At 48.3% G+C, this 133326-nt stretch overlaps 4 protein-coding genes across 13 annotated transcripts; 1 reads left to right on the top strand and 3 right to left on the bottom strand.

Moving 5' to 3' along the window:
* Positions 1-1867: 1867 nt before the first annotated feature.
* Positions 1868-80114, bottom strand: RRBP1 (ribosome binding protein 1). 5 transcript variants are annotated; one of them, XM_051613665.1, is made up of 25 exons: positions 29249-29348; positions 28218-28299; positions 22751-23449; positions 17626-17774; positions 17271-17393; positions 16109-16261; positions 15692-15810; positions 14731-14884; positions 12755-12893; positions 12226-12413; positions 12000-12037; positions 10744-10834; positions 9920-10012; positions 9452-9544; positions 9263-9343; positions 9074-9163; positions 8555-8647; positions 6988-7059; positions 6711-6806; positions 6181-6264; positions 4874-4966; positions 3937-4020; positions 3340-3438; positions 2690-2833; positions 1868-2418 (listed from the first exon to the last, which is right to left on the bottom strand). In XM_051613665.1, exons 3-25 carry the CDS (start codon positions 23427-23429, stop codon positions 2380-2382), a joined length of 2994 nt encoding a protein of 997 aa, XP_051469625.1. In that variant the 5' UTR covers positions 23430-23449; positions 28218-28299; positions 29249-29348; the 3' UTR covers positions 1868-2379. The 5 variants fall into 5 exon arrangements, with proteins under 5 accessions (XP_051469625.1, XP_051469626.1, XP_051469627.1 ...); XM_051613666.1 differs by lacking the exons at positions 28218-28299; positions 29249-29348 and adding an exon at positions 78032-80114; XM_051613667.1 differs by lacking the exons at positions 28218-28299; positions 29249-29348 and adding an exon at positions 46518-46533.
* A 5136-nt stretch (positions 80115-85250) lies between these two features.
* Positions 85251-101489, bottom strand: SNX5 (sorting nexin 5). 4 transcript variants are annotated; one of them, XM_051613726.1, is made up of 13 exons: positions 101371-101489; positions 92694-92798; positions 92119-92229; positions 91505-91626; positions 91055-91178; positions 90362-90457; positions 89703-89808; positions 89539-89614; positions 88900-88939; positions 88726-88812; positions 87607-87766; positions 86775-86860; positions 85251-85809 (listed from the first exon to the last, which is right to left on the bottom strand). In XM_051613726.1, the coding sequence occupies exons 1-13, from the start codon at positions 101401-101403 to the stop codon at positions 85762-85764; spliced, it is 1194 nt and encodes a 397-aa protein (XP_051469686.1). In that variant the 5' UTR covers positions 101404-101489; the 3' UTR covers positions 85251-85761. The 4 variants fall into 4 exon arrangements, with proteins under 4 accessions (XP_051469686.1, XP_051469685.1, XP_051469687.1 ...); XM_051613725.1 differs by lacking the exon at positions 101371-101489 and adding an exon at positions 96540-96593; XM_051613727.1 differs by lacking the exons at positions 91505-91626; positions 101371-101489 and adding an exon at positions 96540-96593 and having other exon boundaries at positions 92119-92252.
* Positions 101490-101546: 57 nt separating this feature from the next.
* Positions 101547-112563, top strand: MGME1 (mitochondrial genome maintenance exonuclease 1). 3 transcript variants are annotated; one of them, XM_051613731.1, is made up of 5 exons: positions 101547-101649; positions 106615-107208; positions 108330-108552; positions 109024-109156; positions 111220-112563. In XM_051613731.1, the coding sequence occupies exons 2-5, from the start codon at positions 106695-106697 to the stop codon at positions 111358-111360; spliced, it is 1011 nt and encodes a 336-aa protein (XP_051469691.1). In that variant the 5' UTR covers positions 101547-101649; positions 106615-106694; the 3' UTR covers positions 111361-112563. The 3 variants fall into 3 exon arrangements, with proteins under 3 accessions (XP_051469691.1, XP_051469690.1, XP_051469689.1); XM_051613730.1 differs by lacking the exon at positions 101547-101649 and adding an exon at positions 101773-101892; XM_051613729.1 differs by lacking the exon at positions 101547-101649 and adding an exon at positions 101916-102302.
* Positions 112564-114723: 2160 nt separating this feature from the next.
* OVOL2 (ovo like zinc finger 2) lies at positions 114724-122434 on the bottom strand. The gene is made up of 4 exons (XM_051613732.1): positions 122320-122434; positions 121424-121614; positions 118928-119117; positions 114724-116471 (listed from the first exon to the last, which is right to left on the bottom strand). The coding sequence occupies exons 1-4, from the start codon at positions 122417-122419 to the stop codon at positions 116158-116160; spliced, it is 795 nt and encodes a 264-aa protein (XP_051469692.1). The 5' UTR covers positions 122420-122434; the 3' UTR covers positions 114724-116157.
* Between the last annotated feature and the right edge of the window lie 10892 nt (positions 122435-133326).

A 133326-nucleotide genomic window follows, 5' to 3' on the forward strand; every position in this document is an offset into this window, starting at 1 on the left:
GTGACATGACCTGGAAGGGCAACATGTTCCCCACGCTGGGGATACTGAATCTGTGGACAGCCCACCTGTCCCACAGCATGGTCAGGACTCCAGCTGCCCTCCTTGTGTTGGCAATTTTGGGGGCTCTGTTACTGCTTTTAACGCTTGGGTATCTGCTCTGTTTTGCACAAGCACTCACAATAAAGGAAATAATTGTTGCAAGAGAAAAAAACTGAAAAAAAACTAAGGATTGCATCACTTCACTGTGCCTGCTGCTCAGGGGCCCACCCCAGGTGGCTCTCTGGGAGTGACAACCACCCTGATACACTCAACAGCTCACTCCAGCCTGTAGGTTGGGTGGGTTTGGAGGGGTTTTTTGCAATTCTGGTAAAATCCAGGCGTTCCCTGCTTTTTGGGATCTTTAAAGCCAAAAGGTTAGTGGCCAGGTGTGCTGCTCTGCAGCAAAAGGCGATGCTGACAGCACAGTGTTTGCTGACTGTCCTTGGTTCATGCCGTCTTCCCCATGACCCACAAAATTCAGGAAGAGAAATAAAGTCTAGTCATGGCAGCAGGAAAAAGGGCTGATCACTGAGTTTGTCACTCAAGGTTCTCAGCTCATTTCTGCAATGAGCAGCGACAGGCTCAGTGCTGCCACATGCAGCAGCCCTTGCTCAGCCTCACTCAGCAAAGCCCCCCCAAGTGCAGGATTAAAGGGTGCTTTTGGATAAGGATGGGAGGCAGATTTGGAGAGGGGAAGAAGGGGGGTAGGGGGAGCAGTGTGTGTGTGGCTCAGCTGGTCTCTTTCTCAGCCATAATTCAGGATCTGCTCTTCTTGCCTGGTCAAAGATGGGTTGCATGCACACTCATACATACACACTTAACTCCATACCCTCCCCCCCTGCCACTATCCCACCCCCAACTCACCTTCCCCCACCTCCAAGTGTGACTTGCACACCCCCTTCTCCATCACAGCCCCAAAAGACACAATGTGAGGTGGGGGTTAACAGGACATGTTTTCCTGGTCCTGCATGTGTAGAGTCTCTGATGTCTAGTACAGAGGTTGAGCACACACTGCCACCCCCTGGGAAAAAAACGGAGTCAGGGCTGTCCCTCACCCCCCTTCCCAACCTTGGCTGTTCCTAACCCAACACCCCCATCTCCCCCTAACCCAGATGGACACAGCACTTTAAGGTGTCTTTTCCCCCCATCTCTCAAATCCTGCTCAGGTCAGTGCCAGGCTCAGCAGCTTTATTGTGGGGAGACAGGCACCAAGGCATCACATAGACACTGCCATCTCCTAAGGCACCAGCTTAAGAAAAAAAGAGCCATGAAAGAAAAAAAAGATAATTTTTTTAAAAGGGGAAAAAAAAAAACGGGGGGGGTGTGTGGAATTTAAAAAGCAAAGCCACAAGAAGGGGAGAGCAGAGGGCTGGAGAGCCCAACAGCAACTGAGGACCACCACCACACTGCACCCACAGGGACAAAATTACAAGGCAGAACTGAGGTTTAAGCAAACAGGAGGGATGGTCCCTGTGGGGCTGGCATAGCTCACCCCACCCTGCCCTGTCCCCACCCTTGGTGTGAGCCCACAGCAGGGGAGCAGCTGCCACCCTGACCCCCACTGCTGTGTCTCCCTCTGCTGAGCCCCACACGCAGGGGGCTCGTTGTGCCCCACCAGCATGAAAAAACGGCTGGCAGAAAAAGTTTCTCTCCCGTGCTTATATTGCAGAAAAAACAGTGGTGATGGCTTTTGCAGCAAAGCAAGCAAGGGGGAGAATAAAGGATCTGGTCCTGGCCAAAGCAGGGTCTTTCTTCAGTGAGCCCAAAGACCTGCCTGGCCTCCAAATTAAAAGAAAAAAACAAAACAAACAATAAGGAAAGGACAAGCTCTTTTCACTACATCATTTTAATTGCATCGACACCCAGAAATACTCAAGAGGATACGTGCCAAGAGCCACCCATCAAAGAGAGGCTTCCTTCCATGGCAGGTCTTACTTTCACACTTCTTTCACTCAAAAACAAAGAGAGAAAAAAAAAAGAAAAAAAAAATAATAATTGCACCAGTTGATGTACAAACACAGCCTTCCCTTTTCACACATTCTGTGGGTTCTGACGGGACAAGAGGGTGAAGCCACTGCCCCACTACTGTCAGAGTAGCTCCCTGGGGAATGAACAGTTGTACAAAACAGTATGATGAGTTTCTTACAAACGTACGCCTGTGGCGTTTACTGGTCGGGGTTTTTTGGGTTTTTTGTATTTTTTTCTTTTTTTAAGTTTTAAAACTAGGTTTTGGGTCACTAAAGGCTTGTATCTTTTCTCTACAATAAATTCAGCATATATTTTTAGGAATGTGTAAGGCATTTTGGTAAGTTGAAGGTTAAGGTTCAAGTCACAGACTCATCAAACTGAAGTCCCTTCCTTCGAACTGTCCTCTTCCCCCTGCAGAAGGAAAACAGAGGTGGGTGACTCAGCTGGATCTCAACCTTATTCTCATGGCAGCTTAAGAATCAAAGCATTTCACAGATGGGCCAGGTCTTGCCTTCTGGGCAGGGAGAACCATGACCATTATCTTGTGTGGTCCCAAGACTTCCTGAAAACCATCCAGATGGTTCCTGGCAGCAAATGCCACCTTGCCCTTGGTTTTAAACCACTGCCTGACACACACTCCGCTCATGTCAAGGGGAGAGATGGCCAAGGCCACTAAAAGTACCTTTTCCTGAAGCTGTTCTTTCAACTTCTTCACTGTTTCTCTCTCTTTGGCCAGTTGGTCCTGGGTAACTCTCAGTAGCTCCTGTAGTTTCGTTGCTGCCTGGCCCAGGTCCTTTGTTAATTTTTTTTCTTTTTCAAGTCTTTCCTACATGAGAGTCAAAAGAAGGCACCTGCCTCAGACTCCCTTTGCTGTCTGGTGACCTTCCCCCCTCCAAAAACACCTCGGGCCACCTCAAGTCTTCACTGAGCCACCTTGGTGGCCACAAGCCAGAGGAGTACTCTGCTCCCTCCTCGCTGGAGGGGCCAGGAGTCACCCCATCAGCTCACTCTGGGTCCCCAGAGACACTGTGGGCTTAAGACAACCTCATGGGAGTAGAATGGTTTCCCAATATGTGAAAAGCCTAGCATTTGCTCAGAGCATCCCCCTTATCTTGCCAAACTTGGATGAAGTGGCTGTGACTCGCACCCTGCTGTCTTTCAGCCATGTTGGAGCTCATGGCCAGCCCCAGGCAGGGAGTTACCTGCAGAGAAATCATCTTCCTTGCCCCACCATCCTCAAGAATAATAAATCATGCCCTTAGTCCTGCTCAGACACAGCTTTTGCTGCCTTGGATGACCACCAAGCAGAAGAGAGCAGGACAGCCAAATCACCTTGAGTTGCTGGGCCTCCTCCATGTCTGAAGCTGCTGCATTTTCAGCCAATCTCAGCTTTTCCAGCTCTGCTTGCAGACTGCATGCTGAGTTCTGGGCCTGGAAGAGGGACACATACTCACTAAGCACACAAGCTAATGGTGGCAGGCACCCTCTGCATTCCATCCCATTCAGCCCCTGGTCCCCAACAGGACTGCCTCTGGTGAAGAGTTAGGTCATCCAGCTGCTGCCAGACAGTGGGGTGCCTAACGCAATGCACAGCTTTTGCTGATCCATCTTCTCCCAGGAAGATGACATTTCTTGCCAGAGGCAGCATGAAGCCCAGCTAAAGTCCTTAAGCCTCCAGGAAAAGAACTAGTAGAAAATATGGGGGAAACTGGGAGAGGGGCAATTGGAGGGACAAGCAATACCACATGGCTTTAGCACAGCTGCTTCAAGAAGTTCTTCAGTTTGAGGGAATGCAGTGATATCTGAGATGCAGACAGGGACAGGGAGAAACCTTTAAATTAATTCTTCAAATTAATTCGTGGGCTTCATTAGCAACCAAGAACCCATAAAGGCTTTGCAAACCCTTGTCTTCGCTTCGGCTGCACCCACCTCCTCCAGCTCCAGTGCCAGCTTTTGCCGCAGCACTTGCTCCTTCTCCACTAGTGCTTCATTTTGCTCCAGCTGAGTTTTCAACTGTGTTGAGAAAAGGGGAAAATGCCCACAAATAAAATGTTTAAAAGAGATCCAAGAGAGGAGCTAGCAGGCACATTGCCAAGAAAGCTGGGGTAGGTGGGAGAAATGAAAACGGAAACTTTCCCCAGGGTATCAAAGGGCAATAGGTACTGGCATCCCCTCTTTGCACAGAAGCCAGGAGGATGCCGACAGCGAGCCCAGGGCTTGGCTCTGCACTGCCTGCTCTCCAGGCAGTGCCAGCTGGAACCTGGGACGAGAGGCACCTCACAGTGAAGGATGTGTCTGGCAGGTCCCTGCATCCAGGAGAAGGCTCCACACTTAATGGGATTAAAGGAGAGAGACAGAGCCTGGCTCGTGGCAGCACTGCCACCATCAAGAGGCCTTAGCCTGAAACTGACCAGCCGCTGCTAATGCCCTCAGACCAGCAAGATTCACAGAGCCTCTGTAATCTTAATCCCCACCGTCTGGAAAAGGATCCCAGTGCAGCTCTGTTGGGGTCTCCCCTTCCTCTGAGGAGAGCCAAGCCCCCAAATCAACAGGGCATGATTGTGTGGCAATGCATCTGCTGCCTGCCTCCCTCAAAATCCTGCCAGCCTGATGCTGTTATGGAGGGCTCCGAAGGGGAACAGCCTGGTGAAAGCTGGCTGGTGACATGTTCCCATTGGGAACAGGATGCATGGTTGAAGGGATGGGGGCTGGCTTCCCCAAAACATACAGGACAAGAGATGACACAGCCACAGCAGCCCTGAGCAAAGCCACGTGTGGTTCTCCATGCAGTTAGAGATGGCAAGACAAGACAAGGGACATGGTTAAGGGTCAGCACCTCCACAGACAGTGGTCTCACCACCCTGACCTCAAGAGGTGCAGGCTCACTTGGGTCAGCTTGTAACCTCACTACTTCTCCATCCTGTACACGGTTCTTCATCTCACTCAACTGCTGCCTGACCTGGAAGGAGGACCAGCAAGCCTGGCTCAGTTACACATCTCTGCCCTTCAAACATTACAAGACCTACAGGGACCTATAGATAAAGTTTGCCAGTGTTTTTGCTTGCACACGAGCTGGAACGTTTGGAAAACCACCTCAGTTTCTGCTAGATATAGGATGGTGGTACCTAACTTGGGCAGCTTGAGGCACAACAGCTCCTAGGGGTGAACAGCACACGCTCATGCCTTGTCTGCTCTCCTTTGATCACTCAGCACCTTGGTGTAAAGCCATGGCTGAGGGTTTGTACCAACGTAGTTGAGGTGTTAAGCAAAGCAGCCAAGGCAGGGTGGCAGGTCATGTTTTGCCAGCAATCACAGCTGAGATGGCAGTGGAGGCAGTTACTTGAGCACTGCCCCCTGATTAAACCCCCCACTCCACCAACTAGAGTTCCATCCTACACCATCAAGCAAAATGGAAAGTTGCTGGGTGAATACAGCTGTGTTCCACGCTTACAACTGTCTGCCCACTTAATGTGATTAAGGCTAATGATAACCCAGCACCACATTTGCTGCATCAGCTCCCTGTGTGAGCTTGACGGTGGCTGCTGCAAGGCTGGGAAGAGTCATGGCACCCAAGGGAAACCCAACTCCCAGTTTGCCCAGCTCTGAGCAGCTCTGCAAGCCAGCAGCACTGTGAGGATTTAAATAAACATCTCCTGATCCTCTTGCAATAAGAGTATGGCTTTAAAAATAAAAGCCTTCAGGGTTTTGACAAATCTGTTGACTCTCCTGGACCTGTACCCCAGTCCTCTCCCCAGTCCTTCTAGCAACCCTTACACATGAGCTGCACAGTCTCAGTCCTCGCACCTGGAGGTGGACAGATGGATGCTTAAGGCACCCAAGTCCCTGCCCTAGGTTTGGGGTAATGAGTGTCCAGTGGTGGGGTGGTTGGCTTATTCTCCTGCATGCCAGCTTGCACAAGCCTTGATGTTCTCCCTTCCTTCCCACCCCCATCATGGGAGAAAAGGCAGGCAAATAAAAATCTCCTGGGTCTCAAGCATCCTCTTTGAAAGCCAGATCAGTCCAGCCCCCAGCAGCACCAGGCTTCCCCATGCACTGGCTGTGCCCTTCTCCCCAATCCACAGGGAGGATGCCAGCCCCGCAAATGGGTTTGCAAACCAGCTCTGGCCAGAGCAGTGAAGTCCCAGCAGGGCAGCTCTGGGGGTCTTCCCTTACCAGGGCCAGCTCCTTGCTCTGCTTCTGCGTTTCTGTCTTCGCTGCCTCCAGCTGCTGCTGGGACTCTGACAAGAGCTGCCTCAACTGTCAAGGAGGAGCAGAAAGAGAAAAAAAAAGGTTCATTTACGCACTTGGTTTTGGAGCCTTTGGGCCCAAGGAAGCATTTTTACGATGCAAGATCTTCTCAAAGAGCCCATAACGGCATAAGTTGTTAACCTGCCTGCTGATGCCTGCTCAATGAGATGGCCATGAGAAAGCTCCATCTCACCTGAGTCACAGAAATCCCAAAGGCCACAGAAAAGCCGTGGACAGTATTTCCATCCAGATTTCCCTGTCCCATCACTTTGCCAATGGATCTCCTGACCTTAGGTGTCTACAAACCAGACCAGAGCAACACCTCTCTCTGTTTTCTCCTGCTTTGCAAAGCTGAAGATCCCCAGGGCACTCCCCAAATCCCCAAAACACAGATAGGTCATGAGTCAGGATTAGAGGAAAGAAGTATTTAAGAAGGTAACAGCCACCACACTTACAGCTTCAACTTCTTTTGTGTAGTTTTGGCGTTCAGAGCTGGCTGTCTCCAAGTGATTTTCCAGTTGCGTTTCCAGAAGAGAGGTGTATTCCTTTATCTGGATTAAAAGGGAGGAAAGCGGGAAAGGGCTGACTGTTTGTGGCCCAACACATCTCAAACATCCCATGATCCAAGTCTGCCTTCTCCAGGAGAAGTCAGGAGATGAGTCCCAGCTCAGCCCAAGAATAGCATGTACCTGTCTGGTGTGGGGATCTTCTCCTGTACCCAAAAAACCTTACCTGATCTGTGCTCTGCAGATCTGCTTTCAACTTCTCCACCATGTCTTCAAGGGATTTCAGCTGGAGTTGTGACTAAGCCAAGAAGCATCAGAGAAGGTCAGTGGACAAGATCTCACATGCACACTAAGCATCTTCCATTCAACCAAAAAAACAGCCAGTGTTTCACTCCCACCTCTCCCATTTCATCCGGTACCCAAGTGTGGAAGAGACACGACACCAAAGCAGAGCTCCAGAGCCTGCAGGGCAGGAGCTCCTGTTCCCAGGGAGGATTAATCTAACTAGCCCAGGCTGTAAATCGTGGAGCAAGGCAACAGTTTCTGCAAGCAGGACTTCAGCTGGCTGCAGTCAGCTTTCAACACCAGAAACTCTGGCACCAGACTCGGTGCAAGTTTCCTACTGAAAGCGCCTTTGGTTTGGAAGAGCAGCAAGGTAGACTTTCCAATGAGGTGTCACGGGCTTTGCTATTAGGAGAAGCCAAGCTATCAGAAAAAGCATGGGGTTTGCATTTAAACCTGGACTGATTTTTGAAGAGGACTCCACAGTTGCTGAGTTTTTTGATAAGGAGGAATTCAGCTCTTCTCCACAGAGAGGCAGGACTGCTCTGGGACCTGTCCTAGCTACCACACATTCATCCCATCACGCAGACCAGCGGTCAGCCACGTCATCCCCCTGCAATCCTACACCAGGCCTCAGCAGCGCTGGCGCTGCAGGAGCCAGCAACAGGCTGAGAAATCAAAGATCTCTTGTACAAGAGCTCCCTCACGGCTCTGCGGCCTCAGTTCCCTCCAAAACCCCATGTGATGGATGGGGAGCAGCCAGGCTGTGGAAAGCAGCTTGATCTTAGTTCTGCATTCAAGAGTTAGGAGACAACTTAAGTCCACTTTGCAGAACAGGCACAGCCAGCCAAGTTCTCCTAGACTCCAGCTAAGTCACGAGAGCTCACAAAACACACTCCCCACCAAACTCCTGGACCATAATGGCTCTCTGACAGCTGCCAGCTGGATTTTTAACAAGGAAGAGCAGTACCCAGAGCTAGACTGACAGCTGGACTCAAAGCTATGTGCAGTACGTGGCTTGGACCTCAGCTCCTTTCTGAAGGTTCAACGAACTCCAAGGTCAACACAGGTTTTGAGAGCAGGCCAAGTTCTTCTGAAAACGGGAATCCAAGCACCGTGCATGTACTCTCCTCCTCTCAAGCCAGCACCCAGCAGTAGGGCTCTGCCCAATTTCCAAGCAGCAGAGCTTGGATTACTGCAGCAGTGATGAGGTTTCCCAACTACCATGCCTGAATCAGAGAGCTGCAACCATTCGTCCAGCTCCACTGGCAGGGTCTAGGCACATGCCAGGAGAGGAGGAAGAAAGGCTTAGCTCCTATGTGAGGTGGGCTTCTTATTTGCTGGTTTGGTGACAGGAGGGGTGGATTCAGGGTGAAGAAAAAGTCCCCATGCCTCAGAGTTTAAGGTTGGCAGATACAGTTAGGGTCACCATCCTTTTTAAAGCCAAAAGCCTCTTCTCCTGTAAGTTCAGCTCCATGAGTGACATGCCCAGGTGTGCCCCAAACACCCACCTTTTGGAGTTCCTCCTCAGATGCTGTGAGCTTTGCTTTCCACACCTGCTCCTCCTCTTCCACGCTCTTCTGCAGGTCTCGCAGCATCCCTTCCTGTTGGCAAAGCCTCAGCTGAGCCCAAACCTTGTCCAGGCCTCCCAAGCTGAGCAGAGTCAGAGCTGGAAGCCCCAGCAACACCGCTCCAAGGATTTGAGCCATAGGTGACAGAATTAGATGCCCCAGGTGGGTCTATGGTCTCCTAATTCCTAGGCTGGCTCAACAACCCTCCAGATGAGCTCCTTCTGTGCCACATCCTACCACCACCAGGAAGGTTTCCAGCATGGTTAGGCTGAAGAAGAGCTCTAGAAACATCAGGTTTCTCATATTCCCATTTCACTGGCAAATAGTCTTCCACACGACAGCCCCTCAGCACTCTGAGGGATGCCCACCACGAGTCCATGGGCAGCCTGGGCTGCCAGAGAATGTTTCAAGAGGTGTTTGTTGGGTAAAACAAACATGACACAAAGGGCTGCAACCTACCGTCTCGGCAAGGATGGCTCTGTACTGCTCACATTCTGCTTGTAAAGTGCTTTGCGCTTCCTCTGCCTCTTTTAATTTAAGTGCTGAATCCTGAAAGGAGAGGGAAGAGAATGAGAGAGAGATGAGAAAAAGAAACCAGTGGTCCTTGGGCACTCCCTCACCCCTCCACGTTCCAGCCCATTCACTTACCGTGGGCTCTGCTGTAATTGTCTGCTGCTTTATAACATCCATGGTCTTCTCCTTAAACTCTTGTAGCCACATATCATAATCCTGAGTGTGAAGAAAAAAAAAAAAGACAAGGAAGAAAAAGGACACTTACGTGTCTGTCCTTCCCATGTTGTAGAGGCTCTGCAGGGGTCTGAGAAAACCCATGCCCACCTGCTGTGAGGACACGGTGACTCCAGGGAGGGCAGAGAGCAGTGTCTGCTTGGTTCGGGTCTGGAGCATATCCAGCTGTTGGGCCAGCTCTTCCTGTAAGAGGGACAAACTGGCATGGGATGGAGGTCTTGGGCATCTGCCAGCCAAGCTGTCAATACTGGTCCAGTTTTCCTATGCCTACTAAGGTGAGCCAGCACAGGGAAACCAGCCAACAGAGAAAACTGCTGCCACTGAGAACCATGAAAACATCCATTCCAGTTCACCCATCTTTACAGTTCCCCAACCATGACCTGTACAGGGAACACATGGTCCTCAAACAAACTGTGGAGAAGCTGGCTGGAGGGTTGGGCCATCGCTGCTCCTAAGAAGAGGCAGGCAACCCAGGGCAAGCAACTCTGGTGACTCAGGGAGGCTGAATATTTCCCTTACAACATCAGCATCACTGCAAGAGAGAAATGCCAGGCTCACCTTTGCTTTTGTAGCAGCAAGTAGTTTTTCCTCACACGCTTTCTCCACTGTGGTCAGCGCTTCCATTGCTTTCCAGTTCTTCTCACGAAGGTCCTGCCGAGACCACATACAGAGTGCAATAAGCCATATGTCACACCAAAGGCTCCCAGCCTGCTCCTGCTTGTTGACACTGTGGAGGATTTCAAAGCCTCCGCTCAGGAAAAAGTGCAGCAGCTCATCACTATTGTCAAGGCCCTTCCATCCCACCCACATGCGTCCCTTTCCCCTTCATCCTTGCAGCAGCCAAATGCACTGTATCACTCAGATAGTGGCCTTGGGGGAACAGATCTGGATAGAGGCAGGAGCTCCAGAAGAACCCTCAGGATGCCTAGAGCTGCCTGGAAAGGACCCACACCAAGGGGAGGGCTGCAAGGTTGCAAGCAGACAACAGACAACCTTGAAGTAGAGGGATAAGGAGCAGAGGAGCAATGATGCATTAGGGATCACTGGTCAGGGATTGACTTGACCCTGCTGGGGTAGTATCTCCCTGGCTTAACAGGTTCCAAACCTCTCAAGAGAACAGGGGACAGACACCTGCACCTAGGCAGCTCCCCACATGCTGCAACTCATCAGCTCAAGCTGCTCAGCCTGCCAGGGGAATTCCTGCTCTCCAACAGACAAGGCAATGCCTCCAGTGCTCCATGGAACGGGAAGCACCTCTAGCTGCACCACAGAGCCATCAGTAGCCAACTACGATGGGCTGTCGTTCAAACCAAACCCCAGAGATCTGGGTTTTGGAGGAGAAAACTGAGAGCAGCAAATGCTGACCCAATTCACTCACATACATTGTTTTTGGTCTTCTGTTGTTCCACCACCTCTCGTAGCTCTGTGGCTTCCCTTTCCAAGGATGAGAGCTGGTCCATCTTCTCTTGGAGCCTGGAAGGGCAGGATGCAGAAGTGAGTCTCAGCATCCAGCTCCCTCCCAGGTAGCGAGTTGTCAAGAAGAGGACCCACAGCCCTTTCTATCCCGGTCTGCTCCGGGATCTACACACAGTGGAAGGAAGAGGGAGTGGGACTAAAAAACACAGCCATGGCAAAGCTGGAGTGGGATCTAGTTTTCTACCAGCTTATCAGCAACAACAAGCATGTGAGTACCTGGCTGTTTGCACACCCAGGTCAAGAGGAAAAAGTAACCTGATCCAGAGGCTAAAAATTCTGGCTTACACAACTGGGACAGCTCCCAACACACTCCTGTCCACAGTTCGTTAGGCTGAGATAGCCCACAGCTCTACATTTTGAAAGCATCATCCTATCTTGAGTAACCATAAATTAGGGCTGCCAAAAAGATACCTGCAACTTCCCTCCACACCCTCAGGTCCACTGTCTGCCCTGAAGGGAGCCCCAGCTCAAGCAGACCAAGGAAAGTTCAGGTCCTTGACAAGAACCACCGAAGTCTCCCAGGATAACTGAACAGCTGCCAAACTTTAGAGTCATGCTGGATGCTTGCTGGCAGTGACAGCTTCTGAGAACCCCTCCCTTGTGCAGAGCCTGAGCCTTCTCAGAAGTGCCCAGCATGTGGAAAAGGGGCAACAGACATGAATCATGATGTGGGAAACTCAAATTAAATTCCAGGAAACCCTTCTGCACTGGGAAGGGGAAGAAGTTGTGAAACACTAGAGACTCATAGAGGTGATAAATCTCCATCCTTGCAGATATACCTGACAACATCCCCAGAATGCCTCTTTTGGTTGGCTGAGCTTTGAGCAGGGACTTGGATCAGAGACATCTCACCCCCAGCACCAACACCACCAGAACCTCCTATTTTGCAGGACTGTTCAGCCTCCATGTGCCTGCCAGCAATTACAGCCTCACTTTGGAATGGCGTGGCTGTTACTTGGGGCCAGCACTGGGACCAATTAATATTATAAACAGCTGTGCTGGACAGGGTTGATCCCATCTTCCCAGCTTTGCAGTCCCCAAGTCTGCCTAATAGAGAGGGTGGGAAACCCTCCCCCAGAGGGCTCAGCAGCCGGGGAAGCCTGGGACACAGGGACAGCAGAGTGGAGGTGCTGCAGCAGTTTACACGTGCACCTAGACCCACCTTGACCGCAGCTGCTTCATTTCTGCTTCGTTGGCTGCCTGGAAGAGAGAAAGCACTTTTGTCACCTGTCCTAGGCACATGATGCAGGTCAACCCTTCCTGCAGGATCCCAGAGGGTATCCCAGAGGAAAGATCACAAAATTACTGTGTTAACACAGTGCAAAAACACCTGCTTGAGTAGTGTAACCCCCTCTCCTCCTCCCACTTCAATTAAACGAGCACACGACCTGCAAGTCTCTGTCTTTTTCTGCCTCCCTCATCTGGCCTGCCTCCAGCAGAGCTTCAATGGATTTGATCCTTTCCAGGAGTTTCGTATTCTCTGAGCTGGCATCCTGCAGTTTCCTCTTCACGTTGTCCAGCTCCAGCAACTTGCTTTTAACCTCTGCTTCGGAGCTCAGTAACTTGGCCTGCAGTTCTGTTGGAGGAAGAGGTTAGAAATATAGTAACGTAGGTGCAAACAAATTTGGAGACTCCCCACCCTGCCTGCCCAAGCAGGACTTGGCAAAAGATGTGGCTGTGGATGCTTTCAGGAGGCATAGAAAGGGCAGGCAGGGATGAAGGACAGCATAGGGGAGAGGCACTGGAGTGGCATCCTAGGATGGGACCATGAATCAGTCCCATGTCTTCCTAATGCCAACATCAGGCAGCCTAACTCATCCCTGGGTCTACTTGTCCTGCCCCAACCAGCCCCATCAAGCAGGCAGTCCTGAAAGCTCCAAGTCTGCCCCACAGCTCTCCTTGATCCAAGATCCTCACCAGCAATGCTCTGCTGCTGTCCTCTGGCCTTTTCTGCCTCTGCTAACAAGCTCTTGTAGCTGGTCTGGGTTTTGCGGAGCTCATCGCTTACTTCATCCAGCCTCTTCTGCAGCGTCGCCTCCACCTCCCTTTGGGAAGCCTGCATGGCAGGAAGAGAAGGCTTTCCATAGCGTGCCAGGCACCCCAGCCAATTTGAAAGAAAACTATGTGTCACTTAATGTTATTTTTAAGCTGTGCTTTGTTGGGGGGTATAAGTTATTCTTCCCCATGCTCCTCTTGTGCATGAAGCATCTTGTCTCACACTTGTGTTTTATCATTTGACAGCCCTCCAGTGGGAAGCAGACAACACCTGAACATCTCGCTTCTGGGCCAAGTCCACAGACACCTTCCCCTCTGGAAAGCTAAGCTTTGAAAAACCTCTTAAAACCCTGGTCCTAAGTACTGCCACGGTGCTTAGCAGGTTGGAGAGGCTCAGCTACATGTTTCCACACATGGAGGAATTTTCTGTGCAGTTTGGGCCAGGGAAGACTTTTTTTTTTCCATCTTAGAAAGCAGTGAGGAAGAGGCCTGGCCAAGACATGCGTTTTGAGGGGGAAAACAGAGGGGGAGGACAAGGAGCATGCTGCAAACCAGCTCTACAGGTACACATTGCACCCTTGCAGATGGTGAAATGTTGCTTTGCATGGAGAGGACAGAAGAAGGTAAACCAGCAGCCCTGTCTCTGTATGAGTGATACTTCCAGAACCACCAAAAAAGCAGGACTTCTCCTTTTTTTTGAGGATTTGACTCCACATCTTCAGCTCTGAGCTCCAGGTGTTACTGTGGAGCACATTCTCCCTAGCACCTTAAACACATCACTGGCTTTGAAGTCTTGCAGTTAGTATGATTTATTTAATTAGTATGAAGGTGTGCAGCAAGCTGACAGCCCTCAAGAAGCTCTCTTAAAAGCATGCCTATAAGCTGGTGTTTTGAACCAGAAAGGTGGCCTCTGCCTTCAAGACGGATGCATGCACACGTCACCCCCCTTGCTCCTGGCCTGTGAAAGCAGCAGGTGTCAAAACCAGCCCCCCAAAGAGAGATGTGCATCCCCAGGTACCTGAAAAATTAAGACCAAGGATATCGAAGGCTCCTTGCTCTAGGAACACCCCTACAAACCATTTTGGCATGCATAGATAAAGAAGGTCACCACTACAGCCCCTTTGTAAAGTGGCCAGAGCATTTTGGAGACCACAGCACACGCAGGAGGGAGACATCATAACCCTTACCCTGTTTGCAAACACTGTAGGAAAGAAGTGCAAGTTCCTGGGTCAGAGGCACCTGGAATCAATACTCCCAGCCTCCTGCTTAGTCAAATCCCATCAGGAGTGCTGCAACACCCCCAGAAGATGCTCTTCCCTGCACGGGTACAGCCTGCCAGCAACGCACCACAGCTCCTCCACCGATGGCATGCTCAGAGGCTCTACTTTGGACGTGTCCTTTAAACACCACTAAAAAGCCCAAGCCCAACCACACGCTGATGACAACTAAAAAAGCCACAAGCTCTACCTCCTGCACCAAGGAGAGAGAGCAATGGGCTTAAAATCAGCTGAGTCAAGAGAGAGCACTCACATCTGTGTGAGCACAGGCTGGCAAGGGCTGGTAGGTTTCTTCTCTCACCTCAGGGTACCACCCAGCAGTGTGCACCATCCCACCCCCACCTTCACAGGCTCACGAGCTTCATAGGCAAGTGAGAACAACATTTTCAAGGAGGGCATCATGCTTTCTGGGCCTTGCTGGTGATGCTGCACAAAGACCACATTGCGTGTGACAAACTAATGGGGGGAAGCAATTATGAAGTCCAAAAGGAAGCCTGCCTTCCAACTGTAGATGCTCATCTCCCTCCAAGCTCTTCCCATGGCCAAGTCCACAGATCCCATGCCATTTAGCCACCCACCCTGTCTCTGCGAGGGGACTGGGTTTGCCAGTGCCTGCCTGACCTGCAGCTGTTCAATCTGCTTCTCAGAAGCTGCCACTTTGATCTCCCAGCTCTTCTTCTGCTGCTCCTCTTGCTGCAGCACCTCCGACTTCTCAGACAGCTCTTTCATCAGCTTGTTGCACTCTTGCCGTAACTTGGCCAGCTCAGTGTTCTGCCTGCACCAATAGAACCAGGGTTATTTTAGCCGACAGGCCAGTCATGCATCAATAATGTTTCCTAGGGGGAAACACATCCTCCTGGGGCCTGATACAGGACTTGAAACATCTTAATGGCTGCTTTTGCCTGTTTCTAAGACATGCCTGCTCCTTCAGGGAGGGGGTGGAGCGAGCTGACAAATCACTTTTCAAAACCTGTGTTACAATCACAGGAGACATTCCTTTCTCATTAAGTAGATGACAAGAGGATCTGTGTTCCCAGACACAAGAAAAAACACTCTAAGCAGCTGGAGTCCACTCTGTAATTATTTGACTGCTGTTAAGCCATTTCAGGCTTTCTATAAAAAGAAGCATGAAATTCTTCTACCTAGCTCCTACTTGTTCTGCATGCACTGGTCAGGTCTCGGTTCTCTGCAGCATCACCCCCATCAAACAGCCAGCTGCATTTCTTCAGAAGCTTGAGAGTACGAGCTAGTCCTAAGGGAGAAAGTGCCACAGTGCCTTCTGCTTCCCTCTCACAGCCTCCACTGCCTGTTGCCTCTAGCATCAGCATAGGTGACCCAAAGCAAGAGAGGGTTTCCCCTGCCCTTCCACTTGGGAAGAACATCTTTGTTTTCCCCTGCCAGCCCCCTAAAAGCCACATGGCAAGCTTTCTCACTCATTCTTCTACCTCTACCTAGTTGCAGTGTCTGTAGATGCACCTTCAAGAAAGGGGGTGGCCAAGTACGATGGATACTGAACCCCAGGGTTTGCCAGAGGGCAGCCCCAGGCTCTGCCTGCTATATGTGTGTCCCCCCCCAGCCTTACTTGCTCTCCGTCTGGCTGGTGGCCTGGTTGAGGGCGTCCCTCAGGATGGAGTTCTCCTGCTGCAGGCGAGCCAGCTGTGTGTTGGGGCCATTCTCCAGCTGCTCCTGCAGGGTCCGGATCTAGAGGAGCCCAACAGTGGTTAACACTGCTGCTGGCCCCTTTGAAGCCCACAACTTGAGCAAGAGGGACTGGCAACACAGGGGGGTGTCTACTGATGCTGGCAGCCCCCACAGCTGCAATATCCCATAAGGATGCTCCCACATGTCTCCTCTCCCTTGAGAACCAAGGAGCATCACAGGGTCTCACCCCTCCCCAGGGTTCTGGTCCCCTTGCACATCTAAGTCTTCTCCAAAAGACCATACATTTGCCAGCACAAGCCACCTGGCAGCCGATGAGGAAGCACCGTGTGGGGCTCACCTTGCCCTGGAGCTGCTGTGTTTCACTGACATGGTCCTGGTAGCTGGCCTGCATGCGCGCCTGCACAGCCGCAATCTCCCGCTCGCGGGCCAGCAGCTGCTCCTTCAGCTTGCCCTCCGTGGCTGCCGCCTTGGCCCGCTCGGCCGCCAGTTCCTTTGAGAAGAGAAGTCACCCAGTTAGTCCTCAGTGTATGAGTTGCCCTGCTTCAAGGGGATGTGAAGCTGGTGGCCTCCTAGCTCAGAAGACTTGAAAGCTCAGCCCTTTCAGAGCTGCCTCCATGCCTAGCTATGGCGTTCAGCACTTACAATGCCTCCTGCATTTTGTTTTGGGCTCTGTGGCCACTGGATGCCACTGTTGCTCCACATTGGGCCAGCTAAGAGAAAGGAGTAAGACAGCTTGCAATTTTACTTTTCCCCTTCCCAGGATCAGTAACATCACAAACTTTGGGGCAAAGCAGGAAAAGAAAAAAAAACAATCAAACAAATAAACCAAAACAAAATACCAAACAAAACAAACACCACACCTTCCACCCCCTGCCAAGGCAGGAATGCTCTGTTGGCCAGCTGCTCAGTGCTGTGCTGCTGCCCTCTGTGCTCTGCACAGGGAGGGGTTCAGCACAGCCCCCAAGTGCACGGGGTAGCTGTGCCCCCTCCTCCCCTGCCTGCAGGCATATGGACCCACTGGCATGGCCCCAGTGCCCAGTCAAAGATTCCAACAGCCAAAAACAGATGGAAGCAGGGGGCTGAGCCAGGGAAGGGGGCTGTAAATAGTTTCAGCCTCCTTAGGAAGGGAATGATCAGCAACTCCTCAGCCCAGGGGACCCAAGCAGAGACAAGAAGGGATTTCTTTTCCCCCCTATAGCAGCAGGAAGCTGCAGTCTCCTACGGGAAGGGCTTTCCCCTGCTTCTCCTGCAGTTGTCAACTTGCACTACCCTGCGGCTCTTTGGGCCACTGCCTCCCTGGCCTGGATCAGGCCCAGGAGAGGAGGACAGGCAGGAATCTCCTCCCCTTTTTGGGGAGAAAAGAGCAAACAGGTAAGTGTCCTGAGAGCCCCTGGGCTTCACCTCCAAGGGGGATGAGATGTGGGCAGCAGGCAGTGCATGGTGAGCTATGACAAGCAGAGCCCATGCCGGGGGTGCCAGGAGGGCCACAAGGCACTTACCTTGCTCAGCTCCCGCAGCTTGTTTCTGGCAGCAGCCACATCCTCCTGCTCCGCTGCGAGCTGCTTCTCCTTCTCCTCCAGCTGGCGTTTCAGGACGGCGACTGGGTCACCCTTCTGCGTGGCCTGCCAGAGCAGGGTGTCACATCAGTGGGGACCACCACCTCTGGACCATCCCCTCCACCCCGCATGCATGGGATCCTGCCCTCTACTCCAGCAGAAAATTCAGCTCCGTTCTCCAGGCATGACTCCTGGGGCCAGCCAGCTGGAAATGATGCCACCTTCCCTCCCTTCCACACTTCCAGAGGCTCAGCAGAGCCCCAGCAGCTGGTGGCCACAATGGCGCTGGCAGCCCTACCGTGTGCCAGGTGTCCTGGACAATGCCTGCTTTCTCTGTCAGGATCTCAATGAGCCGCTGAGCCTCCCCCTCACTGAACATCATGCTGCTGACGGTGGACACAAGTGTCTTGTAGGGCAGGTAGAGGGGCCCATCTGAGTCGGTGGGTGCTAGGGAGGAAAGAGGAGGGGTTAGGACTGCTCCAGCCAACAGCAGAGCTGAGAAGAAGCATCTCAGTTGGTTTCAACCCCACAAGTGCCATTTCAAACAGGCATTCGCCCAGATTTCCACAGTCAAGTCTGATACCTCTCTAACTAAAGGCAACATGAGAAGTGCTGGAGATGACACCCACCACACACGTGTGCTTCTTGAGCCAGCTGTCACCTCTGACTGGCTCTACTACTGCTGCCACCATCCTCCATCAAACTCTGTGACTCCCAGAAGGAGATGGGCATACTTTGCCAACGTCAGGGAGCAGACATGCTGGGCATCAGAAGTTGGACCACACCGTGATATAACCTTGCTGGGGGACATCACTCCATTCTGCAGTGCCAGTGATGCAGAGTGCAGCAAGGTCATCTCCCACCTTTAACCAGGCAGGTTTGTTCCAGTTTTTTGCTAAGGGAACAAAACAACTCCAAGCCTTCTCCTACCCTTCTGCTACCCCAGGAAAGCCAAGGAGCATCAGGGACCATAATGCAAGGTCATGATGACTATAGGGTAGTGGGCAGTGGTTTAGGACTTCCATGCCCAGTGGGCTTATTTTCCTAAAAAAAATCCCAGAAGAAAAAGCAGTTTGGACTCCAGTAGCTCCAGAGCCTCTAAAGCTGTTAACATCAGGGTCTCCTGAACACAGAGGCTGTACTCCCCAAGAAGCAAGGCCAGGGATGAAGGAAGAAGACGTGCTGCAGGCATTGCAACAGATTCTCCTGCAGCTCCTGGAGAAGAGTCCATGCCAGAGTAGGTTCATCCTGAAGGATTGCAGCCCATGGAAGGCCCCATGCTGGAGCAGGGAAAAGATGTGAGGAGGAAGGAGGGGCAGAGAGGAGCTGTTATGGACTCACCACACTCCCAGCCCCCTGCACCGCTCAGGAAAGGCAGGTAGAGGAGTCAGGAAGGAAGGAGTAAAGCTGAGCTTGGGAAGAAGGGCAGGGGAGAAAGGTGTTGCTTTAATTTTGTCTCTTGTTCTCATCTATTTTAATTGGAAGTAAACTAAACTTGTTTTCCCCAAGTCAACTCCGTCTTGCCTGTGATAGTAATTGCTAAGTAATTGCTCTGTCTCTAGCTTGATTCACAAGCTTCCCCATCGTATTTTTTCCCCCATCCTGTTGAGAAGGGGGAGTGAGAGAATGCTTGGGTGGGCATTTGGCAGCCAGTCACAGTCAACCCACCACAGCAACTGAGCCGTAAAGCCCAGGGATGCCCAGCAGTCCCGACACACTCTGTTTGCTCCCACCTTCTGGTAGATCCATTTGGGATGGCAGTGCTGAGCTCTGCCAGCAGTAAAATCAGTTTTCCCAGCAGCAGCCACTTCCTATCCGGGCAGCTCCACTGCCTGGTGCAACCAGGGCCCAAGAGCTTGGCTCACGCTTTACTCACCCACAACAGCACGGATGCAGGACAGCACATCACCTCCCTTGGGTGGAGTGGCCCATCAAGCAGAATTCTGCCCATCCCCCAGCAATGCTGTGCAAAGGGAGCCTTGCACAAGGCCAGCACAACACAAACCCCACCTTGCAACTGGCAACTGTGGCCAGAGCAGCCTGCCAAGCCAAAGGAAGCCTCCACTGCTGCTGAGCCCATTCAGAGTTTGGAAACCTCATGCCTTGCCAAAGGAAGCGGCGAAACAAGAAGCAGCCGTGTGGCAAAGCTGCCATGGAAAAGCACAGCAGGGTTGATGGGTCTGAAGAGCCACTTCTCAACCATAAGGGGACACGGGGGACATGGATAGTCCTTGCGTGGAGCCCCACACCTGCAAGGCTGCAGCCCAGCTCAAGTACCCACGTGTTTTACGGGAGAGAACAGCTCTTGCTGTCCCAGCTAATGACCTGGGATCCAAGTACATGCTAACCACTTGCAAGCAAGTTTTTCAGTGATGCAGGAAGCTAAAAACAAACCACACGAGAAAAATAACCCAAACTGCTCTTGTCAGGTTTGCCATCTGTTTCAGTGCCGAGCACCTGTCTTTGAACACTTTGAACACCCATTTTTATCTGCCACAGGAAAATTTGTTGCTTCTGCCTTTGAGGACAAGAGAATCATGCAATCTCAGAATTGTCAGAGCTGGAAGGGACCTCTAGAGAACATCTAGTCCAACTCCTCCACTAAAGCAGGATCCCCTAGAGCACATTACTCAGGACTGCATCCAGGGGTGTCTTGAACATTACCAGAGTAAGGGACTCCACAACCAGGGCAGCCTGTTCCAGTGCTCCATCACTCTCACTGTAAAGAAGTTTTTCCTCATATTAAATGGAACTTCCCATGTTCCAGCTTGTGCCCATTGCCCCTTGTCCTGCCACTGAGAACTACTGAAAAGAGTCCGGCTCCATCCTCCTTGTACCCACCCTTTAGATACTTACAGGCATTAATAAAGTCTCTCCTCAGCCTTCTCCTCTCCAAGCTAAAGAGTCCCAGCTCACTCAGCCTTTCCTCATAAATTTCCTCATAAGAGAGATGCTTCAATCCCCCAATCATCTTTGTTGCCCTCCGCTGGACTCTCTCTCTCTCTCTTGAACTGGGGACCCCAGAACTTGACACAGTATTCCAGATGTGGCCTCACCAGGGCAGAGTAGAGGGGGACAATGACCTCTCTTGACCTACTGGACACTCTTCCTTATGCACCCCAGGATTCCATTTGCCTTCTTGGAAGCAAGGGCACATTGCTGGCTCATGAATAATTTAATGTCTACCAGGACCCCCAGATCCTTCTTCTCAAAACTGCTTTCCAGCAGGTCCACCCCTAACCGATATTGGTGCATGGGGTTCTGCCTCCCCAGGTTCCTCTCTGCCCAGCTCTCTAGCCTGTCCAGGTCACACTGGATGGCAGCCACCCCTCCCAGTTTGGTATAATCAGCAAACTTGCTGAGGATACACTCTGTCGCCTTGTCCAGGTCATTGATGTTGAACAAGACCAGACCGAGTATTGACCTCTGGGGGACCTCCAACTCGACCCTGCTCCATTGATCACAACCCTCTGAGTTCTGTCACAGAGCCAGCTCTCGATCCACCTCACTGTCCACTCATCCAGCCCACACTCTCTCAGTTTCCTAATGAGGATGCTATGGGAGACAGTGTCAAAAGCCTTGCTGAAGTCAAGATAGATGAAATCTGCTGCTCTCCCCTCATCCAGCCAACCAGCTATGTCATCATAGAAGGCTAACACCGAACACAGCAGCTGAAAGGCTGCCCACAACACCTTGGTAAAACTGCAGCCAGTCTCATGGAGCAAATACTGCTGAGAGATTTCTTTTGAAAAATCCCACAGGAGCAGCTAAGACATCACTCGTGACATTCAGGATCGGCACTTCATACCCAAAGGAGTGGATGTTTCGAGTAGCCAAAAAAGTCCCACCTTAACAACTGTTAAAACTTCATCTCCTATCCATGTTCCCTCAGCTTGTTGTGGCGTGGATTTAGGACTATGTTTTTCAGTGTTAGAGAAGTGCACCCCTGCGTGCACATGCCAAAAAAGCCACCTCCAGTAGCCTCAACACCATCACTGCAATACCTTCCAGCAGTGGCTGCTCAAACCATTTCAAATCTCCTCATTACATAGAGACAGCTTTTAGCAAAAAACTTGCTTCAGCAGGGCAGCTACAAGTGTTTTAACCCAACCCTGGGCCACAAAACGTCCTGTTGAGTAGCAGGCCCTCTCCCAAAACACAGGTGTGGAAACTGCCAGGTTATACAGCAACCTAGGTTTGGATGTGCTGCAGAAGGCTAGCAAATAGGGGTGTCTTTTTCTTTGGTTGGGCTTTTCTGTAAACAAAGGAAGAAAAGAGTCACCATCCCTGGATGTGTTTAAGGGTCATTTGGATGTGGTGTTGGTGGAGATGGTTTAAAGGAGAACTTTGTAGATTAGGGATGATGGTTGGACTCGGTGATCCCAAGGGTCTTTTCCAACCTGAATAGTTCTATGATTCTATAAATGAAACCTATGCACACCACAGCACATCTTTGAGAACACCTTGTGAGTCTTACCCCATGTGTCCATATGGAAAAATTTTATAGGTCTGAAAGCATTCATATTTGTAGTGCCTGTCATTATCACTTAACGAAAAATAAACCCCAAACTGTTCACATTGGTGCAAAGAGAGGCAAGAATGCAGCTACAGAAGAGCCATTTCTTCCCTCCTAGACCTATTTACACTCTGGAGAGCTCAGGACCACATTCTTTAATCTTTTCCATCTCCAAAGCAATCAAGTGAGGCATGAAAGATGATGGATGATGGGAAAGTTTCCTCTTCCTTGTGACATACCCAAAGTTATTTTGCTGTAACTATCCTATGATCGGTCCCCTGTTGTATAAAACCCCTTCAATCCTCTCTCCTCCAACAGGGTGTTTTTCACCTCCACTGAAAAAGGAGGAAACTGTAGCAGTGACCCACCTCCCCGCAGAAGAGTAGTAGAGCTCCTGTGTACTTTTAATAATCAGAGGTGAAAGGGGAAAACACCTCATCTTGGCTTTCCACCCAGATGTTCAGCACCTTGGCAGCTGCTCCCTCTCCCAGGACAGGCACATGCACCTCCTGTTCATCCTTGATGTACAGATCTGCTCAGAAAACCCCAATGCAACAGCAAATCTTAGAAGAACCTGTAACTCTCCAACATCTGTGTGCTAGACCAAGGAGCTAAGCACCAAGCAGGGGTACCCAATGCAGAGGGCAACACATTACTGAGGGAAAACAAGTCAATAAACTCTGGCCTACAGCTCTACTTCCCACCAGACAGAAATACAGTGCAGCACAGGCTTTTTCAACCCCCCTTCCCCTTGGCAGACATAATCCATCTCACCAGAGACTGCCTTTCTACAGCTGCCCTGTTTCCAACACTAAAGAACAAAGCATGGGACAGCTCCATTTGAACAGCAGCGAGGTGCCCCGCTGGCTGACTCGATGGGGGTATATACAGAGGAATTTGGCCTTACCTGGCTCGCTCTTCTTCTTGGATGCAGCCTTCTTCTTGACAGGTCCATCGTGCTTCTGCTCCTCATGGGTTGGAAGGGCATCACTTTTCTTGATGACAGAGCTGATGACCGGAGCACTTTGCTGTGTGCCAACAGGCGGCACGGCCACAACAGGCACCTCCTTAGGGGTCACCTCCAAGACAGGAGAATTTTTGGATACACTGACAGGAGGCGAAGCCAAGACCGGGCTAGGAGCAGGCTCTACCTTTGCCACCTTCTTCTCTTTCTTCCTCTTCTCCTTAGGTGATGGAGCAGGTTTCTCTTTTTCCTGAGGGGGCACTGATACTGCTGTGATTGGAGACTCAATGGTTACGGGCTCAGACACCACAGCAGGCTCAAGAATCACATCCTTGGGAGAGTCCGTCACTTCCTGAGTCAGCTGCTGCTCTGGGATCTTTCCATTAGGCTTCTCTTCCTTTTTCTTTGCTTTTCCTTTTTTCTCAACAGGTTTCTCTTTCTTCTTTTTCTCTATTTTCTGCTGCTGGGTCTTCTCAAGCTCTTTGCGTTGCTTGGCCAAGGCTTCCTCATAAGACGTCTCCTTCATGGAGAATGTGGACACCAGGAAGATCCCAATGGCTGATATCACCATAAAACCTCCAAAGACCATAACACCCAGTGTCTGAGGGTCATACACATCCATCTTGCCTTGTTCTTCTGTGCCTGCAAGAGACCAGAACAACAATTGGTGGGTGGCAGGGAGATGGGAAGAGGCAACAGCCTCTCTGAGCAGGGAGTTTCATATGGACATCTGTGTCTCCAAATGGCACCACACACTGAAAAGACAAACGCTCAAGATACACACGACACTGGTGCAGGCAACCTGCCTACACAGCCCCAGGTTTGTGTTCTTTTGCTAGGTGGCCTATGCACAGTGGTCCAGTCGTACCACAGTGACTGATATCACCAGCTGCAGCAATCAATTTCCAGAAGAATCAAAGAGGAGGAAGAAAAAAACAGGGATGCAGTCAGAGGCAGCCATGAGCAGCTACCCATTATGTGTCCAACAGGATGGTTTTGCACGACCCTAAGCAATACCTGCAGCCCTGTGGTAATGGCCTCAAAACTTAGGAAAACACAGAAAGCCCTATCGTAAGTTCCCATCCCCATGCTTAACTGTAAACATTATCAAATTTCCTCTTTAAGAGGTTGTGGGTTGAGGAGGGAGGGAGGGGCTGGAAGGGGAGGAGGCAAAAATAAGAAAAAAGCTAAAGGAGATCAGCATCTCTTCAAAACCTCAGTGCTTGCAGAGAGAGACCTCGGAGCCTTTTCCTTTCTAACAGCTGGAGCAGCAAACTGGCAGCCGAATCTACAGGTCAAAGCTGTTCGCACGGTGAGGGGGTGAGAGAGCAATGAAAAATGCTCCTCCAACACCTGAGCAGGGTGTGCAGAGCTGGAAGGAGCTGCAAAGTGGCTGTCTCCCACTGGAGATATCCCCCTGCCCAGGCAAGGATGGTTTAACCAGCAGCCCAGCTGTCCCTACTCCCTGCCTGTCCAAGCATCCCAGGTGAAGCAGGAGAGAGCTGGCAGGCAGGAGGGTTGTCAATGCCAGCTGGAACCAGTCTCCCCTGGCAGAGCCAATTTTCTACCCCGGGGCACCACTCAAGATCTCAGCTGATACTACAGGCATTGCTATTTCACCTCTGCCCTGGCCTTTTCAGATTTAAATTACCTCGGCCCACTCTATTCCAGCACATCTTGTGCCAAGTCACTCCCTTCTGACTAGGTAGCATCACTTCAGGATGGTCCCCACCAGGACAGGCAGATTATTCCTAACCTCCCGGGTGAAAAGGGCTGGATTTCTTCTCCCTGGCGGTAAATAATAAGTAGGGCTGGAGAACACATACCCATGACCTTATGCTTGTTTTAGGGCTACACCAAAGCACCCAGGAGCTGTTTCAGAGGCAGAACAAGGTGACCTGCATGCCTCACTCAGCAATCTCAACACATCAGTAAAAATAAACCCTTCCTGACCTCACACTGCTGCAGCTTCATATTTAGATAAAAGTTTGCTGTACCAGCTTAGGGCAAGGCCATCACGAAGTGCTGGCAAATGCACTCCAACCCCACCAGCTGCTACTGCCACCTCCAAAAGCAGCTGGATGGAGCCCATGGAGGAGGTGAACAGTGGAAAAAGCCCCAGACTTTCATTACAGAGGCACCCAGCACAGAGGATGGATGAGAGAAGATGGCACTATTACACAGAGACTGGGGTGGTCTCACACTCCATTGCTGTTGCCCCCGAAGCCCTTACATGCCGAACATTTTGAGACCCATGCTCCCTCCTCTCTGCAGGCAGTCTCACCCAGCCCCACTGCAGTAAAAGCTGCCTGTACCTTGCCTCCTCCCAGGCTTTACAGCCAGGGTGAGATAACGATACAGATTAGCATGAAAGTCCTTCCTAGCTACACACAAAAAAAAAAAAAAAAAATCAACCCTCTCCAAAACAAAACTAACACAAGAACAGCAGCCCAGATCACTAAGCTACAGGAGCTGCAGACCTGCTGGAAGAGCTGTCACAGCAGCTGGAGTTCATGAAAGCAGCTGAGATGCTCACACAGGCCATTCGCAGCTCCCACCACTGAACCAGAGAAATCCCTGGCTATTCTCAAGGACAGGGGAAAATTTGGAATGAAGAGCGAGATATCAACCAGCCAGCAATTATTCCCAGCAGTGCTATGATGGCAAAGGGAAGCTTTGGTCCTGTCTCAGTTCTTGTGCCCTGCAGCCTGTGGCACGGGGCTGGTACTGGCAGAGCCAGTGCTGACTCCAAGGAGCAAGTTCTACCAGTAGAGTTCCTCCTGCAGTCGAGACTTGGCACGGACCAGCCCAACAACTCATCCAGGGAAAAGCCTATCACTCCAACTGTGCAAAGAACGGTGGCAGGCTGTACACTGCCATACACACTTAAATCAAACCAGGCTGGCTTTTGGGGGATAAAGAAAAGTCTTCCTCTGGGAACTTCCTGATACATAAACACAAGAAGCAACACGCTGCAGCATTAGCATCAGAAGCAAAGCTCTGCTTCAGCACTTCCTGACCTCGCCACCTTTGCCCTTTGAAGGGCTGAAAGCTTGCTCCCAGATTTCGACAGCAAGACACAGTCCCCCCTCACAAGTGCACTGGCAGGAGCATGCCTGCCTTGGCCTTCGGCCAGAAAGCCCTCCACACTTCCCACCTGCACCAAGCCTTAGCCAGGACACGGAAAAATAGGGCACCAAAGGTACCACTGCTGGTCAGCTCGCAGATGCCCAGAGGATGGTTTTGCACATGTATGTTCAGCTCAATAGCCAGGCTTTCAAGACGTCAGCATCCTCCCCTCTGTATCCTCTGGTCCTCCACAGGACTTTGTCTCTACAATGGTATTTTTCAATGTGATGCCCGGGCTGCTTTGGGAGAAGGTTGTGTGCCTAAGGGGTGCAGCAACACCACCAGCTATGGGAGTCCACATTCAAAAAGTCAAGTTCACATCCAACATTGAGCACATTTACTTTCATGAAGTCTCTTGAGCAGGATCATCCTCTACTCCCCACCCAGCCAACACAGTGGAAATCATCAAATATCTCCATGTGCACACTCCTTCCCCAAAACAGATAAAGCTTTTCATCATCACCAGAACAGGAATAAGATGGACAAGTAGTATTTCACTTGGTCTCCTCATGTAAAGGAGCCAGCTGAAATGCTGTGCTCCAACTCTTCCGTTCCTGTGGCTTTTCTCATTATCCATCAAACTCCCCAACATCCCAGATAACAGCCAGGAGACCTGAACTCCCTTGCCAGCCTTCATGTGCAGTCACCTCTGTTTGCCCTGAGCAAAAGTCCAACTTGCCCTAAGGAAGCTAAACTAGTAAAGCACTCAGCCTTGCTGTTTTTTCAGCATCAAACAACTTCCAAGATGAACAAATCCATGGACACGAACTGTGACAGCATCGGGGTCACGCTCAGTGTCTTGTGGTCACGCTTGCCAGAGACAAGCTAGGTGTCAAAAACCAGGCTAAAGCCTTCCCAGCTGTTCAGCCTTTCTTTCCCCTCTGAAACTACTTCCACAAAATCCACAGGAATTCAGTATCTTTGCCATTCAACCCTGTTTTAAACCAGCCAGCCAGTTCAAGCATCAGGTGGGCAGAAGCAAAGAAAGATGCAGGTTGTGTTACAACTACTAAAACCTTAATTCTTTACACAGCCAAAGGAAAATGTATCTGTTATCCCCTCCTGGTCGGGATAGGCTCTGCAGATGGGAAAAGATGCTCTTTGCAAGCAGGACACTGCTCCCTCTGCAGTTCAAGGCTTGTACTTTGCCATGGTGTCAAGGTGGCATCTCAGGTTAGCCCAATGTAGAAGAGGTGATGGGGTGACAGGGCACAGAGAGAACAGGAATCACAGAATCACAGAATATAGAATTTTAGGGGTTGGAAAGGACCCCCAGAGATCATTTAGTCCAACCTCCCTGCCAAAGCAGGATCACCTAGGGCAGGCCACACAAGAACACACCCAGGTGAGTTTTTAAAGTCTCCAGAGGAAAGTCCACAACCTCTCTGGGCAGCCTATTCCAGTGCTCCATCACCCTCACAGTAAAGAATTTTCTCCTCGTGTTGAGAAGCACTTGTGCAGCTGGCTCTGCATAGCCTGCAGCAACACCTCCCTGTGAAGCACCTGCAGCTTCCTTTCCTTTACAGCACCTCCCAGCAGGTCAAATAAATAAATAAAATAAATAAATAAATAAAAAGCTTAACATGCACACACAAGTCAATCAAAGCTGGCTGCCCCAACACCCAGCACTGTTTGGGGAGGGGACTGCCTGGCCTTTGGTTTGAAGAAATGAGGTCTTGTCTCCTTGCCTACCCCTTGTCTACAGCTCCCCTTGCGAAAAGGCAGCACCAGGGCAGAACTGTGGTCAGGGACAGTGTTCCTCCAGCACAAAGGGGAGCAAGGGAGAGAGAACTGGGAGGCCTGATCCTCCCCGTAGCAGGGCAGCCTGGCAGCAGGGGAAGGCAGCAGCACTGCCAGCAGATAAAAGAACTGGTATTTCTTCTGGAGTTTCTCTCTCTGCCCTGTTGCAATAGAGAGATGTTTAAATACATTTTCTGCATAAGTGATTGTGCATTTCCAACGTCCTGACAGCATGAGTTACCCTACACAGCAACTCCAGATCAGCCACTGCAACAGTTACAGCTTGGCTTAATTGAACCTGTTTTAGTGCTCCCTTAGCTCTTGCAGTCCTTGGCCATGCTGCCTTCTGCCTTCCTAAGCCTCAGAGTCAAAAAAAAAACAACCCAAAAGGCAGAAAAACCACATATATTCACACAAGAAGGGCATAACACAGCTGCAGTTTGACCAATCTCTGCGGCGGCTATTACAAATTTTCTCTCCCCTCCCCAGCCCCAAGCAGCATTTCACCACCAGCCCTCGTCCACTTCTGCCTGAGGCTCACATCCCAGGTAGCACCCGCCTTGACCGACTCCTTCCAGCTGTTTCCCGGCGGTGCGGGCGGAGGGAGGCTGCTGGCATCGTTTCTGTGGAGAGGAAAGCTGACATTTCAGGCATCAGGGGAGGTTCCTCCATCGCACCCGGCCACGTGTGCAGCTGGACCGCTTCCCCAGCGGGGCGAGGAGAGGAGAGGAGAGGAGAGGAGCGGGGCGTCCCGCCGGAGAGCTGGCAACATCCAGTTTGCACAGACCCCAGGCTGGAGGGGGGGGGGGTCTCCGCTTGAAGGGTCGCTGCCTCTCTCCAAACGCTTCGGGCATCGCCTGACCCCGCGCTGCCGGAGGTCTCCCAGGGCTGGGAGAGATTTTGGGGGGGAAGGGGGAGGGGAGGGCTTAGTTAAGGGAAGGAAAATCAGTAAGGCACAACCGCCTGAGAGCTGTGACCTTTTCTAACCGCGCTTAATCAGATTAATGAATTTCATCAGGCCGGAGCTCGGGTAGGGGGAATCGGTGTGTGCGCTGCGGGGTAAGCGGCGATGCCCGGGAGGGGGTCGGCGGGCGGGGACACGGACGGGAACGGGGGCCGAAGGGTCCGGGGTCGGCGGCCGCTCCCTCCCTCCCTCCCTCCCCCGCTGCCCTCCCTCCCTCCCCCGCTGCCCTCCCTGACCGGCCGCACACGCCGCCATTCCGCACCGCCCTGGCCGAGCCGCGGGCCATTCATCCGCCCGGCCCTCCAGCAAACGTGGCCAGACCCCAGACCCGGGATCCCACTCCCCTACCCCCCGCCGCCCCTTCCCCGCTCCAGGCAGGACATCCCTCCGCGCCTGGGAGCGGCCGGGCGAGGCGGCGGGGACGTGTGCGGGTGTTCCCACCCCGCTCCACGTCTGCTGACAGCAGCGGGGCGGGGGGGGGTGGGGGGGAGCGTTGGGGGGGGTCCCCTGGCAGCGGGGGGCAGGCGGTGGGGTCCCACGGGACGATGTCCCCGCGTGGAAGGGGAAGGGGCAGGGAGAGGGAGGGTGGCCAGCCACCGCCTACCCACCCGTGCCGGGTCGCGGTCCCTCCTCGCCGCCGCGGCCGTGTGGAGTCGTGGCACTTTCCGCCGCTGTCTCGCCGGGCTTGGCCGCCCCGTCCCGCTCCGCCCCGTCCCGTCCCGTCCCGCCCCACCGCTCCGCGCCGCGCGGCGGGGCCCACTCAGCGCGGCGGGGCGGGCCGGGAGGGGACGGGGCGGAACGCACCGCCCCGGCACTGTGGGGCGTGTAGTCCTCGCTTCACGCCCGCGGGGGAAGGGCTCCTTTCCTCCCTCCCCGTCGTGGCGCAGCCTCGCCCGGAGCGGGACCCGGGCCCTCAGGCAGTATCCGGCTGCGGCGCGGCGAGGCAGCGGGAGGGTTGGTACCGAGCGCCTCGGGATGGGGGAACCTCGCAGACCTCTGCCCCGGCGGTGCCGCGGCTTGAATTGCCAGGGATCGGGCTGCGCCGGCTGTGGCTGCCCGCCTGGCACAAGGCACAGCTGGGAGAGGACAGATGGGAAACCTGGAGAGGTCTCTGCAAGGGCTGGGGATGCTGGTTCATGCTCTGGACCCTCCTCAAGTGCTGGGTGCAGGCAACACGAAGCAGGTGGAACCCTGAGGTGCTGTGTGGTTAAACCAGCGATGGGTCGGGTCCATCACCCAGCAGCTTGTGGGTCCCACAGCGATGGCAAAACCATGCCCAGAGCTGTTGATCATGGCCAGCATCACCCAGCACGGTGGCTGGGCCAGGCATGCCTCGTGGCCTGGCCGTGACCTCCTGTGGTGAGACAGAAAACATTCATAGAATCTTCGAATCATTTTGATTGGAAAAGACCTTTAAAACCATCGAGTCCAACCCTTAACCTGACTCTACCAAGTCCAGTGCTAGACCATGTCCCTAAACACCACATCTACACATCTTTTAAACACTTTCAAGGATGGTGATCCAACCACCTCCCTGGGCAGCCTATTCCAGTGTTTGTTCATGCTTTCAGGGAAGATGTTACTTCTAATATTCAATCTGTCCTCTGGCACAACTACAGGTCATTTTGTCTCATTCTATTGTTATTAGGGAGAAGAAACCAACCCCCACCTCACTACAGCTTCCAAAAGTGGAGGTGTATTGCTCAGGTGCCTGTTTGCACCAGCAGGAGCTCGCTATCTGGGAGTGATTTGGATGCCTGAGTACTTTGAAAATGAAAAGGAAAGGGCTGGAAGGGACTTCAAGTTGGAAGGGACTAAGTGTTAGGCTGAACTGTTGGAAAAGATCCAGGGCACTCTGGGAGATGCTGTACTCTGCCAGTCTGTGCTGTAGGAATATGAGAGCCACCTCTGACCGAAGGCACATCTCCCCAGGAATGTGCCTCCATAACCAACCAAGCTCCCAGACACCCAACCAAGCTGGCAGAGCAGAGGTTTGCTGCCTACTCAGTAATTCAGAGATTACACTGGCTGCACTATTCACCTAAAACTGCACAAAAGGCCTGGGCTTGGGTGGGAATATGTCTCCCATGCCCCCATATCTTCAGCCAAGCTCAAAGCTGTCTCTCCCTTTCCCGCTCTTCCCTTGCCACATCATGGTGCACACTTTCATTTCTGCACTTGCTAGGCACTGACAGTGGATTAAGAAATTATTTTGCTACCGAAGTGGCTGTGAAGGAGCGATAATTTGACATCACCAGGCACACTGTAGGGATCTTCCAGCCTCCTGCTACGTCTCTCCTTGCAGCCTGTTATAGATGCTTGGGGCACCTTTGTTATTGCATTTCAGTGGCCAGATCTTCTCATGGGCTGGCAATCCAGGCTGCTTTCCATGGCCTCCCTGGGATTTACGTTGGCTTGCACGGCACCGTTGCCCCTTGAGGAGAGAACAAGCTGTGCTATTGAGGCCGGGCTAGGGATGGGCAGCAGGTCCTGCCCTCAACCTGGTACATGTCAACACAATGGCAAGGAGAATAAGTGACTGTTTCATGCAGGCTGATGTGATGGAAAAAGAGAAAAAATATCCTAATGAAGCAACATTTTTGCCTAATTATGAAAATACAGCTTCTGCAGAGGGACCTGAAATAGGGACAAACACTTCTATTCTCAGCACTCGTGAGAAAATTGAGACTTTTTTGGAGTTTCTACGTGTTGCACGCAAACCAAGCAGGGCAGGGCTCCCTCCCACAGGCAGGACCTGGACAGGCAAGAGCCAGAAATGCAAAGGATGGCTGTAGGCAGAGAGTGATCCAATGTTCAGCCCTTCAGGAAAAGGTACAAAGGTTTGTACCCAGCTCTACCTCCGTCCTCCCAGGAGCATCAGCTGGTTAAACCCACCAAGGACCTTCTCAGACTGAAGGGCTCAGAAGCAGGAATATGGGATCTGAACCACACCAATGTCCCAAGCCCCACAGGTCCCCATTTCCCCAGCTGCAACCATGGTGGAGCAGGGAGCCAGGCACCCTGCCCAACCATGTGCCTTGCTGTGAGCATCCCAGGGGGCCGGGGGACTCATCTCATACCTGCAGCACATGGTAGATACAGGGCTGGGCTCACTTGAGTGCTCTTATCAAAACTTTTGCCATTTGCCCTGAGTACTTCATTATTCACTGGGGCAGGGACTGGCACACACTGCCCCAGCCAAGCACCCGTAGCACAGGGGAGTGGGTTTATTCTTATTGTCTTTGGCCAAAGGAAGAATTGAGTGTCTGCTTCAGAGTGGAAAAACAATAAGGGCAGAGCGTGGAGAAATGCACGGTGTGGGGTGAAACCCTGGGCAGGCAGAGCTGGGATATGAACCTGGGTGTCCTCTGCCACCACTGCACAGATGTGCTCAGAGGATGTGCTCCCTCCCCAGCTGTGTTTTGGGTCTGTGAACATACATCCAGACCCCTCGCTCACCCTCTGCTCACATACACCTAGATGATTCAAAGCCAGTTCACACCACAGCTCTCCTTTCAACAATCCCCAGCCAACAGCTGGTCTATTCTTGGATCTTTACTCCCACTTTGAAAGACTTCAAGCTTATACCTCCTGCTAGGGTGCTACCCTCTGATTCGTGCACTGTGCTGCTGATCCAGGCCATGGAGTCCTATATTATCAGTGTAATATGCCTTCACCCTGTATCATAGAAGTTCTCTCTAACTACTAGTTCTCCCAATTTCTGCCCAGAGGCAGCATTCAGCTCAAATCCAGAGGTCTGTGTACCCTGTTGTTAAAACAACCAAAGCACTGGCTAGTATCCACGGTTGTCCTCACTGCTATAAAGTTTTTCTTGGGTTCAATTTGCAAATCCTTTGCTCCAGCTCAAATTCTTCAGTTCCTAGTTATTTTTGCATCCACAAGTCTTTGGCTGTCGGTGAAGAAACTGTTGTTTAACCCTGGAACTGCTCCAAATCTTTCCACTGGATGTATTAGTTATCCTAAATTCATAACCATTGGCTGGGGTATTTTTAGCTCTGCACAGCGGTCATGAAACAAACCCTGCCACAAGGCAGGGCGACTGTCTGCAGGACTCCCCACCGTCCCTCACAGCCCTGGTCCTTCTGAAGGTCCAGGCTCAATCATGCAGATGTGACCACAAAAGTCTACCTGGGGAGCCAGCTGGGACTGTGACCAAGCATCTCAGCCTGTCCCATGTGATCGGCGTCCAGGCTGCAGCTGAACACGCAGATGGGCACAGCTTGTGTTTTCTCACAGGAGAGCAGTCAGCTCTGTCCAGGCTCAGCGGTGCATTTCAATCCAGAGCCCTTTGGGAGGTGGGGAGGTGCCTGCCAGCCTCTGTGGGACACTTAAGGCTGCAAAAAAATGCCACAGAAGCTGGTAGGAGCAACAGCAGAGGAGTCCTTTGCTCCAGATCTGGCTGCTGCCTTGCACTGTGGACACAATGCTATGTTGTCTACCAGCTGGACTGATCCTCCAAGCAGCCCCACATTTACACTCGATCCCTTTGGAGACTATGGAAGCAGCCTCCTCTTTTTTTTTATAAGAGCAGAGTTGGTATATCTGGCCTCCCCTCAGCTCTCTCCCAGCCCATGTGCCTTGTCAAGTGCTTGGTGATCTGGGTTTCATACGCTGCAGCTCTGCTCCAGCCATGGAAACTGGAGGTGGGTGCTGCAGCAGCGTGGGGCCACAGTGCAACCACAGGGAGTGGCAGGAAGAGCTCCTGGGTCACTGCTCCCTCTCCTTACCCATGTTTTTGCAGTGGCATCGCTGAGGATTGGATTAGAAAATGTACCATGCCATAGCTGGGGCTGCTTCTGAAGTAGGGTATGCCCTGGCCTCCCCCTTTTTCAACCCAATTCATTCCCAATTGGGAAATGCCACTTGAATATGAAATATGAACAAAGACATGCAGAAGACCCCCACCTCCGTATGCTGGCAGCCAGGGACCATTGGGACAGCCCAGTTCCCAGAGGGCACTAAACCCCTGTGTCTCAGCAGCTGGGCCTTGCCCTGGGTGTTTGTAAAATAACACTTTTCCAAGGGCACTCATGGTGTTCACCTCTCATATCCCTATTCCACTGCTTCCCCATGCCCACAGCCCTGCTCTGTAAGATGCCCTGAATGCTGATGGAAGGCGTGCTAGCTGGTGAGGCTGGGAGTTGGAAGTGCCCCTTGAGAGGTCCACATAGTTCCCAAAAGCTTCTGTCATTCCCCAGCGAGGTGTTTGCCACCATGCTAACAATCTCCAAGCAGCTGGTAGTCACTTAGCCATGGAGGTGCACCCACCCAGCCTGCCTTTCCAGTGGAAAAAATGCAGTTGCACTGCTGCTGAAGATGGGCATCATGTTCCCCCAGAACACAGCTAGCCCAGAGTTTGGTGGAAGCCAAGTCCCTCAGGTGGCTTCCAGCCTGGGGATCTCTCATGGGCTGTATGGTGGGTTGACCCTGGCTGGATGCCAGGTGCCCACCACAGCTGCTCTATCGCTCTCCTCCTCAGCTGAACAGGGGAGAGAAATAGAGATAAGGAAAGGGAGAGATCATGAGCAGTTACCAGTGTGGGCAAAACACTCGACTCAGTGAAGTTAGTTTAATTTAGTAGCAATCAGATCAGACTAATATAATGAGAAATAAACCCCAAATCTTAAAGCACCTTCCCCCCACCCTCCCTTTTTCCTGGGCCCAGCTCCACTTCTGATTTCTCTTCCTCCTCTCCCCCAGCAGTGCAGGGAGATGGGGAATGGGGGTTGTGGTCAGTTGTGGTCTTTGTCCCTCCTTGCTCCTCAGGGGAGGACTCCTCACACTCTTTCCCTGCTCCAATGTGAGTCCACAAAGTCCTCTAACATGAGCCCTTCCCACAGACTGCAGTTCTTCAGGAGCCACTCTAGCATGGGTCTGTTTCACAAAGTGCAGCCCTTCAGGGACAGACTGCTCCAGCATGGGTCCCCCACAGGTTCACACAAGTCCTGCCAGCAAACCTGCTCCAGGCTGGGCTCCTGTCTCCAAGAGTCCACACATCCTGCCAGGAGCTTGCTCCAACACAGGCTTCCCATGGGGTTACAGCCTTCTTTGGGCATCCACCTGCTCTGGTGTGCAGTCCTCCACGGGTTGCAGGTGCATATCTGCTCCACCATAGACCTCCATGGACTGCAGGGGGGGCAGCCTGCTTCACCAAGGTCTTCATCATGAGCTGTAGGGGAATTTCTGCTCCGACACCTGGAGCACCTCTTCTCCTACTTCTTCATTGATCTTGGTTTCTGCAGAGTTGTTTCTCTCACATATTGTCATTCCTTTCTCCAGCTGCTGTTGTGCAGTTTTTCCTCCCCTTCTTAAATATGTCATCACAGAGGTGCTACTACTGTTGCTGATGGGCTTGGCCTTGGCCAGAGGCTGGTCCATTTTGGAGTCAGCTGGCATGGGCTCTATCAGATATGGGGGAAACTTCTGGCAGCTTCTCTCAGAAACCACCCTTGTAGCCTGGCCCCCTCCCGGGAAGAAGGGAGGGGTGGGGAGAAGGCATTTTTAAGGTTTTGGTTTATTTTTCATCATCTTACTCTGATTTGATTGCTACTAAATTAAACTGATTCCCCCAAGTTGAGTCTGTTTTGCCCCCCACCCCATTACAAAAAACTTATCATGCAAACCCAACACAGGCTGGAAGAAAGTGCTGATATGGTACACATGAACTTTGGAGGTGAGACCCCAGGAATTGGCAATAACATCCTGTGAGTTGCAAACCAAGTTTGGGACAAGCCTCTTCCCTCTGAGAAAGGAATAACAATTATATAGGAGGAGAATTGCTCCTGGTCAGCTGGGGTGACATGTAGGACCTGAGGATGTCCATCTTTCTCCAAAGTCAGAGAAGGAGTGGATATCTCATGAGTGAAGCAGTTAGACCCTGAGGACAAGATGGAATTCATTAGTCCCAAGGGCAAGATCATGTACCTGGAGTGATGATGAAGACCAGGGGTATCCTTGAGCAGGAAGGGACTGAAGGACAGAAAGACCCGAGCGTGTTCAGTTAGGAGTGTTCATGGATCAAGAGAGAAACCTGCAATCCCAGAAATTCCTCCAGAGTCCTGGTGCCATTGTGCTGGATTTACCCAGTGGGAGCCCTGTTATGGCCGGGAGGGAAGAAGAAATGATGCCGCAATAATGTGATGCTCATGATGAGGCCAATGGGCAACACAGGATGTTGCCTGCAGTTCCAGTTGCTTGTTTTCAAAGAAGGAAGCTAAACCCTCCAGGAGCAGCTGCTAGGTATGGCCCAAGGGGCCATGGGGAAATGGAGACCTGGAATTATGAAGGAAACAAAGAATTTAGCTATTCATCTTACCAAAATGAAGGTTGAGAGGGATCATGAAGAGAAGCATGGTGGGGAAGAAGAAAGAGTTGAGTCTGTGGACTCCCTGTGGACAGGGAACAAAGTAGGTACCAAACCACAGGTTTTCAACCTGCAAAGCAAGGTATCTGATGGGGCTTTTTTGTTCCTTGTGCACATAGGGAGTGTGAGCACAGAGCTGCAACAGAGTGAACATATTTATGAAGAGGATGTCACAGCAGAACTGTCCCTGTTGGAGCCATCAGCTGCATGACCTAGAGGCTGCTGGTCATCCCTGACTAAGTGGAGGTCCACCTAGTCATGAGGAGCACATCTGTACCTAATTCTTTCCCTTTCCTTTCCAGCCACTCTAGCCTGCAGAAATGGCAATCAGAAGCCAAGAGTTCAATAACTTTTTCTTTGGGCCCACTGATGATCAAAATATTACAGAAGTAGATGGCCTTGATGAGGAGATTAGTGTTAAATTAGCTGATGGAGAATGTAACTTCTTTCTTTCCTCCCCAGCTATTTCCCATGTTGCCCACTGGCCTCATGAAGAACATCACTTCTTGCAGCATTCTTTCTTCTTCCCTCCTGACCATAACAGGGCTCCTACTGTGCAAGTCCATCTGAAGCCTGGTGGAAGATCGCTCCTGACTGTTTCAAGGCATGATGGCATGCACTTTGCAAATATCCAGGTGGTTCATTAGTTCCTCCATCCCTCTTTGGAGATGTTTTAAGCAGAGTTTACACTTGTTCTGCCAAATAATTAATTTAAAACCAATTATCTCCACAGGGGGAGGGTTGTGAAGCTACACCACCTCCCATGGCTCAGCCAGCAATGAATGAGTGTTAACCAGCTGATTTTGGTCCCAGGGACACATCTTCTGGGGATAAGACTTAACACCACAGAGGTGTGCCAAGCAGTACCTTCAGCTTCTCAGGGCATGCCCAACTAGACCCACACTGCAAGGAGCTCCTGCTCTCCATGGCATACAGGAGCCCCTGATTAATTGCTCTGTGTGTGTGTGTTTATCTTGTTCGTACTTGGAAAATATTTCAGATTCTACTCTTAATTTTCATAGAATCGTAGAACTGTTTGGTTTGGAAGGGATCTCAAAGAACCAACGTCCCTGCCATGGGCAAGGACACCTCCCACTAGACCAGGTTGCTCTAAGTCTCATACATCCTGACCTTGAACACCTTCAGGGATGGGACATCCACAGCTTCTCTGGGCAACCTGTTCCAGGGTCTCACCACCCTCATAGCAAAGAATGTCTAAGCTAAATCTACCCTCTTTAATTTTGAAACTGTCACTCCTCATTCTATCACTACATGCCCTTGTAAAAAGTCCCTCTCCAGCTTTCTTGTAGGGCCTCTCCAGGGTTTTCTCCCAGAACTTCACATTGATTCCATTCAGAACAATCCTTGTTGGCAGAAACAGGAGTGTGACTGGCAGAGGGATATGCTAGGTGGGTTCAGACCCATCTAGTCAGGGTGGCTTGAGATACCAGAGGTGTGCATCTTAAGTTGTGCCAGAAGTTAATATTCTATCTGCTATGATGGCAAGGAAGGAGATGCACGATTGTACCAGCTGCTCCTGGTCTCTGTCCTGAACATGCCATGGTCCACAAAGCCTCACATCAAAGCTTGGGCTGTTTGAAAGTTTCCACACAGGCACTGGAGAGCTGCAGGGCTGTAAGAACAGCTCTCTTTAGTCTCAGCATCAGCCTGAGGTAGACTGAGCATAGCTGGATCCACCCCAATATAAGCTGCAATGCTGTGGAAAGGATTTCATGGAAAGCTGTATCACTGTGCCAGAGCAGGCTTGCAACAGGAAAAGCCAGCCTAAGGGCAAAGCCAGGAACACAAGCTAATTTGGGAACACAATGGTTATATTAATCAAAACACCTTCCAGAGGAGAAGGGAAGGAAATTACCTAATCCTTCACCATGCAACTGTGGCGTCCCAATGCCCAGTCTGTGGGAGCAGGGCTGTACACAGGTTGGGAGAAAGGGTATTCCCACCTGGACAAGGAGGAAAGCATAGAGAGCACTTTCCTCCAAACCCTCTTCATCCACACCAGAGGCAGAAGAGTGCATCCTATCCCAAAACTGGCTTTAGGTCCAGAGAACTTTATGAAAGTTGAAAGTTTCTCTTCTCTTGAAAGTCTGGCTGCACACAAGCTCATGTGACTCCATGAGCTGGAGCTTAACAAGAAACTTCTTCAGGACCTACAGTCTGACAAGATGGGTTGCAGTGATTCAAGGACATGCAGCCTGCCTTGCTTCACCACCAACAAATTGTGAGGGGGCAATTCCTGGTAGTATCAAGAGAACCCTTCTCACTTTCCATGTATAACCTCAGCAGGGTTCATGCTTATTGCCTGACTCAGCATCTGGAAATTGTAATTCAACTAAAAACAGCCCAGGAAGGACCTCCTGACATGCCAGTAACAAACACATCTTCCAGCTTTGAGAAATACCAGGGCATGGTCCTAGATGGAGAATTCAAGGTACTTGGGAGATGCCTGTGCACAAGGGGACACAAATACACTTGCAGGATTAAATAAAAAGCCACAAAGTACATCTAGCTTAAAAGAAAAAAGCCTTTTATGGCAACAGGCTTCTCTGGTTGAAGCTCTCTCATGTTCACAAGTCTCTTCTGCCAATTGCCACCGCATCTCAGATGTGAAACTGGTGCAACATGTTTCCTCCCCTGGCTGAAGCACACTTTGAGGAGAACAGAGGCATTTGCTGCCTGCAGGTATGTTTTGCCTGATGCAACCTGAATAAAGCACAGGGGTAGGAAGAGACAGTCCGTCTCTTCAGCTGTGCACCTGAGAGCGTGTGCATGCTGATAGTGCATGCAGATGGCAACACCAGTCAGGAACAGAGTCAGAAGGGTGATCCTCTGGCTGTGGACACCAATAAATTACTGGCATGGACATGCTGCAGGCATGGACACACTGCAGTAAAGACTAAACCAGGCTTAAGTCATCCATGCATCTACTTCCCATCAGAAGCTGATCTCCAAACTATCTAGCAAGGGGCCATAAGCACCACAGATACTGATGCCAACAGGAGAGGTACCCAGAGAGTCCATGAGAGCTTTGGCTGGGTGAAAGCCACAACAAGCAGTCGGGAGGTGGCTGAACACTACACAGGAGGAGCAGCAGGGGTGGCCTGGCTTCCCACCCAACAAAAGCTGCACAGCAAAGCCTGAAGGCCACAAGACATTTGTACCCCTGAAGGTCAAAGGGAAGAAGGAGCTGAAAGCATTGCAGCCACCACTCTGCCCCACTCTGGGCTGGCTTTGCTGGGAACCAACAGAGCCAAGGAGGGAAAGCAAAGACCTGAAGGAGTTTCTTTTGCTCTATGGTGCAATCAGAGCTGCAGACAGAGATAATGTCTTCCACCTGGACACTTGCCTCTGAACAGGTAATTTGCTTTTATGTACTTATTTATAACTGCCACGTTGCCCCAGGACACAGCAATTATCACGCATGAGTTTCTGCCGCCTTGGGTCTGCCTGGTGATGAGAAGCAGGAAGAGCAAACAGTGCCTTTCTAAAGTCATCCTCCTAGGCTGCCTGGTGGCACTGGAGCACAACTGCCCAGAAAAAAAAAAAAAAAATCTCCCTGTGGCTTTATGGAGTTGCTACTAATGGAAGTTTCCAGTACGTCCCACCAAGCTGCTGTGAAGTACGTTGGATAGAAAAGCAGTACTATCAACCCTACTTTTCAGGAGGAGAAATGCATGCAGAGGGAGGATGCAGCTTCCCCTAGGTCTCTCCTCCGTGGAGGCATATCCCAGGTCCTAGCTGAATGTGCTGACTCCTCAATGAGTATGGCAACATCCCACCTTTCATGGCTGTTGATACACAGTGGTTCCTTCCAAAAAAATCACATTCCATGCTCATATGAAAACAAACAAACAAAAGAAAACACACCCCATAAGTGGTATTTTTTTTCTGGAGGAGAAAAATTCCAGGTTTGAATATGTAATTCCCTTCTCCCCATGCTCCCTCTAAATGTTAAGGGGCATTCTATGGGAAAAAATTAACTTGACATTTTTGTCCCTTTGATTTTCTCCTGTTTCAATGTTTCTCCAGCTCACAGATACAAAAGGGACATCTGTACGGTGTGGATCTGATCTCTCAGTCTCTGAATCAGCAGTGGAGGGGAAGAAGTCAGAGGATGCCTGTGCTGGAAGAAAGACCAGAGGAGGCAGATGTCCCAGGACCTTCTCCTCCAGCACAGGACATGAGTGCTTCACCAGCTCCCCTGATGCAGAAAGAGCCGTCTTGGTCCAGGGCAGCCTGGTCAGGACAGGCAAGTGTGATGCACTGTGGGTGCAGGAGTCGGGTCGTACCTGAGGCTGGGGACTTGGTGTCCCTGGGAGAGGTCCTCTGTGGGACCCAGCCACCCTTTCTGCCCTTGCCATCCCTCTGTCTGCATGGGAGGATAGAAACCTTCACTCTCTGAGTTCAACACTGCCTGAACTTCCACACCTCTGCTTTTTCCTGTGCACTAACAAAAAGCAGACAATCCCTTCACCTGCATTTTGTCAAGTCTCTCTATTTCTGTGTCACTTGAAGCCCCTTCCCCTCCACATACTCCTTAGGATGAATTTCTTTTGCTAGCCACAAGCATCCAACACGTCCCCGCTATTGCAAGTGGGGCTTGGCAAAGGGCTGGCAGCACCTCTCTGTTTCTGCTGGAAAAGCTTTGCTTTAGATGTTCTGGGATCTGCCACATCAGCATTGAAATTAATCAGAAGGTCTCGAAACCAGACACGCCTCAGCATCGTTATTTACCCAGAGAAGCTGAAGTGGTGTAAAGGGAGTGCTCTGAGCACTGTTACCAACTCTGTAACAGGACCAGTGAGCCAGGTGCTGAGAAGAAGAAGTGGAAGAAGGAAGAAAACAAAGAAAAAGATAAAAGGAAACTAACAAACAAATAAATACTTTGAAAGCAGCTTTCTTTCCAAAAAAATACAGCAGGAAACCTCAGGCTTGGGGAGAGGTTAAATCTGTGTGTGAGGTGGTACTGAATAATGCCAAGGTAAATCCTAACTCTGAATTGCTCTTCTTAGGGCAGAGCTGTGTACCTACATGCTGCTCTCTGAGAACACGGTGTGCCTGCTGCCTGCAAAAAACACTTTGTACTCCTGAGTCTCTAAGCAGAGCAGGGATTTTTATATTAACAGATTAAAAAAAGAACAAAACACCTCTCTGAGTAAGTATACAATTACACCCAGGTGCCTGGCTGACATTTCAGCCAGGTGAGGGGTTTGAGCCAATGTGTGGGTCAGCATGCCCAGACCTTGCTACAGCAGCACAGTGTGATGGCTCAGGTTGGGGTCCCAAAACATCAGAAGTTTGGAGCTTGGAGAAGTTTTCAGGTCTGCAGCAGGAGCTGAGAGTTGTAGGAGAAATTCAAAGTCGTGTTTCAGGTTTGCCAGAGGTATCTCACTTGTCCTCCCCCCCCAAGACAACAGAGTGGTATTGAATTAACGCACCAGCCCTGTGATAATCACAGAATCACAGAATGCCAGTTTGGAAGGGACCTCAAGGATCACCTGGTCCAACTTTTCTAGGTAATACTATAATTTGAGTTGGCCCACACCCTGTCAAGCTGAGTCTTAAATCTGTCCAGTGTAGTGGAATCCACCACTTGGGAGATGATTCCAAGTTTAACTGTTCTCATGGTGAAAAATTTTCTTCTGGAGTCCGGTCAGAATCCCCTGGAGTAACTTGTACCCATTACCCCTTGTCTTTTCCATGAGACTCCTTGTAAAAAGGGAGTCTCCATCTTCTTGGTAGCCACCTTATTTAGGTATTGGTACATGGTAATAAAGTCTCCCCTAAGCCTTCTCGTCTCAAGGCTGAACAAACCCAGTTCTTTCAGCCTTTCCTCATATGGCATGTCTGGAGAAGGTAACCCAGAATTCTAAAATGCCCTGTGGGGCTTTGTTCTGTGTCCCCAAGGAGAGCCCTGAGCCCTGCTTGCAAAACACCTCCTCCTGGGTGCACCATCTCTCATCCCCTGCTGTTTGCCTGGCTCACCTCCTCACATTTTTATCTCCCCAGACACTTGTGCACCACCTACCACAACTTCAACCTGGCCTGACACCTCGGTGCTATCCTCTTGCCCTTCAGCTGTGCTGAAACAAAAACTGCTCTGGAAGGGGAGGCACGTCCCCAGCCACCTGCTCTCTAGGTCTGCTCTCCTGGTGCAGCCACAGGCACTCCAGAGCCATCACCTGCAGTTGGCATTAAAAGAGGAGTTTTGGCCAGTGATCACCTTGGCAAGAGGCAGCATTACTCAGTATTTGACAGGGGCTGTAAAAATACAACCAGAGCCAAAGGAGACTGAATAGGAGAAAGCTGGGGAATAAGGTCATGGCGACACTGGTCAGTTTGAAGCACTCTGACACAGCGGAGCAGTCCCGTGGGCGATGGCCTTTGGTGTGCTCACACACCCCAGGGAGCTGAGCCCTGCTCCTGCCCAGCCTGCAGACACAGCCCAGGGGATCCATCCTGGCCAGCAGAAGCCCTTCCAGTTTCCACTGCAGGGGGCAGTGACTCCTGCAAAGTTAATTAATCTCTTCACACAGCATTATTGACCTGTGGGAATTGCTTATAAAGAACAACATGATGTAAACCCCAAACATTAAGATGTGACCTAAGTGCCAGGATTGTTTTGAAATAAAAAAATAAAAAATCCCTTCAAGTAATACATTTTGGGGTCTTTCTGACTCAGCAGCACATGCTTAAAACTTAACTGAGAGCAGGGGTCACCCTCTGCAGACCTTTTCCCAGCCATCTGGGTTAGAAATGACCACACACAGGCTTTCTGAGAGCAGTTGTAATTCCACATGTCCTCATGCTGCTGAAAGAGCAGACTTCAAGCAGACCTACGCAGCTGCCCACGGTAGAACTGTGGAGGGTCCCTGCAGCAGGGCAGAAGAGGACGGGGCTAGCAGTGAGCCAGAATAAAGCCAGAGAGCTCCAGTTTGTCCCCGGCTTTATATATATATATTGCAAACTGCACTTTGACTCTGTGTACTCAAGGGAAACATTTCCCTTGAGAGTGACAATGTAAAGCTTGTCTGTGTAGGTACCTCTGCTCCTAATTGTATACTCTCTCGTCAACCTTTGAAATGCAAATCACCACTCACACACCAACACCTTCTCCAAGAAATGGATGTGGTGTGCAAAAGGGCTGTCCCTCACATGGGAGTGCAGGTCTACTCGGCAGGCTCAGAAATGCTCAAGGGGGGGAGGGGGCTGGCTTAAAAGCTGGGGGTTTTTTTTCATCCAGTTCCCAAAATTTAAAGACTGTCTTGACTCCTGGATGAGACACAAACCAGCATTTTCCTAGAATATTCGAATTTTCATTAGTCATAAAATCATAGGATGATTGGGGATGGAAGGGACATGGAAGATCATCTAGTTCCAACTCCCACCCAATTAAATATCTTAAAAGATGTCCATCAACCTGCCCCAGTTCAAGTGGAAAAGCAAATTACACACTTGTTTGCAGGTCTGTAGATATTACTGAGGACACTTTGTTCCAAAAAAGCAGACCAAAAGCTTTGGGATCAAATACACTTTGGTGGTGATTCTGGCAGGATCATCAGAGCCTTGCTCAACAATACACCTGCTCTCCTGGGTGAGAGGTTGGAGATGCCCCTCAGGAGATGCAGTGAGGCGGACTGTTTCCCCTGATGTCTCTCCATCAGCTGCTGGGGGTCCAATGAGAAGGACACACAGGCAATGCAGAGGCTCAGCCCTGCTCCTTCGCAACCCCTGCTCTCCAGGTCACCCCCTCGCTTTGCATTCCTCTATTTTACATGCCAGATCTCATTGTTCTTCAGAAGACACTAAATACTTGCAGCCAAGGCTTTTACTAGAATTTTTTCTGCTTTTATCAGTATTATGTCAGTACCAGAAAAAGGAGGGAAGGACTTGTAGTATGGACTGGGCAAACTCAGATCCTTATTGCTCATAAAATGGCTTTTCCTCCTTACCTGAACAAAAAGCTGTTGGTCAAAGTGGACAATAGACAGGTCTCCATGACTTCTGTGCTGCTGAAGACCACAATACCAAGCTGTACACACAAGGTGACATCAGCCCCCCCCATTTCTCAGCCCAAAGAGCAGGTTTGTGACTGCAAGGCTACTACTCTTCCTCCTGGTCACCTAGAAAAAAGACACAGTCACCCCCAAAATGTATGTGTATCACTTGCCATAATTCAAATAAATGCTACCTGAGCCAATCAGAACACTTGATTTATCCATGCTTATTTATTAACTGAGCAGACTGATGAAGCCACATTCATTATTCCAGCTAATAAAATGTTCTGCCCTACCCATGCTACTGCTCAGAACTAGGAGCTTGGTGCTCTGGCATTCCTGTCTTCCCAGCAGAAAGGTCACACATTATGCGGGAAGAGGCAAGGCTCTCAGAGAGATCGATGGGCAGTTAGAGGTGCAGGCAGGGCTTGGGGTGGCTCCAGCTGGTTCTGTGCCTGACTGCAACCAGGCAAATAAACAGGCAATGGAGTCAGAGCAAACACATCTTGTGGGGAGCCCATGTCTTTGTGAAAGAGTGTCCAAGGCTCAAAAATAAAAGAAAAATGTGAATAACGCTGCCTGTCAGACCTGAATCTTCTTTAGCTGCTCTTACTGGTTTGCAAGAGGCAAGCTCATAGTGGATCTTCTGATGTTTTAAGAGTTATGTGGAGCCAGCTGGAGAAGGGGACACCCGAGGACATGCATGGCACTTTCTGGGAGAGCAACACCAGTCCTGTAACCAACAGCTGCCAGGAACTTTTTGCAATCAAATGGCAGGAGCAAAAGAAAAAAGCAACCTGGCAGTAAATATACATAGTGAATTCAAACAGTAAACGAGTTCCAGGAAGTTGAGATAACCTTGTAGACACAAAGATCCTGATCCAAAGCCCACGGAAGTCAGTGGAAAATAAAATAATGTTAACTTTCAGCAAGCCTTGGATGAAGCCCAAGGAAAGTCAAATAAGAAATCCAGTCCCAATGACTGTAATTATACCAATTAAATAGCCACCCAAATCTCACACATCTTCCCTGGCACCTCCTCACTTGCAGCTTGGCCCCCACGTGAGAAGCTGCTACCAAGGTTTACCTATACATACATTTTTTTAATCACTAACTGCTACTGGGTCCTGTTCTCCTGGCAGGTCACTGGTGTCTGCAGCTTGTCACAAGACGGACCATTTGGCATTTCTCCTTCAGCCTCTTGTAGTTACAAGGATACTTGAAGATTTTGAAATGCAGCAAACTAAAACTGAGCAGCCCCAAAAGCGGCGAATTTCCGTGTAAGTTCAGGGCACACAAACGCAGGGTGTGGGATCCATGGGTCACCCAGTGGGGACATGGAGAGGACGCAGGACAGGAGCAGCCAGTCACTTGCCAGGATGAAGATGCACTCCCATCACCCTTCATGAGCAGAAGCCCCCAGCCTCCCACAGGCCCAGAGTTCCCAAGCGAAGACAGGCCCAAAGGCATCTGTGAGAGGCAGCAAAAGTCAGCTCTCTGTAGACCCAGCAAAGCTCTGGTTACACACTCTGCCAACCAGCTTTGCCTTGTGCTTGCTGAGAAGAGCATCACATGCCAGATGGCCACTGTCCAGAGGTCCACAATCCAGCAGGCAAAGGAGAAGACCTAATATCTTCCCTCTTCCTAAAACGTTTTGCCAATCCACCAGTTTTTAAGCCTGCTGGCCCTGACTCAACTATGTCAAATGCCAACGCTTGATGACGGTGAATCATTTCACATCATCCACCCTCCAAGATCACAACATGGCCATAGAGTCAGATCCTGAGCTGAGGTGGGAGCCCAGTACCCCATCCACATCTGCAGAGCTGCATCCTTTGCTGTGCTGCATCTGACCCTCACAGCCTGGAGAGTCACACCAGCCATTCCAAAATGCTGCATCTCTCCTCTCTTCCTAGCAGGCAGGTATCAGCTCCTCCAAATAAGAGTTGCTCATCTTTAGGGAGGATTTTATTGTCAGATTTTCTGCAGTAGAATTTGGCAAATGAGGTTCTACTGACGGCTTAGCCACCCCCTGTAATCCACCAGCAAAGCAGGAATTTGGGTCTGTCAGTAGAAACTCTTATTTTGAGAATTTCATGGATCCAACCTACATTGCCCACAATTTTCTCTGCTGAACCTTATCTCTGGTGGCATGTGTCAGCCTAGACACTTGGTGCATGGTGCAGAAACACCTCTGCAGGATCTACTGCCTCTATGAATATTGAAATTTTTTTTTAAAGCAGGAATAATTTGCAATCCCTCCTCCTCCCAGGAGTACTCCCAGTTGATAAACACAGCAATCTCTATAACCCCTCTGCCCTCTCTTGGAGGTATGATCTCAAGTCCTGCTCAATGGTATGGACAGCATGGGTTGTGCTGTGCTCTCCTTCCATAGACAAAGGCAACGCTGGCATGGCCAGAGCTTACAGATGTTTGTGGCCAACTGGATGTATTGCAGACCCTTGAGATGCTCACCGTGAGGTTATTGGATTTTTCTTTTTCCTCCCTTCTCTTCACAAAGCCCTTCCATTTGTTTGGAACACAAAATCTGAAGAGAGAAAGCAAAATATCTCTTTTAAAGAGGACAACCTCAATTTTCCCAAGGGATGAGCAATTTAGTATCTCTCACTGCTTTGAGGCATCTGATGCAATACCCTGTTTAACCAGGATCGTTGTTTTGGCTGCTCAGCAGCTGGCAGACTTGGCCTGAGTACTTTACTTTTAAAATAAAATGTGGGTGTTTTTTTTTTTTTTCTTTGCTCCCTGGATTGTCTGGATTAAAAAAAAAATAGCAGTTACACAGTTCCTTCTCCAGAGACCACTGCCTTCAACAGCAAATTGCTCCTGCCTTTAGCGGGTTTTGAATCAGATCCTAGAAATGCAGCCCAGCCCATCCACATCAGCAATACCACAGTCAGAAATGAGTTCAAGCATCCCAGAAATCCGGAGAGGCAGGGAAAAAAAGCCCAAGGTGACATCTAGGAAAAGAAATGTGCTGCAAGTCAGCAGCTGTGTTAGAGCTTGAGGGGGGATCATGGGGAGTGGAAGGGATCACTTGGCACCACCACCTTTGAGTTAGAGGGGTAATTGCCCTGTTAATACAAGCATTAACCCACTCCAGTTGGGCCACTCAGTTTCTTCCTTATGCTGACAAGTTTTACTGTCCCCAGGCTGTCAGGGCAACAGTTTTCCGACGGAAAGATCCTTGTCAAAAGAGGAAGTGTCTTCTGAAGAACGATATGTTTATATGAGAAAATACAGACATTTTATTTCTAAGCTCTCCCTTCCCCTGCTGAATTTATACCATAAAAATGGAGAAAAAATAAGACTCTTGGGTTTTTTAATTACAATATTTATCAAAGAACGGCTTTCATGATGCTGGAAAGGAAGTCGAGACTTTGGAAAACTTTTCCTGGAAACAACTCCTCTTTTTTAAAAACCATGGTTTTAACATGGTTTCTTAAGGCCATAAAAAACCTAAGCAAGAGCTCTATCTGCTCCTCATTCCCCCATCTTTTAATGTTTTGACTCACAAAGCCCTCTCAGGCAGATTTGATAGAGGGTAAGAGCTTCTAAAGACAGTGAGTTCCTGTGAGCTTTCTGAGAACAGAAGAGAGCTGGAGAAGAGCTCCTACGAAGCTCTCCCTCCCCACCAGAAAGGCTGGAGCATGGGCTGAACCATCATGAGACACCAGAGAAGCCACAGAAAGGCACAGATCCATAAACCCAGGTGTCAGACTGGCACAACTGTTCGGGATGGTCCTTGTTGCACAGGACATGAGCTGGAGGGGTTCAGTGGATTATTCTCCTGAAGAAACCCAGAGGCAGCCCAGCTGCAAGGGTACAGGGCACTGTAGGGTTGTGTGGCTTTGCCACCCACAAGGCCTGTGGCCAGTGTCTGCCTGTGGAAAGGAAAAAAGGTCAGATGACACAGCCTGCTTCAAGGCAGAGATGTTTCAGGCTTTCCATGCCTACCATCCTCTCCGTGGAGGTCAATGAGGCCAGCAGAAGGTTGTGTCCCACACGCCAGTGGCAGTGCAGGTCCAAAGCCGATACCAAAAATCAGCCCTGCTCAGAGTTGCTCCTATTAGCTTAATACACCCCACCAGTGTGGCAGTGACTTCTGTGGACTTCTGACAAGGGATAGAACATGCCCTGTTCTCTCTGCCCTGGAAGGGTTCGTGCTAAGGCCAAGTCTTGAAGGTCCAGACTAGGTTCTACTAATGATTCAGACTTAGCTCTTGACCCCAGAGGAACATCTCTTTGTTAACGTCCTCCCTGGGTGCCACACAGGAAAACCACACAGTGGGTGACACCTCACAGAAGTGCTTTCACCTCACAGAAGAGACAGTCTCTTCCTGCTTGCCCACATTTGCCCATCATGGAAACTATTACTTGGCTGGCAGCAGGGAAGACCCCTGTAGATGCAGTGCCCTGGCTGAGGGCAGTCAGTCCTGACTGCTAATGTGGAGAGGGTATGGGTTAAGCTGTGTCCAGGGGGCATCCCCTGCTGCAAGCTCTTTCCCCAGGTTTTTCCCCACTATGGCTTACTTCCCACCAAATCAAAGGCCACAGGTCAGATCTTCCTTGGTCTGGTCAGGCCTTCTGCTTTGCAGAAAGTGGTGGTTATGTGCATAAAGTAAAACTCCTCTTCTCTGTGCCGCCCTTCACCTCAGCACCTCCCAACATCAAGCCTCTTATGAGAGTCAGCCTGAAGGGCACAGATCTCAGACTTTCTTCTCATTTGAGCTGAGTGACTCTGAGGTGGTCCCTTTCTTCTTCCTTTACTGAGGCGCAATATGATCTTCTGGCAGTATGATCATCAATATTACAGCTGAACTTCCTATTGACTTCTCCATTCACAACTGGAGTTCATGACTCTGCCAGGGAGGGCTGGGACATGCATGCCCAAGGGTCATCAGCATTACAGGTGTATCTCCCATCCTGCCCATTCCCAGATGCCCAGCTTTTTTTAGAGGAAGACCCAAAACGATTCATTTCCCAAGCTGTCCCTTGGAGTTTTTATTCAAGACCTAGAGGCATGCTGGTCAAGGCACAGAGCTAGCCTAAATACTCTGGCCAGAGCAAAGCAACTTCTTCTGATGTTTGATAGAGCCAAATTAAGTCCCAGATACATTGATACAGATAGAACCAAGCAGAGAAATGCAAGGCACCCACCTAGAACTAAAGAAAATTATGCAGAAGAAATAGAGAGCCATGCCTCCATTAGCGGACAGATGAGCACCTGGTCAGAGCAGCCACCTGCCAGGTTTGTTTCAATATTCCCTAGTCAAAGCCAGCTCTCCATAGACACAGATGGGTGTCAGTAAGGCTGCTGTGAGCCTCCCATCTCAGCAGTGGCTCAGATCAGGCATACGCCAGAACTTAACTTCTCTGGAGGCCAAGAAAAAAGGACCCCATCCCTTTTTTCCCCTGAAGGATGTGGCTATAAATGCTTGTTAGAAGAGCTAAGCAAGTGTCTCTCCTTCAGCTATCCAGGCTCATATTTACTATTGTAATCAGCTCTAAACGCAGGTTAGATTTGCATCTCTCCAGCTTTGACTCCCCCTGTATCCACAAGGAAGAGTCTTGGGCTTCCTCTATATGAAGATGAGGACCTGCACAGAGCACCTCTCACTGAGTGAAAGCTTTAGTACTCTGCAGCACATAATCTCAGTGAGTGCATATATCCTGCAGACACCAGGAGTGCTGTCACTCTCCGGCTTAAAAGTGTTTAAAAGGAAAAGTGAAAGAAACCATCCCCACACAAAAACAACCTGACACCAGAGGTTTATAGCACCCTGTACCTTGGGAAGTGGGTGGCAAGGATTTGAGTCTCAAGCTTGGCTTCATCAGGCCAAGCTTTTGCATTTATAAGCGAGAGCTGTAATCACCACACTTTGTAGCAGGCATGCCCTCACCCTTTTTAGTCAGAAATCCCATTGTCCGTCAAACTGCACCCTGCATTCCCAGGAAAAGTCTGGCTGCATGTTAAAGCATCCATGCTCAGATTTTCTGCAAAGCCTCTGCCTGCCTTGCCTTCTAGCAAGGTCTGCATGGCAGGTCTAACAGAGGAGGGGAGGGAAGGAACAACATGCTGTGGTTTCCAAGGCTTGCTCTTTGAGCACATTCCTGCTTGAAGACAAAGGTTTCCAGCTCCTTGTAATGTTCTGGGGAGCTGTTTGAAGGCCTTGGACGAGACCACCTGCAGCTACAACCCTGTGACTCTATAAGCTGATGTGCTTCTTCTCATCCACCAGCTCACCAGAGGAAGACCTGGTATGCTCTATTATAGTTATTTCATCTTTCACACAACATTCTGAAGTGTCAGGAGGTTTCCCCTATATAAAAAATAGTGCTTTTTCCCCCCCATCCTTGGGCAGCTCAACACCTCAGAGTAATCCTTTTACGGAAGCCTAGTGGTTTAAATTACGTCACATCTGTTCTGATTGTCTTTAGTGATATTGGATTAGCTGATCTGCAGCCAGACCTGTAAGAAGGAGGAGGTCCTATTGCGACTGCTGTCACACTGTGGGCAGACACAGGCCCCTTCACATTTTGTCCTTGGGAAGCTGATCCAAACTGGGGACCTGTCGCACAGCAGCTGGAAACTGCTGTTGATATTCTCCAAAGCAGCAGTGTCTGTGCCCCCTCCAGCCCCAGCCAGGAAGGTTTGCTTCCTCCAGCAGCTGAATAATTATGGTTGAAGCTGCTGATCTTCAGGCAGAGTACAGGCTTCATTCACAGCCCTGCTCCTTATAGAATCATAGAATCATTGAATGGTTAAGGTTGGAAGGGACCTTAAAGATGATCAGGTTCCAACCTCCCTGCGATGAGCAGGGACACCTCACACTAGACCAGACTGCACAAAGTCTCACCCAGCCCGGTCTTGAACACCTCCAGGGAGGGGGCTTTCACAACCTCCCTGGGCAACATATTCCAACACCTTACTACCTTCATGATGAAGAATTTTGTTCAAATGTCTAATGTGAATCTCCTCTTTTTCAGTTTAAAACCATTACCCCTTGTCCTGTCACTATCTTCTCTGGTGAAAAGCCCCTCCCCAGCTTTCCTGTAGCCCCTTCAAGTACTGGAAGAGCTATAAGGTCTCCCCAGAGCCTTCTCTTCTCCAGGCTGAACAGCCCCAACTCTCTCAGCCTGTCTTCATAGCAGAGGTGCTCCAGGCCTTTGATCATCTTGGTGGCCCTTCTCTGGACCCTTTCCAACAGCTCCACATCTTTCCTGTGCTGAGGGTCGAGAGAGAGAATGGAGTAAATAACAAGAAATGTCTCAGCATTAACACCCTGGGCAGCATCCACCGGGGAGAAGTGCTGTGCAGGGGTGTGCTGGAGCCTGAATCGTCACAGGAAGATACATTCATTCATTTTTCCAGCCCAGATCGCGCGATCTCGACATCTGGGGCCGGGGCTTTCCCGGGCAGCCTGGCAGGTCTCCATGCCGACGTGCATCAGCCAGCACACGCTCCCGGGTTGCCGCAGGGCAGCACATCCCTGAGGTGTATTAGCCACTGCCTGTGCCTCTGGTGCTGCAGGCTTTTCTGGCTCACACAGATGCCCAGGGTATGCAACAGCAGCCGTGCCAGCTCCGGGAGCCTCTGCTGCTTGAGCAGCATCAGTCAGTATGTTTGGTGTTGATTTTCCCAAGAGATTTAAGGGGTTCATGGCAGAAAGACACCACCTCCTTCCCACACAGGCAGCTTGCACCGGCTCCTGCTGCCTCAGCGGTGGCAGCCAGCGCAGGGCGGCTGTAATCAGGATGGCCTCAGGATGCAGGAGACAGTGCGATGACTCATGGGGCCCAGATCTTGTCCATCTTTTCCACAACAGTCATCGCCTCTCCCTGCTTGACACTGGCAGTGCTTTTGATAGTGAACTGACCAAGCCTTCCTGCAGCCATGGGCAGCACACCCCTTCCCTGCCCCTGGCCACCTGCCAGGGCTTGCCCTGCCCCTGACTGGGGGCACAGCCTGACCAAGGGTCGGAGCCAGCTTAAAAAAACAGTCAGTACTGGGGAGAGAGTAAGAGCAGCAATCCTTGTCAGAGGCAGGACCCAATGCTGTGGTGACATTACTCCCAACCTGCCTGCAGCAATGGGAGAGGTAGTCTGGATTTAGGGGAGGGAAGGAATTTGGCAAAGCAGCCATGCAATGCCAAGCACATGGAAGGTGTGTGCATGTCCTGCCCCACTGCCAGCTTTGCACCCTGCCAGCCACTCCAGAGATTTCCCCTGACTGGGGCTCTGCTGAACTCATGTGCCCAGTATTTTGTACTGAGAAAAAAAAAAAAAAAAAAAAAAAAAGAGAGGGAGGTGTAAAGTAGGTCTGAGGGAAACATCTTCTCCTCACCAACTAGCCAAGAGGAGCTGGCGATAAAAGGCCAGCTCTGCCTGCTCCCTGGTGCTCCATTTTATTTGCCCTTTCCAACACATGGAGACTTCTGACTGGCGTGGTAGTATTTTGAAAGGCTGAACTTTCCATGTTTTCCAGAGAGGGGAATGCTCAACCCATCCCTGGCATCAGAACATGTGGGGTCAGACTTGCATATTATCCTTCTTTGTAACTAGGAGTACTGACCCAAACGTCTCTCTAAGCAACACCAAGTTCATTTTTATCTTGGCTGTCAGCTCACAAGCTGACACAACACTAGAAACTGTGATACTAGTCCTGAAAGTGAAGCCTCACACAGTACATCCTGAATGAAAATGGTTTCAGAGATGAATGAGACCTGCAGATGTGGCAGAATTCAACAGCATAAGGCTTGGGCTCTCCATGGATCCCAACATGCTGGAGGACAGGCTCATGTTCCTGCCACAGCCTGGTCACGTTGCTCAGCATGTACCACCAACCTTCAGCCAGGAAACTTGAGGAGAATGGCAACATGGTCATGAAGGTACAAGATTTTGGCATGGGGTAGAGACAAATACATCCAATCCAAACCTCTGCAGCCAGTCTGCATTACACTGACAGCGCTGCCCAGTGGTTTTGGGGACACAAGACAGAGAGGAAGACCCTACTTGATGGAGAACAGGAGGATGATGCAAGATGCTCATCGGTGGATCACTGAGATGCTGAGTGGCCCTGCTCCTCACAAATGCCACCCTCCAACAGCTCTGAGTGATCAACATACTGACATGAATATCTTTAAAAGCGCAGGTTAAACATCCATCAAGCAGACACTGTTAAGAGTTGTTTAAAAAGAAAAAGATCAAGGGCCACACAAAAGTGAGTGTAACCCCCCCCACCAGAGATGTTTCTGCACAGCTCTGTCTCCAAAGGGATGCAAGTGCAGACTAGAAGACACTACCTCTTTGGAGGATTTTTACCCACTCAAATAGAAGAGCACTGCATTTGAGTTAGCACTTTGCAGCCAGAACCACCACTGATAACCTGTTCTGCTTTACACTATGACCACACATAGCAGAGACAGCAACCCAGCTGAAAGTAAAACCAGACATAGGCAACGAAAGGGATACACAGGGAAAGGGAGGTGAAGTGCCTCTGAGTGAATCTAGTGGTACGGAGAGGTTTCCTGGGCCCAGACCAGCACACTCAACTTCCCTGTGAGGATGCACCCCCATCACCCTGGGCTGCCAAAGGACAGACCCACTGCTGCTGCCACTGTGTGAAAACCATGATGCTAACCCTGCTGGTGGGTTGTGGGGCACCTTGGGACTAAGCGGTTCTCCTGTCCCAGTATGTCACACTCTTGCAGGCATAGCCCACTGGAGTCAGGCTGCTGGCCAGGTCACACCAAAGAGGGCAGAGGGCTGCAGCAGCAGCCGGTGCAAAACACTGACTGGCTGGAACTGAGACCACTGTCTTCCCACGGGATGCATGATGCTCCTTTTGCAGCACAGTCATACCTGGAAATACTTGTCAAGAAACACAGATGAGCCTGGTGGCTGCAGGCACAGGTCCACCCTCCCTTCTGATGAGTCTGGGGAATCATGGCCCCAAGGCTGCCTCTTTTGAAACACAAAGGCAAACACACTGCTTAAGGGAGCAAAGAGGAGGGTAAGGACTATGATGCTTCACCACACCCCACAGGGTAAGGGGACTCAGCTGCCCCTCCAGGGCAGTTGCCCTGACGAGCATCCTCACTCCAAGCTGGGGCTCAGGTCCCTACAGACCTTTACATGTGAATTCACCCTTGGGCTCCTTTTTCATGGCCTTGAACCCAATTCTGGCCTTCCCAGCAGTGAGTGACCAAGAACTAGGGAAGATTTCTATTTGACCTGCTTACTTCACACCACCACAATATCACCTATGGTGGACCACCATGAAGGAAGAAGATGCAGAACTGATGTTGTTTTAGCAGCTGCTGGGGTGTTTCCAGAAGCCACTGTCATCTGACCTCCTCACAGTGACTTTGCATCAGATGGCTGGGCAGGGGTCTGCCAAATGCCAGGTCTTTCACACAGTCACTGGCAGACCTGAGATTTCTGGACTCACTTTTAGAGACATTTGTTTCCTGGGCTGCCTTCCTTCTCCTATTGTTCATGGAGGGATGTAAGGGGACAGCCAGAGATCAGCCCAACCTGGTCTGGAGGATGTGAGGCTCACATTGTCCTTTATCAGATAAAACTTGCCATGAGTGACTCTTCCATGGTACAGTCTGCAACCCACAGGAACCATCCAAATCTGCTAGCAAAACCAGGAAAGGTGACTCTGTTTCCTTGAAATTTGTCACTTGGTAGAGAATTTCAAGTGTTTTTTGACAGGAACAGGAAATTCCCCAAACCCATTTTGGCTAGTGCTCCAAGTGGATTCAAAACATACCACCACTGTGACTTACAGGGTATGTAGTCTGATGCTCACCTATCCCTGTTCTGCATAGAAAGATCTCATCTCCCAGGGTGGACTCCTATGAGCAACTTAATGGCAGTGTTGCACCTTCTCTGGAGATAAAAGCAAAGCACTTCATGGAAGATGTCTTTAGTCAAAAGAGGATGAGGCGAGACTTTATAGCACTCTACAACTACCTGAAAGAAGGTTGTAGCAAGGGGGAAAGGGGGGTGAGTCTTTTCTCACTGGTAACAAGTGATAGGACAAGGGGAAATGACTCCAGGTTATACCAGGGAAGGTTTAGGTTGGATGCTAGGAAAAACTTCATTACAGAAGGAGTTATTAACCACTGGAATGAACTGCCCAGGGAAGTGGTTGAATCACCAACCCTGAATGTGTTTGAAAATCATATCAATAGGGTGCTTAGGGACATGGTTTAGCAGTGGGCTGGTAGAGCTAGGTTAGGGTTAGGGTTAGGTTAAAGGGTGGACTGGGTGATCTTACAGATCTTTTCGAACCTGAACAATTCTATTATTCTACAATTCTATGTGGTTGTCTAGGGATATTCAGCCACCTGGAAAGATGGGCAGAAGAAGACACCTACCATGTAACTCTTGAAAGATGTGAAAAGTTTGAATCAATAATAGTTTTGTAAACCTTTTGGTAAGACTCTTGCACTAGCCAGGGAGCTACCTTCAATTGCTAGCAGCAGTTTTCCTTAGGGAATTAGCTGGTTTTCCCCTCCCTGCCTAGGAGGGACTGACTGATGTCAAGCCACAGCATGCAGCTTAAGAAGAGGAGTAGGAGAGCAAGAAGAGCTGCATTTTGAAATCCAGAGAAATACCTGTCTGTGGAATATACATTGTTGTGTCAAATCATGTCACATCCAAAGGTCCTGTCACAGGTTCTCCAGATGCAGGTCCAGCCTGTGCCCAGCATAGACACTTGTTCATGTGGGTACACCAGAAAACCCTGCAGCACATAGCTGCCCATTTCTCTCTCTGGTTGCCATACTAAATGTAAGTCCTGGAGAAAAGATGCATCCTCCAGTGCTAGATTCTGCTAATCTCAAATACAAAAATTTATTTAATAAATACCTAATTTTCTATCAAGCATTGAGTGGTTTTAGAGTGGTTTTGTTGTTGTTGTTGTTTTTAATACTTCCCAAGTAATATCAAAGCAAATATGCACTGCATACCTACTTAAGCAAATACAAATGCCTCTAACAGCGAACCAGCATCTCTGCTTGCATTTCTCCTTTTTCTGTTATTGTAACTACTACTTATCCACTAAAAAATAATCACTCAAGGTTATTTAATTTAAAAGGAATATTAGGGTCTTGAGTTTGAAAGTTAATTTGCAAGAGCTTCTTTACTTCACTACATCAAGTGGAGGTGAGAATTTCAGATGTACACAAAAAAATGTAAACACAGCACAATGAAAATTGCTAAAAAAGACAGTTGATTTATCAAAATTCATCTGTGACAGAGAAAAAAAATAAATACATGGAAGTAGCACCTCAACAGCAGAGCACAAAACTAACTGAATTCTGGCCAACACTGCCAAAAATCTTTACTATCAGAGATTTGTAGTGCTGTTACTGGCATTCTCACGAGGGATCGGTCTGGCACATAAAGAAAGAGCTTTCATACAATCACACAGCCAGCCCAAATCTCTGCCTCTGCCCATAGTCACTGACAGCCCAGTTACAGCAGTTTGCCTTTTTGGAAAGAGGAAACAGGACTTGAAACAAGAACTACGTCACTGCCAGTAGCTGCAGCCATCACCAGCTGCTGAGATCACTCCTTTTCTGTGCTACAAAGGAACAGGCAAACCCAGAGTGGGCAAGAAAGACGTGACCAAGTTCAAACAAGCCTGCAAGTGAGCAGGTTACCAAATCAGCAAGTCCACCCTGAAAGAGAGCTGGGGTGTCCTGTCCAGGGGCAAGAGCCAAGCAGGGGAAGGGAATCCTAAGCTGGGAAGAAAAGCAGTCTAGCATAAGGGGAAGCTTCCTCAGAAACACAGAAGAAATGTTAATGGGAAATAGTCAAGATAGCAATGCAGCATTTAGCTAATGAAAAGCCCAGCAATGGTTCTTCCCAAATATTTATAACCAGCAGAGAATATTACCATCATTAGTAAGAATTGCAGGGGACACTTGGAAAACAGAAAAGGGAACAGACACACTCTGAGAATCAGCCTCTAAGAGAAGCTACTGCTCAGAAAAGCCTGTCCTGTGCCTCACCCCTACCTGTGCATAGCAGGGCCATATCCCTGGGGTGTGAAAGTCTGAAGCTCAGTTTCAAAAAGCACAAAAATCTGTGTGAAGACACTTTCAGGAGGAAGGATGTCTTTTTCCTAGGTGTCCATGAGAAAACCTTTACTATAATAGCTTTGTCCCACTTACCCCAAACACTCCCTCGGGGCAAGCAGGACACCCCAAGGGAGCAGAGGTGTTCGCCTGCCCATAAAGCATCTTGCAAGTGTTTGTGCTGAACTGACAAAGAGGACTTTGACCACCATGTTGCATCAGTAAGGAGAGTCTGCCCTTTGCTTGCTTGGGGAAAGCAGAGTCCCAGCAGGGATAAATCACTGCTCCCCACTGATGTTCAGAGCAGCAGTGATTTCCACCAGCTGGCAACAGGGATGTCCAAGCCTGGATCACATACATGCAGAGGTACCCCTGGCAACAATTTGCTCAGAAAAAGCTTTCTGGAAGAAAAAAAAAAATGCTGGTGAGGGCCTTGCTCATAGGACAGGGATGAGTTCTACCAGTGCCTGGCATCAGGTACAGCTGGAAAGAAACCCTCCAAGAGGAATACTGCCCACAAGGAGCTGGTCCATCCTGTTCTGCTCACATGCCCATGCTGAAATTCAAAGTGCCTGCCAGCAATACCTACAGCCGAAATCACCCTGTGATGGGAAAGTCTGAAGGTCACAGATGCAAACAAATATTTGGCGAGTCGATACAAGGGCAGCCTTGAACACTGCACCCCCAGCATCGGGGAGGACCCCCCTCCACCACGCCCGTGTGTGAATGCCCTCCAGCAAACCACCCACGCCGCGTTGGAGCTGCCCTGCTGTGTGTGCACCGCTTGCTGTGTTAATGTTTAGACTCCCTGAAAGGCCTGTCTGGGTTCAGCCAGTGGGAATCAGCGACCTCAAGTAGCTGACGACAAAGTATCAAATACAACTTTCATCCCTCTCTTTTACAAGCAGAGGAGCCAGACTCTTCCTGGGCTTCTCTAGCAACCTTTCATTCCCAGCCCACCTTCTCCTGGGATCATCTGACCTAAGTCTCACCTGCTCTTGGGATGGCACCAGTAACCATGGCCACATTCCTTCCAACCCTCCTTCTGAGCACAACCTGGCTCGGTCCAGCTCCTTAAAGTATCTGAAGGGCATTGAGGGGCAAATGCATCTTCTGACTAGCACTTCCACAGTGGAACAGAGGACCAGCTGGGCAAGAGACTAAGGAACCAACCTCTGGGTGTCCGTATGGTGGCAGGACATGAGGTTGCTCATGGGGTGACAGCTCTACTTTGATGGACCTGCTCTGCTGATGCACGTGTGACTGTGTGACTTTGCCCTCAGGGTGCATGAGATTGTGCTAAAGGGGGGGCATGGAACTAGAGTAGTCTCAGCCTTGTGCTGTTGCTGAGAAACTGTGGATATTGTCCCTGTAAAATCATGGGAGGTTTGCACAGGATACCAGGAAACATTATTTTAACATGCTCTACAGCCTGTTCAATATCTGAAACAACCTCTCTTGGTATCCAGCTCTCTCTCTCTCTCTCAGTTTTCTCTGTGCCTCTTCCCTCTCTGTCTCCTTCCAAGTTCTGTGAGATTTCTTCCAGCCCAGCTCCAAGAAAAGAAAGCAGCCTCAGATCCTGATGCAGGAATATCATCACTTTGGGTGTAGATCTTTTGCTCCATCAGGACCTACGAAACATCGGGGGGACATTCCTCCACTCTAAATTTTGTTGTGGGAGGCCTGCAAATTGCATGGCACAGTGCTCTCACCTGAGGGAAACGTCCTTCATGACCTGAAAAAGAAGAAAGCACTTTACTGAAACCTGAGACTTGGTGGGATGGAGTTCATGTCTTGTACCCTGACTCCACAAACCTGGATGGACCACCAGCATATGCCCCAAAGGTCTGCTTGCTCTGCTAGGAGTTTTATGGAAAGCTGAGAGAAATAAGTTGTTTAAGGTTGTTCTCTCCACCCTGTACATCTTCATACAGAAAAGTAAGCCTGGCCATCTGTCACGATCTAGTATTCAGATATGTGGCAATTTTTTATGATCTTGCCAGGACAAAACAAAGGTAACACAACCTCGGGTGCACAAAGAGGCATTGGGGCTGGCGTGCGGTCTTAGGAGAGATGGGGCAGAACCCCCTTGCTTTCCAACACTCCTCACCGCAGTGGGAGGCTGGGGCTGGACTCTGCCTTCCCTCCCTTGGGATGAGCCGCACAGCAGCTGCACCCTTTGTTGTCCAGCAGGACCTGAGAAGAAGTTTAAAGGTGACCTCAAATGGTGAAATTAAGACACAAACGAGGTCAGATGTCACGCGCACAACAAACTTTTATTAGAGTAACACAGCAAAGTCCCTAGAGCAGATAGGACAGGGAGGAAAACAGAGACAGAAAAGAAAGGAGAAAGCAGAGATACAGAGGACAGCAAGTGAGAGCACAGTTACCACCACGGTCTAGCGATGTCATCGGTGGGGAAGTGGTTCCTGGTGGGGAAGTGCTTCCCTGCACCCATAGTGTCCCAGATTTTTATACAGTTCTTGCCCACTGCACCCCCACCTTTCTCCCTGAATAAGGGGAAAAAAATCCTTATATCTTCTCCATGCTAGTCAGAGATAGCAGGGGGCAGGTATGATGCCAGGGGCTATGTAGTCTTTGTTTGGCTAACTGATGAGATCAGCCATTACAAAAGAGGAGGTTGAGACAACTGGCACCACAGGATTAGTCTGTTGCAGTGGAGTTTCGGTCCTAGGAAGTGGCTTGAGACCGGCACTCTTTGTCTTGTCCTGCTAAGTCGGTGGTTTTCATATCAAGGCCTGGTTATCCCTGGGTATTCTGCTCCCAGTGCCAGCTGTAGAACTCCTTTGTCTCCGATCTCAGCATGTCCCACACTAAACTCCCCAGCTCTCAGGTACTCGTCGCAGGAGGGGAAGCAAAATGGTTGGGTGGGTTGCTGAGACATCTCTTTAGTCCATCAGCAAATGTTGCTCAACTCTCAGATGCCACAAGACAGACAACAGATATCCTGAGTGCCACAGTCCATCACTTATCTCTTGGATTGTTTGAGACAAGCACTATACATCCTGAATGCCACATCATCCCACAGGCCCTGCAGCCAAATTTACTGCCCCATCACAGTGTGGCAGGAGAACATGTGACCCACTTGTCCTTCCAGGTTCCCACCCAGCACCTCAGTGCAGCTCATCCAACTGGCGTGGATTCAGGGCTCTGCTGTGGCTATCCCGAGGAGAGGTGGGTTTAAAAGGAATTAAGAGGGTATTGCAGCATTTTTACAGGATTAGTTTAACTGAAATCTGTGCCACAGGCAGTGATGAGCCTCAATGCTGCTCCTCAGAAAGAAGAACCTATAAGACAGGTCTGCTCACAAATCTCTCTTATCCAAAAGTCAGTTATTTCCCCCAAATAGCTTAGCAAATGCAAGCCATTTCATGGTGCTGGGTTGAAGCCCCCCTCACTTCTCAAGAGCTCAGCTTTCATCACTCTGTACCTCTGTGTACCTCCCAAATCAAGAGCCACAAGCCAGTATTTGCCCTGGTGAGTTGTGAAACCTCTTGCTGCAGGAGCTAGACATTTATTCTCACTGAATCCCCCTCAAGCTCTCTTCAATGCAGAGGTGCAAGAGCAGCAAAATGCTCCATTGACCATTTTTTCCCCGGTCTTGCTTCATCTTCCCAGCAAGCAGGGTTTACAACAAGTTTTGTTTGAATTCTCCAGCTACGTGGCTTTTTCTTTTTTAATGCCCAAGTGCAGCCACAAGGCTCAGTGAAGCAGGCTTGAGTTTCAGGCTTTGAGGGGTTTTTTTAACATAAAAACCATAAAATCCTGGTTCTAAAAATACACCCTGCCACTTTCAAGGACTAAAACAGCATCTAGTCGTTGTGTTAATTCACCTGTTGGCCTGGCTTTAGCATCCACACGTGTCTGCTACAGAGCTATCTCCTGCTTTAAAGAGGCATGTTATCTCACATCTTTTTTCACTTTAAGTCTTAGTTTACAATCCATCATGAGGGGCTATTTAATAAATAACATTGTACTCTTCTGCAGCAGTTTCAGGTGCTCTGGTTCCTCCCAGTGCTACAACTCCTTGGATTTCTCCAAGGAGAGACACAGACGTGCAGAAGCACATGTGTAATTGCTGTTTCTCTCAAAAATGCCAAGGGGTGGCCCAGCACCAGGATTTCCAGGCCTGCAAATGGATGTGGCCCCATCCTGCCAACCTTGAGTGCTTTGGTGCTGATTTCTCCCAGCTGAACTTGGGGCAAACCTTTTGGTTACAGACCTCATCTGATCCAGAAACACAAGGACTAAACTGAGACAGAAAGAATTCCCAGACTTCCCCTGTACATTGCAACCCATATATACTGGATGATCCAACCTTGCTGCAGCTCCAGGGAAGATCACCCAGGTAAGCCTTAAAGAAGGGGAGAGCCTTGCATGGCTTTGCTCCTGTACACCTGAGCACTGTTCTGCCTGTTCAGGCTTGCTCCTGAGAAGGCTCAGGATGCTTAATTTGGTGGCACAGCAGCTGGGGAACAGCGTGGGTGCAGTGTCCAGCTGTGTTACTGCAAGCATGCTTGCACATCACTTCCTGGATGGGCACCAGCTCCCATGGTGCTGCGAGTCTCTGTGCCTACTCCTCCTGGTAGTTGGCGCTCAGAGTCAGATGTTGTGAGCTGGGGCCTGAAAATGCCCTGGAAGCTGCAGGTACATGTACAGAGCCACCACCAGGGTAATCAAGCCACTGCACTGAGACCTGTGCAGCCACCTCTCCTGGCACTGTCTGCCTGTCGTTGATCCTCCTCTGCTGCTGGACTCCCCAGCTACCCTAATAGCTCTTATCTGGGATGTGGTGGCACCTGAAGGACAGGAAAATATGACTGTTCACACAGCAGCTTCTCCATGGGTCCTGCATACAGCTTTCTCTCTTAAGTATGATGAGGGTTATCTTTATTATTCATACTTCCTTAAGTGAAATGCTTGGTTTTAAGGAAGGGACTCACAGACCTGCACCACCTGCATGGCTAGAAGCAGACATGAGAATCCAAGCCAGCCCATCAGTGTAGACATGAGCTTCATTCCAAGTGTGCCAGGGAAGCTGGCAGAGCAGCTCACACTTGAAGCTGGGGGTCAGGGCTGCCATGCAGCCACCAGCTCAGAGCACTGTTGCAGATCCATCTCCAGGTTCATGCTACATTCACTGCTGCACGCAGCTGCAAGGGAACAGGGGGGACATGAAACCTGGCTCACGCTCAGGATTTGCAAGCAGGAGTATTTAACCTGCAGATCACTGGCACTTCCCACTCCCACCTGGGCAGCAGCCCAGTGCCTGTAGTCCTGAGCATGGCTGCTGCAGGCATTGCTATTATCACACAAGTGTTGTCATAGCATCTGGCAGCCCAGCCTCTGGGCTCAGTGGCACACTTCGAAGGCAGATTACCCAATCTCAGCTTTTTCTATGCATGTTTATGGCCAGGTTCATCTTGTGTCACTCCAGGCTCCCTGCCACGCAAATGCACATGACCTGCCTGCACTCCCAGCCTTCTGCCATTCAAATGCTCCTGAGGTGACCAGGCAGAAGCGATGGAGCACAACAACTGGAGTAATGCAGTGAGAGGAGTAGGCCAGTTGCAAGCAGCATTTAAAATTTCTTGTATTTTGGCTCCTTGCCTGGAAGTTGTGAGCCCAGTAGACTTAAAGCAAAATTAGACAAAAGCTGCAGAAGAGACATCTCCAGCACATGTATTGCAATGAGCTCCATCAACAGGTGGGCATCACCCTGGCATTATGCCATCCAGCACCTGGGGAAGGAGAGGAGTCAATCAGCAGTGATGTGGAGTTACTCCCCTCCTGGAGACCCTCTGTCACTGCATAACATGGGCTGCATGGTGGGTCTCAGTGTTTGCTACCTCTGAAGCACCCCTGTGGGGGTAGGCTTAGGTCTTAGGTGGTCTTTAGAGGCAGCTTAGTTGTAGAGACAGCCTCTGTGCTTTCTCACACTGGCATGACACAGTCTGGAAAAACAGCAGCAGATGTCTGCCTGGTGAGGCTGAGGGAGAGATTAATGTGCTCACAGCCAACAGGGGAGGTAGCAAGGGCACTCTGGCTGTTGGGCCTCCCAACAAGGCACCTTGCACAAATGTGTGAGCTGTGCCACCTGCTCAGAGGCATCGGGAGGAGAGATGGGAGAACACCTCCCACTCTCATTACCCACACAGGTAAATGGATCAGAAAAAGAGTGAAAAGACATCTCCAGAAAGAGTAATCAAGAAACCATTTAGTTCAGGCAAACCAAAAATCGATACTTTTGTTTGAGAGCCAAGATGTAAAAATAATTGCTCATACAGTTGTTCCTGCAACTGAGAGAGAAAGCAGCTGCAGAGGGTTTGGTGTTTTTTTTTAAATGTGAAACTGAGCAGAGGAAGTGTGAAGAAAATCCTTGCACAGCCCAAGATTTTGCATATTTACATGTAATTAGGAGACTCTTGGAGAGGTGTGTGTTACCAAGTATTCCCCCATAATTTCTGAGACCTACAATGCCAGCTTGCAAGACTTGCAGTCTTTGGCACCTAATGATGTGTCCAGTGACTCTAAAGTGCCATTTGAGTGCCAACTTAGGGCTGAGCCAGACCCTTGGTGTATCCTTAGGGCACCTACCTCCCCTTGGATGCAATGAGAACAAAGCATTCTGAGGACTTTGCTTTTTCATCCTGGCTCTTGGTCTCAGCCTCCCAGTTTCAGTCCCGTCGAGGGACCCTGCTGGCGGGGCTGCTCCCCACCTCCTGCCTAGCTTTGCCTCCAGCCTGGGACCACATCACACCACCACCACCCCCCCACAAAGAAGGGCCTGTGAAGGAGCTGGGGCTCACGCTGTGCTGAGAGGACTCATAAAGCTCCTTTTAAGCTGGCCAGCACAAAGCCAAGCCTGTTCGGCCACAGGTTGGGGGCTGCTGCCTGCCCTCCCTGCCTCTGCCAGGCACTGAGTCATCGCCCTGACACGGGGCTGCCAGCCCAGTGCTGGTGGAGTGAGGCAAACCTGCCCTGCTAACCACTGCAACAGCCAAAATGTGCCTCAGAGTAGTGATTTTTCCCGGAGAGAGAAATAGGAAACCCTGCAGAAAAGACCCTGGTCTGCCAGGGAAAGGGGCAGCTACTTGGAAGGGGTCACGTGCAACCTCCCTCAGGTGACAGATCTGCCTCAAATTCATTTTTGACATCAAGAAAAAGCAGGGATTTCTACCTGCTTCCTTTTAGAAGACAAGGGAGGGAAAGAGGAAAATATTTTCCAGCTTGCAATGCTCACGACTCCCACAGTGGGGGCTTCTCCCTCCAAGACTCAGCACCCAGAGCCAGGACTGCAAAGAAACCCTCAGCATTGTCTAAAGCAGCACAAATACAAGAGACACATCATCTTCCACCTACAGAAAAAAAAAAAGTTAGAAGTAGGTCTTAATGCTTTTTCAAGTTTTTAAAGTATTTTTATTACTCTAAGTCCCTTTTTTTGCCACTGAGCTTGCAGCAAAGTGGTGCTCACACGTCAGGAGCTTTACTGGTGCCCAAGGGACCAAAAAGTTGGCTTTCTTTAGGTCCCTTGGAAAGTACAGCCCAGTTCCCTACAGTAAAATGCAGTGATCCATATAATTTGCAGACAGGGAGGAGAGTTAGAGATACCTATCATGTTTTAGTCTACCATCTCTTAAGTCATATCAATATAAAAATTAAAGGGCAGGATAAAGCTGGTAAAAGGGTCCTGCTCAGAGCCAGACATATGAGCTGGCTTGGACAAACACACTCCCAACTCCTTTACATTGCCTGTGCCCATGATCCAGGTACACGCTCCCTTGTAAAAGCCAGTTAGCACCAGCAGAAATGAGCAGAGGCCAATTTAAAACTGAGGGAAATGGGAGACTTGGAGGAAAAAAAGAAAGCCCTTGAGCATCTCACCTGCACCCAGCTGTGCAAGCTCAACAGCTGGGAGCCTTGGGCACTCACTGTTTTGAAGGCTGAGTCATACTCCTAAATATGTCCCAACTGGCCGGTTTCACTTAGTAATTGCTTTTTTAGATAGAAGAAGGAAAAAAGAGGGGTGAGAGGGAAGACAAGACAAACAGCTTAGAAGCCTGCAAGTTGAGAGAAAAATAAGTTCAGCACAGGAAAAAGAAGATTAAGTGTAGGCAGGAGATAAATTCTGATAATTTCATTTTTGTCTTTCTGACTCTGCCTTTCTTCTCCCTCTCTCTTCCAGGTTATTCAAGGCATACTGACAGCAGAGCCTCCACCAGTGTCACCCTGATGTCCTTCTGAGAGTCTAAACCCAGGATAAGTGCCAAGGACTGATTTGCAAATTGGCATCTGTGCTGCTCAGGCTGACAAAGGCTTCTCACACCTTCACTGGTGCTGAAGCCAAATTCAGCCCATTTCCGTCTCCATAGGCATCGTGGGCATTCTCCAACAGAGAAATGGTTTGTTATCTGACACACTAGCTAATCATGCCATGATCCCACCTGCACTCTCCCACAGGTTCTGTTCTTTTTACAAGCACCACAGATTTTAGTATTGACCTCCCTAGTCACAACAACCAAGTCAGCTCCAGCTTCTACCCATGTGCTGAGCTGAACAAGGTGTGTTTGCTCTCCAAGGAAATCCTGTGGTCTTGACCAGCAAGCAGAAGGCTCTGAATAGATGAGCAGAATTAATCAGCACTTGAAGTGGCTTTCCACTCATCCCCTCTCATGCCAGGGTAGGCCAGCACAGCACATTTCAGCCACGCTGACCCATAAGATCCAAAGCTATAACACAGTCAGACTCCTAAAAAACTTTTTTAAAAAAATCAAAGCCCTGCCTTTAAAATCAAAGCCCTGCTTTAAAAAATCAAAGCAGCTACTGCTGCTCAGTGGAGAAGAGGTTCCCCTTTCCTGCCAGGGCTGGCTGGTTCCCTCTGCAAAGGGGATGGGTACCTTGAGCACATCGGGGCATCCTGCAGATGCTCACTGCTCTGATTGAGCCCCCTGCCAACCTCACATGGAGTGGCACCAGGCACTGCTTCTCATTGTCCAACCAGTGACCACAGGGCAGCCCCATGCCTTTGCTCACCCTCAGGTCTGGGGAGCCAGGCCTTCGTCCCTCCCCTGACTTTTGTTTTCCTTAACTGAATTAGCTGAATTTGCAGGGATGTGGGCTGCAATGGGTCGCATCAGTGAAGCTATTTTAAACCAAGATTCCCTTTGCTCCAAGGGCCAGCAATTCCCTCCTCCCTGTCAGATGCTCTGCCCACACAGCCCACAACGTGCTTGAGCAGGGAGGCACAATGGAGAGGAAGCACTGCAAAGCCACAGGGATTCCGGGTGGATCTCTTGGCTCAGCCATCCCACCCCAGCCCCCAGGTCCCCTGTTTACTCTGAGCCCTGGGGACACTGGCCCTGCCTGGGGATCTCCAGCTGCAGGCATGCCAGCAAGCCTGCTGGAAGTTCCTTTAGCCCCTCCATCTCAGCCAGCCGGAGCAGTCTCCCCTGAAACACATCTGGCAAATCCAAGCTGGACAGATTCATGCAGACTAAACCAGCATTTGCCATTGAATAAGTTCCTTCAACAGAACTGCAATGAATTGCACTACAGAGTAGAAGAGCCAGCTGAATCACCCCCCTGGATGCCTCCAATCAGCCTGAGCCCTTGATTTCCCTGAGGTCAAAACTAACCTCACTGCAGTCCATCCCCCTCTGCAGCTTCTCAAAGTGACTGTGCCCTGCTCCCCAAGTCCTGGCATCCATCTCTCCCAGAGCTCCTCTTGAACAGCATTTCCTTGCAAGGAAAAGCCCAGGCAAACCATATCCTTTCCCTCCCTTTAAATGCACTCCTGTTCAACTTCATAACCCTCTTGGGGCTGGCTGTGCTCCACAGCAAAGCCATATGGGTATTCCAACCTCTGAGCAATAAGAATGATCTAGGAGATTTTGTAGGGTGATCTATGCTATTTTAAGCCAGGCACTTACTAGAGGAGAGAGAGAAGGTAGTCTCTCAGTTGGTTTAAGCTTGCTCCAGGTGAGCTCTTGGTAATCAAGTTTACATTGAAAAATACTTGATTTTGGTGGCAATTCTTTCCTTTCTACAGTAATAAAAAGTCAAGCCAGCCCCTGCTGCACAGGGGAATAACTTTTAACACCTTTCCTTAGAAACAGGCTTACATGTACATTACATATATATTACATTCCAGGTGCACAATCAACACAGAAGTCAGATGGGAAAGTGCTTGGGGAATCACCAGGCACTGAAGCCCTTCAAGTCTTCACCCAGCTGAGCTCCCTGTGAGGACCTGACCTGTAGTCTTCACACAGCACCAGCATGGAAGTGCTGCCAAGCATCAGTAACCACCCCTGACAGCCTCGCATGAAGCCCTCGTCAAGATGTCAGGACAGATCAGTGAGCACACAGGCACCAAGACAGAAGGCACTCCCCATGTCGAGTGGATGCAGTCTGATTCCAAAGCATCTGCAAACCATACACAGTGATTCAGGGACTCCAATCCTTGTGAGATGCTCCAGTAGGACACTTCAGCAAGGAGACCCTGCTCCATCACACATCCTTAAAAGCTGTATCTTGCCAGCAGCTCGTGGGGAAATATATGCAGCTCGGCAACCCTAGGTTTGGCTTCCTGCTCAAGAGACCAAATTTCGCAGGGTAAAAGCCACCCACACACATAGCCTAAACACCAAGAAACTGCAACGTTTCTGTCCAGGCACTGCAAGGGAAAATGAGCTTTCCAAATCTGGCATTTGTAGAAGCCACTAAGGTAATCCTTAACCCAGAAAGGGGGTTATAAACTAAGGAGGGAGACACACCACCACCACCCCCCATCCCACCATCTCTCTTCAGGATACTCAGCTGTGAGCTCTCTCCCAGGCATAAACGTCCAAGCAAAGTTAGCCCTGGAGACAGGGATGAAGAAATCTTGTCTCCTGCATCCCGCTCACCCAGAAAGTCATTCTGCCCAAAGGCAGCAAGACACTCCCACTCAAAGTGACCAGAAACATTCTTCATGCCCCAAAGCACCTCCTCCAACCCCTGTATTGAGTGTTTTCTTTCTTCTCCCTCTTTCTCTCCTAATCTTTGCTTTTCAATCAGTCTTAACCATGGTCACTAGGGATGTTCTGGCTAACCATGACCTCCATGGCAACTCAGACACTGTCATGGGAGTTAGAAACTCCACCTCAAGCAAAACTGGGATGTGAAAAGAAGCCACCATTTTCCCTGCAGGGCTGCAGAATCCAGTGGGACAGATGTCCAATGGCTCTCCAACAGCAAAGCCTTATGTGTGATAGACCTCATTCTACTCTTTTCTAGAGTAGCCTGACTGGGATGGTTGGCCTTCCAACCATGATCTTCCTGCTCATCCCCTAGGACAAGAGTACTCCCTGTTCACAGCCCAGCCCCCTTGAAATTCTGTTTTTGGGCAAGGAGCAGAGTGGGGTGGGCCTTTCTCCAGCTTCAGATTGGAGAGGGAGCCAGTAGTTCACCCACTGTGAAGACTTGACCCCTGCTGTTCTCATCTCCAGCTGGCTGGAGGTGGGAAAGACTGCAACACAGTGCCTGCCAGCCAAAGATCCTTCCCCATCACATTGATATCAGCAAACATCTTCAGCCTCCCTTCCTCCTTAATTTTCCTTCCTCTTTCAAAAGTTTTCTTTCCACCCCTCAACATTCAGGGCTCAGATCACCACTGTGACTCCTTGCTGGGCAGCAGAGGGGGTTTGAGGGTGATAGGGCAGAGGTAGTTTTTCTCTGCATTGAGGTGTTTTTGAAAACCAGCCCTCAGATGCGTTTTGCAACAGGCAAATAGTGTAGCAAGTGTCTGCAATCCCAGCCTGGAGAAGACAACACAGTCTCTTTGGCTGCAGGAGGATCACAGGCTATATTAAAAAAAGCTTATTAAACTCACTTTGGTCATGCTCCAAAGCATGTCGAAGGCTGGCGGAGAATCTCTGGTTGACAGCAACAGATTTTGGATCAGAGTAGATACCATTAACCTGCATGCTTGGGAAATGCTGCAAACCCAGCTGAGCCCTGTGGTTGTGACTCCGTGTGTAAGCCATCCCTAATAAAAAAAAAAAAGACGACAAACTGGCCTCCTGTGTTTAACAGTCTGTGATGACTAATGGATTGTCTGTGTTTGTTAAAACCCATTTCTTACACAGTCTCCTCTTTCTCTAGCTAGTGCCCAGCTCGTCCTTAGTTACCAACAACACAGCCAGCGTTCTTGCAGAAGGTGAATTCCTTTCAGAGTTGCATTTAATCTGCTGCAAACTACCCCTTTAAATCCAGGCTTTTACATCCAGTTACTCCAGAGAATACGAGGAATGCCTCTGCTGGTTTTTCACTAAGCCCATTTAGCCTTTTTTGGACAGGGGGAAGTGTCTGAGAGGGAGGGCACATTTTTCCCTCTTTGAATCACAGAAGGAACACCACAGCTCATTCCTCACGTCCAGGCTGATTAACCCTTCCCCTACCCAAGCAGACCTCAGCTACTCCTCTGGCATCAGAGCCTCTCACTATCACATTGCCTGCCGGTTTGACAGCCCAAGACATGTATTAGGCACCCTGGGAAACAAATGTGTGGGTTTTTCCGTGCTTTCAGGGCTATAGCTAAGCCAGTCACTCCCACCTTGATCCTGTGATACAAACCACAGCCCCACATGCAGCCTCACAGCTCCTCACACACCAGGGCCCTGTGCAGAAACGCTGGAGAGATTCTTCTCTCTCTGAAGCAAGGAAAGAGTGGGGTTTTTTTGCTTCCCACTCATTTATCCCCTGCCATAACAGTTGGTCTCCATGGGCTTACTGCACAGCCCTCCGGCTTAGCTCAAGCACACTAAATTTGCATCCATACCACATGACCAAGGCATTAAGCCTTCCCACACGGCTGGCAAAGAGTTTTCTGGTATAAGTTTGGCTGCAGGGACTGACTTTCTGATGATCATAACATCGCTAAGAGATTCCCCTGCCTTCTCCTTCTACTCCATGCCCTGGGATGATGTGACATGACAGATCACCGAGCTGGAGAGCACAGGGAAGGTCAGAGCACAAGTTACAGGGCTCAAGTTTTATGTATATACAGAAGATGTGCTAAATAATCTTTTTCTAGTTCTTGAAAACAGGTTAAATTATCCATGTAGGTAGAGTCATGGATGAAAACAAAGCAGATCACAGCTTTTCACTGCCAGAGTGACAAAAGCTGCTCACATTTTTACCATCAGAGGTGCTGCATTTTTTATATGCTGTCTTTAAAACATTCCCCAATATTATTATTCCCCCACCTTTAGATGTACTTTAACTGAGATGTTGATTGAGATGCTTGTTTAGTAAAAGCTCTGCTCTTCATGAAAAGAAAATCCCACATAACAAAACACTGAAAACATCAAAATCTGACCCCTGTGCCTATTTGGAAGGCTGCAAAGTGAAATTACACAGCAACAATTTTACAGTGAAAGAAACAATTTATTTCAGGTGCTACAAACTGTAGGAACTCAGGGAATTAATCACACCTCAGCAGATCCTGTATCAGCATAGGCACCAGCACTTCCAGCAGTAGAGAAGACCCAGAGATGGATTAGCACTGCCTACCCTGAGACAGGACCAGACTCTGTCTCCCATCCCAGCAGGCTGTAGAGACAAGGGAAAAGCTTTTGAGTGCTCAGACTACACACCCACCATCAGTAATATAGCATCTGTGCACCAGAACACTCAACAGCATACATTTCATCTTGGTTTTGCATGAGCAGAACATCCAATTTCTACCCCATTTGCCATGGCAATTGGTTTTATGCTGTCTCTGTGCAGGAAATCAGGCAGGACACAGTCCAACATGCAGGTATCAGGGTACAGAGACAGGCAGCTCCTGATGTGGCACAAGGCTCTCTAGTCAGCCTGCCAAAAATATTTAACAAATCTGAACAAGAAAAGTGAGTTTGCATCGGTCATTACTGCCTTGCATCACAGGGCTAGGATTTTTTTTTTTATGTGGTTACCAGGAGCCCCGAAACCACAGCTTCCTGTCCAGGGCACAAACATCACAAAGGACAAGGAGGCAGCACAGGACTGACCATGTGATGAGAAGCACTGTTACCCTTGTTCCATTCTTGAGATCAGAGCCTTGAAACCTGGTTATGTGAGGACCACACAGATGAACAGAAACCTTGGCTCCTTCAACATGCTTCCAGAAAAATCAGAAGAGCCTCAGAAACTTAAAATGTAACATTAAAAAAAAACACACACAACATGAAAAAAAGACCTACATGGTTTAACAGCAGCTGTGTGAGGGGATAACAAAACATTTCTAAACCAACCAGATGTACTTCTACAGTTGCAACAGTTTCTGCACATGGTAAGAAGGACAAGAATATTCTGTTTCCCTTGACAGCTTCATCAGCCTACAGGTGAGCCAGGAGTCACAGCCACTTCACCAGAAGTTTAATGTTCTCCTTGTCACCGTGCCCATGGCAAGGACCCCCTTCTGCAGCACTGTTCAAGCACACACAGCAAAGACAGCCCCTATCTCAAGCAGCTTACAGGCTGAGAACAGATGGATCACATAAGGAATTAATTGGTAGCCTTCGGAGGAGAGCAGAGCATCACAGCTGTTGACACGAGGTTTCTTTGCCCAGCACTGAAATACTTGTGCCTTCAGGGAGGAGCACGGCAGCTGCTTCTGCAGGGATCTCAGGCGCAGCCATGGCTGGAGTGGGTGGTAGCAGCTTGTAGCAAGATGCCACAACATCCCAAGAAACTGAGCTCAGACACCAGCCATGTTTTGTGTTTGCCAAGAAGCACACATTCACATGTTCACCAAACATCAACTTGGGCAGAAATATACATAGAAATTTACTCCTTACCTGTAACTGTGGCAGGGAACACATTTCCAGCACTTCCACGTGCAAAGCCCACAGAACACAGACATGAATTTCCAGCCATGCCACAGGACTGATTTTCTAAATATATCACAGACTAAATGGATGAGCTACTGAAACAGGCCAAAGGGAGGCAAACATTATGTCCTTTTCAGCAAGTCTCAGGCACCCAACTCCTTTCTGGTCCTCAGGAAATCCCAGCTCTCTCCTCTGAAGATATGCAGAGACACTAAGGTGTGGTGTGCTGAAGGAAGGGGCTTCCCCAGAACTTCCCCTTTCAGGAGTAAAATAAGGTCCTCCACGGACACTGAAACATTGAGGTGAGATGCAGGATTTGTATTTCTCCAGTCCCCACCACTTTTTCAGGATGGACACAGCACAACCAAGTTGAGAAAGAAACAAGGGAAATAGGCTGTGTTTGTTCATTGCTTCTTTCTCCACATCAAACTGTGACATCCCTTGGTCGGTCTAGTGGGTCCAGACAGAGGTGGCTGTGCTGGATGGCAGATATACATGGCCTAGGGAGGGGAAATGGATTAGCTCAGCTCAATTATTATAAAATATGCTCCCTAGCATGAGGGGAAACTATCATGTTCTCCAGTAGGAAAACACGAGGAGGAAAGGAGACCACCTCCAGGATACTCTGGGATCTCCTCTGGAAGAAGAGAACCTGCTAGAGAATGGCAACACTTCCAGCTCTTCCCAGGAGTTTCTAAGGTTCCTTTGATCCTAAATAAAGCAAGGCTGGGGACCAAACTCTGGTCAAGGCAGAGAAGCATCTTAGCTGTGCCATGCTACAGTAGTCCCTCTGAGCCCCACACAGTGGGGGCCTAATCACCACTTTCTTAAATATAAAAGCTACAGCCCTTGTGAGCACATTTTATTGCCTTGGTGCAGGGATGATTGAGAAGCTGTGGCTCTGCAGGAGTGCTAGTGATGGATGCCTGCCCACCTCTCCTGCTGCTGGGCAGAGTCTTAGAAAGAAGAAACAGTAAACCTGTAACCACTCAAACTAGTTGACTCAGGAACACATTAAAAAATGAGTTATTAGACATGTTAGTTAGACAAGAGCCTTGCTCTTCACAGCAGCCTACAAACACTGGTGCTTGAAGCCAAAATAGCTTCTTGTTTTGCAGACAGTTGCTAGATAAGCTCACTGTCCCAAAAATCCCCAATGAACACGGCTGACACCATGCCCCTTGGCAGCATTACACAGCAGAAGGAAATGCTGCTGCTTCCTCTGCTTTGCTAGGCTGCAGTCCCACCAAGTCTTCCTACACAGCTTCCATGAACAGGCTGCACAGAAATGTAATTCCTCAAACATCTGCTACCTTCTCCCTGTGCAAATACCAGGCTGCTGATAGATGAAGGAAGGACACAAACATTTACAGACAAGGCAAAGGTGGGAACTCTGCCAGACATGGTGCTCATAGGTGCTGCTGAGTGGCAACGGGAGCTGCCAGGGTGCCCATGGCATGTGCCTGCTGCAGAGACAGGCCCAGCAAATCCCAGATTCAGCAGCATTTTTTCCTCAGGTTGATTTCAAGGCATTTGGTTTAAAGCTGAGATGTTGATCTGGACAGGTGGGAGAAGCAATCCCATTAACCTGTTAAGCAATGACAGGCCTTGGTTTGATACAAGGTTCTCCAGTACACCAGCCTCACCACAACACCTCATGGCAAGCAATGGTGCAGGAAAGACTGGCAATGATGCACAAAAGACAGTCACAGGAATGTCCTACCACTACCTCCACAACAATACCAAACACCCAAAACACCCTCATTTAGGTAGTTGAGTCTTCTCCTTGTACCAGAGCTGGAATATCCCCGTGCCTTCACATGGGCCAGTGAGGACAAACCAGCCTCCTACAAGATCAAAGGAAGAAGAGACAGCTTCTATATTCTAGGAATATCTTTAAATATCCCAGGGAACACTGCTGGGAAGTTGAACCATAACTGTTAGGATGGTCCTTTGTGTGGTTTCAGCCCACACCAAGTAGTTTCATTCTGCAGATATTCTAGATTTGGGAGATAATGTGGGCCAGACAGCATTTCCAGCAGACAACACAGACATGGCTACCCTGCTCTGAAGGTAATTTAATAACATATGGACTTGGCCAAACCTAGCCACAAAACACTTCTGCATATCCTTAACTCACTTACAGCAACATAGCCCCCTGCATGCTTATTTCTCAATTTGCAAAACTAAGGACAAGCACCTTGGGTCAAATGGATTCTCTTTCATTCTAGTTTTCACAGGATCATTCACAAATTCCTCTTTAATCTGACCTTTCCAGCCATTCAAAGTCTCAGGCCAGTTTCCTGGGGTTTCTCCTTTTTCCAAGGCTGGAAAGCTAGTAGCAGTGATGAGGGAAATGTTGGGCAGGGAAGCAGAGCCTGCCTTTGATGCTTCACAGGGAATATTTCACCCAGCCTTGCCTCAGCAAAGGAGCATAATCCCCCCAGATTTACAGCAGGACCCCATAACTATGATGGAAAAGAAGTTACCTGCTGTGGTGTCCTTGCCACAACTGATCACCCTCCACTTTCTGCCTCTCACTCCCCAGGCTAGTGCTACACTGCAAGCACCTCACTGAAACAGGCCAAGTTATTTTTCCAATTCCTGTCCTTCCCAGCCCCAGGAAATCAGCCGTGATATTGCTTTTACATATCAGATTTCTGGCCTCACTCATTTGTGGCAACAAAAACCATATGGAGAGAACACACCCTGCACAGCCCAACAGGGAGGCACAGGAGGTCTAACCAAGCAGCCGGGCAGGGATGGATACAGGCCACAGTGGAGCCATAGGGAGGTTCAGGGCAGAGCAAAGGTTTTCTTTACTCTCTCCTCCCATCAAGCAATATGAGCTCATGCTCCATATGGGCACCAAGCGGCTGGCACACATACACTCCTTATCAGCAAACATGAAGGTCACAGATATGGAGACACCCATCTCCACATGCTTTGATGGGAGAGTTTAACACACATTCTTCCCACAGCCAGGGGATCCTCCATTTATTCCAATATTGTAGGCAGTACCACCCACCCTTCTCCCTCCACTCCCCCTCTTTCTCCCTCTCCTTCAATCTGTCATCATCACTGTAGCACTGCAAATCTTCTCTTTTAATCATCCCAGCAATTCCAGGCCAAGGGGATAAGCTTGTTTTCTCTGATCCAGATCTGCAGAAGTCTCTCCCATGAAACTAGGGAGGTACTACCATACCTCTGGCCAAATTTGTGATGAACTAGCACCTCAGTGTCACACAGTGGCATGCTAGCCCCCCCTCTGAACTCATCTGGTGGACAGCCACTGGCCCACCTCTACCTTGCCTGTTTCATTACACCTCTGCAGACCTGCACAATGGCCTGTTAAACAAGGATTGTGTAGTTTCAGTACAGAGCTCAGAGTCACTCACTCAGCAAACATGTCTCCTTGCAAGACTGCTTATCTTGTAGCTTTGGTAGGCACAGGGTACACATGCACTGGCATACCAGGGCATAGAGGGCAGGGGGTGCTCTCAAGGCTCCTGTTTCCTTCTATCTGTGGTGCTTCTGAAAGAGTTGATCCCTTTTCATACCTCCTGCAGTGTCCCCAAAAGCACTCTACCAGCCCAGTCCACAGGAGAACTGCCAGAATATCTCAGAGCCATCACTCCCCCTTGCCTCTTACAGAGCATAAGAGAACAGATGGGTTATTGGCTTTACCTGCTTCACAAGCCCATGCTGCAGGCCCTTTATCTGCACAACCCACCTTGCAGCAGGTTACTGAACACCAGCACAATGCTAACATGTGATAACGTCATTCCTACAACCTTCCTGCCATGGGTGAAGCCAGGGGAGGAAGCTGTCATCAACTGTCTTTCACCAAAGCAACCCCTCTCTCACCAGCTATCAGTCAGGGTGTCTGTCCTCCCAGGGTCCTTGCTCCTTTTTTAGATCCTTAGTAACCAAACAGAGCCCAGGTGGTTTATTGACAGAGATTTCTTCACTAAGACACAAGGATGTTTGTCTCCCACAGAGGACTCCCTGTGTGCAGTGTACCTTGTTGTGTGCACCAAGGAAGCTTTGGTGGTTGAAGACTTACACCCTTGTGCACCACATCAGCTCTGCGATTAACCAATTGCTGTAAACTAAGTTACCCTGCCTGAGGAGTTTTTCAGCCAAGCACCATTTTTCTTCCTTCAGCATGCATCCTCCAAGCTTGCAATTTCACTCAAGCAGGCAAACATTACATGCATAGTTCCAAGGACAGCAAACAACATTGCATTTTCCCTCTTCCCCACTACTCAAGGTGGAGCCACACACAGTGTCCAGGTGCCATGTTGCATTTTGTACTTTGTGTAATGGGGGCAAAAGGATTTTCCAAGTCACCCTCTCCAGAGCTCCTCAAAGGGTATGACAAATGAAGGCTCATAGGTACATGCAAAAGATGGGCAGATGCACAACCATCAGTCCTTTTTTGGAGCACTGGCTCCATTGGCACTGCCTCCCTCCTTCCTCCTGCAGAAGACCAAGCTCTCACTGTCCTTTTTGTCAATCCTTGCCATAGAGGAAGAAGACATTGTCCTGAAGTCTAAGGAGAGAGATGAGTCATTTGCTCCCCCCTGAGCCATGTTCCTTATCTTCTTCTTCTAACAAAAGGATAGCCTGGTCCTCCTAGAAAATAAGACTCCATGCTGCACACAGGTGCCAGAACAGTCATCACTGACAACCAAATGGAAGAACAGTGAGGCCATTTCTTCTTTAATTCCTCACTTTTATTCTTCCCTTTGCACACACACACAGGGGACAGGCAGGGCTTTTTCACATTGTCTTGTTGATATCAGCATCTGGTTTCAAGGTCACCTTGTAAGTTTTACAGGCCATAGGACTAGAACCACCATGAAGACCAAACAGCCTTAAAGAAACCCAGCCTGGCCCTATACCAATGGGTCAAGTAGTGCCAGACCAGATCCAGAACACCAGCCCCAGGTTTGAAGCAGTCTTTCTGCAACAGATGGGTGCAAAGCCTAAAAAGCCCAGTCTCACAACACAGCAGAGGAACCACATCGCGTCAGGGTAAAGACTACAAAAACACACACCATCAGCTATTGATGGGAAAATAAAGCAGCACAGAAGGTGGAACTTGACTTGTGCAAACATACCTAGGGAGGGCTGGTGTAGAAAGCAGTAGGTGGCACTTTGCGGTCAGTCATAAAAGGAAGATGCAAACCAGGCCACTGCATGTTGACTTCAGACAGACGTCACAACCTGCTGTATCCAGGGCTAGGCAAACACAGCTGGAAAGCCCTATCGGTGTAAGTCAGCCTTGTCTTCATGCAAGTCAACACAACAATGCCAAGGTTAAATCAGAAGACACTCTCCCAACATGAGAAGAAACAGTGCAAGAGGGTTGTTTGAACTAGGATTTCATCATTCTGTGCTGCATAAAAGCTGGGCTGTGGCAAGTCCGGGAACAGCTGCCAGGGAAATCCTGGAGTAGCTTCAGGGAGGATCCACGAGTTTAACCCTCACAACCAGAGCCCTGGGATTTTGATGCTGTTCCCATCACACTGAGTGCCAAAGGTGCCTCAAATCCACCCACACCATCCCTATGAGCAGCTCCCAAGAGTATGCTCAGAGGCCTCATTGCTGATGTAATATACAGCACTAGGAACAACATAGCTCAGTTAAACAAAGGAAGCACTGCAACATGATAAAAGCAACAAGGACTGGTGTGCAATGAGAAGTTGAAGACTACAGCTCCTCTTCCTTTCCAGCCAGGACACCACCCATGACACCATGGCCTACATGCAGGAGTATCCCCTAAAGCCTTGAAACAGCAAGTTCAGCTTCAGGAGTGTCAGCACAAAAACTTGACCCAGAAAACACTGCCAAACAGAGGCTGAAGCTCACCAAGCTGGACATGGCTTTCTCAGTTTCTGTTCAGCACCTAACATAACTCAGGACTGCAACAGTGTGGACAGACAGGACAGCAATAAGACAGAATCAGACTTGAAGTAGACAACTGACAAACCTGTCTATGGAGGAAGGAGAAGTCCTGATCCAGTGGTCCATGTACAGCTGATCAACAACCACTGGTACACATAAGCAGTAACCTGCTCATCTGGCTTCTGAAGCAGAGTATAGGGAAGGACAAGTACTGGTGATGGGTTATGCATTCATGCCTAGCAGCAGCCAAGCAGCTCAACCTTTATAACTTGATGACGTTAACAGTGATGGCTTAACAAAGCTGATTAACCCACCACAGGCTTGTCTGGTCTCAACTCCTGAGGCAACTTGGTCTGCTTGCAGAGCCTGCAATGGAAAGATGGTGCCAACATATCCTGAAAGACTTTCCTCAAGCCTCACATCTTCCCCATCTCATAAGGCTACACCAACTCTAAGCGTCTAGGTATTTGGCAGGAACAGAAGGCCAGCTGCTAAAGCTGCACACACAGCCGAAACGGCTGTTCCCACCTCCAGCAACAGCAGCCAGGATTCATCTCAGATTGCCAGGTGGAGAGCAGAGACCCACCATGGCAGAGATGCCTCCTGCCCAAAGAGGACCAAGGGAAGAAAGGGTACAGACCTTCCCCCACAAACACTAGAGAGGAACAGATGTTAAAAGGGAAGGCAGAATCTTTAAGTTTGCCAAGTATCTTACTCCCAAGCAAAAATCTCTCCTGCTTCTCACATTATAGAGGGCACTTAAAATTAGTCCTAACCAGCTGGTCCCACTTCCTTAGTCCAGCTCTTCAAATGCATAAGCAGCTCACTAAGAAACAAAGCAAATATGCACAAAGATTTGCAGACAAAAACAGAGACCTTTGGAAAACACCCTGTAGAAGCAAAGACCCCTCTCCCAGCTCAGAGGCAGCTGTACTTTACAGTAGGACAGTTTCCAATGTTTTCCTTCTCTGCACAGACAAGGGATTTCCTGTCCTCCATAGCAACAACCTTGCATTTACTGAAGGAGGCTGTGCCAATAATCTCCACAGCAGAATGAAAAATTTTAAAGTGGTACTGCATGTTAGTTCAGGGCTTCAGATTGCTGATGTTCCCCACATCCACGACCCAAAACCACTCTGCCATCCTCCTTAAAAGCTTTGAGTGGGGGGTAAAACTCCAGTGCTGTACTGCCCTCATAGGGGGAGTTATTAGTTTGTCAAGCACTAATAATGGGAAATCTTTCTGGAGAAGTCACCAAGTACCACCTCCCAGTAAGAGCTGCTGGTGCACCTTCCAAAGGACAAACTTTTTCTAACATTAAAGTAACAGTTCGCCACTTCAAGGGTGGTCCCAGTCATGCAGGCCACTCTGGATTTAGATAGTCAAGGTCTCTGGGTGCAGGTTTAGAAGTAGTGACTGCCACTCTCTCCTAAAAGCGGAGCACTTACCAGACCAGTGCTGGTCCAACAGTTTCAAAATACAGCTACACTAAGCTAAGCTCTCCACAGCAAGGTCTCCTCTCTCCATCCCCTCCAAGTGGCCCTTGCACAGGCCTGTGTGCTTCTCTGCTCCAGGAACACAGACTCAGTGCACTGACTTGGCAAAAAGCCTGCCTTCATTTTGGCCCCTCTCCATTTTGGCCCATTGCATGCCATTTTAGTGAGTTACATCAGCTTGGCATGAGGCCACGTGAACATCAGGACCAGCCCAAGGGATGTAATAGGAACAAAACAGGAGGGGAAGTGAGGCCATCCTCTTTCAGTGGCAGCAAGCTCGTGATGAAACTGTGTATGTCTTTGTCTCAAATTTAACAAGTTAGCTTTACTAGAACATCACTGCTAACCTGCTCATTAACCTCTTATGCTTAAAGAGGTTGTGTTTAACTAGGCCTTCAAGGAGGAACAGTTCAGGAAAGAGCTGGAAGCCCCTAAGTTGCACAAACCTGAGATACATTTTTGTGCTGAGCCACAGGTACAATCTAAGCCTGTGCTTTTTTTATGGAGCTAGGCTTTCTGTTTTTTCCTCTTAGACTGATCCAGAGAGGGAGCAGAACAAACTTGATCCAAACTAAACCAGACACACTAAAGCAGTATGTTGTTTTCAAAGCAGATAGTAGGCTAGCATGAAACAGGAAACTTAAGCTCCTTTTAACTTATTTTATACCAGTAAATTACACTCTCAGGGACATTTTCCCTGAACAGAACAGGCTTTAAAATTTTTAAGTAACAGCAAAGCAACATTAAATGTAAGAAACACACAGGGAATGAGAATCCCTTAACTGATGGGGAAGACTTCTACAGCCTTACCTAAAAGAAGTTAAGGTGCTGCAAGTGTTAAATACACACAATCTGGCCACTGTAATCTGACTGAGTGCTGACAAGAAGCTAAAGCATCAGAAGAAGCACTCACAATGCACTTCCACCTAAGACTCCATCACCCTCTCTTGCAGAAAGTAAACTTGCAATTCCACTGCCAAGTAAAACAGACCCACAGGAGAGAGGACGAAGCACCATTCAAAGTTACATGTTTCACTGCACTGGAGTGGATGCAAAACAGTCACACTAGCAGTTACCACATCTCCACAGAAGAGCAGTAAACCACAGCCAAGGGACAGCCAAACTAAAATCATAGGCAGTCATCTGACTGCTTCCAACTGCAGTCAATCGAGACAGCAGGAGCCCTGGAGTGGAATTTCAGATTCAAGTTAAGTTTCTGGCTCCAACAGAAATTCTCCATGGGATGACAGGCAAGCCACCTTTTCTGCATTCCACCTGAATCCCTCTCCTAGTAAAATAGGCACCATTTCTGCTTGTCTGTTCAAGTTACAAAGCAGTCCTAGCAGGGGCTATTTTTAGTATGCAAGCACAAAAACCCAGCTGAGCTGGACTCTGGACTCAGCTGGGCCTTCTCATTGGCTTCATATTATAAGAAAGTAAACAAGAAGCAAGGCTAAGCCTACAATAGAGCTCATCCACTGGATGGCAATTTGATAGCAGAGAAACCACCATTTTCAGAAAACAGTGAACTGCAGGTACAAAGTTGGAGTCAGGCAGCAATCCAAGAAATTACAATGGATCACTAGTGCCTGTATTCATTCACTGGCTACCAGCAAGCTGCAGTTCTCAAATTCACTTCAGATGTAACACTATCACCAAGCACTGACACAGGTGTTTCTTAAGAACACAAGTTGCAAGAACTCATAACTGTGCTCTCAGACATGGCAGCAAATGCTGGGATAGCGGGAAAGTACTAAAAGCTACATCCAAGAATGGGAACTCCACAGAGCCCTTTGTTTCACAGCATAAACGAGCACATCATCCCAATCTTTTGAGAGAGACTGCAAGTCTCTCCAGAAACAACTAATATCTCCACATTTGGAGAAACTCGTATTTGCTGCTATCAGAAGTGTGACCTAACACTAGAAAACTGCTAGAGGTCAGGGCATCAGATCACAGGTCCTCTGCAGAGCATGCAGCCAAGAAGAGAAATGATGAAATTAAGAGGAGCTAAAAAAAAAATCAGGGGCATGTTAAGAATAGTTATGATTGATCTCTGATCAGAACATCAATAATCATACCCAGATAAGTCTGACTGCAGCTGAGTTTCTGCCCCTAGTCAGGCCAGGGTGATTAGCAGAGGTTCTCAGTCTTGTGAAACCAGTCATAGTTGCAGAACAACTATGGAAAGAACAGACCCAGCAAAAACTAGCATAAAAGGCCCATGGTCACAGCTCTTCCAGACTGTCTGTATCCCAAAGTCACAGGAATAGTTCTCTGCTTGCTTTACAAGCCTTAGAATCAGTGATGTGCCTTTGTAGAACCATGAGTGCTTGCATAGACCAGAGCAAACTAGCTCTTTCTAGAAGTACACTCTACTCCTAATCATTCCCTTTTTGTGGCTACAAAGCCCTGTTTCATTGCATCACCTGGAATCACAATCTTGTGCAACAGGACATATTTACAAATTTACAAGCCTCTCTTATGCAACTAGGTTGGTTCCCATCTGCAGTCTTCCAATATCCAGATATTGCAAACTCCCTAAGTACAATTGCTACCTGTTTCACACACCCTAAAGATGCTCTCAGTATGCCTTATCCACTGCAAACACCATACCTAGGCTGTAGGCTCCCACATCCAGCTATCCTACTGCTAGTGTCTCCTGGGTTTCCAGACCCACTGCTCTGTGCTCACCTTCACTGTTAGCTCTGCTCCATTGTAAACAGCCAGCCAGATACTTGCAGCACCCAAGGACCTGGTTCTAGCCCACCTTGCCTGCACCAATCCAAGTCAACATTGCTTCTCTTTAATGCTCCTTACTCTGCAATGAGCACACCTCTGGATTCCTCAGGATCCATGCTTCCCTTGGGAACATGAAAAACCTCTGCTACTGCTCAAGATGGAAACAAAAAGCTAGACTCCAAGCTTATCACACAGAGAAGAGCACTGTATCCTGTAATACCCTACACAGGCCATCAGCTGCATACCAGTTGCAACATTCTCCTTGGAGGGCATTTTCTCTGTGCTATCTCCAGTAACACAGGTCACAAGCACAGCAACAAGGTACACAGGGATGCACCTCTGCTAGAAGCTGTGTTAAGAGAGTATGTCCTTGACTCCAGGCAGGAGAGGTGCACCTGCTGACCTGCTACTGGGAGAAAACCTAGCCCATTTCAGGCAAGGCAAGCTGGATTGGCAGAGACCTATTTAAACTCTTGGAGGGGACATGGCTGGAAGGGATTGCATAGAACTAACCTACACACTTGTGCTGCAAGCCAGTGACATGCTTACTTCCAGTTAGTAGCAGCATCTGCCTCCATCAACAACACTAAAGCTGGATGCCTAACAAACCTTCATTAACTTGACCAGACATTAGTTTTTTCTTATTCAAATGGACAAAGAAGAACTAGCATCCAATGTGTAAAGCTACACACCAGTTACCATCACAGTGATGATGCTTGTGCCTGGTCTCCAAAGCCAGTTTGCAATCCATAAACCTGACCAAGAAGCTTATAAAGGTAAACTGCTTTACTGATGTGATCATTATATCATCCTTGGGACATCTATGAAATTTTGCTCCCATATCCCCCAACCAACATTTTAAATTAAGACTCAGCAATATTTCTAAAAACTTATTTTCACTTTGATGACACTTGCCTGTGCTGAACTTTGTTCTGCTGAGGCTTTACTCAAGTCCCTGCTACAAGGAAAGTCAGGCCCAGTCACATTACATTAGTTAGAAAAAGATTTGTCTTTCCTTGTGAGCAGACTGCTCACATATGCAGCTAATTTCTTACAAATCATTATATGCCCGGCTGCCAGGTAAGAAAGTGGGGTATGCAGCAGCCTTTCCAGTGCTTCATTTCAACTCTGAGAATAAATGTTGTGCAATCAGTTATGAGCAGCTGTCCCAGCCTGCCACCCACTGGCCTACAGGAATGTGATCTGTGCTGTGAGCAGTATTTTTCACGTCAACACATTTCAGACATTGAAAGCTGACTGCAATGCACTCTGCTGGCATAGCTGACACAAAACAGCTTATTTCAGAGCAACAGTGTTATTTGCAGAGCCTGATTTATACTTACCATTGCTTGAAGTTAATTTGCAATAACTGTTACTACAATGACTACCACAGCAGCACAAAGCCTTAATTCCATCCATTCAATCTTTTGCATACTTTAAAACTGATCAGATAAAGACTTTAATCCGAGTCAAACTATGAGAAGAATTTAGAGTGAAAACATCATGGAAAAGGTCTAAAAGAGTATTTAAAAACAACAAGGGTGGCTCACTTGGAGCTTCAAACGCACTGTTACTGGCAGGGCATAAAGCCCACAACAGTCTAGACCGCTTCTGGAGTAGGGACACAAAGTGATGTTTGTCATGTCAATACTAGCTGCAGCCTCCCTGGGGAAAATGAGAAAGGCCTTTGAACTAGCTTAGGATAAACAGAGTAAGACTTCTTCAGACTCAGCCCAAAGGCAGTTAGGTAGGAGCAACCAGTTTCTGGCTACTGAATTTGATTTGCAGAGACCACCCAGCTGCTGGAGCTAGGGTCAGAAGGACCCAGCACAGAACAGTATTTTACTGTAAAACAGCATAAACAATAGGGGCAGAAGGGCATGAAGCAACCATGGCTTCTGAGAGCAACAGCATACCAGGAGAAACTCATCCAGGCACTGCTGGCACACAGCCTAGGATGAAGCAGCCAGAAGTGAGGACAAGAGGCATAACGTGCATTTTTAGGAAAAGTCAAAGCTTTGCTGCACAAATTGTCCAGCCTGGGGCCACTGGTTGCTCTAGGACCAGTGACTAGGATTTTATGACAGCTGTCACAGGTGACACTACCTGTAAGTGCTCTTCCATACAGGGGCTATATATCCACAAGCAATATGTGGCTGCTGCTGGAACTGAACTACCTGAACAGAAGCTGAGCATAAACTCGAGAAACCTGAAACAACTGTAAGCCAAAAAAGTGTTCCTTTTTACAGCCAGACTGCAGGGTGGTGTGGCTGATAAAAGATGCACAGATCAGATTTTATGGGGTACCAAAGAGAAAAAGCAGTAAGTCATGGAAAAGCAAACTACAGAACAATCCTTTTAGATACTGCCACTGAATTGCCCAATCTCAGAGCTTCTCTGGTTGATGCTGCTTCAGGCAGTGTGCCCAGATCACAGCCACATAGCCTACTTCAAGCATGATTAGAAGTTTAGTCACAAAAAATAAGCAAAGCTCAGATAGTTGTTACTCAGAAAGCAGGCCTTAGAAGTGTATGGCTTGCTGAGCTGTGTGCACATATGGCAAATGACAGCCAGTCTGTATAAAACCGACCCTGGGGTTTACAGACTGAGTTGCTTCAACTGTGACAGTGTGAACCCACCTGGCCATACTAAGTTTAAAGAGGTTTATCTTACAGAAGACTGGCAAGGGCTCTGCTCCCATTAGCCCTGAAATTTTAAACAGATTTATTGCTAGAAGGAAGTATAAAGAAAATATGAAGCACTATAAAGTACCCTGAAGACATTCAAAACATCTACACATATCAATGCTTTTGAAAGCTTTGGTTTCCTTTCTGTGCAGCATACAGGAAGTAAAAGTTTGAGAGTGACTCAAACAGCAACACAACCTGAAGTCCTCACATTTCATGTCAACACCCACACCAAGAACAATACTATTGGGTCAAATATTTCTCCCTAGTGCTCTGAATGAAAAGATCCAGGTGATGAGTCATTTGTCATAGGTCTGTGCCTGAAACCTCAGTTTGTTGTTTTGCATCCCACACAAAATCCTGCCATACAACAAACAGCTTGTTGTATTAGACATCTTTATTTGCAGTATTGCTCAGGTGTACAAATACTGAGTGTAGTTATAGAAATTCAAAATATATTGTAGTAGAAATCTGTCTGGGAAGTGGAATGTTAAGGTATTTACTTTATAAAATTACTATACTTATGTAAGTCACTCCCACTGGCAAGTTTTAAATATATCAGAGCTATGAAGAGACAGATTACTTTATGGTCCTGCAAAAAAAAAGCCTCTGAGAAAACATTTTCTGCTAGATGAATTCAGTCAACATCAATCAATTTCTTGTATTTTACTCATTTTGAGTTATCAGCCAACAGGATGCTTGCTACATCCAGACAATTCATACACAATTTGGCTCTTATTTATACCACAAAATAATATGTATCAACATATTTAAGTATTAGTCAGTCTCAGTGACAATATTTATTTTAAGCTAATGAAGTCAAGCCAATAAGTTGCCCCTGACCATTGAGTGCAAGTGATGCTTTTTTCACATTTTCAAAAAGAGACGCCTTAGTTCTTGAACAAGTCAATACAGCTTTGCAGGAGAGAGACATTGTTCTGGAAAGGAAGAGAATTAGTTTAGATGAGTGTGACTGATCATTTTAATACTGCTTTCCACAATTAAGTCACTTCTAAAATAACAGGTCCATCCTAGGATTTTGTAGCCCCTGACAATGCTAAAGAGCTTATACTGTAAATACAAGCATTCAAGCAGTAAAGCATCAAAACCAGATCACCCAGTCTGCCATATGTCTCTTTGTGCAGGCCTGCAACCATTACTTAGTTTGCAGGAAAGACAGGGGCAAGAGACAGTAGTAATTTTTTTTAAGTGGGCCAAACTGAGCATAAGCCTTTTTTGTGCTACACTCAAGCTTCAAAAGAAGGTGAGGATGGACAGTTACCTCTTCCTGAAGCTTCTGCTGTTCTCTAAGTTAGCAGATACTGTAACCTGCATACACTTTACTGGCAGTACATGGTGTGGTCCCTGAAGCCTACTTCAAGCCTGCTCAGTAAGGCTTGGCAGAGACTGCTACTAAGCCAGTGTTCCCCTTCACTGACAAGCCAAGTGAGAAAAGTTAACAGCTAGATCACAAGCTTCAGGATGTGCTCTCACAGCACTGAGGAAGACTTGATGCAGCAGCTGCCTCTAGGCACAGAAGGGGTCAAATCCCACAGATGATGCTACCTCACAGGAGGTTAGGAATGCCATGGTGTACTACCTGCAAAACTGGGATTTCTCACTTGCAGTGCAATAGGTTGGTGTCCTAGAAGCAACAAGCTGAAAACAGGCTTTCTGCATGGGACAGATAAGACTGTCACAGCATTTGTTCTTTGTATGCATTATTGTCAGTTTGACTCAGGATCAGCACCTATACCTTTTCACTTCCTTTCCTTCCCACCTTCAGATCTCAGCTGAAGAGCCCAGCTGTTCAATTTCCCACTTCTCAGTTTCAACAGAACTCAGCAAATCCTGCAAGTTACACTTCTCTCAAGCTATGCCTACTAAATTCCCAAAAACACACCTTTGCATGTTTTATTTCCAGTTCTGCCATTTCAATTAGGTTTTTGCGGAATGCTGCTATTCTCTTCTGTTTGAAGCTCATCAGTTCTGCAGGGAAGAAAAAAGACAAGACAGAGGTACCAAGGGCAACTGAAGTGGCAGTTACACCTCTTATTTTTTACAAATTCTGTTGTAGAGCTCTAGTTACAGTATTTGACCACAAAAAGGTTCAAGAATTAGTTTTGCTGTTTCTAGCCAGAAGATGCATTTACCACGTGACACTGACATATTGGTGAGGAAAAAGACAGCTTGTCTAATACAGACATGTTCTGTAGGAAGACAACTGGAATAAAACAAGTAAGCTACACAAGCTCTGTGAGAACAAAGAACATTTAAAAACCAAGAATATTAAAGGAGTAGCATGTGTACCACAGAAGCATGTTTCCTCTGTTTTATATCATCCAAAGACATCTACTAACAACCAGTATTTGAAACTCTGTATGAGACACTCAGCTGTACTGGAACCGAGTAAAAGCCTGTTTGCACAACTCTAATTGAGCTAATCAGAAGCATAAGTAGATACCTTCAGGTGGAGGTGTACTCAAAGGTTCAGTCTGAAAAGCAAATACTAGGGGCTTGTAATTAAGCTTGGCCTAGTACTGACATTGCTTTGATTTAGACAGTCATTCTTAAAATCATTCAGCTGCAGTAATTTTACAGACACCTATACTGCCCTTGGGATGTCCAGATTACTTGCTTCAGGAGCATTCAGAAGCTTTCAGTAGTTGAAGGTCAGATGGAGAACTGGACTGCATTAAGATCTGTCTTCAGCATAAACACAAAGCCTGTTTTACCTTGTTTTGCAGATTCTGAAATCTTTTCAAACTTCTGACAACAATCCTGTTGATGTGTCTCAGCCAGTCTGACATCTTTGCTCTTTAGTCTGGCTTTATCTAGAGCTTTGTTTGAGTTTTCATAGTCAACAAGAGCCCTTGTACGTCTGTACAGAAGATCCTGAAAGTAAACAGAAATAGTGCAAAGCCTTAAGAAGACTACTTCCCAAATTGAGGTTACATCTACCCTAGCAACGGGAGCTTTCACTTCTTTCAGCACCAGACCCTGCTTCTTCCAGCAAGCCATTACAACCTGCTGTGCTCTTAGCATAGCAACAGGAGCCTTCCATCAGTGCACTATCAAGTATTCAGGACAGACTTCTGCCTTAGTCAGGGAAGTCTGAGGACTGCTGCAGGCATTGCTTCTTTCCTTAAAGTAGCTTTACTCTTCTATAAGATGGTCTTATTCACTTAGGAGTAATAGCACCTTCTGAATTCCCTCCATCTACTTGCAATAAGTTTGACACAAGAGGTAATACAAGTCTCAGTGCCAATTCCTTTCTAATCTAGCAGCAGTATAGACTTGATGTCTAAATAGCAGTACACCACACAGAGGAAGCCTGTACTGACCCCCTTGCCAAGTCAAGTACCAGTTAGAAAAGTGTTGCTGGCAAGGCTTTTGCACTCACATCAGCTTACTAAATCCCTCTTGGCACTCCCGACTCCAATAGCCTTCACAAGCTACCATATATTAATTATAAAGTTCCTTAGCAGTTAGGATTTACTTCAGGATTCTTATTTCATTATCACTGATTTTACTGACAAGTCGCAAGTACTCAGGCAGTGGAAGGGTTAGAATGTTGCTGCAGACCCAAATTCAGTTTGCTCTAACTTAGAAATCTCATTAGTCCTTCCTCTCTACATGAGAACAAAAAACCAGCTGGAGATCTTAAACAGACCTCTAAGTAGGCTGGACTGCTGTTAGCCAATATATAGTTCCTATGTTCTGCTGTGGTTTAGGGGTACCATGTTTCTTAGGCAAAAAAAAAGGGGTCCACTCTCCTGTTTTCTTAAAGCCCAAGTAATACCATGAATAAGTCATGACACACAATACTGTGCTTAAAAAATAAAACTTCTCACCTTAGCAGCTTCTATATTAAGCATGTAGTATCTCAGCAATTCAGAGAGCTTTAAGTCTTCATCAGATGAAACTCTACTCTCTACCTTCTGCAGAAGAGATCAGATAGTTGGTACGTAACGGGAAACAGCACCATCCAGACTCATTCTTTTTTTACTCCCCAAAGCTTCTCTTACCCTGAGTTTCTCAAAGAGCTCAGCAACTTTCAACAAGTACCTAGGGGGAAAAAAATTGCATAAAGAAGTTTTAGATACTTCTTAGTCTGATAAAGGCTTGGATCAACTGACAGGAAACCAAAGAACTGAAGGCTGGTGTTTACTCCTCCATACCACCCCAGACAACAAGCTTGAAAAAAAACTTGGGTCTAGACAGGTCACCCTCAGAAAAGGTGACTATGCTTCCACAGCTTTAAAAACCCTACTATTCTGGAATTTCAAAGGTCCATAAGACACAGGCCTAGTGTAAGCTGTGGTTGTATTTAACAGCACATTAAAACACAGAAACTTTTTCTCCCATATTTTCTGGAGTCTGTGACCTGAAAAGAGTTCAAGGAGGCTTCTGTTTAGAAGCAGCTTTGATGACCAGCACAATTCAGCTCTAGGGCACAGCTAGCAAAAGATGAGCTAGTTATATCAGATGCAATTGATAATTTTAGGCCTGTTACATCAGGAGCAGCATAGGAAAGAAAGTTTCAATACCACTTGCTTGAAATTTGAGAAACTCAAACCAGCTATGACTCAATCCTCTGGATTTTACAGAAAGAACTTGATAGTCCCAGACTCAGGATATGTTTATGAACAGTTAGAATTGCTTACTTTTTGATAACTGTAGGTTCTTCTAATGCCAGGCTGTTCAAGCAAGCTGAAGTATAAATATAGTCATCTGCAACATCTGCAAGAACAAGACAAGGTTTTCAGGCTGATATCAGCAAGACTGCAAGGTCTTTAGAAATGTCTTTGAAAAGACATAAAAGATTCACTTTTATGAGATCTTGTCATCTTATCTGCTTTTGCACATGCATCCTTGATTCTGTTGTAGTAGTTTACAAGAAAAGTCTTCTCTTGCTCAAAAAACTCTTCTACTTCCTGAAAGAGAGTATTACCTGTTAAGTCAGTTACATTACTGCAAAACACAAGCTCTTCCTTATTTTGGGAAGGGCCAAAGAAATAACTAGCCACATGAGCCTTAAGCCCCTCAATCTCTATTGAAGAGCAGAGTTCAAGACAAGACCCTGAGCCAAATTACAGGAGTTTTTCATATTTGCCCTCATCTAGTGCAAGCAGAAATCCATAAATCCTGTTTGTTCAGAGCTCCAAAGTAGACAGAAACCATAAGCACACTTGCTGAAGGTGTAATTCCTTCCTCCCCACCAATATCAGGTGCTAGGCAACACTTCTGCATCCACCTGAAACCAAGTATACACTTACATTTTTAACAGTCTATAGCTTCAATGTCTTATTTCTATAGAAGTGAAAATTAATATAAGATACTCCACCCAACTTGGGACAGTAGTAATTAAAAAGGTTAGCATTAGTAACTGAGGCTCACTCACAAAGCCTGAAGCAGACAGAACTAACTTCCATAGAGCAGGGAAGCAAGAAATAATCAAGTTTAGGCTCAGTAGGAGGTAAACTTTACCTTGACTCCAGAGAACAGGACTTCATCAGCACTCTTCACCACACTTTTTAAAAAGCCACCAAACATCTCCTTCGTGTTCTTCCTCCGAACACTCAGCTGCAACAGAGGCCAGGAAGCATTGAAGTCATTCCCAAGCGGAAAAACGTTACTGTTTTAACATTTGTCTTGTTGTAAGTTCATTTATATCTAGCATATGACAGAGCAGGCTGATTTCCAAGCTGTACAAAGATGGAGCATGTAACAAATGGCTTCACTTGAACTTGTTCAATTATTCTAGACCCCAGATTTTTCCCATTCCCAGAAACAGCTGAGTTTGCCTTTACATATTTTGGATCACCATCCATCACTCCTAATTGGTGTAACAAAACAGATGCAGTACTAGCTTTAATATGCCTTTATTCCTCCAGTTTAGGACCATGCAACACTGCACAGGTACACCTGAACCATACTTGTTCCTAAGATGTCAAGACATACAAAGTTGGGTTCCCAACCCACATGGTTAGGTTTAAGAATTATAGCAGAAAAAAGTCTAAAGGTCAGGCTTCCATCCTTTAACCATCTGACAAAAGTACTGGCAGTATCTGCCAGCTGATGCTGCTTATTGATTTAAGTAACATTCTGACTACGCCCAGAAAAGTGACAGCACTCCTAGCATCTTGCCTCACTCTGGAAGGAGAAAAATAAGTGCCTTACATCCTGATCATACTCCAGGAAAACATGAAAATTGCGATCTTTGCTGAGCACAGGATGAGAAGAAATCCGCTGAAGGAAGATCTCATGTGATGATACAGTCTTCTTGAAGACAGCGAGGTATTCACTGAAAGGAAAGAACAGACTGAGCTCCTCTTTTACTGTGTTCTTCAATAGACATACAATGGCTTTAAGTCTATTCAGTGAAAATATTCAACAGAATGCTTCTGAAATAGATAGCTAGTGATAAAGAAGCTATTTTCAATTTCTTTACCTAGTACATTTTCCAGTTTGAGAGAAATTTCTGGCAAAACCTCAGCTCCAGGATTTTAAAGATTAAGCAGCAACAAACACCCTTCAGAACACTCACACTCAGATCAGTTACCACCAAATAAGTTGCTCCCCCAGGAAGCTTCTAAGTGCAGCTCTTGGCAGTAGACTCATTCTACTTACGCTTCTAGCTCTTGCTTCATTTTGGCAAACTCTTCTTTTGTCATAGACACTTCTCCTTCCCCTAGCTTCTGCATCTTCTCTCGGGGACCATCAAAGTCAGGCTTTGAAGGTGCTGGAGGTATCTAGCCAAGTAATTGGTTAATGATAGATGCTAGCAAAAAAAAAATTGCAAAATCACTTCAAGCTTTCTCTGGAAGAAGGCCCTTTTCCCTGGTCGTGGCAAGCCAGCAAGGCTCTGGACCTACAAATTTTAGAGGCATGTTGATGTCTAGGCCCCTTTTTGCCCCTCCCAGCTCTGTGCTACCCCTGCTCCAGGAGGGAAACCAACCAAGAGAAACAGCTTCTACAGTCCACCCCTTAGCCAGCCATCTTCTGTGGCCCACAGGGCCTCCCCTAAGGAATCACGATAGAAAAGAAAGACTATAACTTATAGAGCATTTCACTGCATTATCTTCAGGCAGATATAATACCACCACAGAGCCAGGAAATCTCAGAGCATTAAATTTTTTTTTTTCAGCTCCAAGCTTTATGAAAAGTTCACACAGAGCACTACCACTCAAGCTGTTTGGAAATTAAGGTATTGTTTAGAGTTACATTTTTTAGGAAGTACTTACAATGAGTCCTGCATACTCTTCAGTTTCAGTGAGTGTATCGTGCAGCCACACAAAGTCTTCATGCTGCCTTGTAACTGAAAACTCAGGGCTTTGAAAAGCTGGCAGTGTAGTCTGGAAGAAAAGATATAGAAGCCCTACTGTTTTGTAAATTAGTGCTTTTAGAAACATTGCTGTCCATTTCCAAAGGAAGCTATTTTGCCTAGTAAGAGCCTCGCCTACTCCCTTTTAGCTGAGCTGGCACTCATTTGAGAGCCTTACTACTAAGGAAACTATTTGAAGAGAAGGCACTGTTGTGGAACACCATTAATGCAGTTTATTTTGTGAAGTTTCACAGTAGCTGGTTTCCCCACCTCCACCCCCCCAGCCTTCTGGTAGGATTCCTCAGAAAAGCCAATTAAAGAGTGTTAAAGTCTTAGGAAAGCTGAAGTTTCTGCAAATACATATCCTCAGGCCACCTTTAAGTGGAAAAGCTCCATCTAATTAGATTTCCTTCATCTTTACAGATATTTGTACTGCAAACACACAGATTACTTGAATAACATTTATGAAGACCACTTTTGACTCCATGATCTTACCTTAGTATGCACAGTGAACTTCACTCTGTCCTTTTCACTAAGGGCATCAGGTATATCAATTTGGAGAGAAGGATCAACATTCAGGTCTACAGATACAGACCTCAGCTGCAACAGAATTCACAGCATAAGTCTCAGTCAAGCACCAAGTAGATTTAGCGAAGCTAGGCTGGTCATCAACTGTCAACAAGAACCACATTGCACTGAACAGCTGCCTCCAGAAACAGCCTTGACACTACTACCTGCACACCACTGTGACAAGTCTTCCCTACTTAACACAGGAAAGGAAAAAGACTTAAATCTGAAGAATCAATTGTTATGAATTCACACTAGAGGTATTTGGGGAGTCTCTTCTCAAAAGAAGCATCCTCCTTCCAGTACTCCTCCAGCTTGTTTATTCAGAGCACACTAGACCAAAGCCTATTATGCCATTCAGAAGACAGCAGTAACCCTAGTAGTCTTATTATCCTGTGCCTCCACATTATGTGGCAGGGTAGCTGACCTCAGGGAAAAATTAAGTATGAAACCTCTTTAGGCTCCGATAAAGTCTAAGAGCCAACTGTCTGCCAGAAACTGGACCAAAGCCCAAGAACACTGTGGCACTAACACTGCATCTGTTTAATCCTATTTTCAGGATACCTGGCACAATGTTATTCCTTGCTGCTGGAATGCACATTTGCTGTTAAATAAAGCCCCAATAAGCTGGCAAAAGGACTAGCCTCAAAGATATGTGAACTTGGCTATGCAGTTACAAGCAATAAATAGCTTTTTCTAAGTCTCTTCCTCTCCTAAATCCAGGTCTTGTCTTACCCTTTCTAGATAGAGCTTTGTGTCTAGCAACATTTTAATGTTATTTGTTTCCAATTAGAGCAGCTAGGAAGAGGTTTCTGAGCATGTTATGTGAGGAACCCTTTGTAGAAGACCTCAAAGCATACCAGGTTAAATAAAAGCCAGGCTTGCCTTCCCAGTACTTCAGAGAGGCCTCAACCAGAGCCACCATCCTCCTTTGGGAACTTCATTCCAACAGCCTACACCCAGAAAACAACGTCAACCATACTTGAACTTTTCTAGAGCAGTGGAACAGCCTTGTTGACTACACATCACTAACATCCTCAAGTGATAGTCCTACTGAAATTCCTTATGATTTGAACTTCCTTTATCAAGCTGTACTTCACAGCTTGTAACCAACCATTGAAGACAAGTGGCTTCAATGCCCCACAGGACCTCAGAAGCAAGCGAAAAAGTTCATGCATACCCAGCCTAAATTACTGAGATTAATACATAACCCAGTTCTTACATCAAGTAGATTAAGGTACTTAGATACCAAGGAATCAACTTCTGAAAACTATTAGACACTAGTGATCACCAGCTTCAGTCATCTATATTGCAGAAGCATGCAGTAACCTTAGTATATAACCTTATGGTGGTCCCTGTGCTATGAAACCTGTCTTCTAAGAGGCGCTCCCCTTCAGAGCCACAGGCTAACTAATCATTCCTATCTTCTGTATAACGGAGAAACTACCAGAGATCAAGGTCACAACACAGGAAGTTTGGTGAAGAGTGACTGTCAGACCCAGGCTGAATCCTGAGATTATCCTTTACAGAGAAAAATTCTTAATGCCTTCCCAGAAAGGCAAGCTACAGAACTGGGCTACAACCAATGTTGTTTTACCACCCTGCAGGTACTAGTGCACAGACCCCATCAGCCAGGAGCTTGCCCCAACCACCTGCCAAGCACAACAAGTTTCAGCACCAAAGCCCACAAGCAAAGGATGCCAGACAGCATCTGAGCAATCCGGTGCTGCCACAGACAGCTTGAATGCTGCCTTAAGCTTCTGTAAAGCTGCATAAGAACTGCTGAGAGGTTGCCCTTTAGAAGGTGAAGCTTTGCTTCCAAAAGCTTTGGAAACTCCCTCCCCCTAGTCTGACCATCTGTGTACTGCAGTCTGGATCTGGTAGACAACAAATCTCCGGCTGCCTGCAGAGGACACAGCTGTTAGGTTAAGCATAAATTTGCCTCCCCCCAGCCTGCCCCTTACCTAGAGACCCACTACCACTGATGGTTACTGCTGTCATCAGGCTCTAACACATAAGTGAGGGATGATGCCCCATTCACCATACCCTCATCCTTCTAGCCATGCTAGAAAAACTTCTGTATGCTGCATACTAGCTGTTAGTTACAGTTAAAGGGAGGTGCTTTAGCTAAGAGATACATCTCTTTTAAGCCTTGTGACTATGAAAATATGCTGTATGCAGCACACTGAGCTTCCCATTCTGACCTCTGTAGGACAGAAGGCTTTTATTCCATCCCAGGTATTGCCCTGGCAACAAGCAAGGATGTTAAGCTTACAGAGCATGCCCTGGAACACAGTTCTTAGCAGTCCCAGCAGTGCTTATGTGCAAGTGGACATGGTGGTACCCCAGACACTACAGGGATTTCAATAGGACAGTTGCTTCTCTCCAGTCACCTTGTAGGACAGATCACTATACCCCCCTACAGGCATTTGGTTCTGGGACTTGCTAGGAAGGCATCAACCAAACGGCACAAAGGTGCATGGTTCAGCAGTCAATGACACTGGTTCAGAGAGAAGCTGCCCCATTCAAACACTAGAGAAAGGATAGGTAGAAGGCCACCATTCAGACACGAGTCTCCCTGGAAGCACAGCTCACTGTCTGCTGCCAACTGAATGAAAGGCAAGCTAGTCAGTGTTTCCCAGGCAGATAACACCAGCAGCCAAAGCAGCAAGATACCGACCCCAGTGTTTTGCATCCTGCTCACTTATCTCCACCATCCAAACAGGATCAGCAGTGCTAACAATATGAACTGCTGAGTCTAAAAATTACGATAAGCCAAAGGAAACTGCTTCCTCCCAGCTAAACTGAGTAAAAGATCACACGATTCAGCTAGTCCCGAATTTGTGAACTTTCTTATTGAGTCTTGTGGAAAAAGTAACCCATGATTAGATGCTGTCCATACACTCCTCCATGCCTAGCAGTTGCTAGCACAAGAGATTGGCAGGCATCGACAAGAGATGGTACTACCTTGCTAGTTTAAAGCAGTTCAGGTGTCATGGGTGTTTTGCCCTTGCACTAGCACCATAAACTGCAGAGGTAATGGGGCAAGAACACATACCCTAAAGCTTCAACAACCCCCAGGAATGCTACTGCAGAAGAGCTTATTGCCCCAGCAGGGTCTTAATTACACAGAAGCAACTGGGAATCAGAAGCACTCAGGTGTGAGCTCCAGAGATATATGTGCTATATCTATAGGGCCCAAAGTGTGAGATCAGACCAGAAACAGGACAAGGGTCAAAAACACTCCTATATAAAGTGGTGGGATTCTGCTCCTCAGGACTACATGAAGTCATTTGCTAAAAACATCTTCTCCTAACCTAAACATTTGCTGTAGATGTATATGGTCCAGCCTACACCTGAAGGCCACTGCAGGCTCAAACATCAAGCCTATCAGTGCCTGAAGACAACACAGGATTATCACCACCCTTCAGGACCCTGATCTTCAATGAAGGACCTGCAGTCATATGAAACAGAGGATTATAAAAACACTGGTCTGCTCTAGTCCTGTGAAGGTCACTGTGGGCTCCTAACTCCAGGTCAGAGACCTTCAGGATTACACAATCACAGGAGTAAGACTCAGACTACAAAGAGCATTCACACTGCCTGACTTCAGGAGGACAGAGTGCTTTGCTTCCCTACAGGAAGTGCCAGGGCAGCATTTCTCCGATGAACTGGAAGCAAGAAGCCCTCCTCTTGTTATCACAGTACTATAAGGCATTAACCCAGTGCACCTGGAACAGATGCTCCACACCAACCCTTGGCCAACACAAGTACCTGCTCCTGCAGCATTAGCAGCTCATCATTCAGGACCATTCATCGTACCATCCCTCCTACATCCAACCTACAATCAGAAATGAGGATTAACTTGCTTATGGTCACATGAAGGCTGTGCAGAGCAGAGGAATTAAACTTTCATCCTCAGGCCCCTTTATCACAGCAGGCACTCAATCCAAGACCTTGCCAGGAAACTACTCCATCTTAGCTCTCTGGCCTGCCATGCCTGGCAGCTCCTTTTTATCTGGAGGCATTTCTCTGCTAGGACATCATTGCTTCCTCCCTGTGCTCAAAGCAGTGTGCAAGAGAATCGAAGCTTCCCTACTCCAGTTACTAAAAATTAGTCTGTCTTCCAGCACCCTCAGGGAGAAGGGGGGATATAATCCAAACTCATGGATGAGAGATTATTCCTTACTCGGAGCACATGTCCATCCTGGAGCAACATAGTGAGTAAACAGCTGGGGTTGGGCTGCAAACTGAAACACTTGCCCAAATCCCACACAGTGCCCCCACTTTTGCCTCTCATTTCCCTTTCTCAGAGACAGCTTAAGAGGCTTCTGGTTTACAATCACTACAGCAACTGTTACAGCTGCTCTAATGCCTTCCAATTCTAGTTTCATGCCTTTTCTGTGACTCATGTTCAGATCCCTAGGGTTTCTTGAAGATTCAATGAAAACTTTGCCCTGTTCCATAAAGATACTGTCCACCACAACCCTGTGACCTGGAGATTAGCACATCAAGCAGAGCTCTCCAGAATAACAGACAGTCATCATATTAATGTTTCTAGGGTTCAGAACCAGAACACAAAAATACATGTTACAGTACTAATTAGGATATTACCATAATCATCTGACCTGGAAACCCAGCAGCAAGCATTACTACGACCAATCCAGGCAGTTTTACAGCACTTGCTTAGACATATTTAACAAAAAAAAAGCCCAAGAGTTGGATGATTTAGGTACAAGACAGTGAAGACTACCAGCTACCCAGACTTCAACTTGACCTAAACTTGAGATCAAGCCTCACCCAAAGCAAAGACATTTGTGCTTGCAAGAATTCAGTGGAAGGAAATGCCCTCAACCACTGAAGCTGCTCAGTTTTGTTGAGTGGCCTAAACTGCTGCTTTTACAACTACAACCTTTGCAGTTTTAGCATCAGCTCTGGATGACTCAATGTTACTTCTGCATTCTAACAAAAGAATCTGCCAGTGCAAGCAACTGTGTACATCTGATTGCTGGCAAAATAAGAATTCGTATTTGTTCTCAGAGTCAAATTAATCCACGATTTTTCCACGTGGTTGGGCTCCCAGAAGGAGCAAGGAGCTTTTCCACAGAAATTCACACATCACAGCTGCTTACTGTCAGCTATCTTTTAAAAAACCTCTCATCTTCCTGATCACCTCCCTGCTGTCATTCAAGCTACAGCCACAAACAAGACTTCAGTAGTAATTACATCTGCCACTACTCAGCATCCATTACTTTTTACAGAGTAGTCTTTCTAATTAAACCAATTTAAAGTGCTCTCCAGAGAGCACGAAAAGATCATTATGTTTTCTGGCAGTTCATACAGAGTCCTAAGTTCCAGAAGGCCTTATTTCAAAACCCAGGAGTTAACCAGCAGCCTTTCAGAGTATCTGGCCAGCAGATACTAGGGGCATTAGCCACTGGAACTATATTTCAGTTGTACTCAGCACAAGTAGCTTAACTTTCCCATTAATCAAGATCCTAGAAATATGTCTGAAAGTACACTGCACACATGCAGTGGTAAAGAGCCAACACAATAGATGTGAAGCTTTGATTCTGCAGCCTTCATGACAGGCATGCACACAGCCTTCATGTTGCTACTTAAACTATAAAAAATACTTCCCAAAATTGTGATTTTGGACTGTAAAACTCCAGTGAGGCTATGGCTTAATTATTCTACTTAAAACAAAGGAAGAGGGAATAACAGCTCCATTTAGTCACATTGAAATGGCATTCTCACCAACTGCAATGTTTGCCAAGTAAGCAGAATGCAGACTCTATATGCAGGGCACCTGTTGCCTGATCACTCTCCTGTCAGAGGGAACTCTGCATCACTCTCTGCAGAACCCAAGTGGTCCTACACCTTACAGGGGGAGGAAGCTGTAGGAAGGATACTATCACCATCTGAGGATCCTACATCCTAAGCAAAAGCTGTGGCTGGGTGGAGCAAGGGGCACTGGAGAGCTTAGGACACCTCCACACAACCCACTGCTTCCTCAGCTGCAGGGGTCAAGCAACAGCTTTGGCAGTGCAGGTCAAACCCATCCTGCTGCAGCAGTTTGCCTGCAGAGCACAGGCTATGGCCAAGCACTTTTAGCCCATATGCCATCAGTAACATCAAGCATACACAGCTAAAATGGAAGTTGTGCAACAGAAGCAAAGCCCTAAGACACAGCCAACACCTACAAGAACACTGCACTGAGTTCCTGCAGTAAGGCCAGGGCTGGTGGTAGGGAGTCCTAGCAATACAGCTTCACCATGCTCTCTCCACCTCCCATGGATTTGAAATTGTGTCATCAGCCCAAACTGCTAGGCCAGCTTCATGGAAGTGTCCTTGACAATATGTTACTCTTATTCAGTAGCTTTTGCCTTGCTAGCAGCTGACATCCCTACTTGCTTTAGGGCCCAGCAGCATGCAGAAGCAGTTTTCTCTCAAGGAATAAGCAAGATCTAGTAAGCTCACTCTTTCCAGACATGTAGCAGAAGTTGTCTAGCACTGAAAATCACTGTCAAGAGTGGTAACAGCAAGTCCCAAACTATGACATACTTCCCCAACTGTTCTGAGAAAGAAGGGCTGCAATACTCAAGCACAGTATTTTAATCTAGAACAGTTTAACTGCAACCTTTAAAATGCTACCAAGCCACTGACATTAAGAAACACCAAGATATTTGCACAAGCTTAGTTAGCTTGGCACTCCCACAACTCACTTCACTTTCTGAAGTGCTTTTTCCTCCCCATGACTGATTTCCCACTGCACTTCCAATCACCTCTATCTTACCCTCCCTTCCTCTTCCTACATATCCTGATCCTCTGCTGCTTCACCACCTCAAGGTCAGTTTAAGTTTATACTTACCACCGATTCCTATTCAAGGTTAACAACTAATGAAGCTTCCTTTATAGGCATAGGCTTTATCTACTGACCACACAGCAGTTCCATGCTGCTGCTTCCTTACCTAAACAGGAACAGACATGATAGGAGCATTCCTCTCCTCCCCCTTGTTGTTGGAATCCCAAGACAGTCCTACAACCTAAAACAAGCTAGTTAATCTTTGGCCATTGAGCATTAGACTTTAAAGCTACTCCAGCCCTCTCTGTAGGAATATTTTCCCCCCTCCCCATTATGCCTGTCTAAGTTAGAAAGAGCACATAAATACTCAAAGTTACCAATTGCTGCAAGACAGCTGAAACCTTTTCCTCCACCTGCTGGTCCTGCAAGCCTATAAAAAGGCTTTCACTTGGTATTCTCAAACAGCAGACACTTCAATACTACTAGTTTTACATGCAGCAGGACAAGGTTAAAGCACTGGCCAGTTCACAACTCAAAGCTAATAACTAGAAAATACCTGTTCAACAAATTTTTGCCAGTTCTATTGGATCAAGATTGTTTTAGAAGATTCCTATGCTAGAGAAGCAGATGAAAGGAATTTATCTAAGGAGCATTATTCAATGCAGGTCTTTCTCTAGCTCAAGTCAGCTAAAATACATCTTCCAGAAGACCAGAGAAACTTCAGACTGAAAGACTTAAGCACCCTTAACAGCTTAAAAGGTAAGTTATCTTCCTATGAGTTAAGCTTAGCCACAAAACTACATTCAGATACAACAGTAGGAAAATCAAACAGGCAGCTCACAGACTGCTACAGGACTGTTTTACCTTCTATTCCAGGTATATTGGGGGTAGTTATTAAACCAGGCAGACTAGGTAGATCAAGCCAATCAGCTTGTCCATTATGACAAATAATTCTAAGCACTGTCTGCATATACACACATTAATTCAGAAAGTTCTGTTTTAGCTCTTAATTTGGATCTCCTCTACAAAGTTGAGTTTTAACATTGGATACACCCCAGGCCCACTCAAAGACAAGACATAAGCCTCCTTAGCACTTAAAGCTTCAACACTGCTAGAAAGGAAAACCAAGCCAGCTATCAACAATCAAAGGAAAGAGCCATCACACCTGACAGCCCAATTAACACAGACCACACAACCAGGGAGGCTGGTCACAGACACACCAGGCAGCTCACCGACTGAGGAAGGGTAAGTTTAAATGCCTCTAGCAGAAGCGTGTGTAGTACTTCATCAGTAGCCCCGAGCCACAGGTCCTGATGAGCAGGTCCAGCTCCTGCATTCCTGCCAGCAGGCCCAGCTCCCAGGCCCCGCTTGTCACCCCGCTCCCGCCCCGAACTCCGCTCACACAGCGCCCTGCCTAGTGGCAGCTGCCGAGCCCTTCTCCTTCACACCCTCTTCTCCCTTCCCTTGCCCCCCCTGCCTCCCTCCCTAGGCGCTCCTTCCCCAGGAGCAGCTCCCCGCGCCCGCCCCGGGCGGCACCGCCGGGACCACCCGCCCTGCCAGGGAGGGCCTCGGGGGGGGGGGAGCAACCAGCGCGAGGGCCAAGAAGCCTCATAACTCAAAACACAACCCCTAAAACGAACAAAACCAAAACCAAAACCAAAACCCTGTCGCGGCTCCGGCAGTGCCGGGAGAAGAGGAGCGGGCGGGGAACTCCCCCCCCACCCCTCCGGGCCCTCAGCCCCCCAGGCACAGCCGCAGCCCCGAAGCCGGGCCCGGGCCGCCGCCCCCCCCTCACCTCACCTTGCTCTGCGCGTCCTCCCGGAGCAGAGCCATGTCTCCCGGGCACGGCCAGCCGCCCAGCCCCTGCCCCGCCGCCGCCTCATATAGGCCGGGGCGGAGCCGCCTCCCGGCGCCGCGGCCCGCCCCGCCATCCCGGCCGCCCCCGCGCGGGCCGGGCGCTGCGCGGGAGCGGCGGCGGCGCAGCCCCGGGGCCGGCGGCCATCTTGGGTGAGGGCAGCGTGACGTTTGCCTTCACCCGAGATGGCGGCGCGGCGTTCTCCCTCTCGCTCTTGGCTCTCGGTGAGGCGGGCGATTCCCTCTTCGGAAGGTCCCCGGGGACGCGAGGGGGAGCGCGAGGGAGGCGGCACGCGGCCTCCGCCCCGCCGCTCGCGGCGGCCCCGAGGGCGGCGGGGGAGAACTACAAGTCCCAGGAGGCCGCGGGGCGAGCGGGTTGGGCCGCGGCCGGAGTGCGCCTGCGCAGGAGCAGCCGCGGCCGGAGTGCGCCTGCGCAGGAGCGGCGGTGGCGGGAGCGCGAGCGCGGAGGTAACGGCGGCCTCGGGTCTCCCCTCGGCGGCCGCTCCCGGTGGTGGCTGCGCTGCCTGCCCGCCTGCCTGCCCGCCTGCCTGCCTGCCGCCCGTGCCTCCGGGGCTGCCTGGCGAGGCGAGAGGCCCCTCCCGCAGCGCCGGCCTCGGCCGGCTGGCGGAAAGCAGCGGCCTGCCTGGGTGCCGGGCCTGCGGCTCCCTGCTCCCCTGGCCTGCCCCCTGCACCGCACCGCGCCTGGCGAGGAGGTGCCCGGCCCTGCCCGCGGGCCTGCGATTGAGGGGGCCTCGTGGCCGGGCATGCATGCCCTCTGAGGCCGTGGGGCAGGCACGGGCTTCTTGAGCAGAACGACTTATCCCTGAGGGAGCGGGAGGGGAGCCCTGCACAAGAGTAGGCTGTGCTGCGCTGTTCAGGTATCGGGTGCCTATGCGGAAAGTCTATCTTATCTGTTTGCCGGAGAGCACTTGCTGGTCTCAGGGGCTAGGCCAGCTCTTTTCATCGATTGCCTTCCTAAAAACGCCAGCTTTGTTTTAGAGCCCGGTTTCCCACTTACTCCCTTCCCAGTGTTGGAGCTTGTGTCTCTTTCATCCAGTGTAGCTCTGTAGTCTTGTGCTTTAAACTGGATTGCTACCTTTTTTTTTATTATTGTTTTAATCTCCTTTTTCTCTCCATGTTTCTAACTTCCCAAAAGAGGGAAGTGTGTATTTAAGCTGGATAGGTTCAATTATTTAGCTTACAGACTGCAGAGAACCAAGGAAGAGAGATTGAGGGCAAGGAATTGTCACCTTCATAATCAAGAACACAGGTTACTTTTGCCTTTCTACATCATATAGTAATACTTCTTCCTGGATAAAAGTCTATGATGTTAACTTTAAATTATACCTTCATCAGCAGATTTGCTGTCCTCAAATTAGGGACATGGGGCAACAGATCTGTAACTATGCTTAGTAGTGCCCTTATTGTCTGTGAAGTAGACTAGTGTTTTGTTTGCTTGATAGGTGATAGTGGAGAAAAAGCTATGCTGATTATTGTCTGAAACCGTAGTTGGAGGAAGGTTTTTATGTATGTGAACAGTTTCTTAAGGAACCCTTTTAGTTTCTTTGACTTAGGCCACTCATTTCTATCCTGGGAAAACTTCCTGAGTTATGTTAGTGCAGTTGTTAAAGTGGCAGAGTCAACCATCTTAAGGAACACAAGAGAAGTTATTTTATTTTTTCCCCAGATTATTTTATTGCATTCAGTTCTCCATTAAGGCTCATGATACAATACTTGACACAGTTCTACCATTCTTTGAACACAAACTGTTTCAAAGAGAAGGGAGATACTTCCCCTGAGAGAAACAGCAATTAAATTCTGTTCTCTATGTATGAGAGTAGATCCAAACCACTCCAACTTCGTGTACTTCTTGTAAATATAAGTTATTTGCACAGAAATGCCACTGTGATTAATTGAAAAACAAATGATTCTTTATTCTGGTGGATACAAACATTCTTTTTTTCTTAGCAATCCTAGAACCTCTTTCCTTTTGCAGAGCAGCACAGCAGCTGACTATAACTTCCTTTCCTGGTGGTTCAGTTCACAGAGTGTGCAAGCATTTCCACAGATATTACTCCAGAAAAATATAGGCTGTTAATTTAAAATTCATACTGGATATTACTGAAACACTGCATCAGTGTTGCTATAAATTGGCTCTAGGACTTGTAATAGTTCATGTTTTAGTAGCCCCATGATTCAAAGCACGGATCTGCCATAAATTTATGCCTTAAAAAATATTGAAAGCGCAGATTACTACAAGTGAACTCTATGCTGAATCAGGTATCATCTTGCTTTCTGTAGCTGACACAAAGCCAGAATGAACTTTTTCTTTTGTGCCTTGGATAATGTAACAAATATAAAGTCATTGACCCAGCATTTATTTTGCTCCAGTTATACATTTGGGTAAGCATATTAATGGTTATTGAACAACAGCCTGAGAAACTACGTGCTTGGATACTATTAAATTGCAATAAGGGTAATTTTATTTTCCTATATTATTTTAAAAGACAGCTTCAGCAGCTCTAGATGTAAACCCCGAGACAGGAGAGATTAATTTTTCTTTTAGTGGAAAAATAAAATTATGCAATTTGCTTATGGTACTACGGTCTAATTGTTATGTATCCCTTTGCTGCTTTTACTGGGTTGGGGTTTTTTTGTTACCTCCTGCAGCAAACTGACATCTGTTGTAGTGTGCTTACATAGTTCATTATTTCTTTTTCTGGAAGGGGCAGATTTTGCCAAGTATCCAATCCCATTCCAACACTGAAAAATCTATTTTAAAGTATTATTCTCTTCTGAGAAGAATGCGTTGCTATAAATGCTGGCATAGCAGCTTTGCAGAAGTGCTTTATGGTAGTCAAATAACAAAAAGTGAAGAACTTATTAAAAATAAATGTATTAGAACAATTGGTAGTAATAGTGAAGACTCAAAATCCACTTCCTGAAAACCCAAGGAGAATTGAAAAATTAAAATATGTATACTTAATTAAAAGTACCTCTTTATGCTGTTACAAATTTCTAGCAAGCTGTAGAAACAACTTTTTGATCTCTTGTAGGAAATGAGAAATAACTTTAAATTTTGTTATGTCTCACCTAGATTTGCAAAACTTCTTCACATGTCCAAGAAATGAAGCAGAGTAGAACTGAAGTTACAGAACATAGTCCAATTTCTTGCTGCTGTGTAACCTGTCTAAAGCAAGTTGTTCTATTTTTATCCAAAACTTGGATACTTTTGTGGCAATAAAATGGTTGAAATTGTCTGGTTTGTCCTTTTGTAATTTACCTGACTACACTTTTCTCATGTGCAGGCAGGAGAGTAGTTCTGACAGGAATCTGAAGGTCATAGAATACTCAGAGCGAGACTCATGTCCATTCTTGTTGGTGAATGCTGGAAAAGGAGAAAACAAGTGTGACTCCACCTAGGCCAGTTCTGCTGGCTAGGGAAAGCAAATTTAGACTTGATTCAATATTAAGTATAATGTAATGATTAAAATAGGGAAGTGACACATTCAAAGTATCTTGAACGGTAAGGTTTTCCTTGTAAGGTAGCTTGTTTATATCTGATTAGACTGTAAAAAGTCAGTAGCAGAATTACTAGTTGGTAGTTTCATTATTTTCCTCCGTTAATCACCATGAAGCAGTTTTAAAATCATTAACTATTTTGATTTATATGCTGTGCAGTTATAGGTAACAACAGTATGGCAAATCTGGCTGTAGGGCACCTGGTACTGGGTCAGAAATGCCACTGCTACGTGACACACAGTTCTGATCCAATCTAGTTGTGTTTTCCTCATTCAGATTTACTTTTGAGGGGTCTATTTTGTATCAGGTTACATGCCATCAGATTACAGAACAGTAGTTATTTCTATCTGCCTACTTCTGATTAAATGTCTACAGCTGGAGGGTTTTGTCCTTTTGTATGATGAACAATATTTATGGAGCCGGAGTCCAGGGTCTCAGCCTCTTTTTACAAGATGCCTTAATCCCGCCTGCTGCAGCTGACACAGCCCCATTTTTGCAAGCTGCTGTGATACGGCTGCAGCCACACACTGGTGTCACCACAGCTCTGCAGGAGCCCAGGATCTGTCCATACAAACTAACGCCTCCTACTATGTTTTTGTTTTCTGTGGTGCCTAAGGCTTGGGCAGTGAATGAATTGTGCAAGAAGTGTGGGAAAAGAAAAGGGTAACATATTGTCAAGGAACAAAATGCTGATGTTAGTTGGCAGTGGGCATTGTCTGTATTCTTTCTTTGCAGTGGGTGGAAGGGAGCTTTGTAATGATAAGCCAGTAACTTTCAGCAGAATAGGGCCTCAATTCTGAATTATCTATTGTTGGTTTAAAAGCCTCTATTCGAGTGTTTACATTTTACCCAGGTGCATAAACTTTCCTTGGATGCTGCAGTTACAATGTAGTTTTGAAAGCTATGCTGTGAACAATAATTCTAGTACACTGGTTTTTGCTTTTAAACTTCTGAAGTGTCTTAGATCACAACTATGTTTCAGACTCACTTCAGAAAAATACCTCTATATATTTTTTACTCTGATCTTTGAAAGATTTATTTGAATCTGAAGATACTTGAATTGCATCTGGTTTCTCTGGCTTCTCAGTCTTGGATCTGCCTAATTCACAACACACCCTGCTGCTGTCTCCTTTCTCCTAGGTATACAAAAGAAAAAAAAAGCTTTTATTCTCCAAAAGGTACTTTGTCCCCACAGTTCCCTTTGAGTTGGGTATCCACTAGAAACTTACATGTTTTTAATATCTCACAACAATTGTTTTGCTTAATTCTCTTCTGTGTAACCTTTTTTTCTTTTCCCTCATCCTCCCCTTCCCTCTTTTGGGGGAGGTTAGTTGCAGATCAGGTGTTTGTGTCTACATTCATGAGGGTTCTTCTGACACTGTTGCTATAAGTGCATCCCCCTGCTGTAGTGTTTGCTACTTGGTACATCTTTATGCCTTTGCTGTGTTTCTGATTTTGTGGACCAGCACGGGTACTTTTCAGCAACATTTCTTCTTTTCATTGCTTATTGGTTCTTTCTCTTACTGTATTATGTATCTAAAGGAATGTTGGTGGCATAAGGTGTACAAAGGCACTTTATGACCACAGCAGTTCTTTGTTTGGCAAAGGGCAAATATAGGTTGATGGTAGAGTTTTATGACTGGAAATGACAAATTTCTTTTTCCGCAGGGGGAAAATATGGTAAGCTACAAACTGTTTCTAACAGAAGAAAGAAAACTCTTAACTACTCACAAACACTTCTTGTCAGAATGAAATTCCTACAGCTGCTCTCCAGAAAACCTGGGAAACTGCTTCAAGTACCTTTTGGCCAAAAGCAATTGCCATATTTGTGTCTGGCTACCTCTGCTTGTTTTTACAGCAAGAAGAAAAAAGTAAACAGTTATGAAGAAGTTGACCAAGAAAAATACAAGAACTTGGTCTACTCTGTTACATCTTACAAAACCAGCGCCCAAACACCAGAGACAATATTTGAAGAAGACAATTTGCTATATGGGCCACCAAGTAAACAGAGATGTCCTGTGAAAGCTGAAACAGAAACTCCCAGGAACTGGGTTCCTTTAATAAACCCCAACAAGAGAATCCCCCTTCTCAACAGTGATTCAGCCTTCCCCATGAAAATCTCTTTACAAAAAACGAAAATGCCCAGTGTTACCCGTATTCTTCAACAGACTATTTCTCCACAGCAAGCTTTTTATCTAGAAAGATGGAAGCAGAAAATGATACTGGAACTTGGAAAAGATGGTTTTGCAGAGTATACTAAAAGTAAGTCTAACCACAGTGTGACTGCGAAGTAAAAGCAGTGGTCTGGAGACCTGGCTGGGAGGTGCTAGCATAGCTGCAGTACCTGGCCCTACAAGCCAAGTGTTTTGGAAATCTATTTTTTCCATATCAAAGGGCAAGAGCCTATTATGAGTGGACCTATTATAAATTAATTTAAGCTCTGATCTTTGTTCTAGGATCACTGAATTGTTTTCAGAGGCATGTAGGAAACAAAAATTAGACTGTAGATATTCTGTGCTCTACCTGATCTGCCTCTCCTTTATTTCCCTATTTGCTAGTATCTATTTACATATAGATACTTTGCAGTGTATCATGTTGAGTGCTTAAAAAACCTGGGTGTCTTGCTGTTTATGTTGAAGTTATTCAGTAACTATTTAGCTTATTCAGTATATATAGATTATTCTATGAAATTGCCATGCATGTAGAGGTTTTCATTTTATAAGACCTACAAGGTGACTTCCCCAAGCTGGAGGACTGAAGGGGATCTGCGACGACCTGGGGGTTAGCTGGCCTCTTGTAGCAAGGTTGGTAAACACCCAGGTGGTCCTTACATTATTATTTTTAAATTTTATTATTTTTAAAACTGAATATCCTTTGTTTATGCTTTTTGAGTTCCTAAGCACTTCAGTGAGTAATATGACATAAGAATCCTTGCATAGCTATTTAAAATTTATCTTTCTGGGAATTATTTATGAGGCAGGCCTATACTCCTAGAGCTATGCCTGCCCATTTCAGGAGGAGATTAGCTCCACTCAAGTGAACCAATAGAGCAGAAGAAGCAAATGCAGCAAAAGCAGCCCAGAATAATATTTTTTATTCATAGAAATTCACTAATTCCTTTAATAAATTAAAAATTATATTTTGTTTCCAAGTAATTAGTAAAACCAAAAAAAAAAGTGAAGTACTAATTAATATAAGAGATACTGATTTCACTGTTGACAATTTATTTTTCTGTCTCATTCTCTTCTCCTACCCACATCCTCAAGCTTTCAGGACAAAAATCAAAAGTGGTTTAAGAGCTATTTTGTATAATATCTATAATACAAATCCCTTGGGTTTTATGAGTAATGTCTGAAGTAGGGGTTTTTTAACATTTTTCTTAGATCTTTTCCTCCAAGGAGAGCTCTTTCATGCAGCCTTGGAATCTATATTCCTGTCTGAAGAGACAGCAAGTAAGGAGCAGAAAGATGTTGCTACTGTTTCCGGCTACTTATCAAGTGTGGAACATGTCTTAAAAGATGTCAGCGAGGTGAAAGTTCTGGAAAGTGCTGTTCAGCATGAGAATCTGCAGTACCTGGGCCTGGTAGACTGCGTGGCTAAGTATCGGTGAGGTACTGGTTCTCTAAGAAACCTGACAGTGCCCGTGTCGCGTGGTGCTCCGTGGTGTGTGGGAGGCTGTGGTCCGTGCTGGAGCAGGTGTGGTGATGAGTTGTGGGGCTGAAGCCAGACAGATCTTGTAAAAGGGGTGAAATGGGTGAACTGCCCAGGCTGAGTCCAAAGATAGGAGTGCTGTTGTTCTGTGTTGAGAATTCCTTACTGGAGCAGGGTGTGAGCTGAGCAGACTTCAGTGTTCCTCAGCAGTTGCCACGAACTGCAGCAGATACTAGTAAATCTTGATTTCTGAGATCTGAACTACCAATGTGGAAGAGACTTGGTTATACATAATGATGAGCAATGTGACATCTGGGTGAAACAAGCTGAGAATAATACACTTTTCTTTGCTCTCTCATCCCATATTTTTCTTACTTTTGACTACATTTGAGTTTAGACCATTGTCCTATCTGTTCTCTTATGCAGGGGCCAATTGTGTGTGATTGACTGGAAAACTTCAGAGAAATCAAAGCCATTTCTGAAGAATACTTTTGACAACCCATTACAGGTTGCAGCATATATTGGAGCCATAAATCATGATGCCAATTATGACTTCCAGGTCAGCAGGCCTGCTGCTTGCCAAGACAAGCAGCAGCATCTACGCTATTTTCATTTCTCCTGTCTTTAGCACTTGCTGTCCATCATGGAATTGTTAGTTTGTAACAAAGTGGCCCAGTCTTAGATCAGGTTAATCTGATGTATTATGAAATAACCCCACTGGTCTTGCTAAATCCTGCTGCCTTTGCCTGTCAGCAGTATATTTTCACTGTTTTTAAGGAAACTCCTCAATGTTTTAGGAGGTCAGATGAACTAACTTGGCATCTGGGCAACCCCCAGTGCTTTTTTCTGTGTGGTTTTTACTTGTGTCAAGAGTAGGAAGGGAGAAGAGTGGAAGTAAAGCCTGCAAACAGGGAAAAGGTGTGGGAGGGCCTTGCTTGCATCATGTGTTGCTATCTACCACTAGCAAACGAGGGACTACATGATTTAGAGTTCTTGGAAACTGTACTGTGTTTCCTCAGAGAAAAGCAGTGTGCTGTCAATCAGTCAGAAGACAGTGGAATAATGTTTTTAAAGATGGAGGGATGGAGTGTACCATTAGCAAGTTTGCTGATAATACAAAACTGTGAGGGGAGGGACTGTGCTGACATCCTGTGTGACCTGGGCAGGCTGGTGAGCTGGGCAGGGAGAAACGTAATGGAATTGAACTAGGGCAAATGGAAAGCATTGCATCTGAAGGGGAACAATCGCATGTAACAGTACAGGTTGGGGCTGACTTGCTGGAGAGCAGCTCTGGAGAAAAGGACCTCAGTGTCCTGGTGGGCAACAGGCTGATCATGAGCCAACAATGTGCCCTTGCAGCCAAGGAGGCCAATGGCATCCTGGGGTGCCTTAAGAAGTGTGCAGCCAGGAGGTCAAGGGAGGTTATCTTCCTGCTCTACTCTGCCATGGTGTGGCCTCACCTGGAATACTGTGTCCAACTCTGGGCTCCATAGTTCATAAAGGGTAGGAAACTACTGGAAAGAGTCCAGCACAAAGCCACAAAGATGGTTAGGGGAATGGAGCATCTGCCCTGTGAGCAAAGGCTGAGAGAGCTAGAGGAGACTGAGCGGGGATCTCATAAACGCTTGTAAATATCTAAAGGGCAGGTGTCAGGAGGATGGGTCCAGTCTCTTTTCAGCAGCATCCAATGACAGGACAAGGAGCAATGGGCACGAGCTGGAGCACAGGAGGTTCAAGCTAAACTTAAGGAAAAACTTCTTTCCTATGAGGGTAGCAGAGCACTGGAACAGGCTGCCCAGAGAGGTTTGTGAAGTTTCCTTCTCTGGAGACATTCCAAACCCATCTGGATGCGTTCCTGTGTGATCTACTGTAGCTGGTCCTGCTGTAGCAGGGGGGTTGGACTAGATGATTTTTCAAGGTCCCTTCCAACCTCGACCACTCTGTGACTCCTAATGCAATTCTAGCCAGGCCTGCTTGGCCTGAAGGATTGTTATTTCAGTACAAAGCATTGAAAGGGGAAAATATAAAGCAAAGGAGAGCAGAGTAATTCATAGGTTCTTCAGAGGACTGTCTAGAATATTACAGATGAGTAAACACAAGCATTTAACAGACATGGTCCTTACAGAGTGAAATATAGACAGTAATTCTAGAATTCTGCTGTTAGCCTTCTGTCCACTGCCACTTTATCTTTGTCCCAGTAGCTTTGTGGCGTTTGGAGTAAAGCTGTTCATTAACTATGAAAGATGTTGGAACACGCCAAAGTAACCATTTCCATTCAGACTAATGCTGGAGACTGACATCAGTCTGGTTATATGACCTCAGGCAAAACCTCATCAGTCACTGGGAATGTTAGAGACATCTGCAAAGTTTAAGTAGACCTTGTCACTGATACTCACAGTTTGAGTCCTCTGGTTTTCACCGAAGTCAGTCAGAACTTTGAACTCTTAGCATTTGAATGTTCATCCTCAAGTATTTTATGATAAATTACTGCTTTTGTTCTCTGTTTCTTATTAAGGTACTTGTATGTTAAGAGTGATGTTTTGCAGTGAGGCTTAGCATTCAGGATGATTCAGGTTGCATATTAACATGAAATTTCTGACAGCTTCTTGTTTTTAACTGTAGGTTAGCTGTGGACTCATTGTGATTGCCTATAAGAACGGCTCCCCTGCGCATCCGCATTTCATGGATCCTGATCTGTGCTTGCACTACTGGAATAAGTGGCTTTTGCGCCTTGAAGAGTACAAGGACAGAAACCAACACTAACTAAGCTATGCAGAGGCAAGTGGTCTGAGCACAAAGCCAAAGCAAAGATCTTCCTGTTCAATTACATACTCATTTTTTAGTCACTTTGGCTAAATTCTTAATAACCTGTTTTCTCCCCCCCTAAAAAAAAAAAAAAAAAAAATGGAATGGGCAATGTGTGTTTGCTTACACTGTAGGTGATTTAAGTGGATCTGGCAGGACAGAGCTGACTTAATCTGTTTTTTCCCACACTGTTTATACAGTCTAAGGTTGATAGTCAAGTAAAACTGTTACATCAAATCATCCTCCTCTTTTATTTTTGAGAGAAAGACTGTTACAGAACTGAGGCTTTGAAAATTAAGTTGATGAACTGAAGCAAAACAACATCTGCGTTGTCTGAGCCGAGAGAAATGCAAATGATAAACAAATTAATGTATTACACTGGGTTTCAGGCAGCTTAGTGCTTGCTCATCTCAAAGGTATCTATTAACAGCCTTGTTACTATTTGTGGTTTTTCTTACAGCAACAACTGGAAAAACTGTGCTGAGAATTATAACCAAAGTTCTCACAAGCAGCTTATTTAAAATACAAAGGCAAAATCATCATTAACACAGAAGGGGCTTAGAAGAGGAGCAGGATTGTAACTGACACTTAGGAACTTTTGCTACTTCTAGTGGCTCCTCCTGCAGGTTTCTTAACAGGCTGCATGGCCCATGTGGAAAACCTGTGGAAGTGTAAACTGGCTTTGTACCTTAGGTTGTGAGGCTCTGTGCAGGCCAAGTCTGCAACAGTCGTGAGCTCTCCTGGCTTTGCTGTCTGAGCAGACAAGGAGCCTACCCATGTGGAATGATCTCCAGTGTCAAGTTACAGCATTTGCTAGTGTGAGTAAGTTTCTTCATGAAAGCAGACGTAAGACTTTGAAGCCAGGCCTTCTAAGGAATGAAGAACTGCTGGCTGTTGGTTTGTTTGGGCTTTTTTTTAAGAGAGGGGTGTTCAAATAAGTTTGTGTATAGAAGTTCTAAAACAGAAGTTACTTTTGAAGCTTGTTTCATTAATCAAGTCTATAGGCACAGAATAAGCCTTGATGATGTAGGGTGGTGTTGTTTTTTGTGTTGCACATCTGAAAAGCTTTTTTTCCTTATTCTCTTTGTTTTATCTGAATTGTATATAAGAGTTTTCATAATACCACTGCAGATTATGAATAAAAATACAACTAATCCATAAGCTTCAAGAAAATCAGCCAGAACCATACCTAGAATAAACATTAGGCAGGCTTGCTGCTGAAGAAACTTAAACCTCTGCAGTGCTTAAGCTGTGCCATGAAACTTAGTTATAGTGATACTTGTTTATTCAAACCTGGTCTGGTGATGGTATGATAACTCTATGCTTAATTGGATTTCTATCTAAAAAGACAAATCATGGAAACTGAGAAACTGGGTTTAGAGATGACTAACCTTGACCGTGCTGCATGAGCACTCAGAAGTTCTACCTGTTTTACAAGTATCTTCCCACATCACAGAATTATAGCAAGTGGGTGGTTCAATGCCACTGAACACAGTCAACTTTCTGTGAAAGACAGCTCTGTGGCTGCAAAGAGGATGGGCATAAGCAAGAGGTAAGATGCCCTGGGCAGAAGCAGAATGTGGTAACACATGCTGTTGATTGGGACTGGGTAAATCGAGAGTGTGGAACAGTTGGGCAATGTTTGGGTGGCATTACCATCATCAGTGCATCAGATGTCTCTGAACCATGTGAGATTTCAGCCTTATCCTGCCTTCTAGTAAATAAGGACAAGTCTGGAGCCTGGGCAGTGCAGGCACCTGTTGGCTTCACCTGTGTTCATTTGTTTAACAAAAGCCTGTTGTCTGAGGAAGGCTACCAGCTTCACTGGCAATGTCAGTTTGTAAACCTACCACCAGAGAGCCAGGAGAAGGCAGGCAGCCTTCAAAGATAGTAGTAATGGAAGTTACTGATGTTTGGCACTTCTGAAAGTCTGGCTGCCTCTGGCATCCCTATGTGAGCTCTGGAACATTGCTGTGGAGGCACAAGGTAGTGCAAGTTGTCTTCTGAAACAGAACTGGCAGATGGCTGTTTCAAGTGTCATGCAAACTCAAACCTGCTTTGTGACCAGTTTAAAATAACTTGCCAGACTGTTCAACTGACATGCCCAGGGCATCTGCTACAGGGTGTATCTGTCCTCTGCAGAATAACCAGCCAGTCAAGGGCAGTTACTCCAGCTTAGCATCCAGCTTGTCAGAGCTTTTCTCTTCATTCCAAGTGTTTTTTCTTCTGTTTACTGTTACCTGCTGCTTTTCTCTGCTGCTGTGAGTGCTTTTTTATACTGCAGTGACACAGATAAGACTACCTTAATGTGTCTCTAGTTCTTTCAGCAGGGACATGCTTCAGCAGTGATGTCAGGAAGGAGATCAAAAGTAATGTGTGCTACTGGAGGGGAAAAAAATCACCAACACACGCACAGACAAGCACACATACATGCAAAATGTCTCCAGCTAGACAGGGAGGGTTTCAGCTGTACCTCCACTGCTTCAGTGTAAGGGCTGAGGTTTCAGCAGATCTGCAGACATGAATCCTTTGCAGTTAGGTGAACACTAGTCACATTAGTCAGATGGACTTTGCTGAATGGTCCCACCTAGGAGCTGAACCCAACAGTGTTTCATGACAGGTCTCACTTACTGGGCTACAGGGGAGTATCACCAGCACAATTGGCTCAACCAGCTGTTAACACATTTCTTAGGGGATTTTGCCAATGTATTTGCAAGCACAGAAGCTTCACTTAGGGTAAGCAACCTTCCATTTAAACTATTCAGTTACAGTGCCATGATCTCAGAAGCACTGGGGATAAGTTCATAAGCTTTAGCTCTTTCTGCAAAGTAAGGAACAATCTTTTAATTAATCTTACAGGGTTTTTTCTGTGAACTTCCCATATATTCTGTGAATTTTCCCATTACACAGGATGACAAGTCTGTTCTTTACACAGTAACATCATTTTATTATCCTCATTTTCAAGGTCCCAAGCACCAACAGTTGTGCTGAATAAAGCATTAATATAATTAGAAATGCTTTTAAACCCCTAGAAGCTTTTCCCCACAAAAACCCAAACAGATGCCTGTACAAAACTGAAGTAAATTGAGATTTTTTTGATTATTATTCTTGCAGAGACACTCAGAATCTTATCATTTTAGTAGAAATTATTATGAAGGTCCTGGCTGTGACCATGTATTTTAGGTGGGTTACTTTTCAGCTGTTGTTTCAATGTATATAGAATACAGTGTATCCTCCCCAAATGTACAGCTTTATTTTGAATATGAAATTATTTTTTGGAATTTACAAGTGAAATCCGTTAATTGTTATACATTTAAATTGATGTAAAACCTGTTTAGTGGCTGTGTCCATTGAGTTAGGAGACAGAGGAATAACATGCACTTGGACCAGAGAACCTTGTGGTTGCAGAGGGAGTTAACACCCCTCCCTGTTCCTCCTACTACAGTCATTCAGGTGCCCAGTAAGGGCTGCAGCAGCTTCTGAAGAGTTAAAAGTGTCAGGTGGTTTCAGCAACATGAATTATATGGGCATCCCTCTCCCCATTTGTTTAAATCCCTAAAGTCACACTCAGTATTCCAAATAGGCTACCCTCTTGGTTGTCCTGGATCAACAGGAGCTGGGGCAGAACTATAGGGTGAGTTCTAAATGCACAGAGACATCATGCCAGTCCCTCATCATCATCGCCACCTCCTTCCCTTGTAGCGTAAGTCTCATGAAGAGCCTTCTAAACTGATATCAGTTACAGACAAGGGACCAGATCTGTGCCTGATCTCATGAGTCAGGGACAGGCCAAGTCTCCCTCTTAACTGCGTTGCACTGCTCTGTTGTATTAGTGAACAGACCATTAAAAAGAAAAAAAAATCCCTAAATGAACACACACGCACACATACGCACCATAAAATACATTAAAAATTGCATTTTGTCATGAGGGAAAAATACACATCTTCAAGTCATTCCTTTGGGTTTCTGGGGTGATACTGATGTATTGTAAAAGGATGTGGTAATAATCCCCAAAGTGAGCGTATCAAGTCTGGGAACATCAGAATTAAGTTTACACTGAAATCTAAACGTGATAAAACGTGTTCACAGCTTGACGTACCTAAAACGTGACCAGAAGTCTGCCCTGGAATAAGGCAATTTGCTGGTAGAGAAAGTTTGAGAATAAAAAGTTCCACAGCCTGTAAAAAAAGTTTCAGCTCACCTTGGATCACACCTCCATAATTTGTTAGGTTGCTGCACAGAGGGCAGGTATTTGTGCTTTTTTTTCTTTACCAGCACAGTGCACTCCTGTTCTAAGATAATTTTGATTCATTTTGCATAGAACAATGTACTAGTAGCTGCTCTTACACAGCACTTTTCACCCAAACCTCTCCAAAGGAATTTGTACGGGAGGTAATGGTTGTTGTCTTTACCAAGCACGCTATTTGTCAGTGGCCACCTGGATGTGTGGTAGAGCTGAAACGGAAAACAGGTTGCCTGAATGTCAGTTCAGTAAATACTCCATCCAAGAGGTGAGAGCCTCCTCCAAGTTTTCCAATTTTTTTCTAGCCAGATAAAAAAGTCTGATGTTGGCATCGTATATGGGAATATTTCTTTCAAGTTGAGGTTCTACCAACATCAAGAGAGTCCCGTTGACAAAAAACATCCCTTTCATTTGAGGGGTTTCTTTCAAAACTGTTTAAAAAAAAAAAATAATAATATACATATAGTCCTACATGTAAACTTCATTCCTTTAGACCACTGTAATCCACTGTGTTACTCGTCTTTGTCATCATCATCTTTGGAGTTCCTCTGCAGGACAGGGCTCAGTTTGTTTTGCAAAACCGCTGCAAGTTTTTTTGAGGTTTTTTTCAGGAAAGCGCTTCCAGGGTGAACATTGCTGACGTGCAGGTACAGGTCCTCCTGCGTGGGGCCCGTGTAGCCGCAGTCTTCGCACACGTAAAGTTTATCTCGCCTCTGTTTGTAGGCGTATTGCTGCTGCACGCCGTGAATCTTCTTCAGGTGGGACTCCAGGGAGCACCGCTGGGTAAAGGCTTTGTTGCAAACCTCGCATTTGTAAGGACGAATTCCTGCAAGGTTAAAGACAGTGATTACTGTTCTGGTTTGCCTTTCCTACAGCTGACTAAAGAGCCAGCTAAGGGCAAAAGCTCTAGCATATCAGCTATTGATACCTAGCAGCAGGGAGCTACTAGCCTGAGGAGCTATCTGTCCAGATAAAATACCTTCCATTCAGGTTAACATTTTCAGAAATGGGTTGATACATTTAGGAATAGACAACCTAGTAATGCTTCAAGAAGACGTAGGCGGCCGCCAAGGATGATGGGGACCCATCGGTGCTTTGGTCCTGAAGAAGAATGCGTTCCCAACTCTGGCAGAACTGACTCCTTCAGAGCCTCAACTTTCTGGAGTCCTGTGATTAGGTAAAACTTACCAGTTTCAGCTAACCTTTCATTTTGGCTTTTATAATGAATGAAAGCTTGTATCTCAGTAGAACGTTAATTTTTCTCTTTCAGTGAGTAAAAGGCATCAGGGAGTGGTGTATTGAACATACAGCCATTGCAGTACTGCAAATGAACAAGAGCCTTCTTATAGAATATAGATTTGATTATTGAGACTACAAGCTCAGTTTCCAGAAGAGAAGTGTAGTAAGATGAAATAAATAGGTATGTGTGTCTCCAGAGGAGGGGGAAGTGGCTCACTTGTGATTTGAATGCCTGAGCAGTTTTGTTCAGCACAGAGAGCTAACATTCTAAAAATAATGAGCAGTAAAGAGTATCCATTTTACCACCAATCAACACCAATTTAGCAGCAACCCCCTAGTACTTGAATGACAAATAGCTAAGGGTTTATCAACACTTGAAAAAGCCTAAACCAGTTGTGATTTTGTTTCCTAGACTAGCTCAGTAAGTTTAAAAGCAAAGATCAGCCTTGAAGCTGGAGTTACCTAAAGATCTGGCTTTTCCTGATGAAAGGTGAAACAGGAGTGTGTGGAAGATCAGAGCTATGGTGAGTAATAGCCAGGCAAAAAGAGGGCAAAGCACTCGTGGTCCTAGACAGTTGTAACTTTGTAATCACATTGTTTTAAGCTCACCCTTCAGTCACTGCTCTTTCTATCAGAAATACAAACTGCTTAGAAGTTCCAATAGGCAGCATCTTGATTGCATTTTTACAAGTCTTGCCAAAGGAGATTATCCTAGTGCACTGGCTTAAACTATGAAGACTGAATTTTCCTAACACCTTCTGCTGTGAGACTCCTTCAGTTAGTTACATTCAACTGCAATTGGAGAGAAACTCCAAATCTTTATTAGAATTCCCACACAAAAATGTATCTTCTACAAACAACATTTTGGGTGCTATTTCATGCTCATCCGAAGGCAGTTTAACCTTCACCATCCTTGGTTCTTGATGCCTGCAGTGCTCTGCAGGCATGAGTACAAGAGGAGTCATGCTGGGATGGCACGGCCCATTACTGGGGCTGTGGAAACCTCTTCATTAGTTAAGGATCATTTTAAATTTTGCTTTACTGCACACATTTGTTACTTTTTAATATTAAAGTCTGCTTATGCCATGAAGCTAAACTGGGACATTTGGCTTTCACGGGAGGAGAGAACTAGCCCAGGCAAAAGGCAACTTTTTTCGACCCCCTCTCAATCCAGAGTAGGAGCCACTGTTGGGAGACTGCTCCTGATTTTCAACTCACGCTGTGAACACACACAACGAATGAGCAGAGATGGTTTAGGCCAGTGGCCAAACTAATCTGGATGGCTGGATGTACAGAGGGAAATAGCTCCAACAGGGGACTGAGGGAGCTGGTAGTCTGATGCATGCAGGGATGCAGTGCACAGGGGTAGCAGACATCAGATGTGTTGCCTGGTTTCCCTAAAGAAGCTGAAGGCACAGTATTAATCACATCCTGGTTTCCCCAGATGATGCCAAAATCAAACCATAATCCCCTCCTGCAGGACAGCCAGCAAGGAAGGTAAAAAAAAACAAAAACAAAAAACCAACCAACCAACAAAAACCCCACAAACACACAAAACAAACAAAATGAAAAAAAAAAAACAAACAACCAAGAAATTGCTGCTCATTGCCTCTAGAGGGCAAAGCATTTTCATCCACAGCCTGCCCGGGCTCACCGGTACACGCTGGACTAGCAACAACGTGCAGCGAGTTGTCCCGAATGGGTTATCCCAGCTGGGTTATCCCAGTCTCGCTGACCCAGGCATAGCAGCACATCGCCGTGTCTACGCTGGATCTGGATAGCAGCTCGTGCACCCACAGTGCTTCACACTGATTTTATTAGTTATCAGATTTCACTAGTCCTGGGGCTTTTATTTGTTCACACTCACATCTTTCCCTTTCCTCCACCACAACCCTGCTATTTTCTGCAAATGTTGTTTACCTGGGTCTTCCATTATTGGTCTTGCTGGGTTAACCTCACCCTCCATCCTTGTCCCATCTCACCACTTCTCCCACCTCCCGCTACCCAGAGCCATCCACAATCCCCTGGGGAACACATTCGTACCAGTATGGGTCCGGACGTGTCTTTTCAGATCAAAGGTGTCGTTGAAGCCTTTTCCACAGAAGGTGCACAAGTGTCTCTTCACCTGGCTGTGGCACTTGATGTGACGGTTCAGCATCCGCTGCAAGCGAAAGCCCTTGCCACACAGCTCACAGCTGTGCACCGTAGCATCGTTACAGGTACCAGTGGTGAACTAAGGAATGGAAGAGGGCAGGGTGAGTAGGCATCAAGATGATGAAGACCAACAGAAAACAAACAAAAGAAGGGCTTATTAGAATCATAGAATGAATCCGTTTGGTTGGGAAAGACCTTTAAGATCATCAAATCCAGCCGTTAGCCTAGCACTGCCAAGAAGCACCATTGCATTACAAAAAATCTTGATATATATTCAAAATGAAAAGTGAAAGCATTTGGGAAATTCTTGACGGCTGAAAGCTTTGTGCTTCCCCTGCCACCAAGTGGGTGATTTATAATGTGCAGCTTGGGACTGGTGCAATGCTGGCCAGCTCGGCGTCAGGGGTTAAAACAAAGCCCGTGTGCTGGATGCTTTCCAGGGGCAGGGACCCTCTTCCAGCTACATGCATAAGCACATGTGCTTAAGCTAGAGCACCTCTCCGTGTGGCTGCATGTGTGTTTGCTCCTGCACTCAAGCAATATCCTGGGTGGAGACAAGAGGCCCTCCCTGTCATAAGAAAGTCATACCCATGCAGTGCCTTCACTGACTGTGTTTCCAGCTGCTATGGGTCCCTCAAAAAACAAGAGGTGAAAAAAAACAGTAGGTTTAGTGAGATAAACCAAAGGCACATTGCACTGACTCAGCAGAGACTGAAACAATGGCAGTAATCTCCTCTTGTTGGTCTCCCTGGTTTGTTAATTAACAGCAGAGTGTCATTAGGGGTTAATCATCTCGTTCCCGCTCCCAACACCATAAATATTGCGCCAACACCATGACCTAACTTGACTAAGGGAGACACTGATGATTAAGCTCTTAGGAAGAGCATTCCTCAGCAGGAAGGTTTAATGTCTGGAAGACGCGAACACTTCACTACTAGTTTAATTATCCACCGGGGAGTGGACGTGCTCGCCGCCGGCCACTTGGGACGAGGGAAAGCCAGCAGAGCAGGCAGCACGGCATGCACACGTCCATCAGCTCTTGTGGCACTTTTGGAGAGTTTCTGTGGCACGATGAGAAAGCCCGACTCCGCCAAAGTGAGGCTCTGCTGTGACTGTTGCTAATAGCCCAAGTTAAATTATTACGAAGTAGATTAAAGTAAAGCAGCAGTGGGGCAAGCTCTTCATAAACAGAGGAATATGTTTAGGATTTCTTTTTCTTGAAGAGCCAGTTATTTTTCCCAGCCTCGTCCTTTACTTACTACTGAAGAAACACTAACTGAACTTGTAAAGAAAGATTTTTAAAAAAAAGTCATCTGTGAAACCATGAGGTGTGAAACTGGAGGGGAACCCCTGGGAAGTGTCTGTTGGGCAACAGGCAGGACTTCACCTCATGCAGCCACATATAAACAGGATGAAAACCTAGCGTTAATCATAATTAATAACATGGTGGCCAAAAGGCCATCATCCCTGCAGAAACAGAGGGGATTCTTACAGCTCCATCTGGCAAAGCAACAGTCAGGGTTTAATGAGGTGTTAACTAGACACCATAAACACATCTCCTTCCCAGCACCGGGGTGGCCTAGCTCCACCTCTTCTGAGGGGAATCCTGGATGATCAGAGATGGACTTGATCCTTCTACCCCATCTGCACAGTCTTGGGTTCTTGGGTATCTCAAGGAGCCCATGAGTGATTTGCCTTCTCACACTTGTGAGGGAAATCACTGCTTTGCTGGCTCTGCCCATGGAACACCCAGTCAATAAGAGCTCCTGCCCATGCAGCAGAGAGGCTCTTCAGCAGTGTCAATGGACAGATAATTGCTTCACCCAAGCCTGTGGGTCCACCTCAAGGTGGCAATGGCCTTTCACGGCCTCAGAGGAGGATCTTTTCCTAGCTGCTACCTCTGTAAATCAAGAGGGTAGGGGGTGGTGGGAAGATTCACCGCAGCCCCCCTTGGCGAAGGCTTGACTTACAACCGAGAAGGCGGCCTTTTAAGGAGGCCCCACGTTAAGGAACGAGATCCACCCACACACCGTGGGGCATGACTCCTAGTTGCCAGGGCTGGTCCTTCCTGGCTGGGTTCAGAGCTCCTGCGGGCCCTGAGCCAAGCAGGCCAGGGGCAGCACGTCCCAGGCAGGGATAAGGGAAGGCAAAGGGCATTGGAAGATTACAGTACATGGCTTATGAGGCTTGCCGTGCTGCTGCCATCCTACAGCCAGCCACTCCCGCGGGCCTCCATCTCAGTGTGCGGGACGGGTGCCGTCACCTCTAGGAGGGAGAGCCCAAGGGACTGTTGTCACCTGGCGTCCCTCGCCAGTAGCTGGGCCCAGCCCTCGAAGCGGGGTCACCCTATCACGGAGGAAGTGAAGGCGGGGCGCGGGCGGTTACCTTGATTTTCGACCTGATCACGGGGCGCTTGACGGCCAGGTCCAGCAGCATCCCCCCGGCCGTGCCCAAGTCGCCGGGGGCGGGCTGGGGGGTCGGGGGGTCGCTGGGCTCCGCGTCCCGGGTTCCGCTACTCCCGCTGCTCTCCAGGCTGCAGCTGTCCTCGTAGCCCAGCAGCACGCAGCCGATCCCGCCTGCAGCGGGGATGGGGGAGCGGGGGGGGAGGGAAGATGCGATAAAGAGGGGAGCAGGGAGCCGCGGCCAGGGGGCGGCGGGAGGGGGGCAGTGGGTGGGAGCCGCCGGTGGGAGCCGCCGGGCCCCGGTGTTTAACCTGCGGGCGGGCCGCGGACGGCAGGGGGAGGATCCCCGGCTCACGCTGCAATCGGAAACTCAAACACGAACGGTCCCAAAGTTCAAACAAGCCAGCACCGCCGCCTTCCCGTTATACCCCGGGCAAGGGCAGGAGGAGGAGGAGGGGAGGGGGAGGCCAGGAGGACATCGTCGTCCCCCCACCGTCCGGGTCCTTTCTTCTCCTCCCCCCGCCACCTTTCTCATGCAAACGAGGTTTCCCACCTTCCCTGATACACACCAACACACACCCCCATGCCCCGGGGTGAGAGATGGTGCCAGGCGTGGGGGCGGCATCGCCCGGCGGGGCCGGCACCCGGCAGTCCCGCGGCTGGGCGGGGAGGGTCCCTCCGAGCTCCCCCCTTCGTCCCCATCCCGTTTCGTGCAACCCTCCCCGAGCCGCTGCCCGCCCGCCCCCTCGGGGCTCCCCCAGTCCGGCAAAACCCCCTCCCTAACCCGCGGGGACCGGGGCGAGGGCAGGGGTCTGGCGGGGACCCCCCTCCCTCCCGGCGGCGAGCGGTGCCGGGGCAGGGAGCCCGTCGGCGCCGTACCTGGGATGTAGGTGTCGGCTCTCTCCTCGTCGGGCAGCCCATCCCAGCTGCGCACCGCCGGCTGCGGGCTCCGGCGCTTCACCAGGAAGGCTCTGGGCATGGCGAGGGCAGGGGGCACGGCGGGGCTCGGCTCGGCTCGGCTCGGCTGGGCACGGCGAGGAGCGAAGCGGAGCAGCGGCTCAACCCGCTGCCCGCCCGCAGCCCAGCGGGTCCGCGGGGAGCGGGACCGCACGCACCGGGCAGAGCCGCCGAGGAGCGGGGAGGGGAAGGGGAGGGGAAGGGGGGTGGGGGGGGGAGGCAAGTTTCATAAGGTGGAATAGAAAAATGCACCAGGAAACTTGGGAAGGAGCATGCGTGCTGCAAACATAACGGTGTCAACAAGTCTGCTTACCTGTCCGACCGGTTGGAGCAGCTGAGCTTTGTTCCAGCCCTTCCTAAGGCATGAATGTTTGCAAAAGAATGTAACGTCTGAAAATTAAAAAAAAAAAAAAAAAAAGAAAGAAAAAAAAAAAAAACGGGAGGGGAGCCCTGCCTTGCTGCCTCTCCGCCGGCCCGCCCGTAGCCCCACTGGCGGGGACCCCGGTGGGGCTGGACCCACTGCCCGCCCGCCGCCGCAGCGGGATGCCCGGGGCGGCCGGAGCTACTCCCCACCCGCGGGTGCGGGACCCACCGCCCACGGAGGGGCTGCTCTGAAGATCCCCCCCCGGGGCAGCCCAGAGAGGGGAGGGCTTCCCAGGGCGCCAAGGAAGAGACTGAGCTGTGCTCGGGGCAGCAGCAAGCAGAGAAAGTTGTTGTTTTTTTCTTAATGACAATCTTTTCTTCTCTTAAAAAGAAAACAAACATTTTAAAAGGCTTTATTCTGTTTCAGTCATTGATTTAAAATGAAAAACGTCTCACTGCCTCAGCCTTTTCTCTTCCCCCCCAACCCCCCTTTTTTTTTTTTTTTATTTGCCTCTTGTCCTCTCCCCCTCTTCCCGAAGTGGAAATGAAACAAAAGACAAGAGGACGATGTGGGGGGGTGGGAAAGGAAGCAAAAGAAACAGAAGAAAACCCACAAAACTGCACTGAAAATTCTTCGAGCACAGCAAGGCTCGCACATGGCCTGTCCTCGGGTATTTAAACAGCACTCAGGGGTGCCTTCTCCTAACACGCTCCTGTTCCATCTGCTTTTTTATTAAATGCAGTGGAAATGCACTGGGTGCCTTCCTCCCTAGCACATCCTTGCAGCAGAGATGGCACTGGGCTCCAGTGCTTGTGCCACTGATCTTTTGGTGGGGCTGAGCACCAAGGGCTGTTTCTCAGCATGAAGAGGCCTTTCAAACGGCGTCGCTCTTTCCTAAGGTTGCTGCTTTCCTCCCAAGCAAAACACAGGCCAGGAGGAATCATTGGGAGTTTCACCATTTGTTTCATTCAGACTGAGGTTTAACTTCAGGGGACGGACCTGGAACTTGTGGAAAGGATGTGCCTCCAAATATGGTGGCCAAATGAAAGAGCTCTGCTTGACACACGTCCTTGGTAAGTCTTTGGGACAAGTGCCACCACTGTGGAGCCATTTGAGACTTTACTCAGGAGCAGACTGGCGCAAGGCCTTTGTGGGTCAGAGCCCTGGGGGCATGGGAATGGCTGGAGCCTCAGGGAGGGCATTAGGATAGAGGAGCCCCAGCCTAAGCCATTAGCCCCACATCAGGTGCCGCACCATCAGAGACGTCCCCCGGGCTGGACATTCCAAAGCAGTAATTTCCAGCCAGGAAAAATGAGCCAGGAGCCACAGCAGCCCTACCTACCATACCTTTGGTAGGGTCTACCAGAGAGCAGCATGGGCACAGACATCTTCATCCTGCAGGCTGAAGCAGCAGAGGAGTTACCCAACCAACCAAGCGCTTGCTCCTCCAAGAAGCCCTGATCACTGATCCATGGGACAGGCCCTGGGAGTGATGACTAGGGCTGGGGGCACCTACTCATTCCCCTTACTCCTGCAGTGAAGATTTACAGCCTCAGCAGATATTGGGGAGAAACCACCTCAACTTGCCTTTGGGCAGTACCTCAGCCATACCACACGTGAAACCTTCTCTTTCTTTTCTTCTCTTTAAGGCTATGTAATTTCTCTGTTATGTCTGAGATTTTGCTCCAGGTCAAAATGCAGCTACATGGGTTTTAATTGATTTTTTTGCAATGCTTTCAACTTGAGGTTTCTTTTATTTTAACCACTCCTTGTCTTTTAAGCCAAAAGAGGTAGCAAATGACATTAATCACAACACTCCCAAACCAAGAACTTGCTGTGAATACTCTAATGTCTTCTTGGCTTTTTCAAATCCTGCTTTGAGTGTCCCATTTAGCGAGGTCCTGGAGCACACACTTCACTTTTCACAGGGTGCTCCAAATCAGGCGTGCACTTACAAGCATAGCTGGATCAGGAACTAAGTTGTTATTATCAGTTCTGGAGCCCTGACATGAGGGGTCAGAGCTGTGGTGTGCCCAGCACCATCAGAAATACAAGATGGAGAGAAGGTGCTGCAGCCTCCAGCAAGGAAAGAGGAGCTGGATGGAGAAGGCACCACCTATAGTGAAGCATCTCACTGGTGATGGGTTGCCTTCTCTTTGAGCTACTGGGTGGAAGCACAGAATGCTAAAGCCTTGGTATTGCTTGGCCATAGCCCAGAAGAAAACCATGCTGCCTTTCCTAAAATGACCATTCCTCAGTATTTTTTGACCCAGTGGAGCCTGGGAAGCACATGGCATCATGTAGTAGCATCCTTGGGACCACACCACCTTCCACCAGGCAGCTCATGGACACATCACTGGGCAGCCAGTGTCCCTCTCCATATGCCCACTAGAGAAATGTTGCATGTACAGCCCGAGTGTGCTGTAATTACTCAGTAAATAACAACACTAATGAGATCATGGCACACAAACCTTTCTGTAAGATCTTGTTTAATTTTCAGCATTACTTGGGTGTGGGAGAAAATCCAGTATGTTAAATTAACATTTTGGGTGTAAATCAAATTAAATGTACAAAATGCCCTGTAGGGTCAAAGCACAATGGGGCCCACTCTTACAGATCTGACTACTAAAACGTGTTTCATTTGACTCAAATCATTCAGGAGTGAAGAGGGAGAGAATGGTTCAAACAACGAATCAGCCACGTGTCACTGTTGCAACCACAGCTCCTCTCCTTCCCCAGCCCTTCCTGGGTGGGGTGCAGGTAGATGGCCACAGCAAGGGCCACAGGGGACTCGTCCCTCCTGGAGGGCTCCCTCTCACCACCAGCCTGGCCCCAGTTTATATAGCACCTAGAAGGGAGTGGGAAAAGCATGCTTGGGAACCAGGACCTGGGGAGCAAGAGAAGGAGCCAGGGTTGAGAAGAGCAGAGCAGAGAGGTGCTCAGTAAAAGAGGTAAGTAAAGGCACATGTCCACAGCTCAGGGGACGACAACTCAGTTTTATCTGTGACCAGGGAACCTTTCAGCTGCCCAGTGACCCCAGGGATCCATGTTCTTTCTCCTTTCATAGGCTACTTTTTGCCTTGATCAGCACCACACAGCTGCAGAAGCAGGCATGTGCCCATACAGCGGAGGGACGTAGCCTGGGCAGCAGGGACCAGGGTTGATCATCCAGCCAGGCAGAGCTGAACACTGCTGAAAGGCACAGCTCCTCAGCAATGCCACGGCAATGTCTTCGAGTTGGGCCTTTAGCACAGAGTCCAGCAAAGGGACCTTCAAGGTGGGATCCTGCCCTAGCCCTTATCCCTCCCGCACGGCAATGGAAGGACACCAGCAGGTACACCTGCAGGGGCTGTGTGGGGATGTTCTACCCACGAGGCTGAGATCACAGTCATGCAGTGCTGCTTTTCCAGTGATTTCTCATTATTTTGAGCTGGGCTGGACAGAGATGGGAGGCTGGCTGCTACAGGAGCCCGGCAATGCAACAGCCCAGCCTTTAGTCTCTGTCTCTCAGAAGAGCTAAGATGGAAGCATTTATGCAAGTTTACTGACCATGCAAGAGAGGCCACAGTTTCATATCCTTGAGAAGATGAATCCTCATCTTCTGGGGTCTCATCTTCTTCAAGTCTGCCTGAAACACCAGAGCTGGGACATCTGAGCTGCCACAAGTCACCCAAACAACCACTTCCACAGCTGGCAGATTCCCACATTGCTCCTAGAGGCATTTTGGGAGAGACAGGGAGGAGGCTGGGTGTCAAAAGGATGCCCAGTCCTCTGTGAGAGGCATCCTGGTTTGACACCATGAAAAGCTTCACCTTTTCCCACATGAGGTGGGACTGTGAGCACAGAGCCCATGCCTGAACCCAGGAATGGACACTGTGAGGCCATCAAGAGCCCTGGGCTCACATCCTGGCCATGCTACAGGGCGAGAGCTTACAGAAGGAACATATTCCCTTTGCAGCCAAGGCAAGCTGAGAACAAGGGAGGGTATCTTCTCTGCAGCCTTTCCCAGCCTGCTGTCTCCTTGGATTATTTGATGTCGATCCAGCATGTCATAGGGTCTTCCCAGAAGGATTGCAGGGACCTCTGAGGACCATGGCTTGAAAGCCTAGAGCAGAAAACAGAGGAAAGGTCCTGCTGTTTTAAAGAAAATAAAATCCTCACCTGGGGCATACGCTCTTTCCAGCCCTGAATTTCCTTCCACCTTGATGTCTGCCATTAGTCTCGCAGCTCAGCATTTGCCTGTGCAGAGTCAAAGTGCTCCTGGGGGATGCACCCCTCTACCTCATGTCCCATTGCACACTTGCAAGGGTGACTCAGCTGGGTTTCAGCAGCTGCCTTGCACGCACACACCAGCTGCGTTTTGGGGTTGTTGGAGAGTTTGCCATTGCCTCTAAGGGTAGGTTCCCACCCAAAGCATGGCACCTCCAGTGCCAAGACTTGGATGAATACCAGACCATGGTCTCCTGGAGGTGACAGGGGTGGGAGCATTGCTGGAGGCAGCACAGGCTGCCAGAGCAAAGGTACTGCCCTGGTCACACCTGAGCAACAATCCCCTGTGCTGCCAAACATGGGGCCACATCTGACAACCAGAAAGCTCTGCTCCCAAGCTGGTAAGATGAGGAACCACCTCACCACAGTGGATGGAGCCAGGGTGGCTCTGCACCAGCGTTATCTCAGAAGCAGAGAGCAGTGGCTCTGCAAGCTGCCCCGGTTTCAAGGGCAATCTTGCTTTCCTTGGCTGAGCCGGGAAGGAGGGATGGAGAAGGTGCCAGCCAGGATAAGATGGCTCCTCAGGCTGTGGCAGAACCTGCCCTGCCTGTGCTTCCCTGCCGGATTTCAAAGCACCCCACCAGGCTGACTCACCAGGCTCCTGTCTCCCTGCCTCCCACAGCCCCTGCCACTCCCAGCGTCTCCCAGTCTTTCTCCACCGATACCTCCGCTTCCTTCCCACTCCCCCCCGCCGGCTTGGCGCTGTCTCTCTGGCCGCCCACTCGCTACGGCTCCACTCCCTTGGGGCACCCAGCATCACCCCAGGCTGCCCAGCTGCTCCCTGCCCAGGCTCTGAGTCCTGCTCCCCTCCCTGTGGAAACAGCATGCAGCCACCCCCACAAAGCCCGTGCCAGGTGTCTGACCCCAGCAGCATCTCCTGAGCATCCTTTTTGGTGGTATCTGGAGCTCTGAGGCTTAGAGGAAAAGGCTGGCAGAGGACCCATGCTCCTCACATCCCCCACACGTGGTCCAGCACTGCTCTGGGAAGATGGGATGACCCCCTTGGAGAAGTATTCAGTCTCTCAAGGTGGTCACAGCAGAGCCCTGAGCTCAGAGACTCTGCCATAGAAACATGACTGCATGAGCAGCTCTCTCTGGGGTCCCATGAAGCCCCTTCCTCAGCTTTTCCCACACTGCCTAACTTTTTTTGGTTGCTTGGTTTCCTGTGATCCCACTGTCTGCCCAGTGTTCCCTTCCTGGGACCTTCGGTGCAATTTTACCAAGCCTGATACAGCAGCAGAGGTTGCAAAGGTAGAGAAATCCCAGGAGTTTTCTGCAAATCAGTAGCTAAGTAGAGGACAGAAAGCTACTTCCTCTTAATGTTCCCATTGTGCTAAAAAATATCTCATGTGCATGACCTTTATTAGACATCACTAAATCCACTCGGGCTCTAACGCCCAAAGCCACATCTATGCAAGCCAAAGCCCCTCCAGCTATTTCAGCAACAAGTTTCTGGTGGTGGTCATCCTCAGTCCCCAGGATTTATCTGATGCTTTCACAAGAGATCTCTTTAAGCTCCAAACCCAACAGTTGCTTGAACCACAAAGAAATGGAGACCCGCCGCTTTTTCTTTCTGACTGATGCTTTGGATTCTGGGCTCTCTCTGGCAGGAGGTCACGGAAAGCTTTGGCCACGTGGGTCCATCCTGATGATACCTGTGCAGATGAGCAGCTTCTCTGTCTGAGCCCAGTTTCATCTCCTGAGGGGGCCCCGGTTATGGCTTGACCACAGGGGGAAGGCTATGGTGGGTGGTCTGCCAAAACCACACACACTGGCTTTATCCTCCAGAGAGGATTTCCCTCCTGGCTCTATGCTCGACTTTCAGCACCACCACATCTCCGTGTTCTCATTTTGTTGCCTGGCCAGCACTTGCTTTGGTGGAGTGACCCATGCAAACATGGGCATTGCCCCAGAAAAAGACCCATTTTCCCTGCTGTCAGGATGTGCTGCTGTTGGGATGGGCTGCATGTTGGGATGCACTATACATTAGAATGTCCAAATGCACTGCTGTTGAGATGCACTGTCTGGGCTCATGGAGGCTGAAGGTTCAGAAGAGGGGTGTGAAACCTGACTGCTGGGCAAGGCCAGCCTGTCCTGTTAGCTGACTGGGAACACTACCTTTCATTAAGTGCTAGGGAACGAGCAGTTGCCTGGCTCACTTGGGAAAGCTCTCCCTGGACAGGCTGGTGTTGGCTGGTGCTGGTGGAAAAAAGCTGGACGAGCCACAACTGGGGTCTGACCCAGTCAGTCCCTTCCCACGTTCCTAAAAATAAAGAGAGTGCTTTCGAAACGCCTTTAAAATCCCCGCTTCCTGCAGCTGGCAAAGGCCGATAAGAAGCCGCGCTGCCTGGGGGGCTGCATTCTCGCTTCCCAACAGCCCTGCCACCTCTCCACCCCTCCAACCTCAAACCTCAGTGGGAGAAAATCCCCCTTCTCCTCCCCAAGGACACCTTGAGGCCCCCGAGGCTTCCTCGTTCCTGGCAGATGAGTGCTGCCATAAACCCCATTGTATGCGCGTGGGGTTTGTCAGTTTCTCTTCCGTTTCAAAAACCCCTGAGAGGGGCCCAGCTGGGCAGTAGGTGCTGTCCTGGACATCTCTCTCCTTTTGCAGGGTGATGGGAAGATTAATAGGATAATGGAGCAGTGATAAGGACAGTGATGAGCTGGAGGAAGGAACAACCATCTCGGGTTGGGTGCTGGGGATCATCCCACTGCTGCCACTGCTGGCCAAGCATTTTTGCAGTGCAGTTCTCTGGGGATTTTTGTAGCAGTAGAAAGAGAAGATGAGGTCTGTCTGTGCTCCTCTCAGCTCCTCTCTAACAAGGAGGACCGCCAGGACAACCTTGGCCATTGGCACTGTGGATGCCAACTCAAGGGTAAGTCTGCTCCAAGCTGGGCTAGGGGACAGGTTGGGATGCCCTAGCCTCTCTTCAAATGCTGCTGTGCTAGAGATGGGCCTTTCCTGCTCTCTGTCCTGATTCTGTGGGTGCACAGGGAGGGCTGTCTCCCAGCAGGGATCCAGTGCCACTGCGGGAGAGCCCCTGCCCATCCCACTTGTGCTGAGGCAAAGCATGTGCTCCAACATGTCCAGGATGAGTTAAGCATCAGGATATGCACTTGTTGCCCACAAAGTCGCCCAGGGAGCTCAGCAGTGCCACTTGCAGCCAGGCTCCTTTCCCTACAGCTGTGATCTAATGGCGGGGGGGAAGCTTGGTGCCAGCTGCAGCTCTTGGGGGTGCCTCTGCCCCTCCTCATGCACACAGATGAGACCAAAACCCAACACTAGCCTTCTTCTCCCTACTCCCTGCACAGCCACACTGCCACAGCCCAAGAAGCCCTCCTCCTACTGAGGAGCTCTGGGAGGGTGGAAGCTGGAGGGTGCAGCATCCTGTACCCCAAGGGGGTCACCCCACTTTGTGGGCCACAGACCCACACACCTCCCTGCATTGCAGCTGCCCTGGTGCTCAGGCAGGGTTACCTTTTCCATGCCAGCTGCAGCAAGACTGCTTACAAAATGGTTGGTTGTTTTTTTGTTTGTTTGGGTTTGGGTTTGGGGGGGGGGTGTGTGTTTTGGGGTTTTGGTTTTTTTACACAAGTTTTTTTATCTCCCGGTGACTTTACAATGCTTACGAGAAAAATAAAAGCCCACACCCGCAAGCGTCTCTGCCCTCGACTCCCAGCAGCACTACCCCAACACCTGCCTCCCGCTGGCCGCGGGCAAGGGTCTGTGCGATTGCAGACAATATAATTATAAAGCGCTGGTTTTACATCCTCCCCTCGTCGCCCTGCCGGTAGACTTTGGCCTCTGCCTGCATTTCAACCGCCCATCCCCGCCCGGGGGAAGCACAGGCAGGAGGGAGCTGGGGTGCAGCTCCCTAGGTCGGGCGAAGCGCCCCAAAACGAAGGGGCATGGGAAAGCCCTGCGGTGGGAAAAGATGTGGGGAGGAGGAGGAGGCAGCATCCCGCCCACCTGCCTGGCTTTCCCCCGTCCTGGTCCCGGGGATGCAAGGGAAGGAGCTTGAGGCAGGTGAGGCCACGGGGGCCTCCTTCGCACCCTTCTGCCGGGCGAGACGAGGCCACGGCAGGGCAAGCAGCAGAGCCCACACCTTAGTTTATTTACCTGGAGGTGACCCGCTGGCGCGGCTGCCCCGGGGCTGGCTGGCTAACGTGTAACCACACATGCCCGGCTATAAAACCAGGCGGGCTCAGGCAGCGGCTGCCCCGGGTTCCTGCCCTCCCCGCTGGAAGGAGGAAGTGCACGGGGAAATTAACATCAGAAGTAACTGTTTTGCAGGCTGCCCTGCAAAAGGGAGGAAAGCGTCAATGCTCCATTGCTTGCAAGGATGTAAAAAAGAGGCTTCCCACCCCCTCATGGCTTTCGCTTTTCTCCACCAGTAAAATCTCAGGAGGATCACGATTGCTTCCCTCCAGCTCCCTGGGGAGACCTGTCAGAGCTCCAGGGCTTGTCCACATGGCAGGAGCCCCAAAATTCATCCAAATTGCTGATGAGAGCAGATCAGAGGTTCATGAAGCCTCCGCACAAATGCTGAGGGGATGAGCTGGCGTGGCTTTCACTTCTTTCATGCCCACCAGAAAATAACATTCCTTCAAGTAGGCACACCTCTGGCTGCCTGGAGAGGAGGCTAATCTGGTGAAAATATGGCATTTTAATACATATATTTCATTAATTTAAATTATTGTTGAGTCTCTGAGCATCGAAGCCCCCAGCTGCCTTCCCTCTTAATTACAGAGGGACACAAACCCCCTCACATCTTCATTTTATTCTCTGCATTTTTCTAGGTTTTGAATACCAATAGCACGACTCCCCTTCCCCCCAGTTACCCAACAGAAACACCCACGGTTTGGCCAGGGTGGCTGCGGCTGAACAATTATTAGGGGGACAATAATGACATTTTTCAAAACGGAACAGTCATCACGGTGAGGAAAAAAAAAGCATCAACAACACAGCAGTTTTGGTTTGGGTTGGTTTTTGGTTTGGGGGGGGGTTTTTTGCAACTATCATGAGTAGATTCATAAGAAATTCAGTGCTAGTAACAGCAGGCATGGTGTGCTCCCCCAGGCTCTCCCTGTCTCCCCTGAGAGGCGGGGGTGCAGGCAGCCACACACCCCCCCACGCTGCAAGCGCCGGGGCCGGGCAGCCCGCACGGCTCGCCGCGCTGCCTGGGAGGGACAGGACGGGCTGGTTGGGCTCTCCGGGTGAATTCCTAACGGCAGAAACAGCAGCCTCCCCCGGTGGCTTCATGGAGAAGGCGGGAACGGGGTTTAGGTTGGGTTCAGGGTGTTGCTTTGGTCTTCCGATCCATGTAGCCGAGTTGTTGCGTCTCACTGGAGCGTTTGTGCAAACCTGCCCGCCTGATGTGCCCACCTGGGAGGGAGAGCTGGCCCTGCAGAGAGGGAAGTACGGTTGTTTCACCAACCCCCCTGGAAAAAAAACAACAAAATAAACAAAAAAAAACCCCAAAGCACCAGAAGCTTTGTGAAAACACACCTCAGGGTTGTACTACTACTACTACTATTATTATTATTATTATTATTATTATTATTATTATTATTATTATTATTATTATTATTATTATTATTATTATTATTAGTTTGCTTGTGGTTTGATAAGAGAGTTTGGTGCCTTGGTCACACAGGAGCAGGAAGGGAGCTGTGGTTCAGGCCGTGAAACCTGGAAACAGTTCATTTTTTGCAGGGTTATCCTTCAGCTCTAGTGATGCGCTAAGACAAGGCACAGCCGAGTGCCCTGTTTTGTGGATTCTCTGGTGGTTAATGCAGGGTTGAGCTGACACTGTCACCCCTTCACTTCATGGCATGTTTCCCTGAAGGGTGCACAAAATTGAACCAGAACTCCTCCATCAAAATGGTTGGAACTGGCAAATAAACATGGAAGTCTTACTGAGATAGGAACTGCAATGAAGCCTTACCAAGGAGACTGACAGGTCCACCCATGTAGGAGCACAGAGGGGAGGGAGGGGGCGGATGAAGCAAAGAGGTTGCACAAGCATCATTTTCTTTGGAAACTAGGATAAAAATGCCCCCTAAGCATTGACTTCAGACATGTTATCCAAGATCATCGTAGAGATCTGAGCTGTTTACCCAGGGGAAAAATGGCCTTCAGCTTTTCAGTCTCCTTCACTTGCAAGGCAACTTTTCCCTGGCTGGTGCTCAACCCCCTCTCCATGAGATGATGCGTGCTGCTGCACCCAGGCCAGCAAAGGAGGAACCAAGGCACAGGAAAACAGGGCATCAAAGAAAGGCATGGCCATGACACA

This window comes from Apus apus, chromosome 3 (assembly GCF_020740795.1).
Source record: "Apus apus isolate bApuApu2 chromosome 3, bApuApu2.pri.cur, whole genome shotgun sequence".
Lineage (NCBI taxonomy): Eukaryota > Metazoa > Chordata > Aves > Apodiformes > Apodidae > Apus > Apus apus.

Bases quoted from the DNA above. Each gene is read 5' to 3' on its own strand.
- RRBP1 (XM_051613666.1), bottom strand. From the start codon at position 23,429: ATGGATGTGTATGACCCTCAGACACTGGGTGTTATGGTCTTTGGAGGT. The intron at 12,414-12,754 runs GTGAGGATCTTG...TTCCTCCAACAG, and splicing joins ACAGCAGCAGAGCATTGCTG to AACTGCAGGCCAAGTTACTG. The intron at 7,060-8,554 runs GTGGGTGTTTGG...TTCTTGGCTTAG, and splicing joins CTGAGGAGGAACTCCAAAAG to TCACAACTCCAGCTGAAATC.
- SNX5 (XM_051613725.1), bottom strand. From the start codon at position 96,578: ATGGTCCTGAATGATGAGCTGCTAATGCTGCAGGAGCAG. The intron at 90,458-91,054 runs GTAAGGCACTTA...CCTCTGTTGCAG, and splicing joins TCCTGGAGTATGATCAGGAT to CTGAGTGTTCGGAGGAAGAA. The intron at 88,813-88,899 runs GTAAGAGAAGCT...TCTCTTCTGCAG, and splicing joins AGCTCTTTGAGAAACTCAGG to AAGGTAGAGAGTAGAGTTTC.
- MGME1 (XM_051613731.1), top strand. From the start codon at position 106,695: ATGAAATTCCTACAGCTGCTCTCCAGAAAACCTGGGAAACTGCTTCAA. The intron at 107,209-108,329 runs GTAAGTCTAACC...CATTTTTCTTAG, and splicing joins TTTTGCAGAGTATACTAAAA to ATCTTTTCCTCCAAGGAGAG. The intron at 109,157-111,219 runs GTCAGCAGGCCT...TTTTAACTGTAG, and splicing joins ATGCCAATTATGACTTCCAG to GTTAGCTGTGGACTCATTGT.
- OVOL2 (XM_051613732.1), bottom strand. From the start codon at position 122,419: ATGCCCAGAGCCTTCCTGGTGAAGCGCCGGAGCCCGCAGCCGGCGGTG. The intron at 121,615-122,319 runs GTACGGCGCCGA...TCCCCGCTGCAG, and splicing joins AGCCGACACCTACATCCCAG to GCGGGATCGGCTGCGTGCTG. The intron at 119,118-121,423 runs GTAACCGCCCGC...TCCATTCCTTAG, and splicing joins TGATCAGGTCGAAAATCAAG to TTCACCACTGGTACCTGTAA.